A 122281-nucleotide genomic window follows, 5' to 3' on the forward strand; every position below is an offset into this window, starting at 1 on the left:
TGAACTGGTGCCCATATGAGACTCCGGCACTGCAGGCGGCAGCTTAACCCGCTATGCCACAGTGCTGGCCCTGGCTGCTCCACTTTCAATCCAGCTCCCTGCTAATGCATCTGGGAAAGTAGCAGAGTATGGCTGGAGATCTTGAGCCCCTGTGCTCACGTGGGAGACTTGGAAGAAGCTCCTGGCTCCTGGCTTTGGCCTGGCCTAGCCCTGTCCATTGTGGTCATTTTGGGGAGTAAAAAAAAAAAAAAAAAAAATCAATCAATCAATCAATTAATGCATTACAAGTATTTCTTCCACTCTGTGGCTTTCCTTTCCATTCCTTTAATGATGTCTTGTCAGAGAGAGATTCTTGATTTTAATGTCTTTAGATTTTTCAATTGAAAAACATTTTTAAAAGAATTATTTGAAAGGCAGAGTTAGAGAGAGAGGGAGAGACAGAGACACAGCTTCCAGCCACTGGTTCACTCCCCAGATGGCTGCCATGGCCAGAGCTGGGCCATGCCAAAGCCGAGACGGAGCTTCTTCTTGGTCTCTCACGTGGGTGCATGGGCCCAAGGACTTGGGCTGTCCTCCGTTGCTTTCCCTGGCATTTTAGCAGGGAGCTGGATAGAAGTGGAGCAGCCAGGACTGGAACCAGTGCCTATATGGTGTACTGGCACTGTAGATGGCAGCTTTACCTGCTGCACCATAGCACCAGTCCCTCAACTGAAATTTTAAAACAATGCATTTGATGGAAGAAGTAGATTGGACAGTGGAAAGTACATTTAGAAATTCAGCAAAATGAACTTATACAAGTTCTCTGACTAAAGTTGCACATTTTTTATGATTAAAAATTCTAGGGGCTGGTGCTGTGGCACAGTGGGTTAATGCCCTGGCCTGAGGTGCTGGCTTCCCATATGGGCGCCGGTTTGAGACCCGGCTGCTCCACTTCTGATCTAGCTCTCTGCTACGGCCTGGGAAGGCAGTAGAAGATGGCCCAAGTCCCTGGGCCCCTGCACCCGCATGGGAGACCCGGAGGAGGCTCCTGGCTTCAGATTGGCCCAGCTCTGGCCGTTGCGGCCAGTTGGGGAGTGGGCCATCGGATGGAGGACCTCTTTCTCTCTCTCTGCCTCTCCTCTCTGTAACTTTGATTTTCAAATAAATAAATAAATCTTTATAAAAAAACAAAAATTCTATTGATTTTTAAAAAAGATTTATTTATTTATTTGAAAGGCAAAGTTAGAGAGACAGAGAGAGATCTTCCAAACACTGGTTCACTCCCTAAATGGCTGCAATGGCCAGGGATGGGACAGGCTGAAACAGGGGCCAGGAGCTTCTTCCGGGTCTCCCACGTGGGTGTAAGGGCCAAACTTGGACCATCTGCTGCTGCTTTCTCAGGCATATTAGCAGGGAGTTGGATTTAAGTGGAGCAGCTAGGACTCAGACCCATATGTGACCTGCTGCGCCACAGTGCCAGCCCCCCAAATTCCATTATTTTACAACCATGGAAATATATTCACAATATTTAGTTGTGCCACTTGTTGGTATCACAGAAAACTAATAATAATAATTTAAATATCCATTGTTTTAAAGGTACTGGACTATATGATTTGACTATCACCAAACTGAAAAATATAAACATTTTTTAAAAGTTTATAATTTACTTACCCATTACAATGACTGATATAACATGTAGGCTCAGCCCTTCTCCGTAAAAGTTTTGGCTTACTCACAAATGGATTAACCCAGGGTAGTGCAAATACATTTTTTATTTTATTTTTTAAGATTTATTTATTTATTTGAAAGTCAGAGTTACACAGAGAGAGGAGGATAGGCAGAGAGAGAAAGAGAGGTCTTCCATCCACTGGCTCACTCCCCAATTGGCCACAATGGCTGGAGTTGCACTAATCCAAAGCCAGGAGCCAGGAGCTTCTTCCGGGTCTCCCACGTGGGTGCAGAGGCCCAAGGACTTGGGCCTTCTACTGCTTTCCCAGGCCATAGCAGAGAGCTGGATCGAAAGTGGAGCAGCCAGGACTTGAACTTGAACTGCCCTTATGTAATGCCGGTGCTGTAAGCCATGGCTTTACCTGCTGCACCACAGTGCTGGCCCCGCAGATACATTTTTTAGAAAGATGTATTTATGGGGCTGGCACTGTGGTGTAGCAGGTTAAACCACCATCTGCAGTGCCAGAATCCTATATGGGCACCAGTTATAAAGTCGGCTGCTCCACTTTCAGCCCAATTTCCTGCTGATGTGCCTAGGAAAACAGAAGAGGATGGCCTAAGTGCTTGGGCCCCTGCAGCCACGTGAGAGACCCAGGCCTAGCCCAGCCATGGCTATTGTGGCCATTTGGGGAGTGAGCCAGCGGATGGAGGATCTATCTCTCCCTTTCTTTCTGTAATTCTTTCAAATAAATAAATAAATCTTAAAAAGAGAGAGAGAGAGAGATCTTCCATTCACTGGTTCACTCCTGAAATGGCTGCAATGGTCAGCGCTGGGCCAGGCCAAAGCCAGGATCCAGGAGCTTCCTCTGGGTCTCCCACATGGGTGGCAGGGCTCAAATACCTGGACCATCTTACGCTGCTTTTCCCAGACCAATAACAGGGAGCTGGATTGGAAGCAGATCAGCCAGGACACAAATGGGCATGCAATGGGATGCTGGTGTTTGAGGTGGCAGCTTTACCTGTGATGCCACAACACTGGCCCTGCAAATACATTTTTTTAACCATGGAGAATTTCATTCTGAAGTGGAAATATTAAATATTTACATTAGAAAATTTAAAGAAAATAAAGTTTATGATCTTTTGTTCTTTCCAATCACATTATCTTTTCCCCTTTTCTTACTAGAGGCAACCACTATGCAGTTTGATGTGTATCTTTCCAGTTTTTGTTTCTGTGTTTTTAGTACATGTTCAAGCATCCATGAACAATACAAATGTTACTTTATAATTTTATTATTAGTTATTAATGTTTAGGATCTTCCATCTGTTGTTTCATTCTCCAAATGCCTGCAACAGCCAGGGCTGGGCCAGGCCAAAACCAGGAGCCTGGACCTTCAATTAGATCTTCACCATTACCTGCTGCCTCCCGGGATGCACATTAGTAGGAAGCTGGACTGGAAGCCAAGAGCCAGGACTCAAACCAGCACTCCTATATGGGATGTTGGGATCCTAAGGGCACCTTAACCCCACAGCACCACGACACCCACCCTGTTATTTTGAATGAATTTTTTCATACTATAGTGTACTGCAATTTGCTTTTCATATTTTTTTCTCTTTTTTTAAGATTTATTATTTTTATTTAGTAAATATAAATTTCCAAAGTACAGTTTATGGATTATAATGGCTTCCCCCCATAATTTCCCTCCCACTCACACCCCTCCCATCTCCCGCTCCCTCTCCCATTCCATTCACATCAAGATTCACTTTCAATTATCTTTATATACAGAAGATCGATTTAGTATATATTAAGTAAATTGCAATTTGCTTTTCATATTTAACATGGTGTTTGGCCATGTTGATATATAGATATATGCAGATTTGTGTAGACTCTAGATGGTTGTTTTAACTGCCACATTGTAACTTAACAGCAGTTACTAACTTATTTAGCCATACCTTTATCAATGAACATTTCAATGCTGCGATGAATTGCAATGCCTAGAACGATTCTAAAAATATTTAAAATGAATGAGTGGAAGCGGTATAATTTTATAATTCAAGCAAAAGCAGCAAAAATAAATAAATAAATAAAAGGTCTCAGCAGGTTGATTTTGTTTCAGTTTACCCCCACCTGTTTTTTTGTTTTGGTTTTGCAGTTAACATCCATTCTCCATACGCAAGGCAACAATCAGCACCTGAAATTTCCCAGCGGTCTCTTACTCAGCCACTGTGAAAGCTCTGGTGTGGTGTGTGTTTACCAACAGGGATGGGGGATGGAGTGAGTACAGTATGGACACAAACAAGTAATATCAGAATACAAGCCACCTAGGGTTTGGTCGGGAGCAAGAGCGAATGGCAGCAGCAAGCGTTACAAATTTTGGGGCGGTTTGAGAGTCTACAGCGAAGGGCAAGCGCGGCGCTGCCATAACCCGATGAGGAACTGGCACAGTACAACGGACTCTCTCCATCGGGGTTCTGAAAGATGCAACCAGCCAACGCAGTCGGTTGCCATGGGAACCATGGGGCGGGGTACGGCCAGAATTCCTGAAGCGCTTAGAATGTGTCTTCTTCCGGTCCTCCGCCCTTCGCAACCACTGTCCCTCTCCTCAGTACCCCGCCCATTCTGTAGCTTCTCATTCTCTGCCTTTTGAATCCGCTCTCTCCGTTCCAGGTCGCCATCTTCGACCATGCGTCAAGATGGCGCCCTCGGTCCCGGAGCGGAGCCGGGGCGCGCGCAGCGTGCCGGGGCGCGGGAGGGTGGGGCGGCAGCACTGAGACGTCGCCCCGCCTCCGGCGGTCGCTCCGCCCTCGGCCCCGCTCCGCCTTCCTCCCACCCCGCGAACCCGGAAGTGGAGGAGGCGCGGCGGCGGTGGCCGAGCAGGCAGACGCTGGCAGATCCGTCCCCGGGAGCGAGCCTGGGGCTGGGGGCGGGGGGTGGGGCGGAGCGGCCTGGGCATCCTGGCCTGGACGGGGCGGGGGAGGCCATGGCCTCGGCCGAGTTGCAGGGGAAGTACCAGAAGCTGGCTCAGGAGTACTCGAAGGTACCCATCGCGGGCGGGGAGTAAGGGATCCCTGGCCCTGCGGCCTCGGGTTGCCTTGGCAGCGACTTGTCGGGACGGTGGGGGCTGCCGAGGGGGCACGCGAGCGCCCCTCCTCTCCCCTCTGCTGCTCTGACCACCATTACCGCGCCTCCACCTGCAGCTCCCAGGAGATGGGGCCGGGCGGTGTCTGGGTCCGTGTGCGTGACTGCAGGAAGGAGCTGGAGTTCGGTCCTTCCTTCTCTGAACTAGCGGGCTTGGGACTGCGATGTCAGAAATCCTGGCCGCTGCTCTGGTGTTGGCCGGGAGGGGAAGGGAAAGGTGTGGGACCGCCCCTCATCTCGCTGCTTCCTTAATTTTTCCAGCCCAGTGATGGGGAAGATCAACCTTTCTCCCTTCCCACAGGGATGCCATTGAAGATAGAGACCTCCCTGCCCCTGAATCAGTTTGGGAGGGTAAATGGAGTCCTTCGTTTAACTGCCTCACTGCGAGTGGGTGGTTCCAAGTGTGTTGTGTGCATTGGCAAGGTGTTGTCTGGGATGATTCTGAAAACATGACTTCTAGGGCTGTGTCCTCTGCCTCTTGTCCCTCGGTCTCCTGGAGTGAGGCAGAGCACTCAGCAGGTGTTCAGTACATGTTGAATTAAGCAAAATAAGGATCTGTCCCTTTGTGGTGTGTATGGCATCCGTTTTCTGGAGGATGGAAGGAGCCCTGTGTTTGGAGAAGGGTGGTGCAGTTTCTGGACAGGGTGGTTCCTTCTGAGTATTCTAATGAACTTATTACAACAGAATCTTGGTCTTTGGCAATGCAGCAGTCATGAAGCTTAGTTTTCAGTGGTCTTGGCATTCATGGAATCTACCGAGAGACAGCCTCCTTAATACCATTTGGAGAAGCTGAAACACGTTTTTTTCTCCTTATGATTTTACTCAATGACTATTCAGCAAGGTGCAACAAAATGTTCTTTGGAAAGTAAATCCTATGCCTAAGCAGACACATTTCAGTCTTCACTATCAAATAGGAGCCTTTGAAGATACTAGACTTGTTCCAGTGGTGCAACCCTTAGCAAAAGTATTTTGCATTTCCATCTGTGGCACGGTGTTAGTGATGGCAAGTTTTCATCCTTTGAAGGAGGATTTCCTGGTTCAAGAGGCCAGAAGTTGTTTGGAGCAAATCCCTGTGATGAAGGGGGGTAGGGGTGGGTGGAGATGGCAGTGCTCAAATTTGTCTCTGCGTGGTTGAAAATATTTCATCAGTATGAGGGAAACGGAATTTCTTTACCAGAAAGTAAACAAGGCAATTCCAAATGGCAAAATAAGATTTCCAAAAATGTTTTGAGCAGTGATCACATTGCTGAAATAATTGTGTAGCCTCCTCAAGTAATAAAAACGTGGGAAGATTTTATTCTTTGGGGCACGTCAGCTTGTTCAGCAGACACAAGGTTATGAGCCCCCTGTGAGCAGTCAGCCAGGGTCTGTTGAATGAGGCAGGGTTCCAGCTTAAGGAGTCACCTTTAACAGAGTGTTCAAACATGGTACATAATTATGATACAGTATGACAGGTGCTAGTTCAGTGAGAACAGAGGGGACATTGTGGGGAAAGGTGTCAGATTGGGGAGTAGGGAAGGAGGAGGGAAGGAGAGGATGGCAGCTTTCTGTGCAAAGGAGTACTCTGCTGACATAGAAGCTCCTTAGATACATGGCAGAGAGTGGGAAAATGCGCTTGGAGAGGTGATTTGGACCCATTCATGGTGGTGCGGGGGCATATTGTGTGAACTTTAGCTTTTTTTTTTTTTCTTTTGAAAGATATTTATTTATTTATTTGAAAGAAAGCAGGAGAGACAGAGAGAGAGGGAGAGAGATTTTCATCCATTGGTACACTGTCCAAATGGCTGCAAGGGCCTGGCTCAGTCAGGCAGAAGCCAGGAGCCAGGAGCTTCATCTGGTTCTGCCATGTGGGTGGCAGGGGCCCAAGTACTTGGGCCATCTTCTGCTGCTTTCCCAGGTATATTATTAGAGAGCTGGATTGGAAGTGGGGCAGCTGGGACAAGAACTGGCACCCATATGGAGTGCCCATGTCACAGGTGGCAGCTTCACCTGAGCCACGGTGTTGGCCTTGAGCTTTACATTTTGAGACATGGACATATACCAAAGGTTTCTTAGTTGGGGAGTGACATTACTCCTGGGAAGAAAACTGGCAATTGTATGGAGAGTGGGTTGAAGTAGGGAAAGATTGCTGAAAAGAAGTCGACCATAGGCTCTAGGAATAGTTTCAGGGAGCGTAATATAGGATTAGATAAAGTTAGTGCCTTGTGAGATAGGAAGATCTAGATTCAGGAATTACGGTTAAAAAAAAATACTAGGCTCTGTCAATTTTGAGTGCCTGCTTTGTGCATAGCACTAAACACGTGAAGAGTGTGTGAGACACTCATCCTGTGTCTCCTTTCTTGGGGGGTGGTGAGTGAGGGAAGACTCAGAGTTGATCCTGAAGTTTTGAGGTGAGGGGTCCTGACTGCCCCTGACAGAGTGAGGGCCGGCAGGAAGGAGGACCTGTTTGGATGTATTACAAGTTAGATGCTTCAGGGCTGGAAGGCACATTAAAGTTAAATTAATGGGGCCAGTGTGGTGTAGGGGCTAAAGCTGTCGCCTGTGACACTGGCATCCCGCATGGGCACTGGTTTGTGTCCTGGCTGCTCCACCTCTGATCCAACTGCCTGCTAATGGCCTGGGAAAAGCAACTGAAATGGCCCACGTGTTTGGGCCCCAGCTACCCGTGTGGGAGACTTTAGAAGAAGCTCCTGGCTCCTGACTTCAGCCTGGTCCTGCCCGGCTGTTGGGGCCATCTGTGGAATGAACCAGTGGATGGAGGATCTCTCTCTCTCTTCCCCTCTCTGTAACTCTTTCAAATAAACAAATCTTAAAAACAAGAAGTTAAGTTATCATTTACATACTAGCTTTAGGTGACATTGGAGATAATTGCTGAAAATTTGTAATGGAGTTGAAGTGGCTAAAAGTCAGGACAAGGACTAGCTTTGTTTGGAATAGTTCTGTAAGGATGAACTTTGAGAGTTAATCAGGGTAGAAATTGCAGGGTATACCCATGGGAAGGATATGCCAGAAGGAAGAGGAGATGCTAAGGAGACTGTAGAAGGTCTCATAGACTTGGGCTGATTTCCCCTATCAGGCCTGAGTATTTTTTTATTTTAATTGCAATGTGATGGAAATTTCAGAAGATGAGAATAGAGACTGGTCAAAAAGTCTCATGAGTTTTTTGTCCTGTGTCTGTTCTCATGCCAGGCTGTGTCTAGATAAGATCTCTGCTGCCTCTGGAAGGGGTATTTTACCTTTTTATTACTTTCCCTGCTGCAGAGATCCTGTTACATCATTTTGTTTATTTAGCATACGAAGTAAAAATACTAATCTGTAGAAGGAAACCTCCATATCGAGAGGGCAGCAAATAAGGAAACCAAGGACATTTAGAGAACCTTCTCATTCTGTTTTTTAAAAATGTCTATTTATTTTTAATTTTGTTTGAAAGGCAGACAGAGCATGAGAGCATGCACAGGCACTCTCTTCCATCTGCTGGCTCACTTCCCAAATGCCCGCAACAGCCAGGATTGGACTAGGCTGAAGCCAGGAGCCTAGAACTCCATCAGATGGGTAACTGGGACCCAGGTACTGTAGCCATCATCTGCTACCTCCCAGGAGGCCTTAGCAGAACAGTGGATCTGAAGTGGAGGCAGGTGTCCTAAGCAATGGCTTAACTCCTGCTATGCCACAGTGCCTCCCCTTCCTTCTTTTACAATGCTGGTTTCCATCTATGTTTTAGGAAAAGGCCCATCCCTTGCTCAAGATCTGTGCTCATAATCATTTTTCCTTCTGACAATGGGGCGGTGGGGAGGGAAGAAGCAGTCTGAGGAGCTCCCATGAGAGAGACTGAGGATCTGGTTAGACAAAAGATGAACCATGGGGCTCCGAGCTGTGGCATAGCAGGTAAAGCTGCTGCCTGCAGCGCTGGCTTCCCTTATAGGTGCCAGTTCGTCCTGGCCGCTCCACTTCCCATCCAGCTCCCTGCTAATGTACCTGGTAAAGTAGCAGAAGATGGCCCAAGTGCTTGGGCACCTGCACCCACAAGGGAGACACAGAAGCCCCTGGCTCCTGGCTTCAGCCTGGCTCAGCCCTGGCTGTTGCAGTCATTTAGGGAGTGAACCAGCAGATGGAAGATGTCTCTGTTTGCCTCTGCCTCTCTGTAACTGCCTTTCAAATAAATACATAGATCTTTAAAAAATAAAATGAACCATGGAGGCTGAATAAGGTGAGAATTGCTGAGGCAACCGGGTTGACAAAACAGCATTGTGGAAGGGTCAGCAAAATGGAAATGAAACCCCAGTACTTTGAACCATTAGGAGGTCATTAGAAGTTTTTAAAAATTTGAGGTTCAGTGGAGTGGGTGGGAGAGGGAAGGTATGTAAATGTTGGTTTTCAGAGATTTGGGAAGGTAACCAGTAAGAGATACAAGTCATCGCTTTGCGATGTGAGGGAAAGCTTATCAAGACCTCAGGTACTACACTGTAGATGAAGAACGAAAGACCGTTTCTTGCTTGTTGTTTCTTTGGCCTGCTGTGCGTCGAGTGCCCTGGTGTATCTTTGTAGGAAGAAGAGATGTGGAAAGTGCCCAGCTCTGGCTTGATTTCGGCTTGCTTTGTTTTCAGGAGCATACTTGCCTGGTACCGTGGTATATGTAAGCAAGTCTCCAGTTCTGTCTTCCCCGTGTTGGTGTTATCCTGGGTCAGTGTATTAAGTCAGCTTTTCATCACTGTAAAATAAATAGCTGAGAAAAACTCACTTACAAAAGAAGTTTTGTTTTTGCCCATGGTTTTGTAAGTTCACAGTCCAGAGTCAGGTGGCCCCAGTGGTCTGGCATCTGGTGAAGACAGTGAATGTCGGAGTGTTTGCTTAGGAATAGTCACATGGCCAGCCAGGGAGCAGAGAAGAGTGCATGTTCATTCTCTTGTTAGGAAGACACCATGAAGGGCTTGTGTTATGGTACAGTGATTAACTCACTGTTTGCAATTCTGGAATCTCATATGAGAGTGCTGATTTGAGTCTCAGGTGATCTGCTTCTAGTCCAGCTACCTGAAATGTGTCAGGGAAGGCAGCAGAAGATGGCCTAAGTACCAGGGCCTCTGCCATCCATGTGGGAGACCAGAAGGGAGTTTCTGGCTCTTGGCTTTCACCAGGCACAGACCTGACTTTTGAGACCATTTGAGGAGTGAACCAGTGATGGAAATTCCATCTCTCTTTCCTGCTGTCTCTTCCTAACAACCTAATTTGATCTAATCACTTTCCAAGGGCCCACTGTTAATGTAATTGGATTGATACTGGGGATCAAACCTTTAACACATAGGCCTTTGAGGGACACTCAAACTAGTATCTAAATCATAGGTGTTAATAATTTTCAAAGTATGAGTCCTGGACCAATCATAACATGATCTGAGAATGGATTAGAAAGGCAAATTCCTGAATTCACCCTGGACCTACTGAATCTGAAACTGGAAATGGGACCCAGCAATCAGTGTTGTAACAAAACTGCCCAGGGGGAGCTGGTGTTGTCCTATAGCAGGTAAAACTGCCTTCTGCAGTGCTGGCATCCCATATGGGCATCAGTTCAAGTCCTGGCTACTCCGCTTCCAGTCCCGCTCCTTGCTAATGTGCCTGGGAAATCAGCAGAAGATGGCCCACATGCTTGGGCCCCTGCACCTACATGGAGACCCAGATGAAGCTCCTGGGTTCTGGCTTCAGCCTGGACCAGCCCTGGTGGTTGTGGCATTTTAAGAATGAACCAGTGGACGGAAGATGTCTCTCTCTCTCTCTGCCTCTATCTAACTCTGCCTTTCAAATAAATAATTAATCTTTAAAAAAAACCTCTCCAGGGATTTGGATACCCAATAAAGACTGAGAATCCTTGCTTAAGGAAATCAGCATAGAAGCTTCTGCTCAGATCATTTTTTTCTAAAGGTTTATTTATTTTATTTGAAAGGCAGAGTTAGAAGGAAAGCGAGAAGGAGGGAGAGAGAGGGGGAGAGAAAGAGATTGATTGATTCCATCTGCTGGTTTACTCCCCAAATGGCTGCTACAGCCAAATTGGGACAGACTGAAACCAGGAGCTAGGAGCTTCATCTGGGTCTCTCAAGTGGGTGCAGGGCCCAAGCACTTGTGCCACATTTTGCCACTTTCCCAGATGCATTAGTAGGGAGCTGGATTGAAAGTAGAGCAACCAGAAATCAAAGTGGCATCCACATGGGTTGCCAGCATTGCAGGTGACGCCATAGTGCTGAACCCTCAAATAATCTTTTTAAAGTTCTTTCTGCGGCAATAGAAACCAGTGGGAGGAACTGGTGTTCTGTCACAGTGGGTTAACGTATCACTTGGGATGCTGGCATCACATATTGGAGCACCTGCTTGAGTTCCAGCTGCTCCATTTACAATCTAGCTACCCACTTATGCACCAGGGAAGGCAGTGGCTGCCACCCCCTTGGAGACCCGGATGGAATTCCAGGCTCCTGGCTTTGGCCTGCTTCAGATCAGGCTGTTGTGTCCACTTAGGAAGTGAACCAGTGGATGGACGATCTCTTCTGTCTCTCCCTTTCTCTGTGTCACTTTACCTTTCAAGTAAATAAATTTTAACAACAGTGGAAAAGCTAAATGTCCATTATTTCTTCAACAGTTTACTTTTAGTTACCAAGAAGACTGCCTTTGGAAACTTTTTAGAACTGTATTCTTTCATTCTTTAAGATACATTTTTATTTGAAAGACAGACAGATGGACAGATGGAATCTTCCATCATTGGTTCATTCCCTGGGGCTGGGCCAGGCAAAGGCTGAGAGCTGGGGACTGAATCCAGGCCTCTCACATGGGTGTGGGGATCCAAGTACTTGAGCTATGATTTACTGCCTATCAGGATGGTAAGCAGGAAGCTGGAATAGGACGTGTAGCCAGGACTCAGGTACTCCCACCTGGGTGCTCAAGTGATGTCTTAATCACTGTGCTAAATGCCCACCCCAGGACCTGTATTTTTTATTTTTTAAGATTTATTTATTTGAAAGGCAGAGCTACAGAGAAAAAGGGAGAGACAGAGATCTTCCATCTGCTTGTTCACTTCCCAAATGGCTGCAATGGCCAGGGATAGGCCAGGCTGAAGCTAGGAGCCCAGACCTTCTTTAGGGTCTACCATGTGGGTGCAGAAGCCCAAGCACTTGAGTCATCTTCTACTGCTTTCCCAGGCGCGTTAGCAGAGAGCTGGATTGGAAGTGGAGCCGCCAGGATTCTAACTGGCACCCATGTGGGATGTCGGTGCTACAGGTGGCAGTTTTCCACTGTGCCACAGCGCTGACCCCAGGACCTTAATTTTTTTTTTTTTAATAATTTTATTTATTTAGTTAGACAGGCAGAGTGGACAGTGAGAGAGAGAGAGAGACAGAGAGAAAGGTCTTCCTTTTTGCCGTTGGTTCACCCTCCAATGGCCGCTGCGGCTGGCTCCTCGCGCTGATCCGAAGCCAGGAGTTTCTCCTGGTCTCCCATGTGGGTGCAGGGCCCAAGCACTTGGACCATCCTCCACTGCACTCCCGGGCCACAGCAGAGAGCTGGCCTGGAAGAGGGGCAACCGGGATAGAATCCGGCACCCCAACCGGGACTAGAACCCGGTATGCCGGCGCCGCAAGGCGGAGGATTAGCCTGTTAAGCCACGGCGCCGGCCTCAGGACCTTAATTTTTAATGAAGAACTACTTTTATTGGGAAAGGGTCAGTTTTAATCCAGAATGTTTCCTCTCCAGACAGCAGGGCTTGACACAAACTGATTGCCAGGGACTGATTGTCCCTCCTATAAGACAAATAGATTTAGGGCCTGGATTGGATTAGAATCAGGACCCAGCTCTTTTTAACCTTGATGTGTAGGGTTCACTACTAAAGTTGGATTGGAAAACACGTTTATGTTCAGTGCTATCCAGTATAACTTTGTATGAGAATGAAGTATTCCATATCTGTATGACCAGCAGGGTAGCCACTAGCCATGTGTGATCATTGAGCCTTCAAAATGAAGCTAGTGTGACTGAGGAACAGAACTTTAGGTTTTATTTAATTTTCAATAATTTAAGTGCACGTGTTGGACTCTTGGTTTCCCTGTGGGAAAGTGCTAGCTTAGATTCTAGATCAGTGCTTCACAGATGAGAATGTCTATGTGCCTCACGTGAGGACTGTGTTCAGCTGAAGATTCTGGTGTGGTTGCTCTGGGGGGAGGCCTGAAGTTCTACTCCCAGGTGATGCTGTTGGAGCTGTCGATGACCACGCGTGGAATACAGGAATCTAGAGAGAAGAGGTGGCCTGTTCTTCCTCTTCAGTTCAGCTGACTCACCATCCCGTCACTGCAGGGGCAGCTGCACTGCAAGGGGGTGAGGGATTTATCCGAGTTCCCTTATATGGGAGCGGGAGAAAAGGTTCCTGTTGAGGACAGATTTGAGAGGAGGTTTTTCCCTGCCTCAGTGACAAATAACTCCATCCACTGGTACATGGTCTGTAGCTTGCACATACTTTATCCCTCTCTAGAACGGGAGCTAGTAAGTAGGAAGAGATAAAGGCCAAGTAGTATCCCCAGTGCTTTAGAACACTTAACATGTTAGAATTGGAGGGAGCTTAGGGATCCTCCAGGACAGATAATGATGCTGGGACTGCAAATGAACTCAGTATCCTGAAGTTTTGAATCAGGGTGTTGGTGAGGCTTAGGGTTGTCTTATAATCATTTTTTTGTATGTTTAAAAGTTTGTTTATAGGATTGTAAGACTGTATAAACAAAAAATTATCCATTGCATGAAAAAACCACGTAAGAATGTTTTTAACACAGAAGATTGTTGAGGATTAGATGAGAAAACATGTATGGTAATTCCTCACCACTTTCCAATGGAGTAATACATCCTTAATTGTAGGTCAGTTAGCTTATCACAGGTGCCCTAATGGCATGGAGAGATCACAGTTGGCTTATCACCACTCTGCTTTTAGAGAAATAGCTTTGTGATAAGCCTGACTGAGACCCAGCTAATCCAGAACCACATTACATAGGATTGGTCTGAGCAGTGGTCATTAGAGTTAGCCTCAGGACCTTTGAGGATTCTTTGTGTCCAATGGGATCATGAGGTTCAAATCACTTGGAGAGGGATCTTAGAAAGGAACTGTTGAAATAATGATGGTGCCTTATATAATGCCCTGCATTGAGACACCTGTTTATATAGTACTTAACTGATTAAGTAAAAGTTTATTGAGTGCCTCTATGTCCATAGCATTGTCCTTTGTTTGTTAGGTAGGAGGTACAAGGAAGTATACTATAGTCTCTACCATGAAACAGTTTAAGTTGGGAGATGATTACTGAAGTCGTACATAAATTAGTCAGTGTAAATTTTACTCTAAAAACTAAGATTAAAACTTAACAGTTTAATAAAAGATTTGTCGTTATGATGAGTTCTAGAGGAACTGAGGGGCAGGCTCACTGGGCCACAGGGAGTGGTTGGGAAAAAATTATGGAGGGGGTAGGACTAGAGGTAAGCAGTAGGCTCCTAGAAGAAAAAAATGGGATTTGGTTGACTAAAGTAAAGAATGGGTGTCTTCTTTCTTTCTTTCCCCCTCCCTCCCTCCCTCTATCTCCCCTCCTCTCCCCTCCCCTCCCCTCCCTCCCCTCCCCTCCCTTTCTTTCTTTCTTTCTTTCTTATTTATTTATTTATTTGAAAGGCAGAGTTACAGAGAGGAAGAGGCAGAAAGAGAGAGAGGTGTCTTCCATCCACTGGTCCACTCCCCAAATTGCCCCAGTGGCCGGAGCTGGGCTGATCTGAAGCCAGGAGCTTTTTCTGGGTCTACCACTTGGGTATGTGGGCCCAAGCACTTGGGCCATCTTCAGCTACTTTTCCAGGCCATAGCAGAGAGCTGGATTCGAAGTGGAGTAGCTGAGACTCGAACCAGCGCCCTTATGGGGTGCTGACACTGCAGGTGGCAGCTTTACCTGCTATGCCACAGTGCCAGCCCCGGGTGTTTTCATAGTAAATGAAATGCTAATCAGAAAATTACAATATGATGAAAAGTTAGATTTAAAAAGATTGAGAGCTTTTGGAGACAAGTGTTTGGTATAATAGTTGAGACACCCACATTCCATATCTGAGTGCCTGTGTTTGATTGCGTGCCTGATTTCAGCTTCCTGCTGATGCATATCCTGGCTGGCATCAGTGATGGCTCAGCTGGGTTGGGTCCCTGATGCCCACATGGGAGATCTGGATGAGTTCCCAGCTCCCAGCTTTGGCCTGACTCAGCCCAGGCTGTTAGCATTTGGGGAGTGAACCAGTGGATGGGAGCTCTTTCTCTCTCTCTGTTTCCCAAGTAAAAAAAATTAAGATTTATTTATTTGAAAGACAGAGTTACATGGGGAGGGGAGAAAAGAGAGGAGGGGAGGGAGAGAGAGAGACAGACAGAGAATATATGAATCTATCTGCTGGTTCATTCCCCAAATGGCTGCAATGGACAGGGCTGGGCCAGGTGGAAGCCAGGAGCTTCTTCCAGGTCTCTCACATGGGCCAACTTGTGCTGCTTCCCCAGGTGCATTAGCAGGGAGCTGGATTGGAAGTGGAGCAGCTGGGACTGGAATCAACACCCATATGGTATCCTAGCACTGCTGAGCCACAACAAAGGCTCCTCAAATAAAATAAAGTAAAAATGCAGAATCTTAGGTACCACCCCAGACCTACTGAATGAGATTATGCATTAAAAAAGAAAAGGAAAAAAAAAAAGATGGCATGGGTTTGGAATTCCAATTTTCTCTTCCTCCCCTGAATGGATCAGAAGAACTTGGCAAAGAGCTGTGGTAAATAGGCTGGCTGTATGGTCTTCAGGAGAGCTTTCCTGTTCTAATGGAGACCTTGGGACAGTTATGTGTGTATGCACTGGAGTCTCCACACTTATGTGCCAGAGGCATTCATGACCATCTGGTGACCTTGTACCTAATTCTAAGACAGAACCACAGTGCATTTGCCTCCCCTCCATGGTGAATGCTGGTGAGGAGACGAAGATTCCAAAACACCATACTGATCGCACAGCAGGATCAGCATTTGACAAGCTGCTCCTTCAGTGATGGTGGCATTAGTGATGCCGAAATGTAGGAAATGTCAAATGCCACAAAGTGTCCTTAAGCTGACGGTAGAGAATGCCAAGTTTATCATCATCCTTTCCTACCTATTAAAAGGTGTTATAGGTATTTCTGAGACCTGCATTTTCTGTTAAACAGTTTCATTGAAATGGTGTTTGAGTTGTCAACTTAACAAGCAGTATTTCCATAAGCAGAATCCAAATCACTTTGTGTTAATAATTTAATAATAGATTAAATTTTAAATAAGCAGTGCTTTGAAAATTTTGAAAGTGAGCTGTTCAGTTTGCTTTAAGTAACTTTTAATGTGCCTTAGCAATGAAAATTGAGGTTCCCTCCCTTTTTGTTAATTGCTGTGGTTCTGATCCTACAAGAAATAATCAGTTTAGTGGACTTCAGGCTTCATCCTTTGTGAAACAGCCATGAGGAGGTTCTATGTGCCACACATAGAAGACTCTTAGAGATTGAGATCAAAGTTAGGATAGCAGAATAAAATGAGACCAGACGTCTGAAGTCGGATTGCTGTCTTTTGGCTGTAAGGGTTTGAACGTACTTACTGCATTCTATCTCAGTATAGAACATTATCCATGAACATGTTGGTGTTGCTTAACAAGTAGAACATGATATGGTGGAAGTCGACATGAAAGTGGTAGTTTTCTTTTGGACTTCTGGAACAGAAATTGTCAGACTGGGCCTGTAAAGGTCCAGGTAGTAAATATTTTAGGTTGGGGCTATATGGTTTCTTTGTAATTACTCATTTCTTTGGTTGTACACAATAGGCAAATGAATTAATATGGCTATGGTCCAGCTAAACTTCAGAATAGGTAGCAGGCCAGTTTGGCCCTCAAATCTTAATTTGCTGGCCTCTGTTTAAGAGAATTTCATGTATATACTGCATTTTTTCCCTTTAAAGTAGGAAATGCTAGTATTGTTGATTGTCATGTAATATTTTAAAATTTGACTTCTTAGAAACAAGGGCCATATCTGTGCTTCCTTTTCCCTCTTAGATATCATTTAGTACAATGCCTCATACCAGGCAAACTATAATAAATATATCCGTTGTACCTTTGAGTCATTCTGACTATTAGAGCTGTTTCCATTTGTGGAGCATTTTAATGTAGAAAGTGCTTTGATACAGCTTTCTTATCTGGTTCTCAGAACTGCTTCAGAAGAAGGAAGGAAGGGTAGATGTACTCAGCCATTTTGTAGATTGTATAGCTGAAGTTCAAAGACTGAGTAGTTTCCCAAGTTTATGTTGTCTAGTGAACGGCAGAGCAAAGATTCAGATCTGCTTTCTGTTGTAGAGAATTGTGATCTTAAACTTTCTAAAAATGGAGGAAGCTCATCTTTTTAGTCTTTCTCTGTTGCTGAATATCCTGTAGCATCCCTGCTTTTATCTTAGCATCTTAGCTAAACTTTCTGTTGAGTTTTAAATATTCAGTTTAAGGTTTTGCATTTAAGTTTTCCTGCTGTTGGCACAGAAGAGTGTCATTTTTGTTCTCTGATCCCAGGAGACAGATCTGAGCTATTCAGAATTAGAAATTAGAAATAGTTTTTTTTTTTTTCAACCTGATAGATAAAATTGTCTCATTCTTTCACTTTCTCAAAGAAGAACCTGGACTTTCATGCTGTCTGTACTGAGCCCTTGGAATATTAGTCTGCGTGCTTTTTGCTTGGGCTGTGTTGGACTTAGATGTTTATACTTAAAGCTGAGTTCTCTTTGCTAAGAATATTTTCCTCTTTACTACAGAAGTAAATTTTGTTTTTTAAAGATTTACTTATTTATATATTTGAAAGGCGGGATAAGAGAGAGAGGACACATACAGAGAGATGGAGAGATCTTCCATCCGTTGGTTTACTCCCCAAGTGCTTACAACAGCCAGGCCTGGATCAGATTGAAGCCAGGAGCCAGAAATTCTATCCAGGTCTTCCACATGGGTGGCAGGGATCCAAGAACGTGGGCCATAATCTGCTGCTTTCCCAGGTGTATTAGCAGAAAACTGGATTGGAAATGGAATTTGCTGGGATGCGAACTGGCACTCTGATATGGGATGTTGGCATCACAAGTGGTGGCTTAACCACTGAGCCACAGTGCTGGTCCTGAATTTTATATTTGAAAATACTGCCAGGGGTAGTTATACAGATGCATTTAAAAGTAAAAATTCACCTGGCTGTCTAATTTTTGACTTGTATTCTTTACTTGAAGTAGTCATACTTCAATTTTTAATAATTTACTATAAAAAATAAAGTCCAAGTTCTGCTACTTCTCTGAGGGCATCTGCCAGCTCTCCAGCTCACTGCTTTTCTGCCTTCAGCATAACTGTGCAAAGCAGTTTGTGGTACTGTCTAACTGGCATTGTAACTCAAGTCAAAACTGCGAGGGTTTGAATCTCAGCATTGCCCCCGTCTTCTTTGTGCGTCAGTTTCCTCACCTGTAAATGGAGGTAGAGCACCTGCTTCCTAGATTCTGCGGAGTAGATGAGCTAATTTTTGGAAAACAGCAGTGTCTCCCATGTAATTTTTAAATGGAGCCACCCTAGTGGCTTTTGTGTCTGCCTCAGCTGGTGCCCGATCACAGGTCTGCCGTTCCTGAGGCCATTATCTGGGGTGACACTTGCATGTCTAATATTAGGCACAGTGTCCTATTGCATAGGTTAATGTCCCACATTTTGCTTTTCTGTACGATTTTTATTCTATAAGTAGTCCAGTTGCATGTATTTTGCAAATGAATGGTGTGCCAGAATTTTGAGGAAATTAGCTTATTTTGTACCTTGTTATTTATTGTATTAGTTTTTATTTAGGAATGTGACTTGATTCCATAGGACAAGCAATGCACTAGAAATGATGGGATTTGGATTTTAGCCCCAGTTTTGCTGTTGGTTAGTTTTCTATCATAGGGGAACTCAGCCTGTGTGTCCTGAACTGTAAATGGTAAGTTATATCTCCTACCTTCTTTGGGGCTAATGTCTTTTTGTTTTCATAAATAGGTGAGAAGATATTTAGTTACTCAGTGAATTATTCGTGTGAAGTAATTGGGAGTGATTTTCTTGCTGTACCGGATTATAAAAAAATAATGATTGTTTTCTCTGTTTTCAGCTTCGGGCTCAGAATCAGGTCCTGAAAAAAGGGGTTGTAGATGAACAAGCGAATTCTGCTGCTCTGAAGGTACACAACGGGGTCTTTGTGTGGGGAGGGCGAAGGTAGTATTTGGTGGTGCACAGAGCTTACAGTGAATTCAGCTGTTTTTCTGGGTTAAAGTCTCAACTCTGACACTGATTCACTAGGCAGGGGATGATAGTGTAGTTTTTTGTGTTTAACTTTCCAAATTGCTTAGGTATGAGTATGATCTTTGTTTGAATATGATCTTTGCTTTCCTTAGCCAAACATTACAAAATAGTATTATTTGGTTTTAATGGATTCCTTCTGTACCTCAGGGCCTTCATTTAGCTACACTCATCTAGATTAATAGGGCTTCTTATCCGTCATCATCACTGGACAGCACTCTCAAGAGTCTGTGTCATACTCATATTTGTATCCCCAGCATTTCTTTTTTTTAAATTTTTATTTAATAAATATAAATTTCCAAAGTACAGCTTTTGGATTATAGTGGCTTTTTCCCCCCATAACTTCCCTTCCACCCGCAACCCTCCCATCTCTCGCTCCGTCTCCCATTCCATTGACATCAAGATTCACTTTCAATTAACTTTATATATAGAAGATCAATTTAGTATATATTAAGTAAAGATTTCAACAGTTTGCACCCACACAGACACAAAGTGTAAAGTACTGTTTGAGTACTAGTTATAGCATTAATTCACATTGTACAACACATTAAGGACAGAGATCCTACATGGGGAGTAAGTGCATAGTGACTCCTGTTGTTGACTTAATAATTGACACTCTTGTTTATGGCATAAGTAATCACCCTAGGCTCTTGTCATGAGTTGCCAAGGCTATGGAAGCCTTTTGAGTTCACCAGCTCCGATCTTATTTAGACAAGGTCATAATCAAAGTGGAAGTTCTCTCCTCCCTTCAGAGAAAGGTAACTCCTTCTTTGATGGCCTGTTCTTTCCACTGGGATCTCACTCACAGAGATCTTTCATTTAGGTCTTTTTTTTTTTTTTTCAGAGTGTCTTGGCTTTCCATGCCTAAAATACTCTCATGGGCTCTTCAGCCAGATCTGAATGCCTTAAGGGCTGATTCTGAGGCCAGAGTGCTGTTTAGGACATCTGCCATTCTATGAGTCTGCTGTGTATCCCACTTCCCATGTTGGATCGTTCTCTCCTTTTTAATTCTTTCAGTTAGTATTAGCAGACACTAGTCTTGTTTATGTGATCCCTTTGACTCTTAATCCTATCATTATGATCAAATATGAACTGAAACTGACCTCTTTGACTAGTGAGATGGCATTGGTACATGTCACCTTGATGGGATTGAATTGGAATCCCCTGGCACGTTTCTAACTCTACCATTTGGGGCAAGTCCAATTGAGCATATCCCAAATTGTACATCTCTTTCCTCTCTTATTCCCACTCTTATATTTAACAGGGATCAGTTTTCAGTTAAATTTAAACACCTAAGAATAATTGTGTGTTAATTACAGAGTTTAACCATTGACTCAAGCCAGGATTATTAAAAAAGAAGCTTTATAGTCGGAATTTGTTACTAAGTTGTTGTTTTGTTGAAATCATTGAAAGGATGATCATTATCTCTCTTAACAATGTTTAAAACGTATTACTGGGAAACATTCCTTTTGTAGCACTGGGGAAAGTATTTCCTATCTTGTCATAGTAGCCAGCTATTTTTCAAAACAATTTTAAAAAAAATTTATTTATTTGAGAGGCAGAGAGAGAAAATTCTTACTAACGGCCTCAATGGCCAGGACCTAGCCAAGCTGAAGTTGGGAGCTGGGAAGTGAATCCTGTCAGTGGGTGGGTTGCAGGAACCCAATAACTTGAGCCATCACCGTCATCTCTGAGGGTCTGCATTAGCAGGAAGCTGGAGTCAGGCATTGAATTCTGGCACTCTGACGTGGGCTGTGGGCATCTTAGCTGCTAAGGCTGCATGCCTGCAGCTGCTCTGGGTTTTGACACCCCCTGTTTCTGGTTGTGTTGGATTAACCTTATGAGGGTGACATGATAGTACTGGTGGTGACAGTGATGGCAGTGGTGATCATGGCAGTTGGGTCCATTGAGCACTCACTAGGTACCAGGCGTTGTGCTAAGTGCGTTGTGTCTGTTATGTCATTTGGTGTCTATAAAAGCTCAGTGAGGGTAAATAACATTTTCATCCCTGTTGCAGAAACCAGGGTTTAGAGAGGTTGGAATGAATGTCTTTAAAAATTAATGATAGGTTAATGGGCTGGAACATTAGTCAGCTAGTGATAAGTAAATATAAGGATGTAAAGACATTATTTTTTGTTTTTCTATTTGTTACAGTTGTCATTATAATTAGAGTAGAAGTGACAATGTGTCTGTTTGCTAGATGTGATTGTTATGAGGTCCTCTGGTACAGTAAGCTTTTGATTTTATTGGGTTTGCTTCTTCAGTGAGTTGTTTTGTAGTAATTAGTCATTGATTTGAAATATGTGATGATTTGAACATGGGCTGGTTCTAAGTTTACCTTTGAACTTCAAGTAAAAATGAAAGACCTATTAAACAAACAATAGGAAAGAAAAACACTTTTCTATGTAATGGGAGTATTTTGTAACATCCTTTAGCACTGCTCTCAATATGAAAATAATGTCAGTAGGTTATAAACACTAGCCTATGGTTTTTGTGTTGCTGTTTCAATATAGTCAAATCCTCTGTTCACTAAAATTTGATCTCTTCTCAGATTTATAATTGTTTCAGTGAAAGTAATGCAAGTGCAGTTCTTAAAATATAGTATGTGGCTATCTGTGTTTGATTATCCGTGAGTACAAATTGTTCAGAACATCATAAGTAAAATATAGTTAGAATAAAATTTATAAAAAACAGAATGAAACTAAACATTTCTCTTCAGTTTTCAACTTTCTTACCCATTATAGTAAGCAGTAAGAATGGTCAGCAAAAGATGTGTTTTGTTGTTTCTAGACTTTGCTTTTATTTTCATCTATCTTTAAAGCGAATGTGGGGGTGGGGTGTTTGGCGCAGTGGTTAGGAGGCCACTTGGGATGCCCTTATCCCATGTTGTCTGAATCCTGGCTATTCTACCTCTAATCCAGATCCTTACTATTAGGTACCTTGGTAGACAGAAGGTGATGGATGGCTCAGGTACTTGGGTCCTGGCCACCCATGTGGGATACTCAGATGGAATTTGGTCTCCTGGCTTCAGGCTGGCTCAGCCCTGCCTGTTGTGGGCATTCGGGGAGTGAAACAGCAGAGAGAAGATCTTTGTCCTTGTTTCTGCCTTTAATATAAAATGAAAACAAATAACAAAAAATTAAAAGACAAGTGAGTTAATGTATAATAACATGTGAAAAAATTTTTGTGTTGTGATAATACTGGTTTTTATCTTGGACAAATCACAAGACTTAAAGTAAAACTAAATATATTGAAAAGACTTCATTTTGACTGAAAATTCAGAAAGTATTTTTAGAAAAAAGAAATACAAATATATTTCTTCTAAATGCTGTTCACTTAAGGGTATTACCAGTGAGTCAGAAATTCTTAAAAATTCAAGTTTATAAATTATGTCTGTTCACTGTCTTAGAGTTAATAACATATACTTGTTAATATTTTACTTTAAGTTGATGATCTATTAATTCAGTATATTTGATCTTTTATTTTATTTTTAAATTTACTTGGTTTTGCCAAAACTTGATTTTGTCACAAAATAGAGCTGAAAACATTATAAGCACTGAAATGATAATATACAACTTAAATTCCCTAAATCAAGAGGTTTTGATTATATTTTGATGAAACAGAAATGATACTTTTTTAATTATTATTATTTCTAAACCTTAAGGCCAAACTGTGAAGAATGATCTGTTTTCTTTTTGATATAGGAACAACTGAAAATGAAGGATCAGTCCTTGAGAAAACTACAACAGGAAATGGACAGTCTGACATTTCGGAATCTGCAGCTTGCCAAGAGGGTAGAACTACTTCAAGATGAACTAGCTCTAAGTGAACCCCGAGGCAAGAAAAACAAGGTAGGTCAAAGAGAGGCAAGTTGGTGTGGCTGTGTTGTGAGGAGCAGACACTACACGCCATCGTGGTTTGAACCAAAGACCCTACTGCCAAATCCTCTAGTGTCTCATTGCTACATCTTAGACATTATTTACTGTTAACATATACCAAGTATTAGGAGCATTTTCATAAGAAAGTCAGTTTTAAACCATTTGTTAGGAGCAAACATTATGTCATTTCTCAGTAGCTGAGAAAAATTGATGGAATAGCTCATATTGGTCACGATGTTGATGTCTTTTAATTATATCAGGTCGCCATTAACCCAAGATAGTGTAGGGCTTAGTGACTGAGGCGGTTTATCTCTAAGTCTTCTATGTGTAGGACCACACTTCACAAATACGTAGGTTGAAGCAGTTATAATGGGTTCTATAGAAGGGAGGGAGGCACACAGTGACTAAACAAGAACAATGTAGAGGGAAGAACCCAGGATTTGTAGTTAGGCCCAGCCGCCATATATACATCTGTGACTGTAAGCAGATGTTTTAGCCTTGCAGCCTCAGTTTCCTCATCAGAAAAGTGGGGGTGAGTTTCAGGCTTGTTGTGAAGATTAACTGAGATCGTATGTGCTATGCAGTGGGCAGTCACTGTTTGCCAGCACCTTTCCTGTGTGCATTTCCCCTATAGGGAAGCAGTCTCTAGAGTAGGCAGTGTTCCAACACAGGGGAAGAAAGGAGGCCCCAACAGCTGTGTTAGGAAATGTCAGATGTATGTGCTCTGGAAATTCTGAAAGGTCTTTGAAAGGAATAGCCATCTCAGCTTCAAACATATTCGCCTCCTAAGACTGTGAAGCTAAGGTTTAGGTGTAACACTTCTGAGTTAATTTGAGTATTTTCCAAAGCTGCTGAATAGGTTATTTAGCGCTGTTCCTTATGCATCTCCTGTGTTCCAAACATGTTGGATGTTTAATTTTTTTTTAATAACTGCTCCGTTTTCAAAGGGCTTTTTAATCACTGATTTACACTGGATCAGTAGGTGATGAAAAATTCAGAGAAGGGTGGTGACTGATATCTGAACACAATTTGTATTGTTGGACTGTCCCTTGAGTAATCTCATTTCTGTGGATGACATGAAAACAAATGTTCATTATGAGGTCTTTTAAATAGTGCTATTCTTCTATATAGAAAAAGTTACTACTAGCAAAAAGCAAAAGGAATTGTTCATAATCTTTGAGCTTTTTCTGTTTATAATAACTTTATTCAAGTATTTTAAAAGAATTTTTAAAATTTAAAAATTTATATGAACTCATGTGTAAATTTACCTTTTTAAGTGCTGTTATATAATTTATTACAAATTTTTAAAGGAGTTTAATAACTTGGACTCATGGAATTGCTAAAACTCCTTTCTCAGATGAAACAACCAAGTTGAAATGACATTTATTAGCATGTGTACATTGCTAACTCTGTGGGTCTGCGTTGTCCCCCAGCAGAACTACTACTGAAGTCTTCTGCAAAGCATCATTAGCTTTGTCTTCTCTCTCTCTCCATGAACTTTTCCTGCCTGTCGCAATATTTTCAGTTCCAACTTGTGTCACATAGGAAAAGTTAAATGATGGACTGTATACCTTTTGCAGGATTGTTTGAGAATGGTGAACACGTAGAAGAAACGAGCTACTAAGGTGATAGAGAATCTGTGTACCTTAAGATTTTCTCTAAAGGATGAAAGTTATGTGGACATAACTTATTCTTTCCACCAGAAAAGTGGAGAATCTTCTCAGTTGAGTCAAGAGCAGAAGAGTGTCTTTGATGAAGATCTGCAAAAGAAGATAGAAGAGAATGAGCGATTGCATATACAAGTGAGAAATCGTTCTGTTTTTCCATATGCAGTAAAAAATGGGCTTTGTGTGATTTGCAGTATGGAAAAACCAATGCAGATAAGAGTGTTTTCTGTCTATATGAGTATTTTTTTTTTTTAAGATTTATTTATTTGAAAGGCAGAGTGATGGGGAGGGGAGAGAGAGAGAGAGAAAGAAAGAGAGATCTATCTTTCATTTGCTGATTCAGTTCCTGAATGGCAATAAAGACTGGTCACCCATGTGGGTGGTAGGGGCCCAAGTATTTGGGTCATCATCATCTGCTTTCCTAGGCACATTAGCAGGCAGCTGGACCTGAAGTGGAGGAGCTAGGACTTGGGGCCACAATACCAGCTCTGTCTTTGTGGGCATCTTAATGTTTCCTCTGGTCTTTTAAGTATGACATTTGTGGTTATCTTTTATTCATTTCTTAAACTTATAATGTATCATAATGTGGACATGTGCTTTGAAGTGAATGTATTTATTCAGAGCAGAGCAGCATAGTTTTCTAACAATACAGAAATACACTGGGCACTGTTTTATACAGGAAATGGTTGAGAGGATCATCTAGATAGTAGCATTATTTTTTTAATTTGTTGTTATTTAGTTGTTTTTTGTGTATACCTCTGTTAGAATGTGAGGCCTCTGAGGATGTGGACCATGTGGGTTTTGTATGCCCAACCCTAGGACAGGGGCTTTCTCATGGCAGGCATTTAGGTATTTATGGCATATTGAAAAGTCACTGGGGCAGACATTTGGCCTAGCACTTAAGACACCAGTTAAGATGCCCATGTCCCATACTGGGATTCCTAGGGTTGAGTTCCAGCCCTGGCTATTGACTATAGCTTCCTGTTAATATGGACCCAGACCACAGCAGTGATGGCCTTAGTAACTGGCTTCCTGACACCCCCATGGGAAACCTGGATTGAGTTTCTGGCTCCTGATTTAACCCTTTCAAAACCCAGTCTCTTGGCCCCTGCAGGCATGTGGGGAGTGAATGAATAGATGGGAACTCTTTGTTAGTCTCTGCCTCTCAAACAAAAATTTAAAAAGTGTTGAATCTCTCCCCAAACCTTTGAGTATATTGTGAAAGTGGTGTAGAGTATCTGATTACCTAATTTTTAAAAAATCGTCAAACAGTAGAAAACAGATATACACTAAATCTAAGTCTTTGAAAATGTTAAAATAATGAACTTTTGACCTCTGTGTGTTTTGTCTCTAAGTCTGAAAATTCTTAATTAATATTGTATTCTCATTCAGGGAAAGAGCATTAATAACATGTACTTTAATTTTGATTGTTTCACTGTGCAAGTTAACCTAGTAGAAAAGTTATACCCTGGGGCTCGCACTTTGGCACAGTGGGTTAAGCCACAGTTTGCAGTGCTGGCATCTCATGTGGGTGCTGATTCAAGTCCTGGCTGCTCCACTTCCAATCCAGCTCCCTGCTAATGCATCTGGGAAAGCAGTGGAAGATGGCCCAGGTGTTTGGACCCCTGTACTCACTGGGACACCCAGAGGAAGCTCCTGGCTTCAGCCTGGCCCAGCCCTGGTTGTTGTGGCCATTTGGGGAGTGAACCAGCAGATGGATGTTCTCTCTGTCTCTCCTCTCTCTCGAACTCTGTCTTTCAAATAAATAAATAAATCTTAAAAAAAAAAAAAAAGTTATATCTTGACCAGTTGAATACCTGTGTGCCAAAAACTGTTGGAATTCCGAATTCATGAAACTGAGAGGAAGGAGGTATGGCCTTTGGCGTAGATTTCCTATTTTAAATCTCATGTCTGCTCTGTTTTAGCTGTGAGACATTAGAAAACTATATAACCCCTTTGAACTGAAGTTTCTGCATCTGTAAAAGAAAGATCGATAGTAACACCTCTGCTACACTGCGGGGGTGAAATGAGATGATGCTGAGTGGGTTGAGCACAGCGGGAGTTGCTCAGTGAGTCTCTGCTGTTGTTCTTTCACTTGTATGTATTAGGATAGTGAGAGAAGAGAAAATGGCCTTTTCTTTGCAGTTTTTTGAAGCCGATGAGCAGCACAAGCACGTGGAAGCTGAGCTGAGGAGTCGGCTGGCCACCCTGGAAACAGAAGCAGCCCAGCACCAAGCTGTGGTTGATGGCCTGACTCGGAAATACATGGAAACCATTGAGAAACTGCAGAATGACAAAGCTAAACTGGAGGTAAGCACCACTGTTTGTGAGAGCAAGCTAAAAAGTAGCTAAAGCTTTTGTAAATCATCTGTGTGCTTTATGGAATACGGTTAGCCATTCCAGGCAGAAGAATTGCCTGCAGTGGCTCTAGGTGTGCTCCCATCTCTAGCCTGAGCCATGTGCCTTTCTTTGCCTTCTCATTTAGGTAAAATCTCAGACTCTAGAAAAGGAGGCCAAGGAATGTCGACTGCGGACAGAAGAATGGTACGTGGAAGCGGGGATCCCAGGGGCCCTGATGTAAGACTCACAGGACCTGAGTTTTGGTTTTAGCAGCTCCTCTGTCTTAACTATGCCTCTGCTGAAATAAGTAGGAACTTTCCAGGGTCCTTTTCAGTTCAGGGATCTCTGTCTTACGGCACGTTAGGCATTAGTCCTCGGCCTGCGTGTGTTTTGGGCTATGGCAGATGGTGTTCTGGGGCTGCTGCACTGAAGACTTCATACTTGTTGTTTCATACTACTCTAAAGAGAGGAAAAAATGACTAATCATCCCTATGCCAACTTTGTCATGGTACATTCTGAATAAGATAGAGGTTATGTGACCTAATTAGGAGATTTCTAAATCTTTTTTTTTTTTTTTTAATTTAAAGAGTCATTTATTTGTTTGAAAGCCAGAGTTACAGAGAGAGAAGGAAAGAGAGAGAGAGAGAGAGGCGAGCACCTATCTGCTGGTTCACTCCCCAGCTGGCTGCAACGGCTAGGGTTAGGCCAGGCCAAAGCTAGGAGCCAGGAGTTTCCTCTGGGTCTCCCATGTAGGTTGCAGGTGCCCAGATACCTGGGCCATCTTCCACCACTTTTCATAGGTACATTAGCTGGGAACTGGATTGGAAGGGGAGCAGTTGGAGCTCAAAGCAGTGCCCATGTGGGATGCTGGCATCAGAGGTGGAGGCTTAATCTGCCATACCATAATACCAGCCCCAAGATTTCTAAAACTTAAACTATTACTTAGTAATGTGTGATAAAGGCAGACTCCAACAATTTATTTGGTACATAACTTAATATTTTAGGTTTTAATAGGGTCCATCACACAAATTTCTTATTTCAATTTAATTGTATTAGTAGACTTGCACACTATTTCAGTGTATATTGCTGCCCTTAATTGATTCAAAATCAGAAATTATTAGCTTTTGGGTTCCAGGGAAAAGAATCTGAGATAGTATTAAAAAAATTTACAGTGATTCTTGAATATTTATGTCATACAGAGAAAACTTATGATTTTGAAGTGACTCTAAGGTTACTTTGAGTTTGTGGATATATATTTATATAGTTCTGGTACTGTGATAAATTCGAGATCTACACATAACTTTGCAGAAGTCTCAGGGGCATTAGAACTGAGACTTGGTGTTTTCTTATCTCTTTTAACAACTTTCCACCAAGTTTATCCCAGTTCTCTGAAAGCCTGGTACCAGCTGGTGAGTTAGTAATCAAATGAGGATTCAGTGTCTGATTGGTGATAATGTAGTTTTGTATTTTTTTTCTTTCAGTCAATTACAGTTAAAGAATCTTCATGAAGATTTGTCAGGTAGATTAGAGGAATCCTTATCAATCATCAATGAAAAAGTACCTTTTAATGATACAAGTAGGTATTGTGTTTCCATTATTTGTAACTTTGAATCTCTCTGTGGTAGCCAACTGATTATAATAATTTATAATCTGCTAGGCAAAAAATTTAATTTGTCCAATGGAGGGTTGCATTCCTTTTGTTCTTTTGATCAGCTCTGACTCTCGTGTTTCATAGGGAGTGTTTTTTTTTTTTTTTAAGATTTCATTTATTTATTTGAGAGGTAGAGTTACAAACAGTGAGACAAAGAGAAAGACAGAAAGGTCTTCCTTCTGCTGGTTCACTCCCCAAATGGCTGCAATGGCCAGAGATGCGCCAATCTGAAGACAGGAGCCAGGAGCTTTTTCCCACACAGGTGCAGGGGCCCAAGGACTTGGGCCATCTTCTGTTGCTTTCCCAGGCCATAGCAGAGAGCTGGATTGGAAGTGGAGCAGCCGGAAGTAGAACTGGCACCCATATGGGATGCCGGTGCCTCAAGTAGAGGAGTAACCTACTATGCCACACTGCCAGCCCCTTATAGGGAGCTTTAAAATTGTCATATAGCTACTCCAAAGCCAGTCTTCTTTGAGGAAACCCAAATCCATAATTTTTGTTTGCGTGTATTCATCATATCCAAACTTAAAAAACAACCTGCACATAAAGTAGTTGACTATATAAGAAAAGTTGTTGCTCATTGTAGGGCTAACTGTGGGAGGTGGATCGCCTCAGTCTGATATCCCCTGCCTCATGCTCAATCCCCAGTGATAGAAGGAAGTGACTGGGGTAGGCCCTGCTTCCTATTCATCCTGGATATGGTCTGGTAATCTCTACTCCCAAGAGCAGCAAAATAAAACTTTTTCAAAAAGACAGAACATCATTTGCCAATTGTGTAATCTTTAAACAAAATTTTAAAAGGGTTCTTCTTTGAAAGCAAAGCAAATATTTGATTAGATTTTGGAACTTGCATTCAAATGATACATATTTCCTTTTTCTATAATCATGGTTGAAATTAATTTTGTGAAGATTTTATTGATTTATTTGAAAGAGAGAGAGAGAAGAGGGAAAGAGAGAATCTTCCATATACTGATTAACTCCCAAATGGATGCAGTGGCTGGGGCTGGGCCATACTGAAGCTGGGAGTCTAGAACACCATCTAAGTCTCTCACATGGGTGGTGGGTACCTAAGTACTTTGGCTGTCCTCTACTGCTTTCTCAGGCACATTAGCGGGGAGCTGGATCAAAAGTGGAGCAGCTGGGACCTGAACCAGCGCTTTGGTAATTGCTGACTTCAGCTTAACCTGCCACTCCACTGCACTGGCCTGAAATCAATTTTTTGCTTCTCAGTTTTTCTTGGGGAAGATCTGAAAACAAAACAACAGGAAAGAAAAGAAATTAATGAAAAATAGCAGTTTGATCTTACCCTAAAATCAAGAGTATGTCATTATTGTATAGAAAACCTAAATTCCCCTTTTAAAAAGACATCTGTTTCTAGCTTCTACAATAATGTAAATAACACTGGCATACTTTGACATGCTGAATTTGAAACCTTGACATTTCATTTTCTCTTTAATCTTTGTATCAGTGAGTCATCAGGTTCTAATAATTTCCTTGTGGATTTATCCTTCCTTTGTCACCTGGTTTCAGGTCATTATCATACCACATATGGGTTATTGCTTCTTAGTCCTGGTCATTTGCTGGTGCCTAAATGGGTCGGTGGTACAGGGGATGCAAAAATTTATGACAAAAATCTCTGCCTGTAAGGAATTGATAGTGTAGTAGAGCACAGATAGATATAAAAACGTCTCAAATGTGTACTAGCCTGGGCCATAAAGAGCCTCTTAGGTTTTTGAGGAAGGAAATATCACTGCTGGGGTTGTTTTGGGAAGCCTTCCTGGAAGAAGTGTGCTTTGACCTGACCCTGGATCAATGAACAGGTTTTACTGAGCAGAGATGAGGGGATACAAACCGGGGAATTGCATGGAGTGTGGTGTATAGGACAGAGTGTCCATGTTGTTGAGAATAGTAGTAAAGTCTACCAGGAGGCTGGGGTAGGTGGGATGTGGTGATAGGCAGTGATGGGCAGTGATGGGTAAGCTGGGAAGGGGAAGGTAGAACTGGACCCTATAATTCTGAGCCAAGTTCCTGGGACTTCACTCACAAGACTGTTGTTTGAGCCAGGAAATGTCACAAGGAGATTTGTGTACTCACAAGGTTAGTCTGGCAGCAGAGGGTGGACTGCCTTGGGATGGGAGAAGGGAGGCTAAGACTGTTGTAATGATAGTTCTGATGTGCTGTTATGGAGGCATGAGCCCGGCTTGTCAGGGGGCTACAGACGATCTGTAGAAGGAGAAAGAGCAGCTTGGTCCTTTCAGGGAGGCAAAGGAGAGGGAAGAGACTGTGAAAGGGGATGATGGTGGGGTACAACTGACAGAACTAACAGGCAGATGAGAAGCAGGTTTCTAGGGAGATGATAAGGTAAACTGTTGTTTAATGTTCCGGAAGACCTTGAGAAAGAAACTGAGGTTGATCTTTTACGACAGATGAATCTCCATTTTGGGAGAGGTGAGAATGAGGAGTGTACATTCAAAGAGGCCTATGTAGGGACCTTGGATGTATTGGCAGGAAGCTGGGAGAGGGAGTGTTTTCAGCTTGAGGGAGCTGGTCCGTTCTTCACGTTGTCTGGAGGGCTCAGAGAGGATGGGTTTGGAGACTGGATTGGTAACTTAAAGACTACTAGTTCTTGAGATAAGCACTTCTATATAGGATGGAGATATTCACCAGATTGCTGGTACAAGGATTTGAGGTAAATGGATGCTGAGGAGGCAGGCAAAGCAATGCTGATTTTTTTTTTTTTTTTTTGACAGGCAGAGTTAGACAGTGAGAGAGAGAGACAGAAAGATCTTCCTTCTGTTGGTTCACCCCTAAATGGCTGCTACGGCCGGCGCGCTGCACCGATCCAAAGCCAGGAGCTAGGTGCTTCCTCCTGGTCTCCCACTGGGTGCAGGGCCCAAGCACTTGGGCCATCCTCTACTGCCTTCCCGGGCCACAGCAGAGAGCTGAATCCGGTGCCCCAAATGGGACTAGAACCCGGGGTGCTGGCGCTGCAGGCAGAGGATTAGCCTAGTAAACCGCGGTGCCAGCCAGCAATGCTGATTTTTAAGCTGTAGGAATGAAAGGAATGGAAGAAGAAGAGAGGACTGAAGTCAAAGAAAAGGTTATATGCACTGCAAGTGGAGGATGAGGGCAGGGAACTGAGTATGATGGAAGCAAGGGGGAAGAAGTCACTGTGGAGACAGAGTTAAATGTCTGCAACACATGCCCTTTTTGCTAGACAGGTGAGGCTGAAGATAGGAGGGAGGAGGTAACTGATGAACCACGACGCTGGCCCGCTCAGAAGCTGTTGCTAAGGGCCTAGGAGGAGATTGGCTGAGGCAAGGATATTTGAGACATGGATTCTGAGATGGAGGTGGGGGAATTTAAGAACCCTTCTGTTTTTGGCTGGGGTACTCATGGCATAGTAGGAGGGAAGCCATCCCATCCATAACACTGAGGAGGAGAGGAGGACTGGTGTTGAGGGCTTAAAGTGGAAAAGATTTGCAGTAGATCCCATGGGAAGTATGAAAGGATGCAACATGCAGTCATGGAGTGCTGAGTGGAGCTGAAGCTTCCTTGAAGTTTAAGCAGGATACGTTGTAGTGGTTTGGTGTTAGTATAAAAACATTGTTGAAGGGGTGGACCAGGCTGGGAAGGAAAACAAAGGCAGCTGAAAGAGGGCTAAGAGAGAAGGGACAGGCACTGATGGATGGGAGATCAAGCAAGGGAGATGTAAGAGAGCGGGTGAGATGGCACGGGAGCTTTCAGGGTCAGATTTTGGTGCTGAGGTTCATTCTGATTGAGGAGATGGGGAAAGGAGAGGAAGTTTGAGTGGTTGGGGTCCTGAGTAGATAAAATCATTAAAATGACGAGGTTGAGGAAGTGTGAGGCTAGGTGTTAGGAAGCTGCCAGGTTGTTGACAGGCCTTGGGTAGGCAGAATTGTGGGAGAGGGAAACCATTCAGGAATATTCGGATTGAGTCATTGGCATCAGCAGAGCAGACAGAATAGATTTTTCAGTTTTGTAGTGTTGGGAAAACAGTAACGTTTTTGGATGATAATGTAGCAGTCACGTGCAGGGTTATTTTAGAAGGGAGAATGACTGATGACAGCAAGAATTGAGCCTTCTAAGAAATCCTGATAGGCTCCAAAGAAGTATTTGAAATGATTTCTTAGGAATAGAAACCGAGGAATAGTTTATTTTCTTATACTAAAGTTTAAAGAAAGAAATAGTAGAAATTTTTTTTATCTGAGAAACCACTGATGCTGTGTCAATTTGGTAGTCCTTACTGTGGTTATGGTGCTGATTATTTAAAATTCTTAAGTAAAGCTGCTTTTGCTACAGAACACTCACTTTTGCAGTTGTTTCTCTGTTAATGCAAATTTGAGCCTTACCACCCATCATTTTTGTTTTGTAGAGTACAGTCAATATAATGCTCTCAATGTTCCACTCCACAATAGGAGACATCAGGTAATACATGAAGTGCATGTTTTCATTGTCAGCATGTATATGTCAGACTTTTCCAGAAAGAACACTTAGTTATTTGGGCCTGTTTATTGTACTAAGTAGTTGTGTTAAACTTGTATATTACTTTCTGATACATTCCTTTAAATTGTGTAACTTTTTATTGAATTCATTAAATAGTATGGATTTTTGCTGTCTTTCTTATCTCATAACATTTGAACTGTGTTGTGAAATGAAGTCCTTTTTTGAGCTATACTTTCTTCTAGGTTGCTGGACCTTGCACTTGAATGGTCAGGTTAAGTGGAGGAGGTGTATTTGCAAAAACTGGTTAGCTGGGAATATTAAAATTCAAGTGGGAGTGAATGAATTTAAATTAAGGAATAATCACACTAGAATTGAAGTGTTTTCTCTAGAATCAGACTTAATAAAGTTGTTTTAGAATAATATTTTCATAGTTGGCTTATCTGTATACTTTTCATTTTAAAGTTAAAGATGAGAGATATTGCTGGGCAGGCCCTGGCTTTTGTTCAAGATCTGGTGACGGCTCTTCTCAACTTTCACACCTATACAGAGCAGAGGATTCAGATCTTTCCTATTGATTCTGCCATTGACACTATATCTCCACTGAATCAAAAGGTAAATTTTACTCCTAAAACCTTCTGTTGCCTTGAAAAGATCGGGAGTTGTTTATTTTCAGATCACTTCTGTGCATCAGGCAAATGCTGTGGATTACGTGGGAAAAAGCCAAGTCATGGTCCTTACCCTCAAGGTAAAATATTTCAAAAATAGGAATTCTTAAATTCGATACTGGGTGGGGGGTGCTGGCAGATCTCAAAGGGAGCGAGTGGTAGGAGATCATCTCGGAGGAGATTGCTGTCAGTGGTTGTGTCTGAGAAGGTTTCTTTGGGGGTCTGAATGAGCCTCAAAGAGTCAGCGAGGTTTGAAACAGGACAGGAGTCAGGTTTTCCCTTCAGAAGAAGAGGGAGGGAAAGATATGAGCAGAGTCGTGGAGCAGGGAAGCTTAGGGGGTTTAGAGGAGAGGGGGTGGGGGGCGGGGAAGGGAATGTGAGGTCTCTAGAAGGGAGGAATGGGAGGTAAGGTTGAAAAGAGGGGGAAATGGTACCAGCTAGGGACAGAGCCCTTTGGGCAGGCCCAGGCGTAGACCTTCACTTTGTTTATAGACTTGAGGTCTTTGTAACTGTTTTGACCAAGAGGTGACATGATGAAAGGTATCATTTTATTTTGCTGGCATTTTTCTCTCTTCTTGTTTGTACTCACTGTGTAACTTTTGTTATTGGTGTATTTGAAAACAGAAAGACCTATGGAGTAGAGTTGGTCTTTTTCTTCTTACTAGGGTTTGGAGCAGGAGTCATACTGCTTGCCCAGTTGAGCTGGAGGGGGTTTTCAGGGTTTGTAAGGTTTAAACGAGGAATAATAGGAGGTTTAAATATCGCTTCCTTCAATCCATTTGCTTTTTGGGGGGCCTGTTAGAAAGATTTATCTATTTATTTGAAAGAGTTACACAGAGCGAGAAGGAGAGGCAGAGAGAGAGGTCTTCCATCTGCTGGTTCACTCCCCAGTTGGCCACAACAGCCAGAGCTGTGCCGATCTGAAGCCAGGAGCTTCTTTTGGGTCTCCCATGTGGGTACAGGGACCCAAGAACTTGGGCCGTCTTCTACTGCTTTCCCAGGCCATAGCAGAGCTGGATCGGAAGTAGAGCATATGGGATGCTGGCATTGCAGGCAATGGCTTTACCTGCTACACCACAGTGCTGGCCTCTCTAAAAAAGATTTTAAGGTGGCTTGCAATTTTTTATTTAGCTTAAAAGAATAAAATAAATATTAGCAAGTATATTAGTTTTGTATTGCTATGTAATAAATTATCCCAAAACTTAATAGTTTAAAACAGTAAACATTTACAATCTCACAGTTTCTTTGGGTCGGGAATTCAGGACCTAACTAACTATCTGGGGGCAGGAGAAATCTGGCTCATGATCTCTCATATAAGATTTCAATCATGATGACATCGGGGGCTATATTCACCTGAAGGTTCGACTGGGGCTGGAAGCTTTATGTCCAAGGTGGCTCACCCACATGCCTGATGAGTTAGTGCTGTTGGCTGGAAGCTTTAGTTTCTCATGCATGCAGCTCTCCATAGGGTCGTTTGAATGTCCTTATGGCATGGTAGCTAACTTCCCTGAGTGAGTGATCCAAGAACAAGGTGGAAGCCGCAGTTCCTGCTATGAACTAGCCTGGCTAGTCTTAGCACTTCTTTCGAATTACATTCATCACACAGACCAGCCGTGAGACCATGTTGGTAAGGTGGTGCACAAAGCCAAACATCCTGGGAGGTGGGACTCACAGGGACTCTCTTGGAGGCTGGCTCCCACAGGGAGGAAATCAAGGGTTCTTAATACAGATGTGTCCTCTAAGTGCCCCATAAGAAGGCCATCTGAAATGAGTCATGCCATGTGTTGAGCTTGACTTGCTTCTTCTTCCTTTCTGTTTTTGTGCATCACGGAGTACTTCTACGGTCTGAGTAGAGTTTATGCCCGTAGGTTCCCTTTGTACCTATTAATGTGGCAAACACTTGGATTCTGTAGTCAGACTTCTCGGGTTCGCAGTCCAATTCTGCCACTTTCTTTCTTTTTCTTTTCTTTTTTTTTTGACAGGCAGAGTGGACAGTGAGAGAGAGACAGAGAGAAAGGTCTTCCTTTTGCCGTTGGTTCACCCTCCAATGGCCGCCGCGGTAGGCACGCTGCGGCTGGCGCACCGCGCTGATCCGATGGCAGGAGCCAGGTGCTTATCCTGGTCTCTCATGGGGTGCAGGGCCCAAAGAGTTGGGCCATCCTCCACTGCACTCCCTGGCCACAGCAGAGAGCTGGCCTGGAAGAGGGGCAACCGGGACAGGATCGGTGCCCCGACCGGGACTAGAACCCGGTGTGCCGGCGCCGCAAGGCGGAGGATTAGCCTAGTGAGCCGCGGCGCCGGCCCAATTCTGCCACTTTCTAGCTATGTTTCCTTAGGAAATTTACTTAGTCTCTCAATGCTTCAATAGTGTGTATGTTTGAGAGTTAAATGAGATAATATATGTAAAGCCCTAAGAACAGTGCATGGCACAGAGTAAGCACTTGCTAAAGGTCAGCTCTCAGCACCACCCTTATGCCTCACATGCAGGAAGCTCTCAGTAGGTGCTTTGTTTTCATCACTGGTGGCCTGACTCCAAAAGTCTCTTGAAGTTTATAAAATTGAACTTTGGATTTTTGAAACGCTCTTTATTTACTTTTTTAAAGATTTATTTATTTATTTGAAAGAGTTACAGAGAGGCAGAGAGAGAAAGAGAGAGAGTTCTTCCATCTGCTGGTTCACTCCCTAAGTGGCCAAAATGGCTGGAGCTGGGCCAATCCGAAGCCAGGAACCAGGGGCTTCTTCTGGGTCTCCCACGTGGGTGCAGAGGCCCAAGGACTTGGGCCATCTTCCACTGTTTTCCCAGGCCATAGCAGAGAGCTGGATTGGAAGTGGAGCAGCCAGGGCACGGCACTGCAGGTGGTGGCTTTACCCACTACACCACAGCGCTGGACCCTGAAATCCTCTTTAATATCACTATGGGAAAAAGCTTTCAGAAAACCTGGAGAGAAAAAACAGTTGTACAACATTTTTGTCTAGTTATACTTAATATCAAAAAAATTTTTCTACCCAATACTGTTAGTCTGTTATGGGAATTTTCTTTCAACATCTTGCCATAGTATATCTACACAGTGAGAACCGAATGTGTTAATTTTTCTTTACCTGAAACATCTCATACTTTGAAGAACTTTATTTCTCAGTATTTCACCCCTGGCATTTGGGCCTGGGAAAGGCCCTGTTTGCTTTTTCTAGTAAGTCTATGGTATTGAAGGAGATTCAGAAACCATTTGTTACAAGATGACTAGAGTATTTAAACTCGTTCATGGAATTATAAAGTAGACCTGTAGGCTTAAAAGTTGATCTTCACTTACAGCTCTGAGGACTGAAGCCCAGAGATGGAGCTGCCCAGAGTCACACGCCAGGGTAGTTTGCAGTGGAGTCAGTTGAATCGCATTTCTGCAAAATGAAACTTTACCTTTATGTACTGAGAAATCAGAATTTGAACCATTATATACTACCTAGATACCTGAGATGGTTCATAGATGAAACTGCCTGTAAGGTTTTTCCTAAATCTGTGCTTCATACTGAATTACTTCTTTATAAATACTAAGGTATCAGTGATAATTATAAAGGTTTTATTTCCTCCTTTTGATGATAATTACATTTCTGGAATTTGTTAACCCCAAATATTGCATACAGTGAAAGTAAGAAACCACTCTCCCCAGTAGACTTGATTTTTGAGAATAAGGCCTATAACACAAAAGTCTTGTCTCATAGTCTTGATTTTCAAACTTCCCCCCCCACTCCTCCCACCTTCTGAGTTAACTGCTTCTGCATAAGCAGGGGTCAGGGAAGCTGACCTGCTGGTGCTGGCTGGTACTGCAGCATTCCTTGCCCATTGCCTCTGGTGCCTGGTGTTAGTCACATTCCCCTTCTCACTCCTCGACTGGGAAAGGGATACGGACTTGGGGGATCTTGTCTGGGACGATTAGAGGGGAGCATCTGTGTAAAAGCCACTTTCCAGAAAAGCTTTTGAAAGGATTTAGTTGTATAACTCAGTGGTCCGTTTACAAATGTGTTAGTGTTTGTTTTTCCCGCTGATCTGATTCATGGTTCTTTCCTCCTGTTTAGTTCTCCCAGCACCTTCATGAAAACGCGTCCTATGTCCGCCCTCTGGAGGACGGAATGTTGCACTTATTTGAGAGTATTACTGAGGATACTGTGACTGTTCTGGTAATTGTCTTCCTGGTTTTTCTCCTGGAGGTGGGTTTCCTTTTTTGTCCAAGCACTTTTAACTCTGTAATTGTTTTTCTTTTCCAGGAGACAACCGTGAAATTGAAAACTTTCTCAGAGCACTTAACCTCTTACATATGTTTTCTTAGGAAGATTCTTCCATACCAGTTAAAAAGGTACTTACCCTGGAGGCCAGAGAGCCTGGGGAATTGTGGTGTAGCTGGAATCCAACTGCTCTGCAGTTAAGAAAATAGTAGTCTGCAACTCTTGTGATCTGGCTGAGCTTTCTGCGCTACCACTGATTTTGACTTTTGTGGAAAAGGAATAGCATGGCTGAGCACCATGACCGTACATTTAGGAAGGCTGAATTGTGGTCTATGTGCTCTGTTTTTTTTTTTTTTTTTTTTTTTTAGTAGTTTTATTCTGTGGTTACCACTGTAACCCTAGAATATTATGAAGCAGTATTTTCAGTAGTTGTGAATGACACAGTTATTGAAAGGAATATTTCACTTTGTCTAGATATAAACAACTAGATCAGAGTTTTACCAGTTAACTTCTACATTTGGATCTATTATCTTTAGGTTTCTTTGAAATGGCATATTCTTGTTTTTACCATTGATGACTGATTAAAGTTATCAACAAAAGCTTTATCTACTCCAGCTGTAACAGGATGTCACTGAGTAACCTTTAATATTCTATCTTTTTTTTTTTTTTTTTTTGGACAGGCAGAGTGGACAGTGAGAGAGAGAGAGACAGAGAGAAAGGTCTTCCTTTGCCGTTGGTTCACCCTCCAATGGCCGCCGCAGTTGGCGCGCTGCGGCCGTCGCACCGCGCTGATCCGATGGCAGGAGCCAGGTGCTCCCATGGGGTGCAGGGCCCAAGCACTTGGGCCATCCTCCACTGCACTCCCTGGCCACAGCAGAGAGCTGGCCTGGAAGAGGGGCAACCGGGACAGAATCCGGTGCCCCGACCAGGACTAGAACCCGGTGTGCTGGCGCCGCAAGGCGGAGGATTAGCCTATTGAGCTGCGGCGCCGGCCAATATTCTATCTTAAATATTTCTGGAAAGGCAGAAAACTATATGTATAACTGGAAATTTGATTTTGGTTTTAAGTTTTTATACTTCTGATTTAAAACTACTGAGACTCTACCTAAACTTTTTTTTAAAAGATTTTTTAAAATTTTATTTATTTGAAAGTCAGAGTTACACAGAGAGAGAGACAGAGAGAGAGAGAGAGAGGTCTTCCATCCTATGGTTCACTCCCCAATTAGCCGCAACGGCCGGAGCTGTGCTGGTCTGAAGCCAGAAGCCAGGAGCTTCTTCCGGGTCTCGCATGGGGACGCAGGGGCCCAAGGACTTGGGCCATCCTCTACTGCTATCCCAGGCCATAGCAGAGAGCTAGATTGAAAGTGGAGCAGCCAGGACTTGAACCTGTGGCCATACGGGATGCCAGCGCTTCAGGCCAGGGCATCAGCCCGCTGCGCCACAGTGCAGGCCCTAAACTTTTCTTGATAAGATTTAGCTTTTAAAAAACAGTTGGAGGACTGGTGCTGTGGCTTAGCAGGTAAAGCTGCCGCCTGCAGTGCCAGCATCCCACATGGGCGCCAGCTGCTCCACTTCCGATCCAGCTCTCTGCTATGGTCTGGGAAAGCAGTAGAAGATGGCCCAAGTTCTTGGATCCCTGCACCCAGGTGGGAAGACCTGGAGGAATCTCCTGGCTCCTGGCTTCGGATTGGCACAGCTCCGGCCGTTGCGGCCAACGAGTGAACCATCGGATGGAAGACCTCTCTCTCTCTCTCTCTCTCTCTCTGTGCTTCTCCTCTCTCTGTAACTCTGACTTTCAAATAAATAAATCAATCTAAAAAAACAAAACTGGAGATGTAGTGTAACAGGTTAAGCGGCTGCCTGCACTGCCATATCCCAAGCACCATCTTGACTGCTATGCCAATTCCCTGCCCCAAGAATCTGTTTAAGAACTTGTACAGGGGCTGGCATTGTGGTGTAGAGGGTTAGGCTGCCACCTACAATGCCAGCAGCGCATATGGGTGCTGGTTTGAGTCCTGGCTCTTCCACTTCCAATCCAGCTCCCTGCTAATGTACCTGGGAAAGCAGTGAAAGATGGCCCAAGACCTTGGGTCCCTGCAACCACATAGGCAATCCAGATGAAACTCCTGGCTCCTGGCTTCAGCCTGGCCCAGCCCTGGCGCATGTGGCCATTTGGGGAGTGCATCAGTGGATGGAGGATCTCTCTCTGTCCCTGTTTCTCTAACTCTGCCTTCAAATAAATAAAATAAAATCTTTTTAAAAAGAACTTTTACAAAAGTATTTACTGCTTGAAAGAGTTATACATGTTTATTTTATCTTTAACTTTACATGATTATATTTTTTATTATTTAAAGAAGGTTTGTTTATTTGAAAGGCAAGGTGAGAGAGAGAGGGAGAGGGAAAGGGAGAGTGAAAGAAAGTTCTTCTATCCACTAGTTCACTCCCCATAAGCCTAATAAGCTAGGACTGGGCCAGTCAGAGCCAGGAGCCTGAAACTCCATCCAGGTCTCCCACATTGTAGCAAGGACCTAAGTACCTGAGCCATTAAGCACTGCTTTCGCAGATACATTGACAAGAAGTTGGATTGGAAGCAGAGGAGCCAGCACTCAAATTCTGACTTTGATAAGGGGTGCACATGTCCTAAGTGGTAGCTTAACCCATTGTGCCACAATGCCCAACCCCATGACCACATTCTGAAAAACACTGGGTAAGTCCTTTCTTGATCTACAGTTCCTGTCATTGGAATCTTCTATTCTACATGCTTTCAGCCCTCCTTCACTAGGATCTCATGCTTCTTGGGCAATTTGGGGGCATTTATATACCCCTTTCTTTGACAAGGTGACCTGTTCTTTATTAGTAACTGGACTTAAAATTGAGTTAAATATCTTCCATAAATAAGTGGCAAGGCAAAAGATATGATTATAATTGTTAGCTTTTCTAGTTTTGTCTAAAAAGCTGTTTTTACTTGATTACCATCACATCTTAAAATAAATACTGTTCTGAGTCCACATTTTTTTTTTTGCAGAGAGAGAGAGAGAGAGAGAGACTGAGAGAAAGGTCTTCCTTCTGTTGGTTCACCCCCCCAAATGGCCGCTACGGCCGGCGCGCTGTGCCAATCTGAAGCCAGGAGCCAGGTGCTTCTCCTGGTCTCCCATGGGGTGCAGGGCCCAAGCACTTGGGCCATCCTCCACTGTCTTCCCTGGCCACAGTAGAGAGCTGGACTGGAAGAGGAGCAACGGGGACAGAATCTGGCGCCCCAACCAGGACTAGAACCTGGGGTGCCAGCACCACAGGCGGAGGATTAGCCTAGTGAGCCACGGCGCAGCCTAGAGTCTACATTTTTTATCTTATACTTGTTTTCTAAATTAACTATTTGAAACTGAAAGTGGTAAAATGTGTTTTATGAATATTAAGCATTTACTTTTAAATTTGAACTTTTTTTTTTTGACAGGCAGAGTTAGACAGTGAGAGGGAGAGACAGAGAGAGAGGTCTTCCTCCCGTTGGTTCACAGAATCTGGCGCCCCAACCGGGACTAGAACCCGGGGTGCCGGCACTGCAGGCGGAGGATTAGCCTAGTGAGCCGCGGCGCCTGCCTAAGTTTGAACTTTTCAAAAAAGATTTATTTATTTATTTGAAATAAATTTAAATAGATTTAAAGAGAGGCAGAGGCAAAGCCAGAAGCAGAGAGAAAGAGCCATCTTCCATTTGCTGGTTCATTCCCCAAATGGCTGCAATGGCAGGAGCTGGGCTGATCCAAATCCAGAAACCAGGAACTTCTTCCAGGTCTCCATGGGGCCTAAGCATTTGGGCCATCTTCTGCTTTCACAGGTCATAGCAGAGAGCTGGATCAAAAATGGAACAGCCAGGTCTTGAACTGGCACCCATAAGGGATGCTGGCACCACAGGAGACGGCTTTACCGGCTAATACCACAGCACAGGCGCCTAAATTTGAGCTTCTAGATTTTTTTTTCCAATCTTTCTTCTGAAAATACACTGAAGAGATTTTGTAGTGATTGTCTCTGCAAATGTCAATTTCAATAATACCAGTTCTAATTTAATTAATTCTTTTTTTTAAAGATTTACTTGATAGGTAGATCTAGAGAGAGAGAGAGAGAGATCAGAGAGATCTTCCATCTACCGATTCACTCCCCAAATGGCCACAATGGCCAGGGCTGGGCCAGTCAGAAGCCAGGAACCAGGAACTCCATCTGGGTCTCCCATGTGGATGATGGCCTCAAGTACTTGGGCCATCTTCCGTTGATTTTCTAGGCCCATTCACAGGGAGTTAGATTAAAGTGGAACAGCTGGCACTTGAACCAGCTCCTACATGAGATGCTGGCATTGCAGATGGTGGTCTTATCCACTGCACCAAATGCTGGTCCCTAATTAATTCTTTTTAGAAGTATTTCTGTCCTGTAACTATTTTAAAGATTTGTAATACTCAAATTATTAAAAATATTTTAATTCTTTATACTGTTGAGGATGGAAAGATCATGGACAGATGCCTTTATCTTTCTTTCATGCAGTCCTTTGTCATGCCATTGGCATTTGCAGCAGCAGCTGTGTGTATCATGGTATAAAAAGTGGGGTCGTATAAAAAAGATCAAATCCTTTTTCTGCAGCCTCTCCTTGGATACAATCGTTTGAGACGTTAGATGGTTTCTTATAGGTAATTGAAAATCACTTAGCATGCTCACTTAAAAAATCTCCCCCTTCCTAGTTTAGAAGAAGAATGTGAATCCTCGCTTTGCACATCTGCGCTAAGAGCCAGGAATCTCGAGCTGTCCCAGGACATGAAAAAGCTGACAGCTGTGTTTGAGAAGCTGCAGACTTACGTTGCTCTTCTCGCCTTGCCAAGTAAGTGTGTTTGTTGCTCATGATTCAACTTGAAGAAAGACTTGAGAGTACAAGAAGTTGGAAAAGGGAGATGGTTTAACTTGGTAAAGTGAGATCATCTGGAGTCAGAAAAATTCGAATTCAGATCCTCTGGCTCCTTACACATTTATGACCTTGGTGAAATACTTTACCAATAGTACATCATCTGTTTGCCCATTTATAAAATAGAGTTGAATGTTGTAATTATTAAGTTAAATTAAGAAGATAGAATACCAGCCATTGAAATGTACTAAATGTGAATTTCCTTCCTCTTTTTTTAAGTACAGAAGGGCAATTCTCAAGAATTTGTAGCAACTTCCCAATAAGCACCATGGTGGAGCTTTAGTAGTAAAAATAGTTTATTTTTCTTTGGCCTAATTTGAAAAAAAGTATTTTCGAGTAACTGATTAGAACTCAGTTTAAATGATGTTTTTAAGAAGTCATGATTTTCCTGGTACTGTGATGTTTTGTTTATTTTTTAACAGCTTTCTTGTGATAGAATTTACGTATCATACAAGTTACTCATTTAAAGTGTGTCGTTCAGTAGCTTTTTTTTTTTAAACACACGGTGGGGGGTGTGCTGCATGCCACCGAGACGAACACGCGGCACAGGCCGCTGTTGGGGTTGGCAGGGGACTGGCTATCTGAGGCCAACCAAGGCTCCTTTGGCGCTGCCGTATGGTTCTGCCTGGGCGGGATTCTGACTTAGAGGAGTTCAGTCATAATCCCAGTAGCTTTTTTAGTATATTCACAAAAACGTGCACCATTGACATGGACAGTGTTAGACCATGGAAACTTTGGAAAGTGGCTGTTGCCCTTCTAGACTCTGATTCTGCCTCTCCCTAGCCATAGTAAGCTACTAACCTACTTTCTGTCTATAGATTTTCTTATTCTGTATATTTCATACAGATGGATAATATAAAGTGTGGTCTCTTGTGACTATTTCCGTCACTTAGCACAATGTCTTCAAGATTCACCCAAGTTGTAGCATGTACTGTTCCTTCATCCCTATTACAGAATAATATTTCATTGTATGGATGTACTACATTTTATTTATCCATTCATCAAGTAATGGACTTCTGTGTTGAGTGGCTGTTTTGAATAATGATGCTATAGCTATTTGTGTCCAATTTTTTATGTGGACATACATTTTCATATCTTTTGGGTATATACCTAAGGAGTAGAATTGCTGGGTAATATAGTAATATAGTTCTGTGTTTAACCATTTGAAGAATTCCTAGATTGTTTTCTAAAGAAATTTTCTAAAAAATTTCTACCAGTGGAATATGAGGGTTCCAGTTTATACATCCTCTGCTGACATATATTGCTGTGTGACTCTTTGGTTTTAGTGAAGTGGTATCAGCTTGCATTTTCCTGATGTCTAATAATGTTGAACATCTTTTCATGTGCTTATTTGTTGTTTGTGTGTCTTCAGAGAAATGTCCACTTGGACCTTTTCTCCATTTTTCTATTGGCTAGTCTTTTTACTATTGAATTGTAAGAGTTTTTTGTATTTTACATACAAGTCCTTTATCAGGTATCTGGTTTGCTGTATTTCAGTTTGTAGGTTTTCTTTATTTTGAAAATATTTTTATTTAATTTATTTGAAAGGCAAAGAGACAATGATCTTCTATTTGGTGGTTCACTCCCCAGATGCCTGCAACAGCTGAAGTTGGGCCAGGCTGAAACCAGGAGCTGGGAGCTCAATCCAGGTTTCTCTCATGGGTAGCAGGGACCCAACTACTTGAGTCATCACCTGCTGCCTCCAGGGTGTGCATTAGCAGGGAGCTGGAAGCTGGAACTTAAACTCAGGCACTCCAATATGGGATGTAGGTATCCCAAGCAACATCTCAACTGCTATGCCAATGTTCCCATTAAAAAAATATGTATACATATATATCTTTATTTGAGAGGCAGAGAGAGAGAGAAAGAGAATGAGTGCTGCCATCTGCTGGTTCATTTTCCCAAATGCTCACAACAGCCATGGGTTGAAGCTGGGAGGCTGGAACTCAATCCCACGTGTCCTAACTACCTGAGCCATCATCTGCCGCCACAGGGATGTGTATTAGCAGGAAGCTGGAGTCAGGAGCTGGAGCTGGGACTCCATGCCAGATACTACAGTAGGGGATGCAGGCACTAACTGGCAGCTTAACTACCTGCTTCTCTTCATTTTTGTGATAGTGTTCTTCGAAACATTAGTTTTAAATTAAGTTCAGTTTATTTTTGTTGTTGCTGTTGTTGCTCATTGTTTTGGTGTCAAATCTGAGGTCCTAGAGGCTTACTCCTTTGTTTCCTTCTAGGAGTTTTGTGTAATTTGAGTTAATTTTTGTATATGGCATATAGTAAGGGTCCAGCTTCATCTTTTGTGTCTGGATATCCAGTTGTCCTAGTTCCATTTGTTGAAAAGACTATTCTTTCCCTCTTGTTTGGTCTTGGCATCCTTGTCAAGAGTCAGGTGACCTTGGCCGGTGCCACGGCTCACTAGGCTAATCCTCTGCCTGCGGCGCCAGCACCCCGGGTTCTAGTCCTGGTTGGGGTGCCAGATTCTGTCCCCGTTGCTCCTCTTCCAGTCCAGCTCTCTGCTGTGGCCCAAGTGCTTGGGCCCTGCACCCACATGGGAGACCAGGAGAAGCACCTGGCTCCTGGCTTCGGATCAGTGCGGTGCACCGGCTGCAGTGCGCTGGCTGTAGTGGCCATTTAGGGGGTGAACTAACAGAAAAGGAAGACCTTTCTCTTTGTCTCTCTCTCTCTCACTGTCCACTCTGCCTGTCAAAAAGAAAAGAAAAAAAACAAGAATCAGGTGACCATAGATGTATGGATTTATTTCTGGACCCTTAGTCCTATAGCATTGATTTATAACTTTGTTGTATGCTAGTACCACACTATCCCACTGTGTCTTACTGTGTAGTAATTTTTTTGAGAACAGGAAGTATGAGCTTACCTACTTTCTTCTTTTTCAATATTGTTTTAGTTATTCAGGATTCCTTGCAATTTCATTTTAATTTAGGATCAGCTTGCTTGTCTCTGCAGAATGAAGGCAGCTGAGATTCTGATGGCAATTGTCTGTTTGGGGGAGTATTGTGGGTTGAATTATGTCCCTCAAAAAGAAGTGAAATTCTAACCCCGCATACCTGTGTGTGTCAGTCCTTATTTGGAAACAGGGTGTCTGCAGAGATAATTAATGCAGTGATACTGGATTGAGAAGAACCCTCAGTCCAATGACTGGCATCCTTACAAAGAGAGAGATATTTAGAAACAGTGACACAAGAGAAGGCTGTGGGAAGACAGAGCTAGTAATTGGAGTTATGCTGCTGCAGGCCAGGGAGCAGCTGAGGCCAACAGAAGCTGGAAAAGGCCAGAAGGAATTCTCCCAAAGAGTTTTGAAGGGAGCATGGCTCTGCCAACACTTTGATTTTGGACTTCTGACTTCTGGAACTGGGAATACATTTCTGTTATTTTAAGTTACCTTGTTTGTAGTCATTTTTCATAACAACCCTAGGGAACTAATACAGTGAGTATTGCCATCTTAATAACATTAAGTCTTCTGATCCATGAACGAGGAATATTTTTGCATTTATGTAGATCTCCTTCAATTTTTTTTTGTTTTATTATTATTATTTTTTTGACAGGCAGAGTTAGACAGTGAGAGAGAGACAGAGAGAAAGATCTTCCTTCCGTTGGTTTACCCCCCAAATGGCCACTGTGGCCGGCGCGCTGTGGCCGGTGCGCTGCCCCGATCCAGAGCCAGGAGCCAGGTGCTTCCTCCTGGTCTCCCACGCAGGTGCAGGGCCCAAGCACTTGGGCCATCCTCCACTGCCTTCCTGGGCCACAACAGAGAGCTGGACTGGAAGAGGAGCAACCGGGACAGAATCCAGTGCCCCGACCGAGACTAGAACCCGGGGTGCCGGCACCGCAGGTGGAGAATTAGCCTAGTGAGCCGTGGTGCGGGCCTCCTTTAATGTTTTTTTAAACACTCTTTTTCTAGCTTTTGTTATTTGACAGCGGGATGTTGCTTCTCAGAGTGTTCAGCATGGGTACTCAGTCACTCTGGGTCGACTGTGGTTTTGGCAAGGCTCTCCTTCACTGTCTCCTTCCCTAGTTACACCCAGGTTTCACCTCCACTAATTGCTGACTGGCTGTCTTCTTGTTTTCAAAATGCCTTGGGTCATACTGTTGTGCCTGAGCGAGTGCTGTCAGAGGAGCACCACACAGGCTGAGAGTGGGCTCATGCCCCAAAGAACTCTCGATCCTGAAGCCCAAAGCAACAGGGTTTATAAAGGCAAAACCCGCAAAATCGGGAAGAGAATACAGGTTTGCTAAGATCAAGCGGGAGTACATAGTTACTGGGGTCAAGCTGACCTAAAATCTTTGTGAAATTAATGTCAATTATAATCTTGACAATACCAGTTATAATCTTAACAATTTCAATTATAATCTTGACATTAATCCAGATATTGGTTTAAATCATATGTAGGACATAGACAAATTACCTTTTATCATTAACCCAGGTGCAGCCTATCTACTTTCAAGCTTGAGTGATCATGCTAGGGAGTTTCTATGCTTTGCCAAGTGTGATGTAGTGGACTGCTGTTGTCTGAGAGTTTTAAATTATAGTTTCAGACCAGAGTCTCATGGTGGTGGTGGTGGTGGAGGTGCTTCCCAGAATGGAGTCTCAGATGCTCCAAAATGGAGTCGCTACTGTCAAGGTGTTACTTCATTCCCCCCTTTGTGTTTTGAGACTAATCAAATCTTTGATTCAGCCACATCATATGGATCAGGAAGGATATTTACAACAGAGTAACAGGTATGCATATACATCTAGTAACCAGTTAATTAGGCAGGGTCCTACAGTCAGTCTGAGGAGAAGGAAGACTAATGATCCTGTCAGGCCAGTTAACAAGGTGGTCAGCCATGGGTTACAGTTAAACATATGACTATACCACGACTGTGAGTCTTCATGCAATTTATGGTGAGTTTCTAAGTTTTGTTTTACCTTTTGGAGGGAGTCAGTTATAACTCCTGATTGATTAGCATAGAAACAGCAAGTCTCTCCCAGTGTAACACATAGGCCACCTTGAGTCAGAAACAGGAGGTCTAGCCCCTTCCTATTTTGCAGCACCATGTCTGCGAGAGAACTGACCTGGTAATTAAGGCGTTCAATAGAGCACTGGAGGCGACCTAAGTCTGCATCAATGGCCTCAGTTAAATAAGCGAGACCCACTTCTCCTCATACTAATGCAGCAGTACTTAAGGCTGCTGTTCCAGCAAGTCCCAAGCCTACCAGGATTGGGACAACCAGAGGGGTGGTTCTTTTTGCTCAGTTTAATTCAGTGAGAGAATTGGAAAAGGAGTAGGCCTCCCTCTGAACCAGAATAGGCATACACCTGTGTTGGGGTCTTAAGCCTGAGGCTGGCCCCTGACCAGCAGGGGCAGTACAAGCACTCCCCAACAAGGCGAACAGGAGAGATAAGGTTGACAGGTCATGAACACACCACAAGCACCTGTGAGTTCTGTCGAAGCAGGGACTACTTTATTGAGAAAGTGTACAGGCTTATAAAGCTTATGAAAGACGTGCGCAGTAGGGGAGCCAATCAGCAAAAAGGTCATGCAGGCATGGGTGAACCATGCACAGGGGCATCTTAAGCAAAGTATAGGGATCATGCACTGTCCACGTGTCTGGAACTAAAACGGACCTATCCCTGCCGGTGGTCTGATCTTACGTAGCTTAACTGCAGCAGCCACAGACATGCCCCTCGAACATCCGCCAGGCGCCATATTGTAATGGAGGTTTTAGGCAATGCCCAACACATCTGCAAAAGCACGTGTACTGATACATATAAGAAAGGGGTTACAGGCTTTTCATTTGTAAGAAACTTAATACAGTGAGTTAAACCCATTGTGCAAGCAAACCACAAGTTATTAGGGGGGTGGTAGTCTTTCGTTGAAGGGAAAGAAACAATAAGAGCATATTCTGGCATGCAAGTATTAGTGCAAGGAGAGTTAAGAAAATCATAATGAGTTAAATATGCAAGAAGCATTTCTTTGGATAGATCCAAGAGAACTAGAAGGTCTTCTAGCAAAACATGGAGTGTTAGAACTCAGTATCTGGTGAGGGCTTCCTATTCCTATGTAATATGGGGAACTTGCTCAGAGGCAAAGCCAACCATCTCATGCTAAAGGGGAATGGGTCTGGTTTAAGAGATGATGTATGTCCCGTAGAATGGGGAGCAGGCTTGAAGCCATAGAAAGGAAGGGCTTAGAGGGTAACTCGGGGTCTGAGGTGGGTCCTGGCGTGGGGGGAACCTCGCGGATGACAGTAAACAGGTCTTCTAGGCCAGCCAGAGGACCAGTAGGCTTTTCTTGTTGAACAGGGGAGATAAATCATTGTTGTATGTGGAACATGGACCCAGGATCTCTGGAGGGCCCAGGCTTATGAACACATATGCCCAAGGTCAGGCCAGTACTCCATATGGAGTGATCGGGATGTCACTTGAATGAAGGCTGGATTGCACCTCCTTCCTCTCCTATAGTAATACAGAGTTTTTCCTCTCCAAAAACTAACAGTCTTTGTGTCATTTCCACCCACCCATGAGTTGGTGGTGAAAGTCACACAGTCCCAGTATGGGCAAAGGAATTCACTGACATCATTACAATAGACCTTGACTGGGTTTCCTGGGTAGAGATAAAAATCCTGTTGGGCAAAGTGGGAAGCCATATTGGTGAATTGGTTCCCATCCCTAATCTACGGGAAGAGATCCACCAAATACACAGAGAAAATGACAGGGCTTATCTGATTCCTGGGACCATAGTTTGATCAATTGATCTTTTGGAAGACAACCACTCTGGTGGGAAAGTAACTTAAACTCATAGCCATTTATCGCCATGTTGACAGGAGCAAAGACCAGAGGAATGATTATAATTATGCGCATTATTATATACAAATCAGTCTCCGTTTGAGAGGATTTGAGTCATTTGCAACTCTCCATGCTGATGATGTACATTCTGAATCTCCCGATGTCTGGCCGTCTGTGTCAGACTGCAGGTGACGCGAGCTTGACTCGTGAGTGATGAATCCAGGCGGGGATGCCGTGGACCTTTACAGTGGTGAGTGGAGTCAGAATGACAATATGAAGGCCTCTCTAAGCTGGAGTCAGTCCTTCTTTTTGGAACTTTTTCTTGAGACCCACATCTCCAGGTTGGAAAGGATGACAGTGAACAGATGACAGCGGAGGGAGTGTAGAACGGACCTGACGATGGACTGACTCCTGGATCTGTTGTAGAGACTGGAGAGACTTTAAGAGAACATGATCATTGATTTCTCCTTTCTTTACATCTATAAGTTTGGGCAACAAACGAGGAGGTTTTCCAAACATAATTTCAAAAGGAGTGAATCCTGCTTCATAAGGCGTACATCTGGCCCTGAGCAGGGCAAAGGGAAGCAGGGAAGTCCACCCCTCACCAGTCTCCCAGACTAATTTAGATAAAGTACTTTTGATGGTCCTGTTCATGTGTTCCACCTGTGCAGAGCTCTGGGGCCGGTAGGCACAGTGTAGCTTCCAGGAAATATTAAGTGCCTTACTGGCCAGCTGAGTAATGGATGCAGTGAAGGCAGGACCATTATCTTACCCAATAGCGAAGGGCAACCCATATCAGATTAATCTGATGGAGTAAAAACTTGGGCAGTTTCTGACCGAGAAATTTTTGCCTCCACCCACCTGGAAAAAGTATCTCCAGGACTAACAAATATTTGTATCCTTCCTGAGGGGGTTTTATTTTAATAAAATCTATTTCCCAGTGTTCTCCTGGGGACAGCCCTCAATATTGTATTCCTGGAGTTTTCCTTGGTCTTTGACTTGGGTTTACGTGGGCACAGGCTAGGCACCTGAGGGCTGTTTACTCAGTCAGTTGGCATAGCCGAGGAAAGAAAAACTGTGACTTGACAAGCTGGTACAGTCGAGTGGCTCCCAAATGTGTGGCTGGCGACCAAGATTGGCTGGTAATACTATTTGTCCCTCTGGTAATATCCACCAGCCTTTAGTCTTTTCTTGCCTGTTTGTTTTTACGTAGAGATTCTTCTTCAGTTGAATAAGTGGGTGTTTCTGGTAATTTAAGGGTAGGGAATCCCTTTAGAGGTAGAAATGTTAAAGGACTTACTGGGAAGAAAGCTACTTTAGCTGTCTTGTCAGCTAAATGATTTCTCTTGGTTATTGGGGAATCCAGTTTTTGGTGTCCCTTACAGTAAATGACTGCCACCTTTTTGGTAGCCATACAGCTTCCAATAAGCTTAATATTTCTTCTTTGTTTTTAACAGTTTTCCTTCAGCTGTAAGTAGTCCCCATTCTCGGTAAATAGCAGCATGAACATGGATTGTTGCAAAGGCATACCAGCTATCAGTATAGATGTTGAGTTCTTTACTGTGGCCCCAATGCGAGGCTGAGAGCAATGAGCTCAGCCTTTTGAGCAGAGGTCCCTTGGGACAAGGCCTGAGCTCAAAAGACTTTATCTTCAGTAGTGACAGCAGCCCCAGCTCTTCTAACCCCATCTCATACTGTGCTACTCCCACTCCCATTGGTGAACGAAGTAAATTGTGCTGTCAGCCATGGCACATCCCTTAGGTTAGGCAGAGACAATTGGTTTAAGACTCACAAATCAGGCGCTCAGCCCTCTGCATCTTTGCTGAGCCGCCCGCCTGGCCAGGTCAGATGTAATCTCTCCACTCAACATGTAACCTGTAACCTCCCTCCTTCCCGCCCCCCCCCCCCCCCCCCAGTCTCTCAGGCTCTGTCTGGAGAGGTGCCCATCCGTCCTTACAGATGTTGCTTCCTAATAAACCTTGCTGTTTTACCCGCCCCCCCCCCAAAAAAAAAGACTAACAAATCAAAGCAATATCTATGCTGATAGCTGGTATGCCTTTGCAACAATCCATGTTCATGCTGCTATTTACTGAGAATGGGGAATAGTTACGGCTGAAGGAAAACTGTTAAAAACAAAGAAAAATATTAAGCTTATTGGAAGCTGTATGGTTGCCAAAAAGGTGGCAGTCATTCACTGTAAGGGACACCAAAAACTGGATTCTTCAATAACCAAAGCAGTCATGCAGCGGAGCGTTTGGATCATCGTCTGGTAAAAGGGTGGCCAGGTTGAGGCAAGCTGTTTTAGAGAACCTCAGTCTAGGTTGATCGAAAGTGGAGTCTGGTATTGGGTAAGGTGGGTGTTCGACATCGAGTACCCGCTGGCATCCTGTAGCAGTGCTTCCACTGCACGGGGGGCTGAGAGGCTTAAGTCTTATCCCAGAGTTAGTTTGTCTGCTTCTTTTACCAGTATAGCAATGACAGCAATAGCCCTTAAGCACGATGACCACCCTGATGCCATTGGATCTAGTCTTTTTGATAGATAGGCCACAGGTCTTTTCCAGGGTCCCAAAGTTTAGGTTAGAACCCTTCTTGCGGTATCCCTTACTTAATAGATATTAAGATGGAAAGGCTTAGAGATGTCTGGGTGGGTGGGCAACGCTGCCCCCATGAGTTGCTGGAACACTCACTCTTCTGTCTCCATCCTTACCAGGGGCTGATCACCCCCAGCTGTGACTGAGTATAAGGGCTTGGCTATTTCAGCAAAACTTGGAATCCAGAGATGGCAATAGCCAGCTGTTCCCAGAAATTTTCTTTCCTGTCTTTTGGTGCGTGAAGTGGGGTCTGCAGTAGAGCCTCTTTTTGGGCATTTTAGAGTGTTCTGTTACCTTGGTAAAGCTCATAACCCAGGTAGGTGGCCTTGGGGCAATGTAGTTGGGCCTTCTTTTTGGAGACTTTGTATCCAAGTTTTTGCAGTAAAGACAGAAGATCTTTAAGGGCCGGCACTGTTGCGCAGCAGGTTAACACCCTGGTCTGAAGCGCCGGCATCCCATATGGGTGCCGGTTCTAGTCCTGGATGCTCCTCTTCCCATCCAGCTCTCTGCTGTGGCCTGGGAAAGCAGTGGAAGTTGGCTCAAGTCCTTGGGACCCTGCACCCGCGTGGGAGACCCGAAAGAGGCTCCTGGCTTCTGGCTTTGGATCGGCACAGCTCCACCCACTGTGGCCATCTGGGGAGTGAACCAGCGGATAGAAGACCTCTCTCTGTCTACTTCTCTCTGTAACTCTGTCTTTCAAATAAAATTAAATAAATTAAAATAGAATAGAATAAAATAAAATAAAAATCTATATAAAAAAAGAGAAGATCTTTAGCTCCTTGTAAGCAGGAGGAATTGTCTGGAACTGCCAACAAAATATCATCAACATATTGCAGTAATGACAGATGTGGGTGTTCAGTTCGGAAGGGTTGTAGGTCCTGTTGTAAAGCTTCCCCGAATAAAGTGGGAGAGTTTTTAAATCCCTGTGGCATCCAGGTCCAAGTTGTATGTCACCAGCCACTGGGTCAGTCTATTTGAAAACAAAAATTGGTTGACTTATTGGCACCAGAGGGATCGAGAAGAAAGTGTCTTTAAGGTCCAGCACTGTATAGACAACATGATCAAGTGAGAGCAGGCTGAGGAGGGTATAAAGGTTAGGGACTGTAGGGTGAATGGTCTATACCCTCTTATTTACCTGCCTAAAGTCTTGTACAGGCCTGTAGTCCTCTGTTCCTGGCTTTTGAACTGGAAGCAGGAGCATGTTCAAAGAGTACTTACATGGCTCTAGGATACCCACAGTGAGAAGGCGACAGATATGAACAGCTATTCCCATGCGGGTCTTTTGGCTTATGGGATATTGCATAACCCTTGCTGGCTTGGTGGTGGCCAGAAGGTTGACAACCACTGGGGTGTGGTGTCCTGCCAGGCCTGGGGGATTGTCTTCAGCCCACACCTGAGGGAATTCAGCTTGAAGAGACATTAAAGAGTTAGACACAGTTTCTTTGATGATGGATTCAGGCGTCACCAAGTATTCCTCTGATAATGGAACAGCAACTGTCATCTGATAAGTGGGAGGAAAAGAAAGTTCAGTCCGTTCAGGGGAAAATGAAACATGAGCCTTGAGCATTTGAACACGATATCTTCCCAGCAAGGGATATGGACAGTTGGGCTGTTCTATGAAGGAATGGGAGACGTTGGTTTCCAAGGTCAACAGTCCATATGGATGTCTTGGGGCATTTCTTAACATTACCCATGGCCCTCTGAATAGAGACCATCTTGTGAGAGATTGGACCCATAGGAGTCCTTAGTACCGACATTTCTGCTCCCCTGTCCATTAAAAACCAGACAGGGTGACCCCCTACCTCAGCAATTACCATGGGCTCCTGGGGGACTAATTGTATGGAGACCTGGCCCTTTCAGTCCGAGCCCTGAGTTTGATTTCCCATTGGAAGAGCCAGAATCTTCTTAGCTGTATCTGGGCACTTATTTTCCAGTGACTTTTTTTTTTTTTTTTCCCCAGTTAGCACATTGGTCTTTTTTTTAAGGCCTGCCATTCCTTCTTTGTTGTATGATTGTTTGATTTTGGCTTCTTATCCATTCATGGTAAAGAAGCAACTTTTAGCGGTCTAGATCCTAATCCTGCCTCTTTGAAAGCAGTCACCATCACTTGGACTTGTTTTTTAGCTGTTTTATCTGTATTTAAAGTTAATTGTTTTTGTTTTTTAGCATTCCTATTATTGTACACCTTTTGAGCTATTTCAAGCAATTGAGAAGTGTTCATACCAGCAAAACCATCTAGTTTCTGTAACTTTTTCCAGATGTCTGGGGCTGATTGGGAGACAAAAGCCAGATTGAGGGCATGGGCATTCTTTGTGGCCAAGGGGTCAAATGGGGTGTATGTTAAATAAGCCTCCTGGAGCCTCTCCAGGAAAATCCCGGGAGACTCCTCTGGTCCCTGGACAACCTCCATGAACATAGACAGATTAATAGGTTTCCATGCTCCTCCTCTAATCCCAGCTAGGAGATGACGGTGATAGGTGGTCAACGCCTGAAACCCCACCTGCGAGTTGGGGTCCCAGACTGGCGTAACAATAGGAAAGACCACTTCCAATAGGTCGCGGTTTTCTTCCACCGTCTTTCATGCTTCTGATTGGATGCGTTCCCTCTCCTCTGAAGTAAAAGAGTTAAGCTATTGGTAATCGTCCCATGTTGGGAGGTGGGTATGGAGGATGGACTCAATCAAAGAGGTCAAGGCTTGTGGCTCATCAGAGAAGGGGGGATTTTGAGTTTTCCAGTTGTAAAGATCAGCAGTAGAGAAGGGTGCATAAACCAAGAACAGGCAGCAGGGCTGCTCCAAACTGGGGATTTGGGCATCCTGGTGCAGATGCAGGAGGAGGGCAGGGCCTTGGGCATGAGGCCGAAGGCAGCGATGGAGAGGCGGTGAGCCCTCCATCATTCCTAAGAGAAACTGTCAGCTGGAGAAACCTCTTCAAAGGGTGGGGAAAGGGTTGAGGGAGCAGCAGGAGGTGGGGAAGGAGAATGCTGGGGCGATGGGGAGGACGGAGGTGGTGAAAGTAGAGGAGAAGAATAAGGGGGAGGCGAGAAGGGGTCTTCAGGATCTGGGTTAAGAACTGGTATACCTTGTTTTGGAACTTTGGCCATTTTTTGGACAAGGGCCTTTATCCATGTCACTGAGAGTGTCTGAGGGCAGGTTTTCTTTTTTTTTTTTTTTTTGGACAGGCAGAGTTGGACAGTGAGAGAGAGAGAGACAGAGAGAGAAAGGTCTTCCTTTTCCATTGGTTCACCCCCCAAATGACTGCTATGGCCGGCGCGCTGCGCCAATCTGAAACCAGGAGCCAGGTGCTTCCTCCTGGTCTCCCATGTAGGTGCAGGGCCCAAACACTTGGACCATCCTCCACTGCCCTCCCAGGCCACAGCAGAGAGCTGGACTGGAAGAGGAGCAACTGAGACAGAACCAGCGCCCCAACTGGGACTAGAACCTGAGGTGCCGGTGCCGCAGGTGGAGGATTAGCCAAGTGAGCCATGGCGCCGGCCCTGAGGGCAGGTTAACATGCCACTTTGGAGCTAGTTTGGAGGATTGAGAACAAGATTTAACCACTGATCAATATATGGAACTTGATCAAGGTGACCATGAGGTCTAGGGACAGTTACCTTCTTCCAAACTTTATTGACAAGCAAGGGATCATAAGATCCAGTAGGCGGCCAGTCCACTACCAAAGTTGGCCATTCCACTTCGCAGAAACTTTGGAGAATCTAGGGTGAGCACTTTCTACCATAATCTCCAGAGAAATCTTTTTTAAAGTTCTTTAACATGCACTGTAGTGGGGTGCAAGGTCGTGAATCAGTTCCTCCCATCTCTCCACGTAAAAGACAACCAAACGGGGCCGGTGCTGTGGTGCAGTGGGTTAATGCCCTGGCCTGAAGTGCCAGCATCCCATATGGGCGCCTGTTCCAGACCCGGCTGCTCCGCTTCCGATCCAGCTCTCTGCTATGGCCTGGGAAAGTAGTATAAGATAGCCCAGGTCCTTGGGCCCCTGCACCCACGTGGGAGACCCGGAAGAAGCTCCTGGCTCCTGGCTCCTGGCTTCAGATTGGCACAGCTGTGGCCATTGCGGTCAGTTGGGGAGTGAAGTATTGGATGGAAGACCTGTTTCTCTCTCTCTCTCTCTGCCTCTCCTCGCTCTCTGAAACTCTGACTTTCAAATAAATAAATAAATATTTTTAAAAAAAGACAACCAAACACAACTGACAGAAACGACAAACACAATACACAAATGACAAAAACAATAAACACAAAACACAGAAAACAAAAACAGCAAACACAGTAACAGTAAACTTTTTTAACCAGACCAGAGTCTGCCATCCTAATGTTTTAAGTAGGAGTCAGAGACAAAAATAACAGTAATGACAACTGGCACAATGACAGAAAACAACCTAGATCCAGGAAAGGCCTTCCTTTAACCAGACCAGAGTCTCCTGTCCTAACACCATCACACTCAAACGAAACAGACTGTATTGGCATCTCGTCAGATCTCCAATATCCAGAGGGCACCACCAGAAAACAGGAGTCGACTTACTAGAGGACTTAAGGCCAGTTGGTCAGTGAAGAGGCAACCTGAGCCTCCCTGGTTGGTGGATCAGGCCACAGGGCCCTGGAACATCATCAGGGGGCATCTCCCCTGTGGCCAGAGCACCAACCTGGAAGGATCAGAGTGAGATCTTCCCGGGGTGGTCTCTGGATCTCGCTGAGGCCTCCAATATGTTGTGCCTGAGCAAGTGCTGACAGAGGAGTACCACACACTGATAAATTTTAGAGTCCTTTATTGCAGGCAGCCAAGAGTGGGCTCATGCCCCCAAAGAACTCTCGATCCTGAAGCCCAAAGCAACAGGGTTTATAAAGGCAAAACCCGCAAAATCGGGAAGAAAATACATGTTCGCTAAGATCAAGCGGGAGTACATAGTTACTGGGGTCAAGCTGACCTAAAACCTATGTGAAATTAATGTCAATTATAATCTTGACAATACCAGTTATAATCTTAACAATTTCAATTATAATCTTGACATTAATCCAGATATTGGTTTAAATCATATGTAGGACATAGACAAATTACCTTTTATCATTAACCCAGGTGCAGCCTATCTACTTTCAAGCTTGAGTGATCATGCTAGGGAGTTTCTATGCTTTGCCAAGTGTGATGTAGTGGACTGCTGTTGTCTGAGAGTTTTAAATTATAGTTTCAGACCAGAGTCTCATGGTGGTGGTGGTGGTGGAGGTGCTTCCCAGAATGGAGTCTCAGATGCTCCAAAATGGAGTCCATACTGTGGAGATGTTACTTCAATACATTGCTCTCTGACTGAAACAATTAAATTTAGGCTCTTTTGTAGGCGTGTTTATAAACTTGGCACATATCCAGAAGATACAGATTTTTTAATTCAGTGTTAAGATTTGCTTTGACCTCCAGAAGGCTCTCCTTAACTGTTTCTTTATCTGGCTGTTTGGTAAACCAGCCAGCCTACAGATCAGTTTGTGTCTCTAATTGGTCTACCAATTTCCTCTTAATTGCTTTCAAGGCAAGTTCCATCCTAAGAGCACCCTTAGGCTTGAACTTCTTTACACTCTGTTGCAAATGAAGTCAGTTCCTTCTGGAAGAAACTCAGCTCTTGTTTAAGGGCTGCTTCTCCCCTTCGGCTGAATGTTTGAATCACAGTTCTGGTACTGGGAGTGGGAGCTGTACTTCTCTGATTGACATCTCCTTGTTAGGAACTCAGTGTTTGCTGGAAGGTGTAGGGAAACAGCCTGCGATCTGCTTGGCACGCCTCTTTCAGCACTGAACTCATGTTGATGAGCTGGGACAAGAATGATCAGGGATCCAGGATTCTCAGCAGTGCCATTCCCAAGGTAGAGCTTCTTTCTCAGGAGTGGGGACTGAGTAAAAGAAGGGAATACACCTTTCAACCTCTTGGCCAACTCGCCAGAACATGGCCTCAGCAACAAGTAGCAGGGTGGAAGATGAGAAATATTGCCCTCCTGCCTGGAGTTTAGCCAGAGGGAGTCCTGTGTTCTTGGCTATTCTTTGAGGGCTGGGGTTGCTGTCACCGTGAGCTGGTAGGTGAGGGAGAGGGTAAGGTTTGGTAGTGCAGATTCTCCTGTTGTTACTGAGTTGTCAGAGATTTTCTTGAGTAAATGTTTCTTCATTTGTTATATGTCCTTAGAACCATTTCCAGAGATCTTAAATTGTTTCTTCTTTTTTTTTTTGTAATATCCACCTGTCTTTCCAGGGAGCATGTCTATACAGCTTCTCATGCTGTCATACCAGAAGTAGAGCTCCATGATGTTTGAATAATAATGTTTTAGTGATGTAAGCAAATAACAGTGTGTAGGGAATTTTAAAAATGAGAATTGTGTTACATAGTAATAAGATAAAAATTTACAAAGATCTTAATTTCAGGAATAATTAGGAACGATCTCTTCCTGCTTAGCAAATAATTTTGGTTCTTCACCATTAAAAATGTTTGTGGACATGGGACATGCAACATGGTTAGATGTTCCTATGTTTGTCAAAATTGAATATGCATTTATCAGAAAAGACTTAAAAGGTCATTATTTCCAACCTATTAAGATTTATTTACTTGAAAGGCAGAGTTACAAAGAGAGAGGGAGGAAGTGGGTTGGAGCGATCTTCCATCTGCTGATTCACTCCTCGAATGGCCACAACAGCTGGCATTGGGCTAGGCTGAAGGCAGGAGCCTGGAACTCCATCCATGTCTCCCACATGTATAGCAGGGGCTCAGATATTTGGGCCATCTTCCCCTGCTTTCCAGGCACATTGGCAGGAAGCTAGATTGTAAGTGGTACAGCTGGGACTCCAACAGGGGCTCGTATGGGATGCTGGCATAGTAGACAGTGGCTAAAGCTGCTGGCCATGATGCTGGGTCCTTTCTCCAGCATCTTACAAGCAATGTTCATTCTCTTTCTTCCCCAAAATAGAAGGAGATAATGGGCATTCAATTTTTCAGAAAAATGCTTACATTTGTGATTTTGGTTTCCTAGGTACAGAACCAGATGGACTCCTTCGAACAAACTACAGTTCTGTCTTGACAAATGTTGGTGCTGCTCTGCATGGATTTCATGACGTTGTGAAAGGTGAGCCTTGAACAGAAGATAAATAAGCCTAAAACCTTCATTCCACTCTCTCAGATCTGCCTGAATGAGATTGAAACAAGTACTGCCAAGGGTAGCAGACCCCAGATAAAGAAAGGCTTAGTAACATTTGGCTTGCATGGAAGCACACAGCTCACTGCCTCCTGCTTTTCCCCTCTGCTTCATTTCTAAAGGTAAACAGTGCTGAAGAGAAATCCTTGTGCACAGTTCTTTAGGCAAGAATACATTACACCAACTGGAAGGAGGTGTGTGAATTTTACCAAAGCACACTTGTGTTCAGAGGCTTTCAGCAAAATCATTTATACTTATTAGAACCTAAAGCATGAAGGAATTGAGGAAACCAAAGCTGAAAGTCCCCAGAAGGAATACACTAACTTTGCATCCTGTGCCCCTTGACGTTTCAAGTGCCTATTTTAAGTCCTGTCTTGTTCAGCATGGACTTAGGAAATGAAAGTGTGTTTTTAAACCTTGATCAGTTTTCAGTTGTTCTTTAGTTCCTAAGAATATAGTCTCTGGCCGGCGCCACAGCTCACTAGGCTAATCCTCTGCCTGCAGTGCCGGCACACCGGGTTCTAGTCCTGGTCGGGGTGCCAGATTCTGTCCCGGTTGCCCCTCTTCCAGGCCAGCTCTCTGCTGTGGCCTGGGAGGGCAGTGGAGGATGGCCCAACTTCTTGGGCCCTGCACCCGCATGGGAGACCAGGAGAAGCACCTGGCTCCTGGCTTCGGATCAGCACGATGCGCCGGCCACAGTGTGCTGGCTGCGGCGGCCATTGGAGGGTGAACCAACGGCAAAGGAAGACCTTTCTCTCTGTCTCTTTCTCTCATTGTCCACTCTGCCTGTAAAAAAAAAAAAAAAAAGAATATAGTCTGAAAGCCAGAGGGGAATCTGTTAAAGCATTTCATGTGTATTTTAGTATGTGATTCTGAGTCCTGTTATAGCTCTTTGTGTCTTTTTTTTTTTTTTTAAACAAATGACGAAGCCAATAAGCTTTTTTTTTTTTTTAAGATTTATTTATTGAGACCAGCACTGTGACATAGTGGGTAAAGCCGCTGCCTGCAGTGCTGGCATCCCATATGAGCATTGGTTCAAGTCCTGGCTGCTCCACTTCTGATCCAGCTCTCTGCTATGGCCTGGAAAAGCAGTAGAAGATGGTCCAAGTGCTTGCACCCCTACACTCACATGGGAGACCCAAAAGAAGCTCCTGGCTCCTGGCTTCGGATGGCGTAGCTCTGACTGTTGTGGCCAGTTGGGGAGTGAACTAGCGGGTGGAAGATCTCTCTCTCTCTGCCTCTGTTTCTCTGTAACTGCCTTTCAAGTAAATAAATCTTTTTTTTTTTTTTAAAGATTTATTTATTTGAAAGCCAGAGTTATACAGAGAGGAGAGGCAGAGAGAGGGGTGGGGGGGGTCTTCTAGCTACTTGTTCACTCCCTAGATGGCCGGAGCTGTGCCATCCAAAGCCAGGAGCGAGGAGCTTCTTCCAGGTCTCCCAAATGGGTGCAGGGGCCCAACATCTTCCACTGTTTTCCCAGGCCATAGCAGAGAGCTGGATCGGAAGTGGAGCAGCCAGGACTTGAACTGGCGCCCATATGGGATGTTGGCACTGCAGGCGGCGGCTTTATCTGCTATGCCACAGTGCTGGCCCCAGCTCTGTGTGTCTTTTGGTTTTTTTCTCCCTTTCTTTTTCTTTTAGAGACTATTGGGGTGGGAAAGAGAGGGAAGGAATAGTTATCAAGGACTGTCGGAAGTATCCCAGGTGCCTAGATGATTCATTGTAGTTAATTAACAGTTAATGACCAATGGCTAGTTTTGCAGAAAATAGTTTTTAAATACTTAAAACTATTAATGTGTGTAACATGTATAAGAAAGGTAGATTAGGGGCCCACCTGTAGACTGGAACATACCTGTGGCACTGGGGTTTAGTCTTAGTCCCAGCAGTGTTACCAAGCACTTTACCATTCTGCCTGGAGGATGGGCATTTCTGTGACTTATCTTCAATTGTAAAGGACGTTAAAAGTCACTATCTTTTTGGCTCTGTAAACAGATGAAGCCAATAATGTATTAACACTGCCAACTGAGAGAAAGTATGGTTAACTGAGGTTACTAAAAACCAAAAGCAATTCAAATCAATTGGCAATCTACAAAAAGAGTTAAAGATTTTAAAAGCTATTATTACAATTGCTATATTGGTCTATTATGTTATATGTGTGTACATATTGTATGTCCACATGGGAAAATTTTATTAAGAATTTTATTTTAATTGGCTTATAGATAAGATTGTCCATAAATTTAAGCTGCTAAAATTAATCAAAGATACATTTTAATTCGTGTGACCTGAATCTCTGTATCATATGTTTTATACTTGTTGGTAGAAAGAAACTAAAAACATTTTATATGGTTGTGCTTAAGTTTACTGGTTAAACAAACTACACCATGTTAGATATTTAAGAGGTGTTTCCAAATACATGATTCTTAAAATTTATAGAAGGCATTGGACCTTCTGGTAAATGTTTTCTTAAGTTGTTATCTAATGGTTGAAACGGTTTGCTAAGTATTCATGTGATATTGCTATTGTCAGCAAGCGATCTAGGATTTGCTCCCTCATTTCTCTATTCTAAGCCCAACTTGTTCTTTCATTTCTCTATTCTCTTAAAGGTAGGAAACTAATTCTATTATAAAGGAATCTGTAGGACGCACAATTTAATCTTTAGACCTTATAAAAGAGATGGCTAACATTTTTCTGTAATAGCATAGCCAAAATAAGAACTTAAATAATAATCTCATAGCTAGATTCACTTCGCCATCAGCGAAATAAGCAGTAAGTAGAAAAAACCTCCCTTTCAGACCAAAGGGAAAGAAAGTTTTAAAGTGAGACTATATTTTTCCTCATGGGCATTGTCTACCTTAGAAAAACTACTACAGAACATGCCTGTGACTATAGACTTGTAGTTCAGGCCACCGAAGATTAGAGATGGGACTTGGGCACTCCCTTGACTTGCATCCTCTGGTCTGCTTTAACACAAACCAGGAGGAAAAGAAAGCTAGGCATCAGAAGCAATGGGTGGCAGGCCTATTAATGGCTGATCTGTACAGTGATCTGCCCTCAAGGAGACCCAACAGGCCAGTCTACTGCAGTGGCTTTCAATGTGCTAAGTCTGGGCTTCAGCAGAAGTCAGCTTGTGAAGAGCCCTGGCAGCTCTGCCAAGAGTTGGATCACTGGAAATGGACCTGCCCTGGAGTCGAAGGATGCCCAGGTCAGAGCCACAGATCTTATTGGCTCTAAGCTGAAAAGCCCTTCACTCAGCCCAACTTCCAAAGTGACCACTGCAGCTGAGGGGATGGCCAAGTAGGGTCAGCAACATTGCAGGCAGAACTGTAAATTTCTTGTTAGAGATGCCCCCTGCCTTGACCTGGCCAGCTCTCCTCCCAGGCCAGCCAAGTCATGAAAGTCAACAGAGTGTCTTCCCCCAGGAGGTTCACACCTCCCTTAGGATGTACCCCATGTGAAGAGATAGATAGGTCTGGGCCTCTGAATTTACAAGGCCTAAAGCCCACCAGATTATTATCAAGCCCCTTCTATCAGGTTCTATTTGCCTCTCAATCAGAAAACTTAATTGTAGCTTAGACAGCACCTTTCTTAGCTCCTCTAATAATGACCCAGTCCTTTGTTCTAGGCCCTGTCTAGCGCACTTGGGCCTCATTCTTTCGTAATCATAACCTCTACTCTACCACCAATGGCTCTACTCCCAATCTGTGTGTACTGATGGTCCTCTTCCCCACTTAATGCTGTATAATTGTTCAGACCTGGTTAATGCCACTCTTAGGATCATTGGTTACTATCCTCACCCTGTCTTTTATGACCTTGTCTAAATATGATCAGAGTCGGCAAACTTGGAAGGCTTTCATAGCCTTGGCAACTCATGACGACAGCCTAGGGTGGTTACTGGCGCCATAAACTAGAGTGTCAATTTGTTGGGTCAACAACAAGAGCCACTGTGCACTTGCTCCTCATGTGGGATCTCTGTCCTTAATGTGTTGTTCATTGTGACTTAATGCTATAACTAGTACTCAAATAGTATGTTTCACTTTGTGTTTCTATGTGGGTGCAAACTGTTGAAATCTTCACTTAATATATACTAAATTGGTCTTCTGTATATAAAGAGAATTGAAAATGAATCTTGATATGAATGGAAGGGGAGAGTGAGCGGGAGAGGGGAGGTGGGAGGGAAATTATGGGAGGGGGAAGCCATTGTAATCCATAAGCTGTACATTGGAAATTTATATTCATTAAATAAAAGTTAAAAAAAATAATTAAAAAAAAAAAAGAAAGAAAGAAAGTCACTATCCTTCTAGAACTAGCCCTGGCTTCAGGAATCATAGCTTGGATGAGCAGTCTGGTGGTGATTGACAGTAATCAACTCCAGTGCTGCAGAAGTTAGTTCTGGTCTGTAGAAAAGCTAATTGATATTTTTTCCTGTGCAGTTTTTGGTTTTAGGAACTAAGATTTAGCTGTGACTATATATTCCAGAACTTGATTTAATTTAGAACTGGATCATTGAAGCCACAAGTAACTCTGTGACAACGAGTTTTAACAATTTTTCTATGCTGATATTATTTTATTCATGCTAGTGGTTTCTACAGAATTTCTAAATAAGAGGTGCCAGGCCAGTGGAGTGTAGCAATCCATTGACAAAGAGTTTTAAAGCTTCGTGAACATAAAAACAAAACAAAACAAAACAAAACTTGATTTTATGTACATTGCTGTTTTTATCGATAATATATGACGTTTTCTAAAGCTGCTTGTGTTTTGCATTATGTAAGACTTGAGAAGACTTCAGGTAGTCCAAATCAAAGCATGTTTCTGTTGCTGGTTTAGCATGAGCTGAGATTGTGGGAGGGTCAGAAACCTCCCTTTATTATCCCTTTTGTTGTTTCTGTCCTTGGAAATGGACATAATGTAAGGAAGAATATTGGGAAATGTGAAGGATGGTTGGTAAGCAGAGCATGCGGCCTTCTTGCTAGTGTATAGTTCAAATCTGTCTTCTTACCTAGCTCAGGACATTGTTGTGTATCTCTGATGAAAATGCAGAGTGAGCAGTAACAGGGATTATTTTTAAGAGAATTCTTATTTCAAACTTCTGCCCCTCCTGCTTTGTCCTGAATCATTCAATGATCTAATTTAGAGGGGAAGAAGGCAGAAAAAAAGGAAGAAGGGAGACGGTGAAGAAAGATGGCAGCCAGAAGGAAAATAGGTAGATTGGACTTAGTGTAAAAATAAAGATAGGGATTTATAAAACCGTGTATCCTACATGGAAGTAAAATGGGAGTGCATTAGTCTTTTAACAAGTGATATTCTGAATGAGAATTGTTTAGTCTTTAATCTCAGAGTTGCCTGATGCATAGAGTCTCACTGGAAACATAAAAGGCAAAAAGTAGTCTGGATCATTGTGGTGGAATGAGAAGGCCATGTCAAGATGGCTGCTGGCAAGTGAGCGTGACTTACTCAGGAATGGCTTTTTAACCCACCTGGCAATGGAGCCTGCCTGGCAACAGGCTGTGATTGGATGGCTTTGGAAACCACATGGCAAACGGAGCCTGCCTGGCAACAGGTTGTGATTGGATGCCTTCGGAGCCTGCCTGGCAACAGGCTGTGATTGGTTAGGGCATAGACCGCCCCTTGACTGGATTGGCTGCCTTGACTATATAAGCTGTTGTACCAACTGAAATAAATGAGTCTGCGGGCTGCTTGCCTCTGGCCCGCTTTCACCCAACTCCCAGGGTCTGTGTGGTGACTCCGTGCCTCTTGCCCCCACCACGTTCCTCCTCTCAGAAGAAATCAACATCAACATCTGGCGCCTAATGTGGGGCTCAAACCCATGACCCTGAGATTAAGAGTCTCATTCTCTACTGACTGAGCTAAACGAAAAGGGGGAAATGTGGTGGAATGAGAAGGTGAAAAGTTCATGCCAAGATGGCTGCTGAGATAAAAAGGTCATGCCAAGATGGCCACTGACAACAGAAACTGCCTGGCAACAGGCCGTGATTGGATGGCTTTGGAAACCACATGACAACAGAACCTGACTGACAGCAGGCCGTGATTGGATGGTTTCAGAAACTGTCTGGCAACAAGAGCCTGACTGGCAACAGGCTGTGATTGGATGGCTTTGGAAACTGCCTGGCAACAGGCTGTGGTTGGTTAGGGCATTGACCGCCCCTTGACCGGATTGGCTGCTTTGGCTATATAAGCAGTTGTAGCAACTGAAATAAACGAGTCTGCGGGCTGCTCGTCTCAGGCCTGCTTTCACCCAACTCCCGGGGTCTGTGTGGTGACTCCACGCCTCTTGCCCCCACCATGTTCCTCCTCTCAGAACGAATCCTCTCAGAAAGAATTCAACTTCAACAGATCAAATGACTTCTTTGTACATTTTATTTTTTTTAAGATTTATTTACTTATTTGAAAGTCAGAATTACACAAAAAGAAGATATTTTGACCAAATGAGTAAACAGTTGGGTTGGGACAATTATTATAACCAAGCTACAATAACATAGTATTGTACCTCTTTCATAAGTACTTCAGTTACCTGCCAATCAACCAAGACTGCCTGCCGATCAAGTTATATTATTATGACATTTACAGTTCCAGTAAAATATTGAATAAAATAGTGTGTAGAAAGAAAATGTCTGCTTTAGGAATTAACAAAGTCAATATACAAAAAGCAGTAGGCATTCCAAATGAATTTTTATATGCTTGCATAGCTCATGAATATTTAGAAGATAATTATTTATTTAAAAATATATTGAATATCATAATGATGTATAAATTAGTTGGTATGTTTACTCTGACAGCTGTACCATAGTAATATAAAGTGTTAACAATGGAGAAAACTGCCTGAAGTGTATATAGAAACTCTAACTTTTCTATAAATCTCAAACTATCTTATAAGTGTATACACATATATAAATATGAATAAATACATACATGAATAAATAACTTTCTAGTTGAAACATTTTAGTGAAAACAGTCTCATTCGAAGAACATAGTCATTTTGTGTTAAGATATGAATGGGGCTGGCGTTGTGATGTAATAGGTGAGGCCACTGCTTGTGATAGCATCCTACATAGGATTTGGTTAATGTCCCAGATACTCCATTGCCGATCCAGCTCCCTGCTAATGCACCTGGGAAAAGCAGTGGAGAATGGCTGAAGTGCTTGCACCTATGTGGGAGACACAGATGAAACTTCTGGCTTCTGGCTTTGGCTCGGCTCAACCTCAGCTGTTGCAGTCATCTTGGGAGTGAACCAGTGGATGGAATTTCTCTTTCTCTGTCTCCTCCTTTATCTCTGTAAATAAATCTGTAAAAAAAAAAAAAAGATTATATCAGATTAAAGCTTAAATTCTAGGGTGGGCATTGTGGTGCAGCAGATTAAGCTGCCCTTTTGGAGGAAGTTGCCACTTGGGTTGCTTGCATCCCATATCGCAGTGCCAGTTTGAGTCCCAACTATACCCTTTTGAATCCAATTTCCTGATAATGCAGCCTGGGAGGCAGCAGACAGTGGCTCAGATGCTTGGGCCTCTGCTGCGTATGTGGAGACCCACATGGAGTTCCAGGCTTCGGCTTTGGTTTGGCCCAGCCTTGTCTGTTGTGAGCAAACCAGCAAATGGAAAATCTCTTTCTGTATTGCTCTGCCTTTCAAGCAGGTGAAAATTAAAACAAAAACAAACTCAAATACCATTTCTTTCCAAAGTTCTATTTCTATTTTTTACTGTTGTCTGAAATCAACTAAATTTCTTATCTCAATAAATGAAATTCTCTGCATAAACACGATAAAAGGTAGTTTTCATGTTTTGTGAAGCTTTATTGGTAATGATAATTAGCGCTGTTTAACTGAAATATTCCAAGAAGTTCAGTGGAGGTTGTATAGTGTATAATTACCATTGTAAATCAATATTGCCCTAATAATTCTCCATTTCTCCTCATTTCCAGGACAAAATTATTGTATTTCTCAGAGACCTAGAAAGTTCCAGAGCTTAACTGTTTGGCCAGTCTCATGTAGTGTAATTTCTCTTAGCCTTTTTTATGCTTAAGCCTCTTCTCTATGCTTTTTTAACCATAAGCTTTTGTTGTAGTATTTTTTTTTTTTTTTTTTTTTTTTTTTTTGACAGGCAGAGTGGACAGTGAGAGAGAGAGACAGAGAGAAAGGTCTTCCTTTTGCCGTTGGTTCACCCTCCAATGGCCGCCGCGGTAGCGTGCTGCGGCCGGCGCACCGCGCTGTTCCGATGGCAGGAGCCAGGTGCTTCTCCTGGTCTCCCATGGGGTGCAGGGCCCAAGGACTTGGGCCATCCTCCACTGCACTCCCTAGCCACAGCAGAGAGCTGGCCTGGAAGAGGGGCAACCGGGACAGGATCGGTGCCCCGACCGGGACTAGAACCCGGTGTGCCGGCGCCGCAAGGCGGAGGATTAGCCTAGTGAGCTGCGGCGCCGGCCTTGTTGTAGTATTCTTAGATTAGAAGTAATAGCACACGAAGCCAGATGCTAGAGTATCCAGTCCTTATTTAACTGTGCTGATTCTTTGTCATTGCTAGTTAGGGTGTGTACTAGTACGCTGGCTAAGGTCCAGTAATGATTGTGGGATGTCATGCCTATATTGGCTGTTCTATTCCAGCTTTATGGATTGCTTATGTAAGTACAAGATAATTTCCCATTAGTGCCTGCTAGACTATCAAAACAGTGGTTTTAGATGATAAATACTGGGTAGGGTCATTTATCCAATGTAGAATAAGGCCTAATTCTCAAATCTGGAAGAATCAAACCCAGACTGGTCACTATAGTAGAGACACCCAAGATGGTGTTGAGAGACACTTCTTTCTAGTCTTTCCACATAGATTTGTGACTTAATTGATATTAAGCATGATTGTGATACTTGTGACCATTCTTTGTCAAATTTACTTTATAAATTTATAAGAATAAATGTGAGAAGTGAATGGGCTGATTTTCTATATGTGTCAGGTATATGGATAGCAATAAATTTTTATTTGATTGCTTTTACAGATATTTCCAAACATTATAGTCAAAAGGCTACAATAGAGCACGAACTTCCAACAGCAACGCAGAAGCTGATCACAACTAATGATTGTATCCTGTCATCACTAGTGGCATTAACAAATGGAGCAGGAAAGGTAATTGTTTTCTGGTTTATATTGGTATCAAATATGCTCCCTTTTAAAAAATGACAGGAAAATTGATCTGTGAAAGAATTTGGGATATAAAGATTTCTGTTACTTAATAAAAAATAATTATCTTCCTTTCCCCTCCTCCCTAATCAGTAGTTACAACAATATGGTAATGACTGCTTAGCATTTGTGATGACTAAGTAGATAACTAATTATGTTTTAATTCAAGATTCGATGGTTTGAAAATTCTAAATAGTATCAATAAGTATCAATATAGATCCTTGTGTAGATCAGGGATCTGCTGTCTTAAACTTTGGGAGCATATAGGAAGAGAAAAAACAAAAACAAAAACAAAGACCAGTACACCCTCCATTGATACTTTGGGTTTTTTTCCACTGCTAGTTTTGTTTTTTGGGTACCTTCTGTGATAATGTTGCCTCTCTGGCTTTGTATCTTAACAAGGACTTCAGTGTGACTTCAAGATACGTCATTTCATCAAACCCTTGTTATTAGGTAATAATTATTTGGATCATTAAGCACTTAATTATCATTATCAAGTGACCAAAGTACAGTTTCTTTAAAAATCTTTTGATCACAGATTTTTAAAAATATTTTTTCATGTTTTTAAAGATTTGTTTATTTGAGAGGCAGAGTTACAAAAGGAGAGGGAGAGACAGAAAGAGAGGTCTTCCATCCACTGATTCACTCCCTAAATTGCTGCAACAGCTGAAGCTGGGCCGATCTGAAGCCAGGAGCCAGGAGTTCTTCCAGTCTCCCACACAGGTGCAGGGGCCTAAGGACTTGAGCCATCTTCTACTGCCTTCCCAGGCCATAAGTAGAGAGCTGGATCGGAAGTGAAGCAGCTGGAACTCAGACCAACGCCCATATGGAATGCCGGCACCTCAGGCAGAGACTGACTTAGCCCACTATGCCACAAAGCCAGCCCCAGATATTCTGGTTGAGTATCTGTAGAGTGTTTGTTCATGTGGCTGTCATCAATACCTTTAATAATTAATAATTCTATTAAGAATTCTTCATATATGTATGAACCCAAAAAACTGTGTTCAGAACTGTCTTAACCCATTTATTTTAGCAGACTCAACATAATTTCTCAGGGAAATGCTAATCTCTTTTTATGCACCATTCTTTTTCTGATATGTTGGCTATTAAAGGAACAGATTTTCTTCAAATAATTTTAATCAGAAATGATCATATGTCTTGTTAGGCAGTCAATATCATCTTTCCCAAACTTGTACCAGTCTTTTTTGCTGTAGTTTGGGGCTGCAATTAGAACATGTTATCTTGGGCCGGTACCATGGCTCACTTGGTTAATCCTCTGCCTGTGGTGCTGGCATCCCATATGGGCTCCAGGTTCTAGTCCCGGTTGCTCCTCTTCCAGTCCAGCTCTCTGCTGTAGCCCAGGAGGGCAGTGGAGGATGGCCCAGGTGTTTGGACCCCTGCACCTGCATGGGAGTCCAGGAGAAGCACCTGGCTCCTGGCTTCGGATCAGCACAGCGTGCCGCCCGTAGCAGCCATTTCTGGGGTGAACCAATGGAAAGAAGACCTTTCTCTCTGTCTCTCTCTCTCTCACCGTCAAATTCTGCCTGTCCAAAAAAAAAAAAAAAAAAAAAAGAACATGATATCTTTAGGGATTCTGAGCTAGGGGACCTTCCACACCTCCTCCTCTTCTTATCTCCTTCATCCGTGGCATGCCACAAGCTTTCTGAGGATAATCCTAACTTTTATCAAATTAAGAAAAATCCTGTAAAGAAGAGAATGTTGGCATTTTACAGGAGTCTGCATTTGCTGCCTTTTATGGGAACTCTAAAATACTAAATGCCTGGATATTTCATAGTTTATTTTAGCTTTGCTTTGCCTTAATCCTTAAGATGTTGTCTCAAGGAAAGATATCTGGTCTTCACTTTGGAATTTTTATAAATGATTTTAAACTAACGTAAGTATTTAAACTGATGGTAGTTGATGACAGCATTAATATTTAACTAATATGATTTGATTAAACTACATTTTATGGCTTGTAATTTTGTGTATGTATGTGTGAAAGAGACTGGCAGCATTACTACTTAAAGTTATACTGCTAATTAACCTTCAACTCTTTGTATAACAAAGAAGAAATAACACCATTACACATACAAAAGAAAGCAGGCCAATAAAATGTGCAACCTTGTCATTTTTTTAAAGATTTATTTTATTTTATATGAAAGGTAGAGTGATAGAGACAGAAGGAGAGGCAGAGATCTTCCATCTGCTGGTTTACTCTCCAGGTGACTACAGCAGCAAAGGATGGGCCAGGCTGAAGGCAGGAGCCAGGAACTCCATTGGGGTCTCCCACATGATTGTCAGGGGCCCAAGTACTTGGTCCATCTTCTGCTGTTTCCCAGGAGTATTAGCAGGGAGCTGGATCGGAAACAGCAGCCAGGGCTCAAACTGGCACTGCAATATGGGATGCTGGTGTTGCAGTCTGCAGCTTAACCCACTGTACCACAAAAAGCCAGCCCCTATGGTTTGTAATTTTAACAAAACCCAGTAGGGTTTGACCTAAATGCAAACATTGGATGTATCTCATGTGGAATATACTGTATAGTGCAAGATTTTGTAATCCTCACTTTTTGCATGTAACATGGAATTTTTTTGACATAATAAAACATTAGAAAAATGCAACTTTCAGACCATTAGTGATTAATTACTCCACGTTATTGCAATTTTGTCAAGGTGGACTACTCTGTTTCACAAGTCACTTTTTCTTATTTATCAAAATAGAATGTTCTTAAGTGTAGCCAGTAATAATTTCTCTTGCTGAGACAAAGATACAGACAGACATTTTTAGTTTTTATTATCATTACATACCACTGTAGATTCAAAATCTTGCTCAGCAAAATTGTGGGCACGGATCTTTGTGGCTACTTAAGTGGATTTAACAAATGTTGGTTTTATAAATGACCAGAGTCTACTGAATTTTCAGTCTTTTTCTTATCATTTTTAATTCACAAATTTAAATTTACCTAAGTAAAATTAACTAGAGATTATATATTCAAGATGCTTATGTTGGGGTGACACTATGGCATAGCAGGTAAAACCGCTGCCTGCAGTGCTGGCGTCCCATGTGGGCGCCAGTTTGAGTCTTGGCTGCTCTACTTCTGATCCAGCTCTCAGCTATGGCCTGGGAAAGCAGTAGAAGATGGCCCAAGTCCTTGGGCCCCTGCACTCGTATGGGAGAAGCTCCTGGCTGCTGACTTCCGATTGGCCCAGCTCCAACCACTGGGGCCATGTGGGGAGTGAACCAGCAGATGGAAGACCTTGCTCTTTCTCTCCTGCCTCTTTGTAACTCTTTCAAATGGATAAATAAATCTTTCTTTTTAAAGATATTTATATCATGTTCTTCTGTCAGACTATGAAATACTCAAAGATAAACTATAAATGGAATGTATGGACCCAAACAGATATTTTGAGAACAATCCAGAAGTTAGAGAGGTAAACAGCTGATGAAAATCACCTATGGGACAAATCAGAATGAGTCTTGGTTTTCAGGAAGAATAGAAGTTATCCAGAATAGGCTCTATCAGAAGTTGGTTTTCAGTATTTACACTGGGATCCTTTTCTAATTATAAGTCATTGTCTAGGTAGGCTACTTGAATGAGAAAATGGTGGCTCTTGGGCAAATGTTAGCATTTCATTTTGTTCTCAGCTCCGAAGGCTATTAGCTATAGATCCTAGATGTATTATTGGAAAACAAAACCTGTCTTCTTGTCACACTTTGTTTAGATTGCATCTTTCTTCAGCAACAATGTGGACTTCTTCATTGCTTCGCTGAGCTACGGGCCTAAGGCAGCGAGTGGATTCATCAGCCCTCTCTCAGCCGAATGTATGCTGCAGTACAAGAAAAAGGCTGCTGCCTATGTGAAGGCTTTGAGAAAGGTTTGTGAGCTGCTGTTACAATTTAAATCAGAAGAAAAACCAGGCATCTTTCCAGAAAGTGGCATGTTTGTCCATGGTTCATATTGTTTAGATTTTATTCAATTTTGGGATGCAAGTGTTTGGTGAATATTAGCTGTGTCTTTTGGGAAAAGGGGATGACAAACACCCAAACCTTATTTGATAAGCAAATATCTAGTCACATAATACTGTAATACTGTTTACTATCTTTTTTTTTTAAATTAAACTTTTATTTAATGAATATAAATTTCCAAAGTACAGCTTATGGGTTACAATGGCTTCCCCCTCCCAAAACTTCCCTCCCACCCGCAACCCTCCCCTTTCCTGCTCCCTCTCCCCTTCCAATCACATCATGATTCATTTTCAATTCTCTTTATATACAGAAGATCAGTTTAGTATATATTAGGTAACAATTTCAACAGTTTGCCGCCATATAGCAACACATAGTGAAAAAAAAATACTGTTGGAGTACTAGTTATAGCATTAAATAAGAGTGTACAGCACATTAAAGACAGAGATCCTACATAATATTATTTTTAAAAAAATTAATTAATTTTCTATGCCATTTCCAATTTAACACCAGGGTTTTTTGTTTTTTTGTTTTTTTTTTTTTCATTTCCAATTATCTTTATATACAGAAGATCGATTCAGTATATAATTAGTAAAGATCACATCAGTTTGTATCCACGCAGAGACACAAAGTGTAAAAATACTGTTTCAGTACCAGTTATAGCATCACTGCACATTAGATAACACATTAAGGACAGATCCCACATGGGATGTAAGTACACAGTGACTCCTGTTGCTGACTTAACAATTTGACACTCCTGTTCATGGCGTCAGTAATCTCCCTAGGCTCTAGTCATGAGTTGCCAGGGCTATGGAAACCTTTAGAGTTCGCTGACTTTGATCTTATTCCGTTAGGGTCATAGTCAAAGTGGAAGTTCTCTCCTCCCTTCAGAGAAAGGTACTTCCTTCTTTGATGGCCCCATTCTTTCCACTGGGATCTCACTCACAGAGATCTTTCATTTAGGTCTTCTTTTTTTTTTCTTTTCCATGGTGTCTTGGCTTTCCATGCCTACAATACTCTCATGGGCTCTTCCACCAGATCCGAATGCCTTAAGGGCTGATTCTGAGGCCAGAGTGTTGTTTAGGACGCCTGCCATTCTATGAGTCTGCTGTGTATCCCATTTCCCATGTTGGATCTTTCTCTCTCTTTTTGATTCTATCAGTTAGTATTAGCAGACACTTGTCTTGTTTGTGTGATCCCTTTCATTCTTAGACCTATCAGAGCCATCGGTTATGAACTGAAATTGATCACTTTGACTAGTGAGATGGCATTGGTACATGCCACCTTGATGGGATTGTATTGGAATCCCCTGGTACATTTCTAACTCCATCATTTGCGGCAAGTCAGATTGTGCATGTCCCAAATTGTACATCTCCTCCCTCTCTTATTCCCACTCTTATATTTAACAGGGATCACTTTTCAGTTAAAATTTAAACACCTGCGGCCGGCGCCGTGGCTCAACAGGCTAATCCTCCGCCTTGCGGCGCCGGCACACCGGGTTCTAGTCCCGGTCGGGGCACCGATCCTGTCCCGGTTGCCCCTCTTCCAGGCCAGCTCTCTGCTGTGGCCAGGGAGTGCAGTGGAGGATGGCCCAAGTGTTTGGGCTCTGCACCCCATGGGAGACCAGGATAAGCACCTGGCTCCTGCCATCGGAACAGCGCGGTGTGCCGGCCGCAGCGCGCTAACGCGGCGGCCATTAGAGGGTGAACCAACGGCAAAGGAAGACCTTTCTCTCTGTCTCTCTCTCTCTCTCACTGTCCACTCTGCCTGTCAAAAATAAAAAAAAAAAAAAAATTTAAACACCTAAGAATAATTGTGTGTTAATTACAGAGTTCAACCACTAGTACTAGAACAACAACAACAACAAATACTAAAAAGGATAAAGTATTACATTGTACATCTAGAGCCAGGACAAGAGCTGATCAGGTCATAGTTTCTTATAGTGTCCATTTCACTTCCACAGGTTTCCCCTTTGGTGCTCAGTTGTCGCCGATCAGGGAAAACAAATGAAATTTGTCTCTTTGGGACTGGCTTAATTCACTCAGCATGATGTTTTCCAGATTCCTCCATCTTGTTGCAAATGACCGGATTTCATTGTTTCTTACTGCTGTATAGTATTCTATGGAGTACATGTCCCATAATTTCTTTATCCAGTCTACTGTTGATGGGCATTTGGGTTGGTTCCAGGTCTTAGCTATTGTGAATTGAGCTGCAATAAACATTAATGTGCAGATGGCTTTTTTATTAGCCAAATTAATTTCCTTTGGGTAAATTCCAAGGAGTGGGATGGCTGGGTTGTATGGTAGGGTTATGTTCAGGTTTCTGAGGAATCTCCAGACTGACTTCCATAGTGGCTTAACCAGTTTGCATTCCCACCAACAGTGGGTTAGTGCCCCTTTTTCCCCACATCCTCTCCAGCATCTGTTGTTGGTAGATTTCTGAATGTGAGCCATTCTCACCGGGGTGAGGTGAAACCTCATTGTGGTTTTGATTTGCATTTCTCTGATGGCTAGTGATCTTGAACATTTTTTCATGTGTCTGTTGGCCATTTGGATTTCCTCTTTTGAAAAATGTCTATTGAGGTCCTTGGCCCATCTCTTAAGTGGGTTGTTTGTTCTGTTGTTGTGGATTTTCTTGATTTCTTTGTAGATTCTTGTTATCAACCCTTTATCTGTAGTATAGTTTGCAAATATTTTTTCCCATTCTGTCGGTTGCCTCTTCACTTTCCTGACTGTTTCTTTTGAAGTACAGAAACTTCTCAATTTGATGCAATCCCAAATGTTAATTTTGGTTTTTACTGCCTGTGCTCCTGGGGTCTTTTCCAAGAAGTCTTTGCCTGTACCTATATCTTGCAGGTTTTCTCCAATGCTCTCTAATAATTTGATGGTTTCAGTTCGTAGATTTAAGTCTTTAATCCATGTTGAGTGAATTTTTGTGTAAGGTGAAAGGTATGGGTCTTGCTTCAAGCTTCTGCACGTGGAAATCCAATTTTCCCAGCACCATTTATTGAATAGGCTGTCCTTATTCCAGGGATTAGTTTTGAATCTTTGATCAAATATAAGTTGGCTGTAGATGTTTGGGTTGATTTCTGGTGTTTCTATTCTGTTCCATTGGTCTATCCTTCTGTTTCTGTACCAGTACCATGCTGTTTTGATAACAACTGCCCTGTAGTATGTCCTGAAATCTGGTATTGTGATGCCTCTGGCTTTGTTTTTGTTGTACAAGATTGCTTTGGCTATTTGAGGTCTTCTGTGTCTCCATATGAATTTCAGCATCATTTTTTCCAGATCTGAGAAGAAGGTCTTTGGTATCTTGATTGGTATTGCATTGAATGTATAAATTGCTTTTGGGAGAATAGACATTTTGATGATATTGATTCTTCCAATCCATGAGCATGGAAGATTTCTCCATTTTTTGGTAACCTCTTCTATTTCTTTCTTTAAGGTTTTGTAGTTTTCATCGTAGAGATCTTTAACATCCTTGGTTAAGTTTATTCCAAGGTATTTGATTGTTTTTGTAGCTATTGTGAATGGGATTGATCTTAGAAGTTCTTCCTCAGCCATGGCATTGCCTGTGTATACAAAGGCTGTTGATTTTTGTGCATTGATTTTATATCCTGCTACTTTGCCAAACTCTTTGATGAGTTCCAGTAGTCTCTTAGTAGAGTTCTTTGGGTCCCCTAAATAAAGAATCCTATCATCTGCAAAGAGGGATAGTTTGAGTTCTTCCTTCCCGATTTGTATCCCTTTAATTTCTTTTTCTTGCCTAATAGCTCTGGCTAGAACTTCCAGAACTATATTGAAGAGCAGTGGTGAGAGTGGGCATCCCTGTCTGGTACCAGATCTCAGCGGAAATGCTTCCAACTTTTCCCCATTCAATAGGATGTTGGCCATGGGTTTTTCATATATTGCTTTGATTGTATTGAGGAATGTTCCTTCCATACCCAGTTTGCTTAGAGTTTTCATCATGAAAGGGTGTTGTATTTTATCAAATGCTTTCTCTGCATCTATTGAGAGAATCATATGGTTTTTCTTCTGCAGTTTGTTAATGTGGTGTATCACATTGATTGTTTTGCGAACGTTGAACCATCCCTGCATACCAGGGATAAATCCCACTTGGTCTGGGTGGATGATCTTTCTGATGTGTTGTTGCATTCTATTGGTCAGAATTTTATTGAGGATTTTTGCATCTATGTTCATCAGGGATATTGGTCTGTAATTCTCTTTCAATGCTGCATCTTTTTCCGGCTTAGGAATTAAGGTGATGCTGGCTTCATAGAAAGAATTTGGGAGGATTCCCTCTTTTTCAATTGTTTTGAATAGTTTGAGAAGAATTGGAGTTAATTCGTCTCTAAATGTCTGGTAGAACTCAGCAGTGAATCCATCTGGCCCTGGTCTTTTCTTTGTTGGGAGGGCCTTTATTACTGTTTCAATTTCTGTGTCAGTTATGGGTCTGTTTAGGTTTTCTATGTCTTCCTGGCTCAATTTAGGTAGGGTGTATGTGTCCAAGAATCTGTCCATTTCTGATAGATTTCCCTGTTTGCTGGCATACAAGTCCTTGTAGTAATTTCTGATGATTCTTTTTATTTCTGTGGTGTCTGTTGTTACGTTTCCCTTTTCATCTCTGATCCTATTGATTTGGGTCTTTTCTCTTTTTTTAGTTAGTTGGGCCAATGGGGTGTCAATTTTGTTTATTTTTTCAAAAAACCAGCTCCTTGTTTGGCTGATTTTTTGTAATGTTTTTTTTGGATTCAATCCTGTTGATTTCTTCTTTGATTTTAATTATTTCTCTTCTCCTACTGGGTTTGGGTTTGGTTTGCTGCAGATTTTCTAGATCCTTGAGATGACTTGAAAGCTCATCTATTTGGTGCCTTTCCAATTTCTTGATGTAGGCACCTATTGATATAAACTTTCCTCTTAACACTGCTTTTGTTGTATCCCAGAGGTTTTGGTATGTTGTGCTTTTATCCTCATTTACTTCCAGAAAATTTTTGATTTCTCTTTTAATTTCTTCTATGACCCATTGTTCATTCAGGAGCATGTTGTTCAATCTCCATGTGTTTGCACGTGCTCTGGGGATTCCCGAGTTGCTAATTTCCAATTTCATTCCTTTGTGGTCTGAGAAGCTGCATGGTATGATTCTAATTCTTTTGAATTTCCTGAGACTTGCTTTATGGCCTAGTATGTGGTCAATCCTAGAGAGGGTTCCATGTACTGCTGAGAAGAATGTAAAGTCCTTAGATGTAGGATGAAATGTTCTGTAGATATCTGTTAGATCCATTTGGGCTATAGTGTCGTTTAAATCTACTGTCTCCTTGTTGATCTTCTGTCCTGTTGATCTGTCTATCTCTGAGAGTGGAGTATTGAAGTCCCCCAGTACTATTGTATTTGGGTCTAAGTCTCCCTTTAAGTCCCTTAACAGTCTTTTAAATAAGCTGGTGCCCTGTAATTAGGTGCATATACCTTGATAATCGTTATATCTTCCTGTTGAATGGATCCCTTAATCATTAAATAGTGCCCCTCTTTGCCTCTCCTAACAGTTTTTGTGGTAAAGTTTATGTTGTCCAATATTAAGATGGCTACGCCCACTCTTTTTTCATTTCTGTTGGCATGGTATATCTTTTTCAAGCCTTTCACTTTCAGCCTGTATGGATCATTGTTGGAAAGATGAGTTTCTTGTAAGCAGCAAAAAGATGGGTTTTGTTCTTTAACCCAATCAGCCAATCGGTGTCTTTTAACTGGACAGTTCAAGCCATTAACATTCAATGTGACTATTGAGAAGGAGTAACTTTGCCCTGTCATTTGCCAAAGATTTTTTCTAATATATGGTTTGAGACTCCTGTGATCTTTTGCTGTGAGGTTTCCTTCCTTTATCTTCTTTCATATTGGTTACCATGTTTCTGTGTTTCTGTGTGTAACACATCTTTAAGCATCTTTTGCAGGGCTGGACGAGTGGCAACAAATTCTTTCAGTTTCTGTTTGCTGTGAAAGGTCTTTATTTCACCTTCATTCACAAATGAGAGCTTTGCAGGATATAATATTCTGGGCTGGCAGTTTTTCTCTCTTAGTACCTGGGCTATATCTCGCCATTCTCTCCTAGCTTGTAGGGTTTCTGATGAGAAGTCAGCTGTGAGTCTAATTGGGGATCCTCTGAGAGTAATCTGGCGTTTCTCTCTTGCACATTTTAGGATCTTTTCTTTGTGTTTCACTGTGGTGAGTTTGATTACGACGTGTCGTGGTGAGGATCTCTTTTGATCATGTTTATTAGGGGTTCTATGAGCTTCCTGTACTAGGATGTCTCTGTCCTTCTCCAAACCTGGGAAATTTTCTGCTAGTATCTTACTAAAAAGGCCTTCTAATCCTCTCTCTCCATGCCTTCAGGAACTCCTAGAACCCGAATGTTGGTTTTTTTAATAGTATCCTGTAGATTCCTGACAGTATTTTTTAGATTTCTGATTTCTTCTTCTTTTCTTTGATTTGACTGTTTCCTTTCCTGTTCTCTGTCTTCTAATTCCGATATTCTCTCTTCTGCTTCACCCATTCTGTTTTTAAGGCTTTCTAATGCATTTGTGATTTGATTTATTGAGTTCTTCATTTCATTGTGGTTTTTTGTCACTATCACAGTTTCATGTTCTACTAGTTGTTTCATTTCATTTTGATTCCTCCTTAATATTTCATTTTCACGAGAGAGATTTTCTATCTTGTCCATTAAGGATTTCTGTAGTTCAAGAATTTGTTTTTGAGAACTTCTTAATGTTCTTATCAATTTTTTGAGATCTGCTTCTTGCATTTCCTCTATCTCTTCATCTTCATAATCTTGCATTGGCGTGTCTTGTTCATTTGGAGACATCATAGTGTCTTCCTTGCTCTTGTTACCTCGGCTTCTACGTTTGTTGTTTGGCATGTTGGAGATAATTTATGTTTTTGTTTTTTTTTGTTTTTGTTTTTTTTTTTGCTGTGGTGTTTTTTTCTCGTTATACTATGCCTCTAAGTGGGCTGTCTGCTTTGATGGATCCTTAGGGGCTGTGATGGGTGTGGCCAGAGAGCTCTGCTTGATTCTTCAGGTTTAAGGCTGTGCAAAAAGCGACTCACCCAGATTGTTCACTCCCTTGCTCCTTACTGGATTGCTCTCTCTCTCTCTCTCTTTTTTTTTTTTTTTTGACTCAGTTGGGAAGTAATTGGGAATGGCTGAGTGAAATTGAGGGTAGTTGAAATCTGGCCTCTGTGAGTATTCGTTTGATCTACCCCTGGGACCACACAAAGAGTTTATGCAGCCCTCAATGTGTTCTCAAGATTCACCAAATTCCAAAGTTACTGAGTTTGTGGCTGCGCTTTAGATATGTAAAATGGCTCCGGTTCTTTGTTTTGCTTGTTGAGTGACTAGAGAGGCCTCTGCTTTTCCCCCCCCAATGTCTCGGGTTTCTGCTGTCTTTGTCTTACCTCCCTCCCGTTCCCATGCTGGCGAGAGTTTGCGGCTGGGCTCGTCTCCCGTGGTTGAGTTTCCACGCGGTGGGCTCGCTGTAGGTCCTCTGTGTCACATCCACTAGGTCCGGAAGCGTTTCCTCTGCAGTTTTTTTCTTGAGTCTTTTCCTGAGGCTACAGTAATTCCACTTTTATGAAACTTTATTTTCCCAAACTACGGCGCACGTCCTCACTATCCACCATCTTGGCTCCGCCCCATTTTTTTTTTTTTTTTTTTTAAGATTAGTTAGTGTATTTGAAAGACAGAGTTAAGAGAAGAGGGGAATGGGAGAGATCTTCCATTTGCTGGTTCAGACCCTAAATGGTCACAACAGCCAGAGTTGGAACTGGCCAAGGATAGGAGTCTGGAACTCCATACATATCTCCTGCATTGTGGCAGGGGCCCAAGCACTTGGGCCATCTTCTGCTACATTCCCAGATACATTAGCAGGGACCTGGATTGGAGGTGGAGCATCTGGGATTCGAACAGGTGCTCAGATGGAATATTGGCATTCCAGGAAGCAGCTTAACCCACTGTGCCACAATGCTGGGCCCCTGTTTAGAACCTTTTTTCTCTTAATGCATTGTGGATATTTTTCATGTATATATCAGTAATATATATCTGAAATTTAAATTACTGTTGTCATTTTAATATTTGGTGAGTATTCTTCCAGGCTCTTCGAGCACTTCTATACATCTGAATAAACCTGTGAACAATATATAGATTTTTTTCCTTTCATTTCCATTTTAAAATTTAAATGCATGTTTTATTATGCCATTTGCTTTTTTCATATTAAAATGTTTTAGAGATCTGTGTACATTGTTACACATGGTACCCACTACATTCCTTTTAAATATGGCGTGGGATTCTATTTTATGGATGTTCTGTGATTCACTTAGTTTTCCCTTAATTGGCCAACTTTTGAATTGACTCCTGTTTTTTATTGTTGCAGTAATACTGCGGTAGATAGCTTGTCAATGTCTCCTTGGGCACATCTATAGAATTCTGAGAAGTAGAATGTTCTGAGCCATGTGGTTTGCACATTCTAAGTTTTAATTGTTACCACCCATGTATAAAGCTACCTGTCTGCCTATATATGTTCCGTTGTTTTAGGGAATTGTTGCTCCAAAGTCTGAAAGTTTCAGATTTTGGCACATTTTTCCAGACTATAATTCAAGAAGGTTAATGGTTTTTTCTTTATAAAAATGTAAGTTTAATATTTGTCATTCTGAGAGAGGAGAGATTTCTTACTGTTATTTTGATTTACAAGTCTTTGCTTAGTAATGAAATGGAACATCCTTTTATGATTACCTGTCCACATTTTGTTAATTCTCTGTTCAAGTCTTTTACCTGTTTTAAAATAAATGTCCCTAATGAGGGTTGAAAGAGCTCTCTATATGTTAAGGATTTTAATCCTGTGTTTATGTGGGAAGTATTTTTTCCCTCAGTTTTGCTGTAGTAATAGAGATTTTAAGTTTTACATCAAACAAGTCTTTAAGGTGGTCATTTTCCACCAGGGCAGTTTCCAAGGTTCATAGTAATGTTCCCCTATGTTTTCATTTGTTCTTTTTTCTTTAAACCTGACTTTTCTGTTTGTTTGTTTAAAAAATGTATTTTATTTATTTGAAAGGAAGAGTTATGGAGAGAGGAGGGGAGACAGAAAGAAAGAGAGAGAGATCTTCCATCTGCTGGTTCACTCCCCGAATGGCTACAACAGCTAGGGCTGGGCCAGGCCGAAGCTAGGAGCCAGGAGATTCATCCCGGTCTCCCACATGGGTGTAAGGGTCCAAGCACTGCGGCCATCCTCTGCTGCTTTCCCAGGCACTTTAGCAGGGAGCTGAATTGGAAGTAGAGCAGCTGGGACTTGAACTGGCGCCCATATGGGATGCCAGCAGTGCAGACAGTCTGTGGCTTACTCTGCTGCACCACAGCACTGGGCCCCCATAAATAAATCTTAAAAAATAAAGGAGGGAAGTATTTGTCACATAATACATTTTTGTGTATACTTTTGTGTGTTTCTGGATTTTCTATCTGTCTGTTTTGGTACAATCCCATATCTGGTTTTAGTTCATGTACCTTATAATTGACAGGGCAAGTTCTTCTCTTTCATTGTTTTTCTTTATAAAAATTATTATTTTTCTTTTCACTTGTATTAAGGGAAATCATCTGTGTTGGTCTACAGCTGAATTTATTATCACACCCTAATTAGCATTCATATTTGTATATGCTAGACCAGGAGGAGCAGTGAAACAATACTTTAACTTTAATTCTTATGTTGCTTCTTCCATAGCCCCTTGTGGAGTCTGTGCCTTATGAAGAAGCACTGTCAAACCGCCGGGTTCTTCTCAGCTCTACTGAAAGTCGAGAAGGCCTTGCACAGCAGGTATGGCACCTGGAGTAGCATAGAAATTGTTAAAGGGCAGAAATATGAAGTCCTTTGGAGAACATTTGGAAGTATATAGAGTGATTCAAAAGACTACATAGGTAAACATGTAACATTGTTTAGTATATACTAGAAAACACAATTTATTGAAGAACATATGTGGATAATCTATAAATAAGTCATATAATAAATTGGCACGAAAGTAACATCAACACACTTTGGCCATGATCCTTTTTTTCTTTAGGCACTAGATTAAAATATCTGAAATACTAAGGCAAAAATAAAGGGAGGGACTGGAGGCTTGGTGAATTATTTTCATTTATTTTTTTAAAGAAAATTTGTTTATTTATTTGAAAGTTGGAGTTACAGTGGGCTGGCGCTGTGGCGTAGTGGGTAAAGTTGCAGCCTGCAGAGCTGGCATCCCATATGGGTGCTGGTTTGAGTCCTGGCTACTCCACTTCTGATCCAGCTCTCTGCTGTGGCCTGGGAAAGCAGTAGAAGATGGCCCAAGTCTTGGGCCAGTGCACCATGTGGGAGACCTGGAAGAAGCTCCTGGCTCCTGGCCTTGAATCGGCAGAGCTTCTCCTGTTACTTACAGCCGATTGGGGAATAAATCAGTGGATGGAAGACCTGTCTCTTTCTGCATTTCCTTCTCTCTCAGTGTAACTCTTTCAGGTAAATAAATAAATCTTAAAAAATAAGAAAGAAAGAAAGTTGGAATTACAGAGAGAGAAGGAGAGACATAGGCAGAGACAGAGATCTTCTATCAGCCGGTTCACTCCCCAGATGGCCACAACAGCCAGGGATTGCCAGGCCAAAGCCAGGAACCAGGAGCTTCATCCATGTCTCCCACTTGGGTGGAAGGGGCCCAAACACCTGAGCCATCGTCCGCTTTTCCCAGGCCCTTAGCAGGGAGGTGGATCAGAAGTGGAGCAGCTGGGACAAGAACTGGTGCCCATATGGAATGCCAGCACTGCAGGCGGCTCTTTTACCGGCTGTACCACAACACAGCTAGCCCCTATTTTCATTTCTTAAATGAGTAGGAATGAAAATTTTCAAGTATTTGGTATTTAGTTGGTCAGTTGAATTGGGTAGTACATGGAGGTACCTATGTTTTCAGAAGTTGGTACAAACATACCAATTTAGCTTTTGTGAGAGATTGGCATGCTTTTAGTTTTGAAACAATTTGTTTTAAAGAGAGCACAAATAAATTCACCTGAGACTAGATCTGCGACTGACCTTATTTTCATTGGCTAGACTTCACTTCTTTTGTTTTAACATTAATGTACTAGGATATTGGGACTAAAAATTTAATTCACAAAGCAGTTCCTAAAATACAAAGTTTTTGAGATACAATAAAATATAGAATGCCTTGAAAATTAATTGTGGATTTTCTTTCTGTATATGAAGAAAGCAAGACTCAAAGAAATTAAGTAACTTTTACCCAAAATAGCCAGAAAGTGACAGAATGTGTGACCCCAGAGCTATGCTTTTCTCCTTTGCCTTCCACTTAAACTCTCTGGGCCTTTCAGCATCTAGTTTTTTGGGTTTTTTTTGACAGGCAGAGTTAGAAAGAGACAGAGAGAAAGGTCTTCCTTTATCCATTGGTTCACCGCCCACATGGCTGCTACGGCCGGTGCGCTGCGCCAATCCGAAGCCTGGAGCCAGGTACTTCCTCCTGGTCTCCCATGCAGGTGCAGGGCCCAAACACTTGGGCCATCCTCCACGGCCTTCCCAGGCCACAGCAGAGAGCTGAACTGGAAGAGGAGCAACCGGGACAGAACCAGCGCCCCAACTGGGACTTGAACCGGGGTGCCGGCACCGCAGGCAGAGGATTAGCCAAGTGAGCCGCGGCGCCGGCCAACATCCTGTAAGGATTAATTGAGCCAACAGGAGGCAGTGTGGTATAGCAAAAGACTCAAACTTGTGAGCTAGACAAATGGAGCCCAACTCGTGGCTTTGCATTTGCTGGTTTGGAGGTGGTCTAGCTGCTGGGAGCTGTAGCTTCCTTTTTGAGATCTAGAACTGCTTTTGGAGATATTGCGAAGGTCCCATGAACAGGGCCTGGTACTTGGTAATTGTTCCATCATGATAGTTGGTAAAGCATTTGGAATTCACCATAGGATTGCTATTACTTGTATGTAATTCTCTAGCTTTTATTTGTCCTGAGAATCGGGGTTTTTAAAAATGTCTATTTATTTATTTGAGAGGCAGTGAGAGAGTGTGAACAAGTGAGCATGAGTGAGCACAAGCACAAGCTCCCATCTGCTGGTTCACTTTCCAAATGATCACAACAGCTCCTGACTAGGGCTGGTGTCAGGATCTGGGAACTCAGTCCAGATCTCCATGTGGGTGGCAGGAGCCCAGTCACTTGAGCCATCACCTGCCTCCTTCCCAGGTCTGTGTTAACAGGTCTGTGTTATGCAGCTGGAATCAGGAGCTGGAGCCAGGCACTGTATGATACAGGATTCAGACATCCCAATTGGTTTCTTGACCACTAGGCCAAATGCCTATCTTAGTTTTTGTTTTTGTTGTTGTTGTTTTACTTCTTATTAAAGTATAACATACTTACAGGAAAGTATATAAGACATTGATGTATATCCCAATGAATATTTACAAGTGAGCACATTACTAGCCCCAAGATTTAAAACCAAAATGAGGGGCCAGCACTGTAGAGTAACAGGTAAAGCCATCGCCTGTAGTGTCAGCATCCCATATGGGCACTGGTTTGAGTCCCTGCTGCTCCACTTCTGATCCAGCTCTCTGTTATGGCCTAGGAAAGCAGTAGAAGATGGCCCAAGTCCTGGAGACCCAGAAGAGGTTTCTGGCTCCTGGCTTCAGATCGGCACAGCTCTGGCCGTTGTGACCATATGGAGAGTGAACTGGCAGATAGAAGACCTCTCTCTCTCTCTCTCTCTCTCTCTCTCTCTCTGCCTCTCTGCCTCTCTGCCTTTCTGCCTCTCTGTAACTCTGCCTTTCAAATAAATAAATAAGTAAATTTTAAAAATATAGTGAATATATTTAAAAAAATAACATTTTTCTGCATAAGCTCAGAAACTTCCTCGTGCCCCTTTCCAGTTCCTGTTCTCTTCCCAAAAGGGGGTTCCCTTATCCTATATTGTGTCATGTGGATTAGTTTTATTGCCCGATATTCAATTTGTTATTAAATATATTTGTGTTGTACGTGTCTTTCAGGTCTGAATTCTTTGTTTAATATGTTGCATTTGTTTAAGATTTTCTTTTATTAATGACAAAGAGAGAGGAAGGGAGGGAGAAAGAGAGACCTTCCATCCTCTGGTTCACTCCCCAAATACCTGCAACAGCCAGGGCTGAGCCAGGTCAAAGCAAGAACCTGGAACTCCAACAAGGACTTTCATGTGGGTGCAAGGGCCAAGGACTTAGGCCACCTTCTGCTGGTTTCCCAGGCACATTAGTAGGGAGCTGGACGTGAAGTGGAACAACTGGGACTGAAACCAGCACCCATATGAGATGCTGGTGTCTCAGGTGGCGGCTTAACCCACTGTGCCACAACACCAGCCCCTGTTCAATACTATATGAATTAAAGTTCATGTTGTCCCACAAACATGCCCACCTTCATATTTTCTTTTTAATTATAATCCAATAAGAAGTTTAAGTTGCTTTTCCTTGATAAATAGTAAAATTGAGCACCTTCTTGTTATTTATTTATAGTCTTGTTTATTGCTTATTCATGTCTTTTGTTGGTGGTGGTAGGATGAGTTTTTTTGTTCCTTTGTTTTTGTTTTTGCTGATTGCCCTAATGAATGCCTTCCTTTTTCTTATTGATTTGCCAGAATTCTTCATATGTTCTGGATACTAGAGCTCTGTTAGATTCATGCTTTACAGATTCTTTTCAATGTCTTAAGGATGTCTCTTGATTAAAAAAGATTTTTTTTTATCTTACTGTAGTTCACTTTCTTAATTTATGGTTGTGTTTTCATGTCCTGTTTAGTGATTACTCCCTGTTCCAGCACTAGGATTTATTGTTTTTACCTCTGTGAAATAGTTTTGGTTTACATTCTGTAAAATATTTTTTGACCACTGAGTTTTGTTTGCATCCTTTTCTAAGATGCAAATCTATGTCACTTCTCAAGGTTCAGCAGAGTTTGGAAAAGATTTCTAAACTGGAGCAGGAAAAGGAACATTGGATGTTGGAAGCACAGTTAGCCAAAATCAAGCTAGAAAAAGAAAACCAGCGAATTGCAGATAAGCTGAAGAATACAAATAGTGGGCAGTTGGTTGGACTGGCCCAGGAAAACGCTGCGGGGTTGAATGCTGCTGGTCAGGATGAAGCTGCCGCCAAGGCTGTGTCTGAGCCGGTTCAGAGCACCAGTCTCGTAAGTGTCTTCATGATTGTCCTCACTTCGCTTTTTTAGAAATGCTGATTTTTTTATACTATATTGAACACTTTACTTAGTATAGAGTTAATCTTCTGTGTATAAAGTTAATTTGAAATATATCTTAGTAAAAAGTAAGACTGGGAATAGGAGAGGGAGGAGGAAGAGGGGTGGGAGTGTGGATGGGATGGCAGATATGGTGGGAAGAATCACCATGTTCCTAAAGTTGTATTTATCAAATGCATGACATTTGTATTATTTAAGTAAAAGGTTTCTTTGGGGGAAAAAATGTTGTTAACCTAGTATTCAGCATCAGTCTGGTTGGGCTGCTGTAACCAGACACCATAAACTGAGCAGCTTGTAAACAGCAGAGATTTATTTCTTACAGAGGCTGGGGAGCCTGCACAGGTTGGGGTGTGGTGAAGGCGTACTTCCAGGTTCCGAGATGGCTGTCTGTGTGTGATATTCTCACATGTCAGAAGGGGGTAATAACTCTGGGGCCTCATCTGAAAAACACTTACATCCCTTTACATCACCTACAATAAGCCCCCCTTCCTTAACCATCACCTTGGAGGTTAGGATTCCAATTATGAATTTTGGCAGGGATAGGAGGGTCATACAGTATTCAGACTATAGCAGCCATCTAAATTGTGCATCCATTTATAACAGGAATGATCCATGTATTCTCAGGAAAAGCAGGTTAGTATACAAGATGCCTCCTTCATAAAATAATTCCATTGAGTTCTCCATGATTGTACGTGAGACTTCCCCTGGAAAAGATAGCTAATCAAATTTTAAGATGATTCTGTTTAACAAAAAAAAAATTTGTGATATGGCATTATGGTTTTTTGTTTGTTTGTTTGTTTAATTTCATTTTATTTGAAACAGAGAAAGAGCTAGATCTATCTTCTGTTTCATTTCCCAAATGCCTGCAATAGCCAGGGCTGGACCAGAAACCTAGAACTCAACAGGGTCTTCCACATGGGTTTCAGGGATCCAAGGACTTTAGCAGTCACCTGCTGCTTCCCAAGGTGCACATTAACAGGAAGCTGGCTCAGAAGCAGAGGAGCCAGGACTCAAATAAGGTACTCTGATCCAGCATGTAGACATACCAAGCAGCAATTTTTTTTTAAAGACTTATTTGCTAGGGCTGGTGCTGTGGTGTGGTGGGTAAAGCTGCCTCCTGTAGTGCTGACATCCCATATCGGCGCCCATTCAAGTTTTAGCTGCTCCACTTCCAATCTAGCTCCCTGCTAATGCACCTGGGAAACCAGAGGATGATGGTCCAAGTCCTTGGGCCCCTGCACCCACATGGGAGACCTGGAAGAAGTTCCCAGCTCCTGGCTTCAGATGGGCCCAGCTCTGGCTGTTGTAGCCATTTGGGGAATGAACTAGTGGATGGAAGACCTCTCTCTCTCTCCCTCTGCCTCTCTGTAACTCTACCTTTCAAATAAATAAAAAATATTTATTTACTTATTTAAAAGGCAGAGTTACACAGAAAAAGAGGGAGACACAGTGCAAGAGATCTTTCGCCTGCTGGTTCACTTCCCAAACAGATGCAACAGCTGGGGCTGGGCTGAGCTGAAGCCAGGAGCCAGGAGCTTCTTCAAAGTCTCGGACGTGGGTGCTTGGGCCATCTTCCACTGCTTTCCCAGGCAGGTTGTCTGGGTGCTCATATGGGATACCTGCATCACAGTGGTTCTATGCCACAACACTAGCCTCCCAAGCAGCATTTTAACTGCTGTGCCAAATGCCAACCCTGGCATTATATTTCCAAGGACCAAATGCCCCATTCATATATATATATATATGATAATATATATTATAGATATATTACATATAATCTTTTAGTTTTATTTTGAAGTACCTTCCTACATATTTTTTTAAAAGTACTTATTGATTTATTTAGAAGGAGTTACAGAGAAGGAGGGAGAGAGGGGAAGAGAGAGGGAGAGATCTTTTATCTGCTGATGACTGCAATGGCCAACACTGGACCAGGCAGAAGACAGGAGCCATAAGCTTCATCTGAGCTCCCACATGGGTGGCAGAGCCGCAGAAACTTAGGCTATTTTCTACTACTTTTCCCAGGCCATTAGCAGGGAGCTGCATGGAAAGTGGAGCAGCTGGGACACGAACTAGCTTCCAATGCCATCCCCCAAATACCTAGCTTTTAATAGAAATGAGCACATATACAATTTTTAGCCAATTAAATGATGTATTCCTAGGGAAGATAAAGCTTTATAACATACACATAATGCAGCAGCCATCTGCTTAATTCCTTTTCCTAAGACAGGATGTTGGCAAAGTATTGTTCAGTTTTATGTTTCTTGCTTTAATTTTAACGACAGTTATTTAGAAGGTAAAGAAACATCTCTGTTTGGGGAGTGGATGGAAGTCTCACAGACTGTCTCAACCACTGTTGTGGTGGTTGTTGTCCTCACAGAAAGAACTTAGTTACATTTTTAAAAGTTTTCAAATTAAAATATTCTGCCCACTGTTAAAAACGATTAGGAAAAAATATATAGCCTCCAGACCCTGAGGCAGGTCTTGGTGCCATCCTGAGCCATGGCCTCTCTGCTGACTTTACCCCTGGAGCATCGCCTTCCACCTGATTCACAGCATACCTGACAGGAAAGCAGGCAAGCCAGCTCTTATTTTCAGGATGGATATAGACATGATCACATCTTAGCAGTGTCAGGACCTCAGATGATTGTTAATTTTTCTAGCAATGGCATTATTATTTGAGAGACCATCATCATTTTTTGGAGATAAATGTCAAAGTACCCAGGGTAAGGCCTTGTAATGTCTGCAACTTACTTTCAGATTGTTCAGGAAAAATACATGCATGCAGATCAGTAAAACAAAGGTAACACATTAGCAGTTGTCAGATCCAGATGGTAGGTATATTTGAAAATTTTTTTGTAATAAAGGGGAGAAAAAAATGAATTGAAAGTTTTAGAAAATCAAGAAGTAAAAATCGAGCTTCTGGATTTTGACTTGAATGGTCACTGCTACTGGAGGATCCTGTAGGCTCCTAGTGGCAAGTCTACATCCCAGCCACAAGTCCTGCAATGACTAAACATTTATCCAGGGTGTAAGTGAAGAAATGAGAGGGACATTAAACACATAGCAGAATTTTAAGTAGCTTTAGGACAGCATAGCACTGCCCTAAGTCATTCGTCTTTGGACTTTCCTTGAGTCCACCTTGTTGATGGGGTTAGACTGTTCTCCCCTTCTTTTTCCTGATCCCCTGTTCACCCTCCTTCTCTCTTTTACTTGCACCCGCAGTAGATGGTAGCCAGGGAGTAATTGTGGGACCACACTAGACAGGGAGCATGCTGCTAATGATACTAGAGACTGCAGTAATTGTGTGCCACGCGTAGGTCTAAGGACTCATCAATCCTCGTAGAAGATTCTAGGTACTATGAGATTGTAGGTACTATTGTATCCCATTTGATAGTTGAGGGAACTGAGAAAAGAGAAATAACTCATCTGAAGCCACACACTTGAGAAGCGATGGATTATCTGGGTCCACACCCTTCTTTGTTAAGCAACACAGCCTTGTGCTCTGATCAGTGTCAGGAAATAGATTGGCTGATGTAAACTCATTTGCTTACTGCTTTTTTTCTGAGATGCTGGAAGTTGGGAACACTGGTATGTTTGAGACATACCTGTTGAGTTGCTGAAAATTGATGTCTTTTCATGTGAGCATTTTCAGTAAAAGCACTATTCTTACATTTGTGAGAAAAATCTACATGGACCTGAAAAACCTTTAGTACTAAACACTATTGGACCATGAATGGTGATAACTTTATCTGGACTTGTTGAGACTGGAAGTTATTATTACTAAAGTAGACTGGCTAGTTAGCAGGTATATGCATAGCCTTGATTTCTTCTACTCTATGACTGTCTGCATCTTTTAGGGGTCTGTTTGTTTCACCCATTTTATACAGATTGTCAGAGTAATTTTCCAAAGGTATATTAATTATTATGCTCTCTCTCACTTCTAGACTTTGGTGGCTTCTTGTTAGCTATAGACTGTAATTTACTCATGCATTTGGCAGTGTAGGTTCTTGGATACCAAGTTCCAAACTACTTTTCTAGTTGTTTCTTCATTTCCTTGTACAAACCCAAACTGAACTATCTGTTCTGCTAATTTTTATAATTTTGCCTCCCTGTCCATATCCAAACTGTTTCTTCTGCCTAGATATGTTTGTTTACATTTCTGGTTACATTTCTTTTACCTTCCAACTCCTTTTTCCTTCTTCTTGACTTCTTGAATCCAAAACCCTACCCATCATTTAGGGCACAGTGGAGAGACCACATTTTCGATGAACCACCATTTCAGGCATTGTCTTTGATGATCAGAGTTAGAGAACAAAGCCATGGTCTGGCTCTTGGACCATCTTCTGCTGCTTTCCCAGGTGCATTAGCAGGGAGCTGGGTTGGAAGTGGAGCAGCAGGGTCTTGAACTGGCGCCCATACTGAATGCTAGCATTCTAGGAGGAGGCTTGACCCACTACACCACAGTGCTGGCCCTCAGCCTTTCTATTTACACCCATCTTCCCTTAAATAAGCTTAAGTGCATGTGTGTCTGACCTTTCTTCTCCTTCCTCTGTGTCCATTTCAAGGCTGCTTTACTAAGAAAGGAAACTTGAAGCTACCAGAAGATTACTTTGGTTCAAGTACACTGGGACTGAAAAAGTAACAATAAAAAAGCAAACTTATTATTTCTAAATTTGCAGCATTTCAAAGGTTAAATGTTTACTGTTTTCATTAAAATATCCAGTTCTATAATTTGAACATTCAGCCCCTTGCTATTTAAAAAAGAATAGCAATAATTTCAAGAAAGAAAAGCATAGAAAATGCAATTTATTTTTTTGGCTGGGATTAAAAAGTGTTGCTTAAATTCATAGAGTTTTTAAATTATATTTTAATTGTAAAAATAATGCATATACATTATAGATAACTAAAAAATGATAAGGGTAAAGGAAGAAAATAGTGACCATCATCCTACTGTTGAGGTTTTTCCTAAAAAATGTTATATGTGGTTGAGATTGTACTGTATAAAATTTCAAATCCTTTAGCATATTAATGTGCAAACTTTAATCCTATTATTAGTAACTATATAAACTTCACTATTGGTTCTGTAGAATTCCCTATGTAGTACACTGTAGTTTAGGTTTGATTAGACGTTGCTTATGATTTTTACTATTTTAAATCACATCTCATTTTCATGCATAATATTCTTTCTGCGTGTTAGATGATTTCTTTAGGATATAGTCTCAGGGTTGGAATTACAGAGTCAGAGACCATGAGTGTTTTTCAGTTCCTTGCTATTTGTTGCCAAATTATTTTCTAAAAGGGCTGGATCAGTTTATACTCTTACTAGTTCCACTTAAAAAAGTATTGAAATTATCTGTGTTAAACCATTCCTTCCATCTGTATAACCCCATTCCTTGGAAGGACCTGGTGCTGCATCATCTCTCCCAGCAGTAAGGCTGTAAGACTGGTAAGTGGAATAGATGCAACCTTGCAGTTTAATTTATCAGTTATATGTGAATATATAAAGTCAAATGATTGGCATGTTAGAGTAAGCACTTTTAACTAATAGAGAAAGAGTAATTGCTACTCTTGCTTCATTGAGTAGAAAATTATGGCTCTTTGATTTAGAAGTCTTAGACTCCTTTACAGTCAGGTGGGCGTAACATTTATTAGTGCACATTCAGCTGATGTACAGCTTGCTGCTTGGGACATCACTGGCTAATAATATGGTTTAAAGTATTTGAAGACCATCCATCTCTGGTTAACAGAATCCATTGAAACTGAGTTCCCAGTGGTTGTCCTTAGTCACTGTGCTCAAGCGTATGCCCTTCCACCTTGAATAATCACCCAAATTCACTAATCATGACTGTTTCTGAAATATTAATCCACAAAAGCAAGCTTTGAAAAAAAGTTAGCAGCACTTTACTATGTTTAAGATTTTTTTTTTTTTTTTTTTTTTTTTGACAGGCAGAGTGGATAGTGAGAGAGAGACAGAGAGAAAGGTCTTCCTTTTTGCCGTTGGTTCACCCTCCAATGGCCGCTGCGGCCGGCGTATCTCGCTGTTCCGATGGCAGGAGCCAGGTGCTTCTCCTGGTCTCCCATGCGGGTGCAGGGCCCAAGGACTTGGGCCATCCTCCACTGCCTTCCCGGGCCATAGCAGAGAGCTGGCCTGGAAGAGGGGCAACCGGGAGAGAATCCGGCGCCCCGACCGGGACTAGAACCCGGTGTGCCGGCGCCGCAAGGCGGAGGATTAGCCTGTTAAGTCACAGCGCCGGCCTAAGATGGTTTTTTAATTAATTTAACTCTGAAATTAGTGTTTATTAATAGTATAACATTATATCAAAGTATATTTATTCCTTCTTTTAATATTAAAAACATTTTTAAAAATTTTATTTGAGAGATTTTCCATTTACTGGTGTACTCCTTAAATGCCTGCAGTAGTCAGGGCTGAGCCAGGCCGAAGTCAGGAGCCAAGAACTCCATCTGGGTCTCCCTTGTGGGTAGCAAGGGCCCAGATTCTTCAACCATCATCTGCTGCCTCTCAGGGTGCACATCAGCAGGATGCTGGTTTGGAAGCAGAGGAGCTAGGACTCTAACCAGGTCTTGCTATGTGCTATGTGGGCACTGAAGTAGCATCTTAACTACTGTGCCAAATACCTGCTCTTGTTTTCTTCTTTTGAGCTTTTAGCCAGAGTATTATTTGTGTTTTCTGTTCAGATTGTTTATTATGGTCACCATACAACTGTCTTTTACCCTTCCTTGGCTACTGTGGAAAAAGGCATAGAAAAGATAGGATGAAGTCAAAAGCTGATCTTTCTGTCTTCCCAGATGATTTGTTGGGTTTAGTGATAATAATTAATCAACATTTTAGTAGAGGATTGAGTGTCTTGTGGCAGAAATAACAAATGTGTTGTCTGTGTGCAGGTACAGTGTCTGTGTTAAAGCCAGTCTGAGAGTGACCTGCATCCCTGCACTCCCAGTGCTCTGTTGAGCAGTATTAACCGAGCTGAGAAAACATTACTGATGTTTAACCTATTGTGTTTGCAATGTGAATGTGCTGTTCTAAAGATTTTCCCCTTTATGTTCTAGATTGGGATTTTAACCAGGACGTCTGATGATGAGGTACTGTGTGCTTGGCATTTTGTTGTTTGTTGATAAATATCTAGAAGCATGTGTATTGACAAAGTCCTGCGAAAGCCATCTTTGTCCAGTTGTTTCCATCTGAAAATTCTAGCAAGCGAGCCAGTGTTTCACCCAGGTATTCGATGAATCCCTGTTGCTTTTCTCTCTGGTTCTGTTTTAATTATCACCAACAAATTACAGCCTGTCTTTTGTAATTTTCTTGTTGAATGACTTGCCTTTGCAGTTTAAAGTGTGGCAGGTACCTTGGCCATCCGCTCACTGGCATTCCATGTGCAGCTGCACGTGGCGTTAGTCCTCCCCATGGGCAGCTGCAGAAGCAGGGCTTTTCGGGGCTTGGTGAGAAGAAGGCTTGGTTTCTCTTTCCAGCTCTCCAAGTGAATAAACGCAGGTCAGATCTGGCTTGTCAGATAGGTTTGCATGTTCAAATTTTGAATATTCTAAGATATAACTTTATAAGTGACCATGAACCATCTTGAAATCGTTCAGCTTGCTAATCAGTATGACGCAGTGATAACTCTAGTTCAGATAGGTTGGTAAATCCTTTGATTTCATTGTCTTATAGTATAGATAATTCTGAACTTCTGCATGAATTTTTTAAATTAAGCTCAATAGTGTGTTTTTGTTTGAGTAACTGCTGGAAATATTGGTCTGGAACAAAGGCCATACTGCTCAATAGAGAGATAGTTTAATTGAATAGTATCTTGAAGAGCATTAGCGTTGACGTAAGATCATTTCAGAGAGAAAACCAATGTTTAGATTTTAGAGGTTTCAGTAAATACCCTCATTTCCATTGACCTTTTCCCATGAGAGGAGAGGACAAAGGAGTAAGAAAGGCGGAGGGCTTGACAGTCAGGTATGTGGCTCATGAAGGTGGGGTGGGGACATGACCCCAGTGGGCCTCCCAGTACTGCACGTCAGCTGTGTCATCTCGAAGCCACTGCTCTGTTGTGAGGTAGGCGGGATGCTGAATGACAGAAATTTCAGATCAAGACTTGTCTGTCATGTGTGAAGTCTCTCAGAGGCAGGAAAACTGTGATTCCTTACCACCTTTTCCAGGGAAAACATACAGAATGTTGTCTTGTTTTTTCAAGGATCGCTTCATCTGACTGGTGTTTGTTTCTTTGTGTGTGCTCTGTCCAGGCTCCAGATGTGGAATCCCGAGAAGACTTGATTAAAAATCACTACATGGCGAGGATAGTGGAACTCACGTCGCAGCTGCAGCTGGCTGACAGTAAGTCAGTGCACTTCTATGCCGAGGTGAGCGGCGAGTTACCTGCTGCTGGTTGTTCCTCACTGCTCTCAGGGGTTAGGTCACTGTCCAGCTCTCCTGTTTACCGGATGAGACACGTCAGTGCTGTGCGTTCTGTGTCTATAAATTTGTTTATAGTTCATGTTGATTAGTTTGAATACCCAAATCCTCATTTTAATAAGCGTAAGATTGATTTGTCATTCCCAAGTTACTGTTAAGATAGCTGGGACATGTGCAGGTAGTCATTCCTATGGTCACATAATGTGTCCTTTGATACATTACTGTAGATTATGGGGTTAGAGGTGGTGGAAATCATAGATGCAGGTTTTTTTTCATATAGGCAAGTTAGAAAGCGAAAGATACCTCATTTTTTTAAAAAAGTACTCTCCAATTTCTTTTTTTTTTTTTAAAGATTTATTTATTTATTTGAAAGAGTTAGAGAGAAGAGAGTCAGAGAGAGAGAGGGAGAGGTCTTCCATCTGATGATTCACTCCCCAGTTGGCCATAACGGCCAGAGCTGTGCCAATCTGAAGCCAAGAGCCAGGAGCTTCTTCCAGGTCTCCCACGTGGGTGCAGCGTCCCAAGGACTTGGGCCATCTTGTACTGCTTTCCCAGGCCATAGCAGAGAGCTGGATTGGAAGTAGAGCAGCCAGATCTCGAACCAGTGCCCCTATGGGATGCTGGCGCTTCAGGCCAGGGTGTTAATCTGCTGCGCCACAGCGCCGGCCCCCTCTCCAGTTTCTAGGTGGCAAGTTTGTAGAAATGAATTCCTATAAATAATAAAATAAAAAATGTTCCCTTATTCAACTTTTAAAAGCTATAAGATCTTTTTGTTACATTTTCTTCTTCCCTCACCAAATAATTCATTGTCTTATGAGAATTAAAAACATCATCCAATATGATCAATAAAATTATATAATGCATACAGAGTAGAAAGAGAGGAAATGAGGGAAGAGAGTCCAGATAGCAGAGGAGCAGCAAATGACGGGATAATGGATGGATGCCACTCAGCATGCATGACCTTTAGGTCTCTAGTTGGAAACCTCAAAGATAAATTATAGATGGCAGGAAGAGAAGGACAGTGCTTAAACTTATTAAATAAATTGGAAAGGGAAACACCTTTATTGGGAGCTGACTTGATTTTCTCCTGCACTGCAGTGATGGAGAGGTTGGCAGCAGGCTGGAGTGCCCAGCTGTGTGTGGTTTGCAGACAGCTGTTGCACACTTGTTTGAGAAGCTAATGAATAGGAATAGCTTGTTGGCATGCAGAGAGGGGGAGGAAGGCCACCTGGATGACTGGCAGTGGCAAGCCTGTGGGCTGTCGTATTTCCTACCTGGCCTGATAGATAAGCAGCTCGTTGTGTGGTCCCCTAACTGCTCGCCATGTTAGGGTCCCTGCCTGATTATCATCCTTATGAGGGCCTGCACCTTGCACGTCTCTCTCCCTGTTTGTCGGGTTCAGTGCTGAGCACAGAGTAGATGTTTGGTTAACGAGAAGTGGTGGATTTGCTTGGTGAAACTGTCCCGAAGTTTTCTCAAGAAATGAAATGAACTGGGATATTTTTGAGGCTGTTTCATTTCCAAGAGAATTGCTTATTTTAGGAAATGTCTTCGGCACAATTCTGATAGAAGATTTTTTGGATTGTCCTAGCTTTCCCTTATCTATAAACAGGAAGTGGTTGACCCCCTGGATGACTTTACGGGAATGGTTAGTCTGAGCTCCTGTTGTTGACACAGCATTCAAATATGTCCATCAGATCAGATCCTCATCTGTCTAAATGGCCTTGCCAGAAAGTTCAATGACTTTTCTGACTGTACACTATTTTTCAACAATAGTGTGAAAAAGGCTTTTTCCTTTTTCTTCTTTGTTCTAGCCTGTCTCTGGATATCTGGGTTTGATGGAAACTAAAGAAAGCGGCTGTGACCTTTATAGTCCTAGGCTCATTTGTTCCCCATGTAGACAAAGCATAAAACATCAGTAGGACTATAAAGCTTTGTTTTTTTAAACAAGATTTATTTATTATTTAAACGCAGTTACACACACACACACACACACACACGGTGGGGGTGGGTGCGGCCAGAGATCTTCCATCTGCTGATGGTAGCAAAATTCAGAGCTGGGCTGATCTGAAGGCAGAAGCCAGTAGCTTCTTCCGGGTCTTCCACATGGGTGCAAAGGCCCAAGGACCAGGCACATTAGCAGGGAGGTGGATCAGAGGTAGAGCAGCTGGGACTCGAACCAGCACCTGTATGGAATGCTGGTGCTGCAAGTGGTTGCCTTAACCTGCTATACCACAGCACCGGCCCAGGACTATAATGCTTTTATTGCTTCTGTAATGTAGTCTCTAGTAAAGAACTTTAAAACACAAGGGAAGTATCTTTGGGTTCATACTGTATGGTTAGAAGCCATTGATGACTTTCAAAATAATCATTTCCCTTTTTATCAATTCTAAGTATAAATGAATCCTGGGTAAATGTTCGACCCCTAGTTATCAGGCTAGCCCTAGGAGGAAAGACAAACATGGAGGAACTTGGGTTCCTAGACTTTCTCCCCTTTACTGAAATGCTGAGAGCCTGGGGCACGGCTTCTTCTGTGTACTCCAGTCCGTGGTATGTGTGGAGTGAAAGATCGAATGAATGAGGGCTCCTGGCTTTGGACAGTGTTTTCTAGTACTCTTCCTGGAAGCATTTGGAAAATGCCCCCTCTAGTAAAGAAATGTTTTCCACTTTTACAGTGCCGGGCACTCTCTAAGAGACTGGCCTTGGCAGAGAAGTCTAAGGAGGCACTGACAGAAGAGATGAAAGTTGCCAGTCAGAACATCAGCCGACTTCAGGTGAGTCCCGGCGAGTTACCTAAGCAGTGTCCCTGTTGTTTCTTTGCAAGTTCTTGGTCAGCACAGTCAGCATTTCCTTTCCACAGTGGTAACATGTGACCCTTGGACTTGCTTTTTTCTAACCAATTTATTTCTAACTCATTTTAAAAGTAGCATCTTAATGTCAGTGCTTGTATTATTTGTTTGATTTAATTTTAATTTGTTTGATTGAGTCAGCATTTGCTTACATTTTACTTATTTACCCAAAATCCTTCCTTTCTTCCCCTTTCTTATACATACCCACCGTGGTGAGCTGTAGGCTTGTTTTGTACACATTATTCCATAAAACTGAAAGGTGGGGCTGCAAGTATTCCTCTACACTCTGCCTTGTTTTCAGAAAGGCCCTGTTAACAGAAACACCCAGCCACACCCACTTCCTCCTTGTTTCCTTGTTTATCAGATTAGTTAGGAGCACAGCATTAGAGTTCAGGGGTCAAAGAGTACATGAGAAGTGGGAAGAGAGACGAAGGGTGCCTGTTCCAGGCAGGTGCCACTGGGAGGGCCGTGGGCTGGCATGGCATGGGGTGGTGGCAGTGGATCTGAGGACTCACCTCAAGCTGAAGAAAACTTTAGGGTGCTTGGAAAGATCATTTAGTCCCGTGGCTTCTCCGATGGTTTTGCGTTTGGCATGGACAGAAACTTGTACATTTTTTGTAGTGAAGTTAAGAACCTGATTGGAAGGCTGAGGACAACTTTTTTTTTTTTTCCATTTCTTTTCACCTTGTTCTTTTGCGAGGCCTGTGCCTTACCCTTCATGTTAAGTGATCAGATAGACCATCTTGATAGGCTGCCCTTCTGCATTGTTAAGGCCAATTGGAAAGCTTCAGAGTGATACGACTGGTGGGGTTTGGATTTTTCTTTTTTCCCCTCTTTTCTCTGCTATGTAGGATGAGCTAACTACCACCAAGAGGAGTTACGAGGATCAGTTAAGCATGATGAGTGACCACCTGTGCAGCATGAATGAGACATTGTCTAAACAGAGGGAGGAGATTGACACACTGAAGATGTCCAGTAAGGTATACGTGGGGAAATGAGGTGGCCCCTCTGCAACAGTACATTTAATATGTTTCATATAAAGTAGTTCATTGTTTTGCATTTCAGGAACAAAATGGTAGGAGATTGAAAGTGTTTGTAAACCGTGTTCCTTATTATCATTTGTCTTCTTGTACAAAGGTAAAATGGAGTTTCTCTGAGTTCTAAGCTGAGCAGGTCTGACCTCTAAGACTGTGAAACCATTTGGCACTTCTGCTACTGTTAGCTAATGGGGGACTCACAAAGGACCTTATTTATAGGAGGGTCTAAGATGGTGCTGTTGAACAATAACTTTTAGCACATTTATTCTTTTTTATTTTTTTAAGATTTATTTATTTATTTGAAAGTCAGAGTTACACAGAGAGAGAAAAGGCAGAGAGAGAGAGAAAGAGAGAGAGAGAGGTGTCTTCCATCTGCTGGTTCATCCCCCAATTGCCTGCAACAGCTGGAGTCAGGAACCAGGAGCTTCTTCTGGGTCTCCCATGCAGGTGCAGGGGCCCAAGGACATGGGCCATCCTCTGCTGCTTTCCCAGGCCATAGCAGAGAGCTAGATCAGAAGAGGAGCAGCCGGGTCTCAAACCGGCACCCATATGGGATGCTGGTGCTTCAGACCAGGGCGTTAACCCACCATGCCACAGCGCCGGCCCCCAGCACATTTATTCTCATAGATATCCCTATAACCTAGGAATGTCTTCCCTTTAACTCCAGATTTTCTTTGTGTTATCCTTTGCTTGTCTGGGCCATTGCTGGTAGATATTGGGTCCTAGGTTCAGGGAGCAATGCATACCCACGTGGAGTGTCTCTGTCATTGTAGCATAGTGTATGTATAAAGGGTAAGCTTGGGAAGGTGGGCCCGGGGCTAAACACATTTTGGTAACTTAGACAAATATTATGCCACCACTAGGTGGAGCCCACAATCTCTAGCCTGTGTGTACTCAGTACTGCTGCTGCCACTTACTGACTCAGCAGGCGGTGACAGAGTTTGTGTCCACTGGGGAAGAAGGAGAGATAAAGAAGCATAGCTGTTTTGACATCTGCTAGCAGGCATAAAGCCACCATATAAGTGGCTTGCTTGCTTTTTTTTTTAATTTATTTGAAAGAGTTACAGAGAGAGGTAGAGACAGAGAGGTCTTCCATCTGCTGGTTCACTCCCCAGATGGCTGCAACAGCTGGAGCTATGCCGATCTGAAGCCAGGAGCACGTGGGTGCAGGGGCCCAAGGACTCGGGCCATCTTCTACTGCTTTCCCAGACCACAGCAGAGAGCTGGATGGGAAGAGGAGCAGCCAGGACTAGAACCAATGCCCATATGGGATGCTGGCGCTTCAGGCTAGAGAATTAACCTGCTGTGCCACAGCGCCAGCCTCTAGGGTGCTTTCTACTTAGTAGGGTCTCCTTGGAAAATGTATCATATGAATGCATTGGAATCTGCATTATATAATATTGTTTTTCAACATAGTTTCATGATATTAAGTGACCTCTCACTACATTGGAGGATGTTTCTGATGCTTCTTTGGACCATCTCTGTGACGATTATAACCAGCCAATGTGGTTCTGATTATGGTTTGCCTGTTACTTGTGCTCCAAGAAATTTGAGCTTTGAGGTAGGGGGTGGGAGGCTGGTTCTCTTGAAGAATGCCTCGCTTGGCCCTTTTGGCCTCTTGGTATTCAAGCAGAGCAACATCTAAGTCCTGGGTTGTATTTCTAGTAATATCAGAAAGCACACACATTGAGGAATGACTGTTTTGCTTTTTCTCCTGGTGTGTATCATATGTTTCAGCATTAGTATGAGAAATCCCACTGTAGCACCTAACATTTAGAAAGAAGATGACAGCGATTCTGGGGAAACTCTTCACTCTAGAGTCACAGAAGTATTGGTTTTGAATTGGAAAGGGTAAATGCTGAGTACCTCAAAGCTCATTGGGATTGCAGCTACTTCAGAAGTTAGGGGATTTGCAAATTTTCTCAGAGCTTTTAAATCTATTCTATAAAAGACCTGTCACTAATAAAACTCTGAGTAACAGACCCAAATTCGGATATTCAGTTTACATTATTAACTTTTCTTTGATTACCTGTAATCCCTATATTTTGCCTTTTCCCTTTTGTTTATGAGTAATTTGTATTGCTGTAGCAGCATCATATGGCTGAGTTGACATTGTCTCCCTTGGATACCAAGTAAACATCTTCAATCATTTGTTTGTCATTATCTTGCTTTCAGTGTTTGTATTTTGCAATTTACTTTCAAGAAGAAAATTCATTGAGAGCCAGTGACTCTGGGATTTAATTAGAACATATTCCTAAGAAGTGAACTACTCCCAAAAGAAGAAAAGTCCCGCAACTCTGCAAAGTCCGAATCTCTGTATTCAGGGAATTGGGAGTCAGTTGAGACCTTTTCCCTGTACCTTGTGCTCAGCCAGGGTCGGAGCTTACTTTTGACAGTAATCAGTGCCATTTGGGTGTTGGTTGGCACGTGTTCAAGATTATTACCCATGAAGATCTCTAAAAGATCTTAAACAAGAAATAAATATGTTTATGCTAAAAGTTTTTATTCAGCTTCATGAAATTTCATATTCCCCTGTTTTTTGGGAAAAATGAATAGGTTTTTGATAAATTCAAGATAGTAGCTTTCTTTTCTTTACTGTGTAAACTCATTCCCCAGAGGATAGGGGCCCATGGAATTACTCATATATATGATTCCACAATTTTCTGTGCCAGTGTCAACTTACAATTCCTTTTCCACAAACCTTTTGAAGTGCCCTCAGACAGAGGAGTAAGTTAAAAAGAACAAACTTGCTTTGCAGTTACTAAATAAAAGTTTACAAAGCAAGGTTATTGGCTGTTCTCTCCCTTGGAAAGCTCAAGTTTCCAAAGTAAAACATGCTTTCAGACAGCTGGTTTGCAAACTGTGTTTCTGGAAGTGTGTGTTCTTACTGTTGATATTTTTGTTTACGCAGGGAAATTCCAAGAAGAACAAGACTCGATAGCTTACACAGAGCTGGTGGGCGACTGTTCTTCCCAGAGCTGCTGCTGCCGCTACAACAGACCTGCAGGGCCCAGACTCCATGTCCAGGGCTGGCGGCCTTCAGGAAGCTGAAGGCTGCTGGACCTAGTAAACTCGGCAGAGTTGTAAATGGCCTTGAAACATTTAAAATAGATTTGTAACCAGGAAGGCAAATACTGAATTTGATGTTGACAGGAAAATGGAAAACAATACATATACCATGGATATTGTAGGTTTCCTTATGCTGTTTTTACTGTGCACTTTTTAAAATTAGGTTTTAATTTCGGTATGTAAGAACAACAAATATTTTGTATATTTTCAAACTCAATTATATGCTAATCAATTTGGTATCTATGGAATAGATATATGTTTCTGGATAAAATGCTTAAATTGTTCAAATGTCATTACTTCTTACTGTGAAGGAAAGCAGTCTGCAGATTGTTTTTTAAGATTTATTCATATTCTCTTTTTCCCTCTCTCCCCCTCCTCCTTCCCTCCTCTGTTCACCCCCCTCTCCCTCTCCTTTCTTCTCCCTTCTGTCCTCTCCCCCTACCCCAGCCCAGGGAGGAGGGAGTCTGCCTTGCAAACTTCAGATTCTGTGGGTTTATTATCATGTCTTCAGCTCCTCAGTACCCTCTCTGTGTTAGAATAATAGCTAAAGGAAATTCATGTGAATAAATTCGTACTTACATCAAACTTTCAGTCTCTCTATGAAACTATCGAGGTAGACTTTATAAAATTTATCAAACCCCAATTGGCTTAGATGTAATCCAGTTCCTTAAATTGGAATAATTAGTAGTTAATAATTAATAGTTAATCCTTTGGTAAAGCTTACGGATTTTGCCCCAAGAACTACTTATAACCACACTTCTGGTAAAGACCCTGAGCCCTCTCAGGCACCCCTTGGTTTATCTCATAAACACTGCGTCACTTCAGTGTACACGTGAGGGGTGTCCCTCCCAGCCCACCCCCACGCCCAGCCCCTAACTAGACTGCAGTTTTCTGTGTTGCTGGCACTGGCCCATTTCAGCCCTGCATCCAAGCCCCCAGATTAGCCCGGGGTCCCTGAAACCCCTTCCTCCATCTCCCTTGAGACTATTCCCCAGGCAATTGCCAGTCACCCTGTGGGGGCCAAGTGCCGGTTCACCTGCGGGCCCCTCTCCACCTTCTCCTCTGAACTCAGTACAAAGACCAACGCCTTGCCATGTGCCAGAGAGACTCTAGTGGTTATGCCCAGCCCTCACGCAGTGCAAGGGTTTGGATCCTGACTTGAGGGACTCTGGGGTTAATTGGTCAGTCCCATTCTTCTTGGAATTCAGGCTCCTGCCCCCTTGCTTTCCCTTTTCTGTTCCCTGCAGGTGCACCTAGGTCTGCAGTCGTGGAGAAGGAGACATCAGAGACCTGGGCTGACCTGCCCCACTGCGCTCGGGGCGGCTGGTTCCTCCCAGGTGCTTACTGCTCTGTGACAGTCTTTGGCGTTTCTAGTCCCTTTCTCTTCGAAGGTTCGCCTGGGGCTGCTCACTTCTCTCCTTTAGCCTTGTCCTCCTCATCCTTGGGCTTTGCACCGTCAAGTTCACAGCCTGTCGGCAGTGAGTACTTCTCACCTGCCACGCTTGTTTCTGCATTTCCTGCCGTCCCCTGCTTGTAGAGGCACAGGTGTCCTTGCCACTGTCCAAGCTGACCTGCTGCTGTATGCTTAATGCCCCTCCTTTTCCAGGGTGTGGCTTGTCATTGAGATCTTCCATTTCTCATTTTACTGACTCCTCTCTCCACGCTTCCAAACTCAACTTTAAAAAGTTGGGAGTGTAGCCTTTGAAGCCAAACTCCCTATACATACAGATGAGTTACTTAGCATTTTTGTACCTCAGTTTCCTTCCCTGTGAAATGGGACTATTAACAATATATACCTTGGGGCCAGTGCTGTGGCGTACCGAGTTAGGCTGCTGCCTGTGACACCAGCATCCTGCATAGGTGTCACTTTGAGTCCTTGCTGCTCCACTTCTGGTCCAGCTGTCTGCTACTGTGCCTGGGAAATCTGCAGAATATGGTCCAAGTTCTTTGGCCTAGCACCCATGCAGAAGAACCAGATGAAGCTCCTGGCTCCTGGCCCTTGGCTTCCCTCTGGCCCAACCCTGACCATTGCGGCCATTTGGGGAGTGAACCAGCTGATGGAAGATATCTCCCCATCTCTGTAACTCTGCTTTTCAAGTGAATAAAATAAATCTTTAATACAGATGCAGCAAGAGAAGGAGAGAGATCGATCTTCCACCCTTCCATCCACTGGTTCACTCCCCAAATGGCCACAACAGTCAGGCTTAGGCCGAAGCCAGGAGCTCCTTCTGGGTCTCCCATGTGGGTTCAGGGGCCCAAGGACTTGGACCATCTTCTTGCTGATTTCCCAGGTGCAACAGCAGAGAGCTGGATCAGCAGTGGAGCAGCCTGGACTTGAACCTGCTCCCACATGGGATGCCAGGGCCGCAGGAGGAGGCTTAACCTTCTACGCCACAGTGCCGGCCCCCACCACTAGACTTTGTGCAACGTACTTTTGTTGTCTTCCCATCTTCAGCGTGACCCACTGACTTAGTCGAGTTCCTTTGCTTACCTTTTGATTTCAATGGAATCGTTCAAACATAAATTGCCGGCATCCACCTCCTTGCCAAGTCCAGCCGCTTCTTTGCATCCGCGTTCTTGTGTGAGTTTTCTGTAATGCGGACCACTCTTGCCTGCTTTGTGTTAAGACCTGTTCTTCCCTTGGCTTTTCAGCACTTATTTCTCTTTCATTCTTGTTCTCCCTCCCTGTGCAAACTACTTCTCAGTTTCTCCTCTTCCTCTTTCCTTTAATCATCAGTGTTCTCCAAGGTTCTGTACTAACTTCTGTCAGCCATGCTGTTCTGAGTCATGTCAGATCTTACCTTTCTTTGTCCTCTTCTGGGCTACCTGAGTACCTGCTGCTTTATGAACCATTTACTGGGATACCCCACAGGTGGCTCACGATTCAAGAGGTTCATTCAGTGTGAAGCTCACTCATTGCTCCTTTTCCTCTAGTCTTCTTGCCGTCCCACCAGGCCTGTTTCTTACCTTCTATTTCTCCGTTCAACACATATTTTTCAGTGCCTGTTGTAGATCAAGTATTGGGATATGAGAAATAGACAAAGATTCCTATCCTCGTTGAACTGTCTTAGTGTAGAGAAAATACAAGGTAAGTAAAAAATGGAATGTGTTTTTTAAGTGTTGAGAAAAAATAAGGCCAAGAAGGGGGACAAGAACTTGATAAGATGTTGCCTTTTTAGATAGGGAAAACAAGAAAGGACTGGCAAAGATCTGACCTTTGAGTTAAGTTCTGGAAAAAGTAAAGGCAGGATGATGTTGGCTTGGGCTGAGGTGGATGCCCTGTAGATGGCGGGAATAGCAGATGCTAAGGTCCTGAGGTAAGAGCATCCTTGAGACCCAGATCAGCAAGGAGGCCAGTGGCCAGTCCAAGGAAGTAGATCGTGTAAGGGTGACACAGCTAGATGAGATCAGAGGGTGGTAGTGGGTCAGATAACTGTGTCCTGTAGGTCATGGGAGACTTTGACCTTGACACTTTGAATGTTAATGGGAAACCTCTGGAGGGTTGGGAACAAAGGAGTGATAACATCTGACTTACATTTTAATTGACTTGTTGGCTATTTGTTGAGAAGAGACCACAGGGGAGCAGAATGGAAACAGACCAGTTAGGGAGCTATTGAGAGGTGCTGGTGGCTTGGTCCATAGTGGTGGCAGTGGAAGTTGTATGGAAGTTGTATGGGCTAGAGATAGAGAGGGTAAGATACGCTAACAGATTTTTCCACATTGCAACTCCTCCCCCTGTAGATTACTTCCTGGAATCTAACAAACGTTCTTTATATTTCTGGTTCTATTTGTTGCCTCTGCCGACTCATAGAAGATAGAGCAGGAAAGCAGATACTGATGCCTGGCAGGCTCACTGCTGCAGCTCCTGTTCCCTGGCCACTACCAGCGCGTAGTGAATATTTGTTGAGCGCATGGTGATGATGGGATCTGGGGTGGGAGAGAGAGAGAGAGGAGTGGGAGAAGAAGCCAAGGGTTTCGGCCTGCACAAACTTGACTGAGGGGGAGAGTTGAAGGAGGAGCAGTTAGCTTCCACCTTGTTGTAACTGAGGCCAGAGAGCCGGCAGCGCCTTTGATTCCTCTTCGCCTTGCACATCTCATTGGCTCTCTTGTGTTACTGAGTCTTGCAGTGTCTCTTCTCATCTCTCTTCACTCAGTGGCTGCCTATTGTCCAGACTACTCACCTGGTCTGCTCTGCTTCTCCTACCCTTTGCCAGATCTTCCTTCTAAAACATCTCTCTGCCTCCCTGTTAGTTCCTGACAGAAAGCCTTGGAATGGCCCCTCGCTGCCTGCTGCGCAAGGTCTGCTAGCGGTGTGGGCACTGGAGGCTCGCAGCCCCCCTTGGCGCGCGCTCCACATTCCTCACGCCAGTGCGCCCTCCTGCCTTTGTGAAGACTCCAGCCCTGTCCCCCAGGAACGGTTGTACTCTCCCGAGCAGTGGGCCTGTTTTCCTCGCAGAGGCAAACTGTGCCCTTTGGCTTAACTGCTGAGATCCTGGTCATCTTGGCAAAATCAGTTCCCCAGGCATATAGTAACCACCGCTGGTGAGCCACTTACTTTAACTCGGGCATAGGTAAGACTTAACAAATTATTTCACTTAAACCTTCCAACAACCATGTCTTGGACATATTACCCCCAGTTTACAGTTAGAAAATGGAGGCTTAGGGGGATTATTGGCAGCTTTTCCAGGATCACAAAGGTAGTATATATTGGAGCCAGGATTCAAACTCACCCTAGTCTGACTACTGAGCCTAAATTGTTCACAATTACAGTATGAGCATTTTTTTCAAGATTTATTTATTTGAAAGCAGAGTGACAGAGAGAGGGAGCTTGAGTGAGCTTCCATCTGGTGGTTCATTTCCTTATATGGCCACAACAGCCAGGGCTGAGCCAGGCCAAAACCAGGAGCCAGGAACTCCATTCAGGTCTCCTATGTAGATGGCAGGAGCTCAAGTACTTGATCCATCATCCACTGCTTCCTGGGTACATTAGCAGGAAGGTAGTTTAGAAGTGGAGCAGCCAGTGGCTGGCACTGTGGCCTAGTGGGTAAAGCCACCACCTGTAGTGCTGACATCACATATGGGTGCTGGTTCAAGTCCTGGATGCTCTATTTCTGATCCAGCTCTCTGTAGCTCCCTGATAATGTGCCAGTGAAAGCAGTGGAGGATGGCCCAAGTGCTTGGGCCCCTGCACCCTCATGGGAGACCTGGAAGAAGCTCCTGGGTTTGGAGTGGCCCAGCTCCAACCTTTGAGGCCATCTGGGGAGTGAACCAATGGATGGAAGATCTCTCAATCTCTCTCTCTCTCTCTCTCTCTGCCTTTCAAATAAATAAATATTTAAAAAATAAACTGGAACAGTCAGGATTTGAACCAGTACACTGATATGGAATGTGAGCATCTCAAACAGTGGCTTAACCTGCTGTGCCATAATGTCAGCCCCGGTATAAGCCTTTTAAATTGAAGGCTTTCAACTTCTTCAGCTACTATATATTTGGAGGATAAAATATTAAATTTTGGGGCCAGTGTTGTGGCCCGGCAGGTTAAGCCACCACCTGTGGTGCTAGCCTCTCATACAGGTGCTGGTTCCTGTCCTAACTGCTGTGCTGCAGATCCAGCTCCCTGCTGCTGCACCTGACAAAGCAGCTCAAGGTGGCTCAAGTGCCTGAGCCCCTGTCATCCATGTGGGAGACCCAGATGAAGCTCCTGTTCTCTGGTTCCAGCCTGGCTCAGCCCTGGCCGTTGCAACCACTTGGAGAGTATCCAACCAAATGGAAGATCTCTCTTACTCTTTCAAATAAATAAATAAATAAATAAAATCTTTTTAAAAATTAATTCTCAAAGTAACTCCTGTACTTCATTCAGCTTCCCCTTTCCACATCTGAAGTAAGTACCCATTTTCCTTTCTTATTGGCTTTTAGGTAGCTTCTTAGACTAACTTAAAAAAAAAATGTTTACTTATTTGAAAGGCAGAGCAATAGAGATGACTTAGAGAGAGGGAGGGAGGGGAAGTGAGGAGGTGGGGGTAGGATCTTCCACTAACTGGTTCACTCCCCAAGTGGTTGCAATAGCCAGGGATGGGCCAGGCTGAAGCTAGAAGTCTGGAGTTCCATCCTGGGCTCCAGCATAGGTGGCAGAGGCACAAGCACTCTGCCTATCCCTCTGCTGCCTTCCCAGGCACATTAGCAGGGAGCTGAATTGGGAGCAGAGTAGCTGAGACTCTAAGCAGCACTCCAATTTGGGATGCTGATGTTACAAGTGGCGGCTTAACCCTCTGCACACAACACAGCCCCTCTTAGGCTAATTTGAAGGCTCTGCTACAAAGTTTCTCTTTGGCATGATCTTTCTCACCTCTGACTCTTCTTTTTTTTTTTTTAAACTTTCATTTAGTTTCATTTTATTTGAAAGGCAGAAAGGCAGGGAGAGAGGCAGACAGGGAAAGACCTTCCATCTTCTAGATCACTCCATATATGCCCACAACAGCCAGGGCTGGGCCAGGCAGAAGCTAGGAGCCCAGAACCCAATCTAAGACTCTGGTGGTTGACAGGGCCATTACATGCTGCCTCCCAGGGTGAGCATTAGCAGGAAGCTGGATCGGAAGCCAAGGAGCCGGGACTTGAACTGGGCACTACAGTACAGGATGTGGCATCCCAGGCTGCAACTCAGCTGCTGCACCAAGTGTCTGCTCCCCAACTTCATTTTACTTTACACATTCCCTGTCACACAAACCTTGCCCAACACCAGACGCTGAACATATTTATGCCATGATGCTGCCCCTTCCTACTGGTCCTCTTTCTATGCCAACTTTGCTGTTGTCATCGTTTTGTTAGGGGAGGTTTCTAACTTACAAAAATATAGCACAGGCCGGTGCCGCAGCTCAATAGGCTAATCGTCCACCTGCGGCGCCGGCACCCCAGGTTCTAGTCCCGGTTGCCCCTCTTCCGTCCAGCTCTCTGCTGTGGCCCAGGAGTGCAGTGGAGGATGGCCCAAGTCCTTGGGCCCTGCACCCACGTGGGAGACCAGGAGAAGCACCTGGCTCCTGGCTTTGGATCAACGCGGTGCACCAGCTGCAGTGGCCATTGGGGGTTGAACCAACGGAAAAGGAAGACCTTTCTCTCTGTCTGTCTCTCTCACCGTCCACTCTGCCTGTCAAAAAAAAAAAAAAAAAAAAAAAAAGCACAAACCCCATGTCCCTGTCCCTTGTGATGAACACCTGCCAATCTTTTATTGTTTTTCCACATTTATGTTTTTCCTGGAGAATTTTCAAACAATTCCCAGACATTGGGTTTTCCATCTGTACAAAATACTTCGGTTTTGCATACCTTTGGAAAGATGGCGAGCTCTGGCTTCTGAACTTTCTGAACTTTGGTGAATCATTCATTCACCAGGGGTGTATTGAGCGCCTGCTGTATGCTCAGTGCCAAGCACACTATGATGAGCAAAACAGACATGCTGGCTGCCCTCGAGAGCTGAAAGCCCATTAGGCAAAGAAGTGATCACATAAATGCACAATCACCAACGCTTCTTTTCCATCCAGCCTGCCCTGGGATCATCGCAAGGCAGTAAGCAAGGTTAATACATAAGGGCTATTTTTTTTTAAACAATAAAATGTTTGAATTTTTAAAAAGTATGAGTTTAGTTTGAGTGAAGCAGTTCTAATACTAAGAAAAAAAAACAACAGCTCTCCCCATTTCATGTTCCCCAGAGAAAACCAGTTCCACTCAGAATTTTGGTATCTATATTTCCAAATAGCATGCTATTTTTGCATTTCCTGTTAGACATTACTAATTGACTTTGCAGTTGGAAACTAAGGATTTGCTTGTTTCAACTGCCTTCTCTCACCACTCGATCAGTCACATACAAATATTTTTCTCATTAAACTAGTTAGGTCAACATCTTGACTAGGTCAATATCCAGTATATAATCCATGACTGTTTTAATACCACTAATATAGCTGGGTCATATCATCAACCATGATTACTTTTTCTTTCCTGTAAAACTTCAATGCTCTCTTTGGAGTTGCTAGTTATCTTTCATTAAAAAATACATTTATTTCCTATGTTCTGTGGTCCTTAGAAGCAAACTACTCTCTAGGTGTGTAGCTCTTCGTCTTCCTGTGATCAGACTCAGATGTTCAGCCAACCTCATGTTCTAGAAGGCTCAGCTAAGTGCTCCGCCACCTGCTGCAGGCACTGATCCCTGGGCTGGCCGCACTGCTGCAGTCTGGGACCTCCCTTCTCCATGTCCTGAAATAACCTCTGAACCCTCAGTGCACTGCTTCTGTGGCTGCCTTTGCCTCTTGGCTTCCTGTCCAGCCTCTTGTGACATGGAAAGTGAAAAATGAGAGGAAATTCTCGTCTAGGCTGAGCAGGGAGGGCCACACCTACTTTCTCCTGATTACATATCGTGATGCTTATTTCCTGATGTTCATTGTTGAAAATGTGAGAAATGAGAAAAAGACCAGGAGTATGCATATCTTTTTTTTTTACTTTTTTTTTTTTTTTTTTTTTTGGACAGGCAGAGTTAGACAGTGAGAGAGAGAGACAGAGAGAAAGGTCTTCCTTCTGTTGGTTCACCTCCAAAATGGCCACTATGGCCGGCACGCTGCACTGATCCGAAGCTAGGAGCCAGGTGCTTCTTCCTGGTCTCCCATGTGGGTGCAGGGCCCAAGCACTTGGGCCATCCTCCACTGCCTTCCCAGGCCACAGCAGGGAGCTGGACTGGGAGAGGAGCACCAGGACTAGAACCCGGGGTGCGGGTGCCGCAGGCGGAAGATTAGCCTAGTGAGCCGAGGATGTCGCCGGCCAAGTATGCATATCTTTGTAGAGATGCAACAATTAACATTATTACTTCTGCTCTTATGCATATGAGATCTAATTTTAATCAAAATTGGGATTATAAGACATTGAGGTTGGGGGAAGAGTTTAATACAAAAGGGAAAGGCGGGTACATTACCTGGCTGTACAACTTCAGGGAGCACCATTCGCTCTATGTTCTATAGGAAACACAGTGAGAACCCAGTGAACCTGGGTAAAGGCATAAGAGCCACTGGGAACAGCCTGAGAAACTGGTAAATAGCATAGGACTTGTTATGTCATTTGTCAACACCACCCCCTATTAATTTGTCCATGCATTACTGCTAAATTTTTTTAAAGATTGATTTATTTATTTGAAAGATAGAATTTTGATAGCTAGATGAATGGGTGGATGGAAAGATAGATAGATAAATATATTGATAGATAAAGAGACAGACAGACACATAGATCTTGCTATCTGTTGGTTCACTCCCAAAATGGCTGCAATGGTCAGAGCTGAGCCAGGCTGAACCCAGGAACTTGGAACTCTGGATCTTCCACATGGGTGGCAGGGGCTCAAGCACTTACTTGGGTCATATTCTTCTGCTTTCCCAGATGTATTAGTAGGCAGTTGGATCAGAAATGGAGCAGCTGGGACTCCAGCATGGGATGCTGGTGTCACAGTTTGTGGCTTAACCTGCTGCACCATGACCCTGTCCCCATAATACTGCTCACTTTTCAAAGCTGTTAAAACTAGATTCTTACTTTGGGTAAGACACTAAGTCTTTCAGTTAACCAACAGATACTTTTAAACAATATAACCACTTTCCAAGTTCATTATTATTTTTGTTTCCTCCGAAGAAATCGTTATTTAATGAGTACAAATTTTATAAGTACAACTTTAGTAATATAGTGATTCTTCCCACCATACTCACCCTCCACACACTCCCACCCAACCTCCTCCTCCCACTCCCATTCCCAATCCTGTTCTCCATTAATGGAAAAAAAACAAAACAAAACAAAAAACCAAAAAACTAAAACTTCCTTAACAGTCAAGACAAGGGCTGTTAAAGTCATTGCTTCTCAAAGTGTCAATTTCACTTCTACAGATTTCCTTTTAGGTGCTTTATTAGTTGTCACAGATCAAGGAGAACACGTGGTATTTGTCCCTTTGGGACTGGCTTATTTCACTGAGTGTAATGTTTTCCGTATTCATCCATTTTGTTGCAAATGACCGGATTTCATTTTTTTTTTTTTACTACTGTGTAGTATTCCATAGAGTACATAGCCCATAATTTCTTTAAACAGTCTTCATCTGATAGGCATTTAGGTTGATTCCATTTCTTAGCTATTGTGAATTGAGCTGCAATAAACAGGGAGGTGCAGATAACTCTTTCATTTGCTGATTTTATTTGCCTTGGGTAAATTCCTAGGCGTGGGATGACTGGGTCATATAGTAGGTCTATATTCCAATTTCTGAGGTATCCCCAAACTGACTTCCATAGTGGTCTTACCAGTTTGCATTCCTGTCAACAGTGGATTAGTGTTCCTTTTCCCCCCACATCCTCACCAGCATTTGTTGTTTGTTGATTTCTGTATGAAAGCCATTCTAATTGGGGTGAGGTGGAACCTCATTGTGGTTTTGATTTGCATTTCCCCGATGGCTAGTGATTCTGAACATTTTTTCATGTGTCGGCCATTTCAATTTCTTCTTTTAAAAAGTGTCTGTTTAACTCCTTTACCCATTTCTTCACAGGGTTGTTTGTTTTGTTGTTGTTGAGTTTCTTGATCTCTTTATATATTCTGGTGATTAATCCTTTACCAGATGCATAGTTTGCAAATAATTTATTCCATTTTGTCAGTTGCCTCTTTGCTTTCCTGAGTGTTTCTTTTGGAGTTCAGAGGCTTCTCAATTTGATATAATCCCATTTGTGAATTTTGGCTTTGATTACCTATGCCTCTGTGGTCTTTTCCAAGAACTTTTTGCCTGTGCCAATGTCTGGCAGGATTTCCCCAATGTTCTCTAATAATTTGATGGTATCATGTCATAGATTTAGGTCTTTAATCCATTTTGAATGGATTTTTTTGTATAGGTGAAAGTTGGGATCCTGCTTCATGCTTCTGTATGTGGAAATCCAGTTTTCCCAGCACCATTTGTTGAATAGACTGTCCTTGCTCCAGGAATTGATTTTAGTTCCTTAGGCAAATATAAGTTTTGAGGTCTCCTGTGTTTCTATATGAATTTCAGCATCAGTTTTTCTAGATCTGAGAAGAATGTCTTTGGTATTTTGATTGGTATCACATTGAATCTGTAAATTGCTTTTGGAAGAGTGGAAATTTTGATGATACTGATTTTTCCAATCCATGAACGTGGGAGATTTATCCTTTTTTTTTTTTTTTTTTGTATCTTCTTCTACTTCTTTCTTTAGTATTTGTAATTCCCATTGTAGAGATCTTTAACATCCTTGGTTAAATTTATTCCAAGGTATTTCATTTTTTTTTTTTTTTGGTAGCTATTGTGACTGGTATTGATCTTAGAAGTTCTTTCTCAGCTGTGGCATTATCTGTGTATACAAAGGCTGCTGAGTTTTGTGTATTGATTTTATATCCTTTACCAAACTCTTCTATGATTTCCAATAGTCTCTTGGTGGAGTCTTTGGATCCCCTATATATAGAATCATGTCATCTGCACATAAGGATAGTTTGACTTCCTCTTTCTCAATTTGAATCCCTTTGATTTCTTTTTCTTGCTTAATGGCTCTGGCTAAAACTTCCAGGATTATATTAAATAGCAATGGCGAGAATGGACATCCTTATCTGGTTCCTGATCTCATTGGGAGTGCTTCCAGCTTTTCCCCATTCTATAGGATGCTGGCCATGGGTTTGTCATAAATTGCCTTGATTGTGTTGAGGAAAGTTCCTTCTATACCCAGTTTGCTTAGAGTTTTCATCATGAAAGGGTGTTGTATTTTATCAAATGCTTTCTCTGCATCTATTGAGATAATCATATGGTTTTGTTCTTTAGTTTGTAAATGTGATGTATCACATTGATTGATTTGTGAATGTTGAACCAACCTTGATACTAGAGATAAATCCCACTTGGTCCAGGTGAATGATATTTCTGATGTGTGGCTGGATTTGATTGGCCAGAATTTTGTTGAGGATTTTTGCGTCTGTGTTCATCAGGAAATTGGTCTGTAGTTCTTGTTCTCTGTTGCGTCTTTTCCAAGTTTAGGAATTAAGGTGATTATGGCTTCATAGAAAGAATTTGGGTGGATTCCCTCCCTTTCAATTGTTTTGACTAACTTGGAAAGAAGTGGAGTTAGTTCTTTTTTAAATGTCTGGTAGACCAGTGAAGCCATCTGGTCCTGGACTTTGCTGGGAGGCTCTTTATTGCTGATTCAATTTCTGTCTTGGTTATGGGTCAGTTGAGGTTTTCTATGATTTCATGGCTCAATTTAGGTGTCTAGGAATCTATCCATTTCTTCTAGGTTTCCCAGTTTGTTGGCATACATCTCTTTGTAGTAATTTCTGATGATCCTTTTTATTTCTCTGGTGTCTGTTGTTACATTTCCTTTTTCATCTATAATTTATTGATTGGGATCTTCTCTCCTTTTTTTGGTTAGTTAGGCCAATGGTGTGTCAATTTTGTTTATTTTTTAAAAAATCAACTCTGGTTTGCTGACCTTCTGAATTGTTTTGGTTTCAATTGTGTTGATTTCTTCTCTAATTTTATATATTTCTTTTCTCCTACTGGTTTTTGGTTTGGTTTGCTGTTCTTTTTCTAGATCCTTGAGATGCATTGATAGCTCATTTATTTTGTGCCTTTCCAATTTCTTGATGTAGGCACCAACTGCTATAAACTTTCCTCTTTAACACTGCTTTTGCTGTATCCCAAAGTTTTGATATGTTGTATTGTCATCTTCAATTGTTTCCAGAAATTTTTTGATTTCTCTTTTGATTTCTTTTATGACCCCCTGTTCATTCAGGTGCATGTTATTCAGTCTCTTAGTATTTACATATATTCTAGAGATTCCTGAGTTGCTGATTTCCAGCTTCATTGCATTGTGGTCTGAGAAGATGCATGGTATGATTTAGATTTTTTTGAGTTTGCTGAGACTTGCTTTATGGGCTAGCATTTGGTCAATCCTAGAAAAGGTTCCATGCACTGGTGAGAAGAATGTGTATTTTGCCACTGTTGGATGGAAAGTTCTTTAGATATTGATTAAGTCCATTTGGTCTATAGTGTTGATTAAATCTGCTGTTTGCTTGCTGATTTTCTGTCTAGTTGATCTGTCCATTGTTGAAGTGGGGTATTGAAATCCCCCATTACTGTTGTATTTGAGTCTATGTTTCCCTTTAGATCCCTTAATATTTCTTTTAAATAGGTAGGTGCCCTGTAATTAGGTGCATATATGTTTTTAATAGTTACATCTTCCTGTTGAATTGATCCTTAATCATTACGTAGTGACTTCCTTTCTCTCTCTCTTTTTATTTTATTTTATTTATTTATTTGAAAGTCAGAGTTACACACACAGAGAGAAGGAGAGGCAGAGATAGAGAAGTCTTTCATCTGCTGGTTCACTCCCCAATTGTCCACAATGCCTGGAGCTGTGCCAATCCGAAGCCAGGAGCCAGGAGCTTCCTCTGGGTCTTCCTACGTGGGTGCAGAGGCCCAAGGACTTGGGCCATCTTCCAGTGCTTTCCCAGGCCATAGCAGAGAGTTGGATCAGAAGTGGAGCAACTGGGTCTTGAACCAGCACCCATATGGGATGCCGGCACTGCAGGTGGTGGCTTTACCCACTATGCCACAGTGCCAGCCCTCTTTGTCTCTTTTAACAGTTTTTGTGTTAAAGTCTATTTTGTCTGATATTAGGATCGCTACAGCTGCTTTTGTTTGTTTCTGTTAGCATGGAATATCTTTTTCCATCCTTTCACTTTCAGTCTTTGTGCATTTTTGTTAGTGAGATGTATTTCTTGTAGGCAGCAAATAGATGGGTTTTGTTTTTGAATCCATTTATCCAGTCTGTGTCTTTAACTGGAGAGTTAAGGCCATTTACATTCAAGGTGACTATTGATAAGTAATGACTTTGCCCTGCTATTTTTCCATAAATATTCCTAATTTTACTTTGGATTTCCTTTGTACTTTTACTGGGAGATTTCCTTCCTTTACTTTTTTTCTTAGTGATGAACATATTTTTGTGTTTCTGTATGCAGCACATCCTTAATTATCTTCTGCAGGGCTGGATGAGTGTTGACAAATTTTTCAGTTTTCGTTTGTCATAGATGGTCTTTATTTCACCTTCCTTCATAAATGAGAGCTTTGCAAGGTACAGTATTCTGGGTTGACAGTCTTTTTTCCTTAAGACTTGGACTATATCTCACCATTCTCTCCTAGCCTGTAGGGTTTCTGATGAGAAGTCTGCTGTAAGTCTGATTTGAGATCCTCTGAATGTAATCTGGCATTTCTCTCATGCACATTTTAGAAGCTTTTTATGTTTTACTGTGGAGAGTTTGAGTACAATGTGTTGTGGAGATCTTTTCTGGTCATGTCTATTAGGATTCCTATGTGCTTCCCATACTTGGATGCCCCTTTCTTTCTCCAAATTGGGGAACTTTTCTATTGTTATTTCACTAAAAAGACCTTCTAATCCCTTCACTCTCTCCAGGCCTTCAGGAACTCCTAGAACCCATATACTGGGTCTTTTGATAGTATCCTGTAGATTCCCAACAGTGTTTTTTCATTTTCTAATTTCTTCTTGTGTTTGGTCTGAATGTATAATTTCCCGTGATTTGTCTTCTAAGTCAGATATTCTTTCTTCTGTTTCACTGATTCTGTTATTAAGGCTTTCTGTTGTATTTTTATTTGTTCTATTGAATTCTTAATTTCTAAGATTTATGAGTTTTGTTATTTCTTGCATTTGCTTCTGATTACTTCTAAGTGATCAATGTTTTGAATTCCATTTCTGGCATTAATTCAAGCTCATCATTTTCACTGCCTAGTATTGAAGTGTTATGTTCTTTTGGGGTAGTCATGTTGTCTTCCTTATTCTTGTATCTTAAATTAGTGTGTTTGTTATTTGGCATTTGTGGAAATACTTGTTGGTTTCTTTTCTTTTTTTCTTTTTTTTTTTTTTTTTGATGTGGAAGCTTTTATCTTTGGACTATGTCTGAGTGGATTAGTGCAGTGTGTGTTTTAAAAGGGAATAATTAGAGGTATGTGCTGGGTGTGGCCAGGGTGTGTTAGTTTTTTATCAGAGGGGAGGTTTCTTCTTGTCTGTTGGCATAGACTCGGCTGAGCTCCTCTCCTTGAAGGAGACCAGTGCCTGGGCACTAGCCCCAGTGAATATATTATTCATCCGCTCTCCCACAAGGACCACACAAAGGTTCTATGTGGTCCTCAGTGTAAGCTCAGGTTCCCCAGCAATGTCCTAGGTAACCAGGAAGCCCTGATCGTGTGGAGCCTCCCACAGTGGCTGTCCAGTGACCCAACCACACCATGAGTCCTACCACGAAGCCTCAGTGTTTTCACAGTCTTGACACATAAGTCTACCACAGTCCTGAGCACCAAACCCCTTATCTGTTCTCCCCACCAGACTCAGAAGTCTCTGCTTGGCTCGTTGATGGACACAGACAGGAGCTTGCACAGCTGTTACATATGTCCAAAATGGCACCTGCTCTCTGTCAGCTTGCTACAGGATACCTTTGCAGGATGATCAGGGAGAGGGAAAACGTGCCCCCCTTTGTTTTTTCTCCTCTAGTTTGTCAAGTACACTATCCCCCATGGGGCTCCAAGCTGGATTCCCTCTAGGTTCTTCCTTCAGCTTTTTTTGCCAGTGGCTTGGGCTGCTGCAGTCTGGTCTCCCCTCACTCTTCAATGCTGGTGCAGAGGCTCTTGGCTGCTGGGGTCCTGAATTGTGCATGTCCTTGCCCTCCACGTAGGTCTACTGTGTCCCTCCAATTTGTGTAGAATTTCCTCTGCTGTTTTCTCCCTAACTCTTCCCTGAGACTGCACTCTCTCCCCACTTTTTTCAACTATCTTCTCCTAGACTACAGCAGTAAGCTCCCTCCCTACTCCACCATCTTCTATATCCATTATTCTTGAAAACAAAACAAAACAAAATAAAAACCATTTCTAAGCAAAAGAATGAAAAAAGCCTAAGGAAAATGAGGAAACCATTAGCTAAGGAGTCACCCAAGGAGCTGGAGCAAAAGGCTTTCTCCATAGGTGCATGGTTTAAAGCCTTTAACAGTAAAACTCTTAGAAAAGTGTGCAGTTTTTAGTTGTGTTTTATGTGGCATTAACCCCAGCAGTTCCCCCAGGTCTTACAAGGCTTCAAGCTCTTTTACAACTTCAAAACTGGAAGATAGCAACACAGTTGGTTGATGGTGGCTAAGAAAACTGTCAGAGCTGGAGTGACAAGGAATAGTTTGTTCTATGCAAGAAGAGGAAGTTTCTGTCCTGGGCTAAGAGCCACGTCCTCAGACACCATGGTGATAAATGGACAGCTCGCCAGGATGTGCTTGCCTCTTTGCCTCACATTTTCAAGCAGTTCAGTAATTAGCTCCAAATTAGGAAATTAACTGGCAAGCAGAGACATTGTGCAGGAAAACCCTTCAAATCGTTGAGAAAATGTTAGCATTAGGACAACTTTCCTTAAGAGGAGGATTAGAAGAATTGACTTGTGTGTGGAAAAATACTGGAGGCTCTTGTCTTGTTTGCAGGTGTAGGGACCTCTCCAGTTAGAGCCTTTGTGCTTGTTTTGCCAGGGTCTTCAATTATCTCTGAAGTCAACCCACTGCTCCCCTGTACGACAGGGAGTAGATGCATAGCCTCGTGGTGACATCTTAGAGGCCCAAGAACAGATGGGACACACTTCAGTGAATGGCACAAAATGCCACTGACGTACATCTCGCTCAGATGTGGAAGAATAGTCCCTCTCTTTCACTTTCCTGTTTTGTTTTAGGATACCTCTTCTGTGGTGTTATCAACACATCTCATATTATGTCATGTATGCCAATTCCCAAAATAATTACAAATGCTGTAAAGCAGGCACCTGCTATAAATTTACTCTCCTTTGGTGCCTAGCTGAATATATTATATATAGTTGGTGTTTAATAAGTGCTCACTGGGGGATGGGTATTGTGGTACATTGGGTTAAACCACTGCTTCGATGCCTGCTTCCCATATCAGAGTACCTGGGATTGAGACCCTGACTCCACTTCCTATCCATTTTTCTGCTAATGTAACTGGGAGGCAGCAGAGGATGACCCGGGTACTTGGGTTCCTGCCACCTGTGGAGGAGACCCAGTTGGAGTTCCTGGCTCCTGGTTTCAGCCTGGCCCAGACCCAGTTATTGTGGCATTTGGGGAGACAGCCAGTGGATGGAAGGAAGATCTCTATCCCACCATTTGTCACTCTACCTTTCAAATAAATAAAACTTAAAAAAAAGAACACTTGCAAAAGAGTAAAATGACAATGCAGAAAATGAAAGAAGATACTTTTTAAAATAAAGAAATACATGCCAACTGGATACATTTGCAGTGGTCAGTGTAGCTCATGCTATATCTAAGAGTATCCCATTTTCAGGATAAAGGACAGCCCATCTTGGGCCATCTCAAACCATTTAAGTGATCATCCCCCTAAATATCACTGATTTCACTGGCATTTGTGACAAAGATACAGGCTTTTTATTTATTTCTGAAAATTGTCATCTGAAGAGTATTGGAATTTCTTCATAGAAAGTCATTTAGCAAGTATATGTTACTCAAGCCTCAGGCCAGAATGCATCACACACCTAAAATGGTGACTTTGTTTTTCCTAATTCATTTTATTTGTTGTTGAACACATCTACTGGGTAATATTGTTTTTAATATGGTTTTGCAAGAAGTGTTTACTCTATCTTGAACTAGTGGTTTAACAGAACCTACACAGTTGCACAGCTTTTACAAAAGAATGCTCTTACAATCATCTAGGGCTAAGCTTCTTCCTCCATGTGAATTTGTATTAATTGATCTTGACAGCTTTAGCTGACTTGAGTTTTGAGGAATTCCGAATTAATCTGCTAGGTCTTATCTACAGACACTTTGGGGACCTCTTGTGAAACAGTGGAAGTTCTAAATCCTTGCGTGAAAAGGGAAACCTGTTAGGAAGGTTTATTGTAGAGCAAGGAAAAGAACCGGAGTAAAACGAGGTCCCAGCGACGGTGAGCGGCTGTGGTGTCTTAGCTGCTGAGGGAGGCTAAGCTGTTTACCGCCTGATTTTGATAGAAAGGGACACTGCCAGAAAGCATCCTTTGGGAATCTGTGTGGGAGTCACAGGAGACAAATCTGCATTCGTGGAAGTGGCAGCCTTGGGGGCAATGTTTGTCACACCGACGGGCAGGGCTTGTGCTTTGCGAGAGGTGAAATGGTTTTCAATCAACTGTATTTAGTCCTTAGAAAATTATGGGTCATTTGCTTTGCAGACGTGTCAAAACTTCCAAAAGATTCCTCACAAGGTGGGCTACCTACTAATCAAGGCCATCCTGCTTATGCCAAAGAATAAAAAAGAATTCAAAAGGGGCGCTCAGAACTCTGTGTCGGTGCAGTGATGGCTGCTATGTGTCAGGAGTGGTGGCGCATGCTGTCCGTCTCCTGTGAGCTGTGGCTGGCCTCCCTGGAAGGTCCACTGGTGAAGGATGGCTGGACACAGGGCCCAGGAGCTTCCGCTCAGCACATCAGCCATAATGCCCGGGTCAAGACAAAAGGGCAACCACGAGGTGTCGCCTCTTCTCCACCTCCTCCCTTTGTCCTTGCCCTCCCTTCTCCCAGTCCTTTCCCCAGGGCTGACTCGGTGGCCCTGCCCCTGTCTGCCTCCCTGGAAGACTCTGAAGTTACCAGTGCACTTCCTGTTCCCCAGGCTCTCACTTAGCCCTCCTCCACCCTGCACCACCCAGCAAGGGGGGTGGGGGTTATGAGGAGGACCTGTCTGTTAATGTAGGGTGTTTTTTTTTGTTTTGTTTTTTTTTTTTTTTTTGACAGGCAGAGTGGACAGTGAGAGAGAGAGACAGAGAGAAAGGTCTTCCTTTTGCCGTTGGTTCATCTCCCAATGGCCGCTGTGGCCAGTGCGCTCCGCGCTGATCCAAAGCCAGGAGCCAGGTGCTTCTCCTGGTCTCCAATGCGGTGCAGGGCCCAAGCACTTGGGCCATCTTCCACTGCACTCCCAGGCCACAGCAGAGAGCTGGACTGGAAGAGGAGCAACTGGGATAGAATCCGGTGCCCCAACCGGGACTAGAACCCGGTGTGCCGGCGCCGCAGGTGGAGGATTAGCCTGTTGAACCGCGGCGCCGGCCAATGTAGGTTGTCTTAAGCATCAGCACCATTAGAAATTTTATCCAAGAATAAAAGGATGGCAAATAGGTCCCAGCTGCCTGACTTCGGGCACTTCTTCGCCTTTCCCGAACATCGGTTTACTTCCTCAGAGCCCTGGCTGGTGGTGAAATCAGGTCCTACATGATGCCTGAAAGCAGCTGTTACAAGATGCTGGGCCAACACAAGGAAGTGTTCAGTCCGAGTCCCCTGGTTTGCTGCCCCTGTGCAGCCTGGTGGTTCCCTTCACAGCTCAGCAGGCCCCCTAACGCCTCTCCTCCCAGGCAGGCCGTCTTGCAGAACGGAAAACCCAACTGCCATTTTGAACCCCAAGGATTTACGAGGAGCCTGCTGTATGCCAGGCTCTGGGAATACACAGTGAATAGGGCAGCACTTGGACCAAAACATTCCTTTGCTTACAAACGCATGGAGTTCCTGTTTCTGCTGCCCGCCCAGCTCCACCTCCCCTCAGCCTGCCAGTCCTGCCAGCCTCCAGAGCACCATGCCTCGGCCCTGGAAGTCTCCCCCGCGGGGAGCCTGCTCGGGCCCAGTTCGTCCTGGGTTTCTGGGTCTCTACAGGGAGAGGGGCAGGGGGAGCCCCCTCTGCGACTGGCTGCGTGGCCCTTCACTGAGGGATCCGTGGGGCCTCCCGCGGAGCACGGAGTCCCCGGGAAGGGAAGGTTCGGTGTCACCTTTCCTCTTAGCCCGGGTACAGGCCTACTCTCACCTGCAGGGAAAGATGGAGGCACTCAACAGGGACTCAAAAATACCTCTTTAAGGGTGCGGTTGAGAACCCCGCATCTCATCTCGGGTACCTGAGTTCCAGCCCCGGCTCTGG

The 122281-nt window shown here is 43.0% G+C and overlaps 1 protein-coding gene and 1 non-coding gene across 3 annotated transcripts; one reads left to right on the forward strand and one right to left on the reverse strand.

Moving 5' to 3' along the window:
* The first annotated feature begins 4597 nt into the window (after positions 1–4597).
* PPP1R21 (protein phosphatase 1 regulatory subunit 21) lies at positions 4598–102882 on the forward strand. 2 transcript variants are annotated; one of them, XM_062209414.1, is made up of 22 exons: positions 4598–4682; positions 18946–19014; positions 22838–22984; positions 24715–24813; positions 26824–26988; positions 27164–27222; positions 28500–28594; positions 33066–33118; positions 33599–33748; positions 37870–37971; positions 38059–38147; positions 42738–42874; positions 59350–59442; positions 68510–68637; positions 72412–72564; positions 82404–82496; positions 86609–86851; positions 93986–94018; positions 95180–95296; positions 98024–98122; positions 99049–99177; positions 102146–102882. In XM_062209414.1, exons 1-22 carry the CDS (start codon positions 4626–4628, stop codon positions 102173–102175), a joined length of 2340 nt encoding a protein of 779 aa, XP_062065398.1. In that variant the 5' UTR covers positions 4598–4625; the 3' UTR covers positions 102176–102882. The 2 variants fall into 2 exon arrangements, with proteins under 2 accessions (XP_062065398.1, XP_062065399.1); XM_062209415.1 differs by lacking the exon at positions 4598–4682 and adding an exon at positions 18674–18780.
* Positions 70681–70811, reverse strand: LOC133773093 (small nucleolar RNA SNORA19). Its single transcript, XR_009867879.1, has one exon. It is a non-coding gene; the product is annotated as a small nucleolar RNA SNORA19 (small nucleolar RNA).
* Positions 102883–122281: the final 19399 nt, after the last annotated feature.

This window comes from Lepus europaeus, chromosome 13 (genome assembly GCF_033115175.1).
Source record: "Lepus europaeus isolate LE1 chromosome 13, mLepTim1.pri, whole genome shotgun sequence".
NCBI classification, from domain to species: domain Eukaryota; kingdom Metazoa; phylum Chordata; class Mammalia; order Lagomorpha; family Leporidae; genus Lepus; species Lepus europaeus.

Excerpts from the sequence above, each read along its gene's own strand:
- PPP1R21 (XM_062209414.1), top strand. The coding sequence starts at position 4,626 with ATGGCCTCGGCCGAGTTGCAGGGGAAGTACCAGAAGCTGGCTCAGGAG. Across the intron at positions 42,875-59,349 it reads TGCTCTTCTCGCCTTGCCAA|GTACAGAACCAGATGGACTC; the intron begins GTAAGTGTGTTT and ends TTGGTTTCCTAG. Across the intron at positions 68,638-72,411 it reads TAACAAATGGAGCAGGAAAG|ATTGCATCTTTCTTCAGCAA; the intron begins GTAATTGTTTTC and ends CACTTTGTTTAG.